At 39.6% G+C, this 110,422-nt stretch overlaps 9 protein-coding genes across 26 annotated transcripts; 6 read left to right on the top strand and 3 right to left on the bottom strand.

The window, feature by feature from the left end:
* Nucleotides 1-8,867: 8,867 nt before the first annotated feature.
* LOC115757252 (putative GEM-like protein 8) lies at nt 8,868-22,926 on the bottom strand. Of its 3 annotated transcripts, none has more exons than XM_048282609.1 (5): nt 22,919-22,926; nt 10,226-10,410; nt 9,774-9,860; nt 9,346-9,620; nt 8,868-9,257 (listed from the first exon to the last, which is right to left on the bottom strand). In XM_048282609.1, exons 2-5 carry the CDS (start codon nt 10,383-10,385, stop codon nt 9,063-9,065), a joined length of 717 nt encoding a protein of 238 aa, XP_048138566.1. In that variant the 5' UTR covers nt 10,386-10,410; nt 22,919-22,926; the 3' UTR covers nt 8,868-9,062. The 3 variants fall into 3 exon arrangements, with proteins under 3 accessions (XP_048138566.1, XP_048138569.1, XP_030553271.1); XM_048282612.1 differs by lacking the exon at nt 22,919-22,926 and adding an exon at nt 10,732-10,743; XM_030697411.2 differs by lacking the exon at nt 22,919-22,926 and adding an exon at nt 10,543-10,648.
* LOC115757248 lies at nt 13,953-21,153 on the top strand. Of its 6 annotated transcripts, XM_048282320.1 has the most exons (10): nt 14,284-14,642; nt 14,763-14,845; nt 15,089-15,792; nt 15,895-16,017; nt 16,108-16,148; nt 16,369-17,165; nt 17,437-19,267; nt 19,998-20,102; nt 20,211-20,385; nt 20,859-21,153. In XM_048282320.1, the coding sequence occupies exons 3-10, from the start codon at nt 15,778-15,780 to the stop codon at nt 21,063-21,065; spliced, it is 3,294 nt and encodes a 1,097-aa protein (XP_048138277.1). In that variant the 5' UTR covers nt 14,284-14,642; nt 14,763-14,845; nt 15,089-15,777; the 3' UTR covers nt 21,066-21,153. The 6 variants fall into 6 exon arrangements, with proteins under 6 accessions (XP_030553257.1, XP_030553261.1, XP_048138277.1 ...); XM_030697397.2 differs by adding an exon at nt 13,953-14,272 and having other exon boundaries at nt 14,473-15,792; XM_048282315.1 differs by having other exon boundaries at nt 14,763-15,792.
* A 4,961-nt stretch (nt 22,927-27,887) lies between the features above and the next one.
* On the top strand, nt 27,888-56,427 carry LOC115757245 (probable metal-nicotianamine transporter YSL7). Of its 3 annotated transcripts, XR_007199243.1 has the most exons (8): nt 27,974-28,373; nt 29,896-30,059; nt 30,188-30,285; nt 30,362-30,496; nt 30,598-30,787; nt 30,881-32,049; nt 41,474-41,477; nt 56,360-56,427. XR_007199243.1 is itself a non-coding variant. In XM_048282382.1 (7 exons), exons 1-7 carry the CDS (start codon nt 27,974-27,976, stop codon nt 31,982-31,984), a joined length of 2,058 nt encoding a protein of 685 aa, XP_048138339.1. In that variant the 5' UTR covers nt 27,888-27,973; the 3' UTR covers nt 31,985-32,183. The 3 variants fall into 3 exon arrangements, 2 of the variants coding, with proteins under 2 accessions (XP_048138339.1, XP_048138335.1); XM_048282382.1 differs by lacking the exons at nt 41,474-41,477; nt 56,360-56,427 and having other exon boundaries at nt 27,888-28,002; nt 28,036-28,373; nt 30,881-32,183; XM_048282378.1 differs by lacking the exons at nt 41,474-41,477; nt 56,360-56,427 and having other exon boundaries at nt 30,881-32,183.
* LOC125312495 (probable metal-nicotianamine transporter YSL5) lies at nt 27,894-56,390 on the top strand. Of its 3 annotated transcripts, XM_048282371.1 has the most exons (8): nt 51,790-51,902; nt 51,936-51,966; nt 52,000-52,346; nt 54,228-54,391; nt 54,520-54,617; nt 54,694-54,828; nt 54,930-55,119; nt 55,213-56,390. In XM_048282371.1, exons 2-8 carry the CDS (start codon nt 51,938-51,940, stop codon nt 56,314-56,316), a joined length of 2,067 nt encoding a protein of 688 aa, XP_048138328.1. In that variant the 5' UTR covers nt 51,790-51,902; nt 51,936-51,937; the 3' UTR covers nt 56,317-56,390. The 3 variants fall into 3 exon arrangements, with proteins under 3 accessions (XP_048138325.1, XP_030553251.2, XP_048138328.1); XM_048282368.1 differs by lacking the exons at nt 51,790-51,902; nt 51,936-51,966 and adding an exon at nt 27,894-28,002; XM_030697391.2 differs by having other exon boundaries at nt 51,789-52,346.
* LOC125315948 (probable metal-nicotianamine transporter YSL7) lies at nt 36,845-38,226 on the top strand. Its single transcript, XM_048282508.1, has 2 exons — nt 36,845-37,024; nt 37,116-38,226. The coding sequence occupies exons 1-2, from the start codon at nt 36,875-36,877 to the stop codon at nt 38,181-38,183; spliced, it is 1,218 nt and encodes a 405-aa protein (XP_048138465.1). The 5' UTR covers nt 36,845-36,874; the 3' UTR covers nt 38,184-38,226.
* A 4,732-nt stretch (nt 56,428-61,159) lies between the features above and the next one.
* Nucleotides 61,160-80,696, top strand: LOC115757244 (probable metal-nicotianamine transporter YSL7). Its single transcript, XM_048282504.1, has 4 exons — nt 61,160-61,339; nt 61,431-62,561; nt 79,034-79,044; nt 80,613-80,696. Exons 1-2 carry the CDS (start codon nt 61,190-61,192, stop codon nt 62,496-62,498), a joined length of 1,218 nt encoding a protein of 405 aa, XP_048138461.1. The 5' UTR covers nt 61,160-61,189; the 3' UTR covers nt 62,499-62,561; nt 79,034-79,044; nt 80,613-80,696.
* On the top strand, nt 77,817-80,721 carry LOC115729692 (probable metal-nicotianamine transporter YSL7). 2 transcript variants are annotated; one of them, XM_030660312.2, is made up of 7 exons: nt 77,817-78,343; nt 78,482-78,645; nt 78,759-78,856; nt 78,933-79,067; nt 79,191-79,380; nt 79,472-80,563; nt 80,607-80,721. In XM_030660312.2, exons 1-6 carry the CDS (start codon nt 77,944-77,946, stop codon nt 80,552-80,554), a joined length of 2,070 nt encoding a protein of 689 aa, XP_030516172.1. In that variant the 5' UTR covers nt 77,817-77,943; the 3' UTR covers nt 80,555-80,563; nt 80,607-80,721. The 2 variants fall into 2 exon arrangements, with proteins under 2 accessions (XP_030516172.1, XP_048138342.1); XM_048282385.1 differs by having other exon boundaries at nt 79,472-80,557; nt 80,601-80,715.
* Nucleotides 80,722-88,549: 7,828 nt separating this feature from the next.
* On the bottom strand, nt 88,550-91,823 carry LOC115729693 (pentatricopeptide repeat-containing protein At5g06540-like). Its single transcript, XM_030660315.2, has one exon. The coding sequence runs from the start codon at nt 91,707-91,709 to the stop codon at nt 90,114-90,116; it is 1,596 nt and encodes a 531-aa protein (XP_030516175.1). The 5' UTR covers nt 91,710-91,823; the 3' UTR covers nt 88,550-90,113.
* A 1,720-nt stretch (nt 91,824-93,543) lies between these two features.
* LOC115729694 (DNA-binding protein RHL1) lies at nt 93,544-101,337 on the bottom strand. Of its 6 annotated transcripts, none has more exons than XM_030660317.2 (12): nt 100,873-101,336; nt 100,275-100,385; nt 98,995-99,081; nt 98,689-98,900; nt 97,816-97,888; nt 97,450-97,644; nt 96,561-96,600; nt 96,421-96,470; nt 96,211-96,265; nt 94,746-94,780; nt 93,904-93,945; nt 93,544-93,688 (listed from the first exon to the last, which is right to left on the bottom strand). In XM_030660317.2, the coding sequence occupies exons 1-12, from the start codon at nt 101,185-101,187 to the stop codon at nt 93,653-93,655; spliced, it is 1,251 nt and encodes a 416-aa protein (XP_030516177.1). In that variant the 5' UTR covers nt 101,188-101,336; the 3' UTR covers nt 93,544-93,652. The 6 variants fall into 6 exon arrangements, with proteins under 6 accessions (XP_030516177.1, XP_030516176.1, XP_030516181.1 ...); XM_030660316.2 differs by having other exon boundaries at nt 97,450-97,656; nt 100,873-101,334; XM_048282486.1 differs by lacking the exon at nt 96,211-96,265 and having other exon boundaries at nt 93,560-93,688; nt 97,450-97,656; nt 100,873-101,334.
* Nucleotides 101,338-110,422: the final 9,085 nt, after the last annotated feature.

Here is a 110,422-nt window from a genome sequence, read left to right as displayed (position 1 = left end):
CAATCGGGAATTCTCGAGCAGATGATTGAGATACTATTTCTTGATATCTCTTTACATCGTATCGCGATTCAAGGTGCGATTTTTCGTTACTTTATTCAATTCGTTCTTTGTTTTGATACATTAAGCTCGACCCGTTTGATTAACGAGGTTAACATACATGGAAAATCGGTTAATTGCCTCACTAACATTAGCATGAACTCGCTGGCGACGATATATCATCACAACCAACAGCAGCAAAAACCAAATTACTGATTATTTGGAACAAAAGAGAGATCGCCATTTTTCTTTAGGAATATGCGGAAATCATGACACGTGTCGCCGCGCGAAGTTCCGCCACTGTTAATCAATGTGGTCTTGCCGGCACCACCCCAATTAATGACTATGGTCCAAGGTGGGAGGAGATTGGCGAGAGACGGTCGCTGCTGTCATATGCCGTGATAGACGGGTCACTCTGATTCTTTTGGCAGGTGGCTTCGGCAGCCTCTTGTTCGGTGATGAAATCTAGCTTACGTCTGTTTGGCATTCCCACCTAGTTATAACATTTCTATCGACATCATGGTTGGACTGCATTATTAATTTCGTCGAATCAGACCGAGTTCAACTCCCCAAGTCTCATTCAAGTATGTAACTATTGCCGTGGAAATCTTAATCATAGTATAACAAAGGTGATATGACGAAGAGCGTAATTTGTCCATATTATTCGTGACAAATTTTGATACTGGAATAAGGAAATAATTAGACATATTAGGTTTTTATTACAAAAAATATTCTCTTATCATTTGCTCCAATATGAGTGGTTTCGGAGTCGCGACAAGCTAAGGTTAAAGTTCAACCATAAGCCTTTTCCACAGGATAGAAGTTCCTCAAGGAATACAAGATTTTCATTAGGTTGATCTTGAGCTGCCATCCACACGAATGCCTTTGTCTAAGAAGAATAAATTTTTATGTAAAAAGTTTCATATTCGGGATCTTTCGCCAGCGGCTCCCACAGATAGAGTCTTATCCGATACACGTGGACGAGACGGTTTACGTGTATTTATGAGGATCAATCAAAATACAAAATTTCAATAACCCGCATTAAAAAAAAAAAAAGATACACTTACATTAGACCTATCAATGTGATTAAGTGAACTCCCACGTCCTTTCTCTGAACTAGCAATTCTTTTGGTGAGAGAAAGCATGTGTGATATAATATCTTACGAGGTACGTTACTTTAGGACCGAAGGGACGACAACGAAGGGACGACGGATGAACGGGTCGTGGTCTCCGAAGGAGACACGAATTAAATGGGGGGGACTTCTGCCCCATCTGAACATGGAAATCTTCCTGCAAAACGAGCTGTCGTTTCCAATGTAAAGCGTTTGATGTTCACTGCTCAGAATAAAAGCTGCAGAGACCGAAGCAAAACGACATTTGCCTTTCCTCCCAATAAACACGAGAAACTCCTTACGCAGTACGGTAACAGTTTCGCGGATGACAAATCAATTCACACTCCCTTCTTCGTGTGCATGCGGTGGCCAACGCACGTAAGTTTTTATCGTTTCATGCGCATCCATACCCTCACTAGGGTTTGAAGTTAACGAGAGACATTGCTGGACTTGTCCTTCGTGCGGAGTAGCCTGTGCTTCGATACGCCACCGCGTGCGGTGTCTAGGGTTTCGCTTGCTTGTGCCTTCACTTACAAATGTACCGAAATATCGACGATATCTTACATCAATCGCATTGTTCACACGCAACAAGGCGAGAGCCGTTGAATTATGCGAGACTTGACTCTATCTTTTGTTCGTCTTAGTTTACTCTTATAATTAAAAAACTGTAAGATTCGTACGAACTATCCCATCGTTTAAGAAGAATTCATGTAGAGTGATTAATTTTGTCCCCCTCGTCATTCAAATATATACTGAGTTTTCAAAGATGCCTTTCCAAGCTTGCTTCGGCATTCATATTTGGTATGTGCGTGGCCGGAAAGGCAAGAAAGCTGCTGATTGCACTACACTACACAATACGTATAACCCCACAAAACCCTACTTGGAAAAAAGCTACAACTCATCTCCCCACCATCTAATGCCTATGCTGAAGTGACCTCATTCTTATGTCGCGCTTACGTTGGCGTTTGCGGCGAGGCAAGCTCATCACTTTTCCATAGCCATCTGGCTTCACGGAAACTTAGAAAATCTACTTGCAAAGATTTCGATTTAAGTGATGCGTGACTGACGTGATTCGACATGATGCATTTCAACACGTGAGAAAGCGTGAGAGAGAGATTGCAAAAATCCGTGGGGGTGGGGGTGGGGGAGGGGAGGAATTTCAAAGATAACTCTCTTGATTAAATCACTTATTAAGTGATTATGATATCAAAGTTATTGTCATTGGAAAAAGACATGCATTTATAGTTAAAAAATCTTAGGTATTTTAGAGAATAAATAAGGGAATAACGGCCCATGAAAACCAATGGATCCTCGATGAAGTGCTTACAAAAGACATAGCCAACTCTTTTAAATTGACTCTTTTAATTGAGTTCGGTTAATGTGATAGGTATAGTTATCGACAATTGCAAAACTAGTCTATCGATGACCATGACGTGTGGCTTTCAATAACTGTACGACACAGTTCTTGATGAGCAATAAAATGCGATCGATCAAGGAAGATTGCTCAATGAAAATGCCGTTCAAGCTATTGGATAATCAGCAACTACTATGTGACACGAATGTTGGCATCTATGAAGAAGAATGATCGATGGCTACATGGAATCGACATCGACAAGTAGTTGAGAAATGTCAACAGAGCTCACTGACGAAGCAAGTAAAGGCTTGGCCATCTTAAAATTTGGCTAAGTGTCGGAAATGAGGGGAGAACAAGAAAGTAAGGATATCAATGGGCGTTTGAGTAGCCAAATGGCTTCGGAAGTGGTAATTGTTTGTTAATGAGGTTAGGGTACAAATAGAGGCTTAGAATCTCATGAGTGCAGTTGTAACCGAGTTTAGAGTAATAACTGCTAATGAACGGCAGGCTACGTAAATGCGTGGCATGTAATCATAGATGATTATGATCAAACACATTTTCCTGATTTACTTTACTAGTTATTACAATAGATGTTTTTGCAATTTTTCTTATCATCCATAGTCTTTTATCTTTAAATTCTAATGTTCATCTTCATCATAACACCAAGTAAGTTCTATTCTCACCCCTATTTTGGCTAAGCCACTCCTTTTTTTTTTTTTATTAACATATCGAAATACTCTTATCTCTCTTTCATTTATTGCTTCTTTTTTTATCAACCTAACCAACATAACTGCCTTTATTTATATTTTCTTTCTTAAATTGTCAATTTCACAATATAAATGTCGAATTACACCTAAAAAAATATTATCTTATCATGCATCATGTCATCACTTTGCCCAGAGAATGTTGTTATTTTTAATTTGTGGTCTCATTTCTTAATATAAAAGTTGTATAAAAGGCTAGAAATTTCTAGCTATAACGGCTTATGAACTCACAATTAATTGCCCAATTTTATGAAATAGTTTGAGGAAAAATTTATTTGAAAGTTGAAAATTCAGATTCAATCTAGTTATCTAGCATATTTGACCTTGTGGGTGATTTTTTGAAATAAATATATAGGTTTCTAAAGGTAAACAGTTCGTGAAATAGTTTGTGGGAAAATTTATTTCGAAGTTGAAATTTCAGATTTCAATCTAATTATCTAGCATATTTGAACTTGTGGGTGATTTTTAGAAATAAATCTATAGGTTTCTAAAGTTAAACATTGCTTAATTGTGCTTTCTTTTGAGCTTTTCATATTTTACTATAAATTGCATGATGGAGTTGACAATTGTATTTATACAATTGCACTTCCAAACTTATCGGATATTTTTAGACGAAAGTTTTAAGCATATTTTAAAGTTTTGATTCATTGGCTATGAGATTGAATTTACAGTCGATATTAATTTCTTTCTTTATAGCGGGAGTTAAGAAACTTCTAAATCATTGTTTTTTTATATATGTGTTTATCATTTTTTTAAAATATTTAGATATGACCTAAATATAAATACATTTGATGTTTGATCATGCTTTTAACAAATTAACATTTTTCATAGTTTGATTAATTTTTATTTTAGTATTTTTATCAAGAACGACTAAATATTAAATTGGATTTTAGTTTTCGTTTTTGAAATGTAGTTTCACTCACATAATTCAGAAAAAAAAAAAAAAGAAGCAATTGACTTTGTGTTCATAAGCTGTCATAAATAAAAAATTCTTGTGAATAAAAATATGAGACCTTAAAATAAAATTGACAACATTCTCTAGGCAAAATGATAATAAGATATGGTAAATTGGTATATTGATGGATGTAATGGAGCATCTATATTGTGAAATTAGTGAGAGAGATGGATAGAAATAAAGGTAGTTTGTGGATTAGCCTAATAAAAAAAGAAACAATAAATTGAAAAAGAGAGAGGATGATATTTTGGTAAATTAACAAGAGAAAATGAGTATCTTAACCAAAACGGGGGTGTTATTAGCGTCATCCAAGATCTTTCACTATTCGGGCTGGCGCCGAGTTTTGGTGGTACAAGTATTATACCATATAGGCCGTATAATTTCTCTCTGGATAGAAGTTATGACCCATTAACGATGTAATAATCAAATTCCTATTCCAAGCCCGCCTTTTGTTTTTATTGTTGAATGGACTATGAAATTAGGGTTTTGTGGAAAGTTAACAATTTGAAAGTTATTTTTTTAAAAATTATTATTTGAACTAATTAGTCAATGAAGAATATTTTCATTATCGACGACAGTTTATATCTAAATATTTTCGTGGTCGATGAAAATGTGTTTTATTTATTCATGTTTGTGCGCGATACAAGTAATTATTTTTAAGATAATAATTTTTTAAATCATTCATTTTTTTTTCTCGAAACAAATCAGTCTTAATTTATTTTTAGAAAAGTAAGACGAGAGGAAGAATTGTTCTCAGCCATTTACCCGAATTCATCAACTGTGACCTTTTTCGTGGTGCTGAGAATTTACTTTTTCCCCAAAAGTAGATGAATTGTCTTCATGGTGGATAGAGAGTCGGTGTCTCTGTTAGAGACGCCACCGTCCACGGAGGCTGAGCCTTCCACGTGCATCGTAAAGCCGCCGCCCACTGCTCGGCCACGCACCGATCGATTGCCTAGGTGCCTTCAGGCCATCACCTTTTTGTAGGGAATTGATTTGACCAGTCAAGAAGAAGACCGTGAGCAGAAAATAAGATCTGCTTACGTCATTTGTAATTGTTCTCAAACATCTTCAAGATATATTAGTTATCATTCATTTTAACGGGGAATTTTTCACTTTGTTTATTTAAGGAAAAGTGACATAAATGGTCTATAAACTTTGATCCAATGTACAATTTATCAAGGGCCATCATTTTCTCAAATAAAGACGTGAAGTAGACCTTACTATAAATAATAGCCTCACCAAAGGCTTTTTTGTCATAAGTTTTTATTTTTATTTATTTTTTTCTATTTTTTCCTTTTTTTTCCCCTTCCTTTTCGCTGATGACCGGTCTCAAATGATGATCGGTCATCGGCGAGGGCTAGGCAAGTCCACCCTTGACTGCAGCAAGGGATGGCCTCGTTGGCTACAACCGAGAAAAAATGAAAAAAGAATACAAAAAATTAAATCACGAAAATGCCCTTGGCCAGGTTATTCTTTGAAATTAAAATAACAATGACACTTTATATCCTTATTTAAAACAAGGTTCACTTGAAACCCTTATTTGAGAAGGAATTTTCTCTCGAACTTTTTGTACATTTTCAATTTAGTTTGTGGACTTTATGGAAATGTTCGATATTGTCCCCGAATTTGAATTAATGAAAGTACAACATTGAATATTTTCATATAGTTCATAAACTAAATTGAAGATGTACAAAAGTCTAGTGACCAGATTAAGCAAATTAAAAGTTATGGACCATATTGCATATTGGACCAAAGTGTAGGGACCACATTATTTCATTATCCATTTATTTTATTTCTTAAGCTATCTTTTCTCATAAAACAGGAAATTATATGGTTTATTTTGAGAATTCATTTATTATAATAAAGTTTCTTCTTCACATTAAATGTATCTCAATTAGTCCTTTGAAAGATACTTGTCATCATATTCAAGTATAATCAAATTGTCACATGTTCCTCTTGTCTTAGAAAAAACATACCATCGACATTATTACCTAATGCTACTTTGTTGTTCCTAATCAAGCCATTTACATGTCCATTTACAAAGCTTTAAGTTTCTCTCTAATTTTGATTCTATTTTAAGTTAATCCTCAAGAATTTACTTATAATCAAATTCAAGGGACACTAATTCATTCTTTAATATCTCCTCCCTTAGCATTATGTTGGTTCTTTCATTCAGCAGAGTTTGCTGGAAACCGATGGAATTCAGTAACTGCAAATCCTTAGTGGAGATTCCTGGTCTCTCATCCATGCCTTTGCTGGAAAATTTGGACTTTTGAACAATGTACAAGTAGAGGTTCATGATTCCACTGGCTATCTCAATGACCTTGGCTCTATGCGGCTGCGGTACTGTTCCAGCCTTAGGAAATTCCCAAGCAGATCAAAGCTAAGATCTCTCCAAACTTCTTCTTAAAGGCTGCTCAAAGCTTGAAAAGGTCCCTGATTTCGTTGGAAAGATGGAACGTCTCCAAAGGCTTGAATTGTCAGAGACTGAGATCAAGGAATTGCCCATCTTCAATAGAAAATCTGGTCGGTTTCCGGGTTTTAGCTTTAGGTTCCGGCAAAAATGTCTCACATCTTCTCAACACCCTTTATTGGTTGCGAAATCTTGAGACTCTCCGCACAAGCCAATGTCCGAAACTTGTCGAGTTTCCGGACAACAGCCTTCATCCAAATTCTTCCTCTTTAGAATGTTTTAGAGATCAAACAAGTCTGCATCTTGCAACCCCAAAAGAAACTCTCCTGTTTGATTCAGAAATCAATTATCCCTTTATTGTGTGGCCTTGGGTAAAATCACTTGATCTCCAAAATTGTATCCTCTCTGAAATGAGCTTCCTTGAGACCCCAGACTGCTATTCCACATTGTCAATCTCGAAACTTTCTGGGAACAATTTTGTTTGCCGCCCTGCATGCATAAGATAGTTGATTAACCTGAAAGTACTGGAGTTGGTTAACTGCAAGGAACTTGAAAAAATCCAGGAGCTTCCAGCAAGTATAAGGCGAGTCAATGCAAGTTACTCTCATATTTTGGCTGAGAATCCTGGGAATGGTGTCCAAGTTACCAACTCAGGTTCATCTCTCTCTGGTTCTGAATATATATGACTCTTCAAGTGCGCCTTTTCATTACCATATAACTTCGACTACATGGGAATTCTGAAACAAGGTGATAGTTCCTGGAAGCAAGGTTCCAGATTGGTTCAGCCATCAGCTCGGGGGTAGTTGAATGTCTTTCCAGGTGTCTCCCCATTCGTGCGGTAAAACCATAGCATTCCTACTCTCTGGTGTTATTGGATCAACCACACAAGATATATCTTGTGAAGTGAAAAACTTCGTCAATGGAAAAATAATACGGTTCTCCTCTTACAAGAGTTTCAGTTCAGTGGGATTAGATCACTTGTGGCTGTAATGCACTCCCCTAAAGTCAGTTCAGGGACAACATAATCATTGGGGAGGTGATCAATGATCTGAATTGTGCGAAGATGCGATATAAAGTCCATTCAGATCAAGATGACAATGATAACATTTTCTTTCACAATACAGATGAGGAAACAGAAGCTTTTATTGGAGCATAGTGCGGCGCACTCCTGATTAGTGGTGGCTGTGAAAGATGTGGTGAATTTGTAAAGCAATACTGCAAGTGTCCACAAGATACAGACAGGCCGATGAATCTTAGTAAAGATATCCAGAAAGAGATTTTGCGAAGACTCTGGATTTGATGACATGCATGGTTTTCAGTGGAAGATGGCTCGTAGTGGATCTAGCAAAATGCGTATGATGCAGAGTACATGCCCCGAAAAGGTTCATTTAACAATCCAAACTCAGCACAGAAGGATGTGCAAACATTTTGCAGAAGAGGGACGAGATATGATCACACTGTTAGGCTTACTGTGCAGCTACTTCTGGTTTGTGCTTCTTATTCTTTGATGTATGCGATGACTAATTATGGTTCTTACTCTTTGTTTCACTTGCAGATCAAACCTTGTTATTTTGATTTACTTTTGAGAATTCATGGTTCATAAAAATCGCATCTCTCAGTTGGGACAAATGTCTGCTCATCCTTGCAAAAGTTCTGTAGATTTGATAATCCGCCGCTATTGGGCTCGTTACACTTTCAGATTTTTTTTTTTTTTATTTTGCCAGTAGTATATAACATTCAGAACATAGATGGCCCCAATGGTTTAATTACTCAACCATCATTTAGCTTGTTGATGATGGTTGGGTACTTGAACAATCATTTTGCAAAAGCTTCTTGATCAATAAAGTTTGTACCCTCTCCTGCTTTGTTTAAAACTTCTGTCTGCTTGTTGTACCATCTACATTAAAAAAGTAGTTTGATTTATGCTGGTTTGTCCAGGAAATGCTCTTGGGATTCAATGGTCCAGCAACAAGCTTTGACATCGAAACAATTTTGCGACAAATTTCGAACTCGCGTTCCGTTTATCGGGTGAAGTAGCTGAAAGTCGTTTCTCAGATATCTTAGTTCTCACTGTCACCAGAGATTAATGTCTGGTTACTGATTCTATCGCGGGTCGGGAGGTTGCTGGGATCTTTCATGTGAAGAGTTTTCGTCAATGTTACCATTTGCTTTACTAGTAGAAAGAGACACCACCTAGAGTAGTTGCAAGTGATAATTGAACATGAAGAGCTACAAGCATGGACTCCTTTCTGGTCATTTTGAAATTGCAAGCACCAGACAAAATCCAAAGTGTTACCTGCAGAGCATATTCCTCTGCTCTGCCAACCAATAAACACACAATTCACTACCTACAAAGAGTCTTTCCTTACTTCAACTAACTTCACAAGGCTTTGGGCACCCAAAGGACAGAAGACAATACTAAACTTCACGACGAGGCTTTCGCTTCTCTGGCCACAGAAAGGGCTTTCTCGAGATTCTTGAAGGCCTTCTCATATCTGAGAAACCCCATGAACCAAAACTCGTAGTCATCTTCGGTTACAATCTGCACGTACTTCTGTGCCGGCTTGTCCACATTCTCGCTCTCATTCGCCGATTTAATCTTCCCTGTCGGTATCAAAACCTGTTGAGGAATCGAAAGAAATCATTTCTCAGTAAACACGCTTGCACTGATCAGATCCATCACATAATTTGACATGAAAAAAGCTCACCTTGTAAGGTGCTTTGACTAGTTCTCCAGTAGGGGAAGGGAAATCTATGGATCGGTCACTGCAGAAGGCAACTTTCTCAGTGGACATGAAGAGAAGTCCTCCTATTGGACCAGATGATGTGGATAAATAGCACTGTGAGGCCTTCAAGAACTTCTCGGTCTCGCTCATGCCGAAGATATGCTTGAAGATGTTCTCCCTCCCGCCTTCTTGGATCACTTTGGCTCCCAAGCTCAGCTTCCCCTTCACGGTTTCGGACAGCTTAGCCCCGAGCTTCACTGCGAATTTCCCCACATGAACACTCTTTACTCAGAATTTCTCACCCACAAATCACCTCAGTGCCTTCTATTTGAACTGCTAGACTCATTACAATAAGACTATGACAATCAAATGCCAAGAGAGAAAACCACAGCTTCAAGATGATTACTTACCATGATCTACCACTCTGTATGCGAAGCTGCTGTGTTTTCTCCCCAACTGCTTGGTGGTGCCCTTCTTGGAGTCCTCTTCATCTGCAACTGGAGAAAGAAAATTTGTCGCATCAGTTCCGAAGCAACAAAAATCAATCTTTCGAAGTGGGAAATATTTCTGATTCAGGGAAACGTGTTGGGTATAAAAAAAAAATCAGTCTCCCAAGCGACCTGCTGGTTCAAACAATCTATCAAGATAAGTACATACGCAACAGGAATCGCTGAAAGAAGCGAACTAAGCACAACCAATCTCCCATGAACACGCAAAACAGTCCCAGAACCAACCCATTTGACCAATCTTTCTCCCTTTTCCCTATGAACTAATTCTGCACCATTTCTGCCAAAATTTGAGATGAGTAAACCAAGATCTGGAACAAATTCCAGAGAGAGAGAGAGAGAGAGAGAGAGCATACTGGCGTCGAAGGAAGGGGTGGGAGAGCGAGAGCCATCCGAAGAAGAAGGGCTCTGGGTTGAGCTGAGATGTTCAGACAGAGAGACGGGTCTCTCTGGAGTTGTCTCGCACGACTTCATCAATGGACTCCCACCAGGACGATCTCTGTACTGGTCCTTCATGTTTGAAATTTGCTTCTCCACTGTTCTTCAGACGCACTATCTTCCTGGTGTTGGTCACAGATAGAGAGAGCGAGAGAGAGAGAGAGAGAGAGAGTAGGGAAATGTGACGACCATAGAAAAGAGATGCAAAAGCTTCCAAGCAGGAATAAACGCAGACAGCGTTTAAAATAAGATATGCCCGGCGGCAGAAATTTCGACCCTCTTTCTCATTCACTCTCCGCATAACTGTATCCGCGTGCGAACACGGAGAAGCGAAAGCTACCGGGATCAGGAGTGCTTCCCAAGCACGCTCAGGATAAATGGATCCTCCCTCGATCACCGGTCGCGTCACATCGGTCGATCATACGGCCTTTAAAATTCGACGCGTTACAACTCTCGTACGAAAAATTATAAGAAATTATAATCTGTTATCCGTCTTCTGTCCCTACTGATTGATATGAATGTGGATCAGGCTATCTCGGCAGCTTCTCATCGTCTTCCTTTTAGCTCTCGAGAAACCAGAAGGCCATTTTCAATTTTTTTTTCCAAGTGTTGTTTGTTTCTCTCACCTCACACTCACAGGTCACAACTGTTTTGCAATCAAAAGTCAAGAAAGGGTGGCCATTCAACTTGGGGTCCCCGTCACGAACCTGGGAGATTTTGACTGGACCGGCGCGCACCCAACTCGTGTGGACGTCAGCATATTGTCGGATGATTATTTATCGACTGGCGAATCAAAATGGACCACGAATTCATTTCTCAACCAACGTATAATAAGTTAAAGTTATTATATAAATTAATTATATATAATAAATCGATGATAAAGGAGTTTAAATTTACGTACCCCAATCAATCTCTATGATCCTCTCTTTATTATTTCTCTCGTTTTTACTGGATCTCAGGCTCACTCGCTTCTCACTCTCATCTCGATTTTCGGTATGGGTTGGATACGAGTGATTAGATCCGCATTTTCCTGAAAAATGGACCAAAACAGATTAAATAATTTATATGAATTGGACTATTTCCTGCCGGACTAGGAACTTCGATCCACCCCGTTAGGCGGATCTACTTTCCATGGTCCTGGCCAACCGGCCGTAGCGTTATGCTGGTGTCAATGCACACCCACATGTGCAGTTCTTGCCGATGGTGGGGGGGCGTCATTGACAGAAGACCAGCAAGAAACTTTTAAGAACAGCCACGGTTTATTACAGGGTCCAAATCTTGGCACGTGCCTGCATGGGCAGTAGCATTAGATACATCCTCCCACACACGGTTGCAAAATTCCTTCTTGGGCCAACCCCTAAAAAAAAAACAAACCCCAAGTGATGGGCTTAGTAAAAAAAAAAAAAACATGTATTTATTATCCTGCACCTTTGTCAATGTGAAAAATATGTTATGCATTCACCATTAAATGATTGACATATAAAGTAACTCGATTACAGAATTAACTCTAAACGCACGTGTCGCTTGTCTAACGATAAATGTATAAGAATGTTTTTATACCGGCGATGGACCCGACGATAGCTCTTATCCAACGTGAGAGAAAAGTATACGTCAACGAGGACTATACTAGAAGGGGCTCGTGGTAGGGCGTAATTTCAGAACCCCGCACAATTTATGAATTATCATACTCTTAAGTTTTTTTTTTTTTTATACTTTTATCTCATAAGAATACAAAAGATCTCATCGGTATTGGCACGAGCACCCTCCGCCACAAAATTGTCAGCTAATCATGTAATTTTTTAAGCGGTCAATGCTACATTATTAGTCTAAGTCATGGCCTACAAAATAAGATCTTTTTATAAATTTTTAAGTGTTGGGTGCATATGAACGAGAGTGTATTAGGTATCAAGTCGGTTTAATACGCCAAATTGTCGGGCAGGGTAGGTTTGGAGTTGGCACTTTGTGAATGGGCCTTCATTTCAATGTTTTGGGCCTCAACCGATATCAATGTCTAAGCCCAATTCATCGTTGCATGACGAAAGGCCCGTTCGGTTGGGATGGACAGTGGGCTTTTCGTGGGCCCAAAGAATAACCGAAACAGCTGACTTCTTGATAAAAAGAGGACTGAATCTCATGTATTGTCCGCAGGTTTTGGCATAGAGTTTCATAGATATGAGAGATGTCTAATGGAGGAAATTCATCCATCATAATCTTCTTTCGAAAAAAATATTACTTTATCGTCGAGGTTACATTAGCACAATGAGATACATGATTGGTCTCGAACTTTTTCATCCTAGCAGCATGGTGCATGAGAAACTTTCAAACGAATCGAATCGAGGGTTCAATATGAATTCCTATTTTGCAAATCCATTTTAAGAAGGATGCTTTAGGCGGATCTCACCTTGGTAGTCGAGCGTCTTCATTGGGACAATATGACATAACACGTAAAAGATCTGGGTTGTGATCTCATGTCCTCTTTCGACCAAAAAAAAAAAATCTCTTGTTCTCTCTCTCCATGTACCGTGTGATGGGCCTTCATTGGTTATTTTTGGGCCTCAAACAATATCTATGATCGGAGCCCAATATCGTCTTTGCATGAAGAAAGGCCCGTTTGGTTGACATGGACAATGGGCTTTTCTTGGGCCGAAAGAATAACCAACATTGCTAATTCTTGATAAAAAGAGGACTCAATCAAAAATTATAAAAAAAAAATTCATAAACCTATTGTAATTATGCCAATCTCGTATTAAACTTTTTTTTTGCGAATTGAGTCATAAAATTTTTGTAATTGTGTTAATTTAGTCCATTTGGGCGATTGGCGCCGAGTGGCAAATTTTTAATGATATATCAATATTTTTGATTTTTTAATAAATTTTCTATCTTTTTTTATGTTCTTCTTTTTAGGGTTTGGACTGGCAGGAAGTTGCTGGCCGAGGGCCGACGACCTCCGCCAGCCCTTGGGCGAGGGCTCGCTCACGACCCTCGGTCGATGGGCCGCCAAATTCAAACCCTAAAATAAAAACAAATAAAAAAAAGACACCAAAAATTATTTAAAAAAGATTTATTTAAATACTATTAAAAATTTGCTACATAATTGCCGACTGGCCAAATGGATTGAATTAGCATAATTGTAAAATTTTTAATACTTAATTGAAAAAAAAATTATGGTCGAATTGACACAATTGTAATATGATTTTAAAATCACATGTATTTTCTATAGGTTTTGGCATAGAGATTCATAGATATGATAAGTGACTACTGAAAGAAATTCATCCATCTTAGTCTTCTTTCAAAAAAATATTACTTCATTATGGATATTATATCAAGACGATGAGATATTCGATCATTTTCTAACTTTTTCATCTTAAACGCATTGTGCCCGAAGATCTTTCAAATGAATCGGGGGTTGAAAACGAATTTGTATTTCGAAGATCCATCTTAAGAAGGATGCTTTAGGCGGATCTTAACTTTGCTAATCAAGTTGCTTCATTGGGACAATGTGACATTAACGTTGTGATCTTTTTGTTTGATCTCATGCTCTCTCTCTCTCTCTCTCTCTCTCTCTGCGTGTACAGCGCCTTCCATGTCTACGAGGTTGGACATCGGTCATTGTCGTGACCATATTAACCCTCCTCGTCTGTTCGGCGAATCCTACACTCACGTTTCATATCAAACCAACCTTTTTCCTGTCGCTTCCGTATCCACTGATCCACTACTAAGGTTTCCTCCCATCGCCGTTCGCAAAAGCCAGAAAAGAACCAAGAAGAATGAGAGTAGAAAAAAGGCAAATGCCCGGAGCCCAAAGCGACTGAGAGTGGACCAAAAGATATCGCATAAAGATTGATGGTCGATGTTCCCTCGCGTCGCACTTATGGCCTCACGGAGGATTTGATAGAGGGTGTGTGCGCGTGTCGGTAATTGAAGCGGCTTCGGTTTTTCTTCTTCTTCCGAGAGCCTGCCTCATGGTTAGCTTGCGCTCGCTCTCTCTCTCTCTGTGCAGAATCAATTGCGTATTAGCTGAATGAATGTTTCTGGCTCTTTTAGGTGTGAATGCAGCGATAAATTAGTCTTCTTGAGACCAACCTTCACTTCTTCCCGATCCTCGTTGCTGTTTTGTTCTCTTTAATGTGCGAATGATTATTTTATCAGCTTAACCCTTGCACAGACAATCCGTCGCCTCTATTTAGGATCTATGTTCGAGATCAATTACTGCCTGGCATTGACTGGACAGTATCTTGAGTTCAATGGGCATCTAAATTTGGAACGTGAGTGGCGATCGGAATATATATAGCGGTGGTGATCGTACCGAAAATCTGAGCCTCACACCTAAATTTGGTGGGAATCTCTTCTTTTAGCAAATGCAAGATAAAAATGGGCTCCACCCATTTTACATTTCTTTTTCCTCTTTTCCAGTCCCTTTAGTCTAATTTAGTCAATGGGCTCGTTATCTTTAAGATGAAAGATTGGCAAGCAGAAACTCCTTTTCGAGACAGTGTTGATTAAAGATCTTCTGTATTGATTACTGGGGTAAGTGTTTGGTCATGGTTTGATTGCTTCTTTCTTTTCTGCTTGTGGTTGGAATCTGGTTTCAAGAGTCGTGGGGAATGTCATTCCTTTCGCTGTCTCAAGTGAAAGGTAAAATTTTTATGGGTTTTGTGGAGCTCGATTTTCTTCTTTTCCTCAGATAAAAAGGAAAAATTTGTATGGCAATACCAATGGAACCACTGCATATGATCTTGGCATAAGTATGCATCATAAACTTAACTAGACGTGTTAGGCAGAGTGAAATGATTTGCTTGATGGTCTGTGGCTGACAGCTTTGTAGTTTCTGTTAGAAACTTGGCATCTAAAGGTAATGCCATTTGCTTTCTGAGTGTATGTAAGTTTTTAGATGAACATTTTTTGCTGCATTTGTGTAGTATATGTATCAGCATGTTTAACATGTTAGCATGAAGCACAAATGAGTTTCGGAGGTTGAGGCCGTTACTTTTATTTTTCTGATGACATTTTGGATCACCGTCTGTTTCGTTGGTCAATTTCATGTTAAAACTTCTGCATATGATTTGTTCGCATGTCATTAATGTATGGATTATTGCGATTATAACATCTCTTACATTTAAAAGGAGGAATGAAGACTATCATTCAATCGGTTGCTTCTATCCTTCCATCAATATGCCAAACCTTAGAGATTGGACAGAGAAAGCTTTTGTGTCGTACAAATAATGGTTAAATGATTGTTCTGTTATGCCTCTTTCTAATTGTTCCACCACTGGTGATCTCATTGTCCACATTCTGCAGCTGTTGCTTAACTACATAAATTAATGACCATGCTAAAATCCTTGCTCTTAGTGATGTTGCTCATATGTCGTATCTTCCTTGCAAAAGTTTCTACTTGTGGAATTCAGCATGTCTATAGATAGAATAGACTTCCTCCAGGCAAAGAATTTGTGTTCTTCTGCTAGATCTCTTAATGCCTCTTGACGTTGAAAGTTTGTATGTTTGAGAACTAGGGTGTTCAAGTGAAGCATCGTCAGAGGCTTTAATATTTTCCTGGCAGCATCATTTTAATTGCTAGTGGCTTCTACAGGATCAAGAAAAGATGCATGGCGTTCTTCAAAAGTCCCATGGCCATGTTCAGATTGTCTCTGACAGTGGGAATGCTTCCTTGCTGATGAAATCTCCATATGGGAATAATTACAGAAATTCAGAGGTCATTCATTAACTCAAGCCAAGTAATTTTGTTGAGCTTTTGCTTGATGAACATTTTGCTAATTTGTTTCTCATTTGTCCTCCACATCAGGACCAGGCACGATCTGTCTTTTTGGGGATCTCCAATCATAGGTAAGGAGCCACTTTCAGTTCATCACTGTTTCTCTTGAACCATTAAGAGTGCAGAAAGAACGTAATTTGAAGCAATTGTTGTAGTTAAGATTATTAAGCTTTTGCACCATTTGTTGTCCATTGTTTATATCATAAACTACACTTCATTTCATTATATTCAGTTTTTGTTTTCTTCATGTTCTGTATTTGCAAGTGATCATTCTTTATCTGAGTTTGTCAGGTATACCGTGTTGACCTTCCTTACCGTTGAATCTGATGGAACTTGGAGAGTTGTCACTGTACCTCTTCAATATCCTGAACAGAGAGGCCACCTGCTTTTTGGTCACATAAACGTGGATAGACTGCACCCAATATTTAGCCCAGCTATTAATGCTACTAATCATAATCGACGAAAAGCACACAAAGGGCCTCAAGGTGGTGGGTCTCTCTTAATGCACTCGAGTACAGCGAGAAAGTCTATTCAATCAGATGCGAGATGCCAATCTCATAAAAAGGCCTTGCCAAACAAGGCTGAATATTCTGGCTGTAACTATGGTCTAAATTCTTCAACCTCCAATTGTGATCCTCGTTTGCTTCAAGGAGACCCTTGTGCAAATGATTCCACTGCAGAGCTTACTGATGGAGTCAAGGCTGACAAGGCTACGAGCAAAATTTCGAGAAATAAAGCAAGAAGAAAAGGGAAACAAAGGAAAAGGCCTCCATTTAATGGTGGTTTGAGGGAATTGGAAGTTTTAGCTGAGGATTTTGACCATGGAAGCTCAATATCCAGAACCTATGGTATGAAAAATGAGGTTGATAGTGAAGGCACAGTTCCATGTGGGACTGGTTCAGAACTTCAGCTTAAAGCTGCTAGAGTCCCTGAAAATTGTGCTGATGATGATAAGAGTGAAGGCATCGACTGCTCTGAAACACCACAGACGAGCATCTCTAATTCTTATGGAAGAGACACATCAAATACGGCTGCCGGTCCTTTTGTTCAGAATACCCATGGGGAGAACAATGGGCATGAATTCAAAGGTAATGATACAGAACTTTTTGCTTTTATCTGGAAGAGGTAAGCAGTAAAAATAGATGCTGTTTTTTATCTTACAAACTAGGATAGACTCTCAGGCATAAATGGCTCCTTAGATTTGGATGTATCCTTGATCAGTTCAAATGAACATGTGAGTGTTCAAGTCCATGTGATTGAATCTGATGAAGTCAGCAGCAACAAACTGTGATGCAGATTTTCAAGCATTGAGCTTCAGAAAGGAATGCTCCTCTGACTGTGACTTGATAAATGATGCAGGAGATTCTCATGGTCGTTGTGCAGAGAGGCATGAGGATTTGGATAGCAGCATCATTATGCCCCTGGTCGTCCCTTGCTGTGATAATAGGGTGAATAAATTAGAATTAGAATCAAACCGTTTGAGTGCCTGTAAAGTGGGTAGTGTTGGGAATTCACATCAACATGCCGGGAAAGGTACTAGTTATCCTGTTTGGCAGAAGGTACAGCAGAAACATGACCAGGAGTGCGTGGATGAGAAGAAGAAGTTATGTTCTACTGAGTCAAAAATTGACACTTCCTGGAGAAAGGCTTCGTTGCTTAAACAAAATGGCAGAGTTGCTGAGGGGAATATGGAATTTAGAACCGAAAATAAGCAGCAGCCACATCCTGAATTCTCACGTAAGTTGAAACGAAAAGGTTTCTTAGATTCAAAAACCGAATCTGATGACTATTCTAGGAAGGGATCTTTCACTAACAAGGCCAAGCTCGAAAAATCAAGTGCTTCCACAAAGATCCGGCCATGTACGAACAAAACTACAGTGCCATCTCAAGTGGATCAAACTGAATGGGAGACTGAATCAAAATCTGTCTCTCAGAAACCGCCAAGGACCGTTTACAGTGTTGCTCCTATTCTGGACAATGAAGATGCAAAATATGAGGATAGTTCATTACCAATATATTGCGCTCGCTCTAACCATATCAATTATTCTGAGCTTCAATCTTCAGCATCAGTTCCCCATCTTTTAGCTGATGAAATTTCTCTGCTAGGAAAAGAAGTTTCTGTAGCTGACTGTAGTAAGCAGAGGTGTAGCCCTGGATCTTTTACACAGAAATGGGTGCCTGTACGCATGAAGAATCCTCTATCAACAGACCCCATCAGATCTGAGAGTTGTCTGGGTCATTCTTGTGATGCAACTGTTGAAGACAGGACTCTACTGTTTCCCAAAGATAAAATAGGCTCAAATGATGGAAATGATATTGAAACAGGAGTCACGTGCAGGTTCGAGGAGTCTAGAAAGGAGAATTATCCTCCCTGTGATGATGAAAGTCTGGTTGAGACCTTGACAAATGAGAAATCATGCATGCTTAAGGAGCAGAATCACGAGGTTGTGCCTTGTAGCTTCTCAAGGGATGAATCAGAAAATCAGAAAAGCTCTGTGGTTCAGATTCATCTAGACAAGATAACAAGGGCTATTCAAGAAGTGCATAGGATACAGTTGGCATCAGAAGCTGTTCATCTTGTAACTGGTGGACCCATTGCTGAGTTTGAGAGGCTGCTATGTTTTTCTTCTCCAGTTCTTTGCCAATCACAGGTTACGGCTGGCTGTAATACTTGCCCAAGAGACCGGGTTGTTGGTTCATTACTCTGCCAACATGAGAGACCCAATGTATCTCTGGGATGCCTGTGGCAGTGGTACAAGAAACATACAAGTTATGGGTTGGAAGTTAGGGGTGAAGATTACATTAACTCAAGTAGAATAGGTGTTGATCGTTTTGCGTTTCGTGCCTATTTTGTTCCTTATTTGTCAGCTGTCCAGCTGTTCAAGAAATGCAGCAGCGGATCAGCCCGCAGCATAAATGGGGTTCCCCGATCTGAGTTGGAGGTTAATGAAAGATCTGAAAAATCTGTTTTCAGTGGCCTTCCCATGTTCTCATTACTAGTACCTCAGGCTCGTAATGGAGTTGCAGGAAAGTTTCTTCGTGCAAACAAGGTGTCTACTTGTCAATCTTCACCTTCTTCTGGAAATAACATGTCCAGTCCTACTGAGAATGAGCACTTTAAGGATTTAGAACTGCTCTTTGAGTATTTTGAGGTGGAGCAACCTCAGCAGAGGCAGCCTTTATATGATAGGTAAGTTTATTTATTTTGCTGAGCTAGGCATTTAATTTATCCTTCCTGGTATTGGATCAAATGGGCCCGTTTAGCTCGGCAGTAGGATAACACCATGGTAAGGTGGAAGTCATCGGTTGGAAGATCATACAAACCATGAGTTCATAGATAGGTGTTTTAACTTATTGCTCGTTTCTTTAATTAGAATTAGTTATTGAGTCTTCTTTTCTCATGAACCTACCATTGGGGCTTCAATTTATGTTGTCTCGTGGTTTTTGGTCAACTGTGAATTCTGTGGTTCTTGCAAATATTGTTCGATGTGAAAGATGCATAGTCGTTTCGTTTTTGCCTACTTTTTGTTCGTTTTTTCTTTCCATTTGCTTGTGACTGGTAAATTTTGTTGGCTTTATCCGTTTACATGGATGGATGAACTATGATTGTAGGATGAAGAGAACTTCTCGACGTCTGACAGGATAATTGGGATAAAAGTAGTATTGTATTACTGTTAGAGGAACTTAGATTTATTTGTTAGAAAAGTATCAGGTCTACTGGTCACATGCCGCTCTATTCTCTTTGGAAGATTTGAACCTGAATTGTTTGCTACAATAACTCTCAGCAGGAAAATCGAAATAGTGCATGCCACATTCCTGTGAAGGTTTATGCCTTGGGTTATTTTCTTAGCTTATTTCATGACTCGCAATTGGTTGGCCTTCTCTACTGGAAAATGGTAATGTTTAAATGTTCATTCCAGGATTCAAGAGCTTGTTGGAGGTTGTGGGCCATCTCGTTCCGGAGTTTATGGAGATCCTTCAAAACTAGACTCTGCGAATCTATGTGATTTGGACCCAAGATCATGGTTTGTATCTATTGAATCAAACCTTGTCTCAAGAGTTTTAAATCTTTAGTTTTAATAGCATGTAACGTTGTCATCATTAAATCATGCGTATATCCTCTGCCATTTCAGGTACTCAGTAGCGTGGTATCCCATCTACAGGATTCCTGATGGTAATTTCCGTGCAGCATTTCTGACGTACCACTCGCTTGGGAACTTGATTTGTAGAGAAGCCACTTTTGATTCTGTCAATGTGAACCCTTGTGTAGTATGTCCCGTAGTAGGTCTGCAGAGTTACAATTGCCAGGTAACGTAACTACTATATTCCCCTGCTTCCTTCGGTTTCCAATTGTGTGTGGATGTGATGCTTTGACGACGCTTTTTGATTCATCCAGAAAATCATGCTCAATAGCTTTCAAAACAAAACCAATGGTGGAAAAATTAATTTCCATTTGTCGTAGCTTAACCCTGTGTTTGTTCAGACCAAGCATGGAGGTGCTGAATTAGGCATCTAATTATTCATGCTCAGGGGGGTATACTGAAATATCTCCTCATCGATTCTGTGAGAACCTAACAATACTTTATGTTGGGTTCTGACCATTACATTTCGACTGTGCAAATATATTTTGCTAAAAGAAGCGGTCAGGTAGCAGCATTGGTCTAAAAACGAGGGCAAGAACTGATGATTCCATGAGAGATGAAATTCAGATCTTGCTTCAAGCATGTTGCACAAAGCGGCACACCTTATAACCTTCATTTGATCTTCATTTATATGAACAGAGTGAGTGCTGGTTCGAGTTGAAGCCCTCTGCACTAAGCCAGAGAAAGGAAGTCTCAAGCTTAGATCCGTCTAAGATCCTGAAGGAGCGGTTGAGGACGCTTGAAGAGGTGGCTTCGCTGATGGCCACAGCTGCTGTCACTAAAGGAGGTCGTAGCATGGTGAATCGACAACCCGATTACGAGTTTTTCCTGTCCAGAAGACACTAGTGAACTACCCGGGTGTTGCGGTCGTGAATGACAGATGTGAAATCGGGAAATTTAGTTTGGCGCTCACCTGAATGAAAGAAAATAACTCGAAAACACACGATGTACACTTCATTTTTCAGCTTTCTTAGTCGTTGTTGTTAATTTTTCTCGATTTTTGTGACTGTACAGGCTTCGCCATTTTTGTACATAGCGTCAATGTACATTTTTTTTCATTTTGCCTGAAGAAACGCATGTCCTTTTTTTTGTTTTTTCAGACTACTGGAGTGCAAGTAGCAGCACTATCCTGATGCCAAATCAGTTCTTAGACTTTGATGCGAATACAGGTCAAACTCATCGCTCTGTTCATAGACGGTGTTGCATAGTGATTGGATGCATTCATAGGTGAATTACACCAGGTAGGTTATAACTATCCAGGCTCAGGGCCCGATACGGGCGGGCCGGGCTTTTCCATGTAAGATTTTGGCCCGAACCCATTTGAATTTCCTTCGGGACTCGAGAACATAGGCGGGTCTCGTGGGCTGACTCTAATAATCGACACCCTAATTGCCATTAATATTCGATTTTCTGTATACAAAAAGTGAAGTTAAGCATGATTTTCCATTTTGTCCTCCTCCCTTAATTTATTTGGCACCCTCGAGTTAAACCTAATTATGTCAGCCGAGGTGAAGATAGTGACTGCATCATCTATCTGGATTGTCTCCATCAATCGACTTTGGGAAAAAGGAGGATTTTTTGGGACTGCCTCGTTCGAAAGATACCTCGTAGAAACATTCTTCACCACAGAATCTCACTCAACTTTGAGGTCTTACGTTTTTGTCTGCATTGAAATCTCTTGGAAGCTTCAAATTTTCTCCCTTAGTCCCATCACCGGATAAGTTAAAATACGGCACAATCAATCGGGGACCCTAGCACGGGGGGGCAAAGGTACTGCACAACCTGTAACGCATTTGGACCGGCGAATCCCGCGAATCACATGCGATGCGTATCGAATTTGTCGCGGGATTGGCGGAGCTGAATGGCCTGGATGAGCAGGACAGCCAGCAAAAATCAAGAAAATGACCCAAGAAGGCGAATAAAGAAGAAGTACACAAGCATAACCTCGTGGCATCCAACACTAATCACCGGAGTCATCAAAGCGAGCCAAAACTATTCCGAAAGGTCAAGACGACCCGCGATCTTCCGTATCGCCTCCGAAAGGAAAAAGTGTCGAAAAAGTCATAAATCTATTGTATTAGTGTCAATTCAGTCCTAAACCTTTTGTATTTATGCTATTTAAGTCGTAAGCCTTTTATTAATACCAATTCAGTCCTAAACCTTTTACAATAGTGCCAATTTAGTCTAAAAAATTTTGTATTTATGCAAATTGAGTCAATTCGGCCAATTTTGATTGGAAATCACTGGCATGGTCGTCGATTATCCTACGTGGCACGGTTAGCGCTAACGTGAATAAATTTTTTAATATTTTTAATATTTTAAATAATTTTTAAAAATAATTTTGAAAAAAAAACCAAAAAAATGCTTTAAAAATTATTTAAAATATTAAAATAATATTAAAAAATGTCCAAGTTAGCGTTAGCCGTGCCATGTAGGACAATCGATATCTACGTCGGCGATTTTAGGTCAAAATTGGCCGGATTAACTCAATTGGTAAATATATAAAAAAAAATTTAGGACTGAATTGGTAACAATACTGAAGGTTTATGACTAAATTAGCATCAATAAAATGTTTAGGACTTAATTAGCACAAATACAAAAGGTTTAGGACTGAATTTATACAAAAAAAAAATTTAGAACTGAATTGGCACTAATGTAATAGGTTTAGGATTTTTTTAACACTTTTCCCCTACCGAAACATCTTTCTCAGCCATTGTCTAGTTCCTACTGCTGTTCGACCAAAAAATAAAAAATTCCTACTGCTGAACTTTCTCCCTGGTGGTGATGAAGATGTCTTCTCAAATGAACTCGTCAAAGGTAAGGTACAGTGGAGCGTTGGAACAATATCTTTTCAGTCCTTGAAGGACACCGTGACTAGAATATGCCTTAGCGCTTAGCATTTTGTGTATGGTGGCTGAATTGTAGCCGTGCCGGGAATCGCTGCCTTCATATCTTCATTTAAAGCGGACGCATCTCGAAAGTAAGAAACTGGTCGAGCGTTATCTAAGTATTGCTGTGAGCCGATGCTTCGATCGACTATCATGTGACAGCTAAATTTGTAATAGAAGTTATGACATCTGTTAAATTTCACGGTCGATACTCTTATCTGCACAGAAGTAAGTACCAATCGACTACTTAATTTATGGTTCCATTTGCGCCGGCGGCCTGTGAATGGCATTAGCGGCCGCATTCACCTTAGCCATCGAACAAATATCCAACTATACCATAGTAATTTTACGTGTTAATTCTTGCTGATTACAAATAATTTAAGGATATGCTGTTGTTCATCCTAAAAAACAAGCACGTGTATGCTATTGGAAAATAATCCATTCTTCGTCTTCTTTTATAAAATTTCTATTCGTTGCGCGGCTGCGTACACGTGCGTGTACTCTTTTGCCGTCAGTATAGATGGCGCCACCCTCCATAATACGACATATTAAAAAACCTATGAGATTTAAATTTTTTTAAAAGAAAAATCAAGGAAAGTTTGTCAAAAAAATCCAAAACTTACTGCACCTATGCGAATTCTGTTTAAACTTTTTAAGTTTATCAATTCGGTCATAAACATTTTCACTTTTTGCTAATTAAGTTCATCTAGCTTATTTTGATAAAAAATATCTGACATGGGCGCCGGTCGTCCTATGTGACATGATCGGCGCCGACGTAAATAATTTTTAATAATATTCTATAATATTTTATTTTTTTCCTCTTTTTTTTCTTTTATGTTTTTTTTTAAGCTAACGGCAAGGGTTGTGAGGCCCTTGCCATCCACTAGGCCAAGGTCGCATGGCCCTTGCTGGTTGCATTGAGGTAGCCTTGCCTAGATTTGGGTGAGGGCCATTCTTGCTGTTGGTAAGATGTCGCGGCCCCTCGCCGGCCGTTGGGGAAAAAAACCTATGAAAGAAAAAAAAAAAAAAGGAAAAAAGAGAAAAAAAAGGAAACTAACAAAAAATTTAAAATAATATTAAAATTTGTCAACATCGGCGTCGGCCGTACTATGTGAGAGAGCCGTCGTCAAGTCAGCAATGTACTATCAAAATTGGCCGGATGGAATAATTGACAAAAAGTAAAAAAAAGTTTAGGAATGAATTGATAAAATTAAAAGGTTTAGAGCAGAATTACCAAAAACGCACAACACGTTTATGACTTTTTGGATAAATTCTCGAAAAAATCAATAACTAACATTTTCCTTAAAAAAAAAAAGGGCCCAAAACAAGCCATAGAATCTTCAGATTCCCTTTATTAGGAATTCAAGTCAACCTTGCTTGAGCATGCGCTAATGAAAGTCAACTGTGTTTTAGATAGTACCCTTTTTCTGACCGCAGGGTAGCGGATCCTCCCGTTAATCCCCGGTCAAACTAGAATCGGATAATTTGGGCAACTTTTTTTTGTTTTGTGGTTTGAAATCATTTGGGCAACTTTCTCCCTCCGAGAAAACGGCGCCTTCGCCGGACTTTTCTTCTTCTTTTTTTGGTGTGAAGGAGAACACCATCCCAAATGCTACGAAGAGTGACGTCTATTTGACGTCTCGGTTTCGCAATATTATAGTGGCGTTATCCGATAACCTCGTGTCCACAATTTGCAACCCAAAGAAAGGCTACCAAGGATTGATATTGTTGAAAATCAATACCTCCGCTGTTGGGAACGCGCAGCAGAAACCCGATAATAATTTAGCCCAGCAACATATCCAGATATTCAAACTTAGCTAATCAAGATCGGGTCCGGGAGATCTCCAAGAGAAAGATCAAGTCCGAGCCAGTCAACATATCTAGTTGGACACTTCTTCACTCAAAAGCTTAAGCTTATAAATTATGAGCCAACTAAGATATATTAATTACTCGAGATCACGTCAAGTCTCCGATGTTGATTTTTTCTAGCATAAGTCACATATGCATCCTAATATTTATAATGAAAATTTTACGATTTACGATGTTGCGCTATCATTAATCGTGAAATCAATACGTTTGTGATGAAATCGATGTTGAATAACACCGGTTTTGGCGATGAATTTTCAAAGGCACTAGCGTCCCTATCATGATCACATGCTTCCACCATTCATCAGTGCATTGTGGGATCATCTTATCTTCCTCCTCGAATTGATATCTGATTATCTTCAACACGTTCATAACGATCCTTTCTTCACGGCGTGGTTTTTATATTTTTATTTATGAGAAATGGACCTGAAAATATCACCATCAACAATAGATACTGCCAAATTCATTAATCGCATTTGACAAGTGTTTTTTTTTCCCGTAACGTAACCGATGGAGCGTGATGCGAGATAGATGGTGCTTTGGAAATGATAAACAATGTACACATATAACCGTGTACAATGATTTTATAAATTATTCGATGGACAGATTAGTAATATTAGTGAAGGAGTTTTAAAGGATGGATCTTTCGTAAGATCATTGTCGGTGACATTGTATTCGAATATCGTCAGCCTGGCCTAGCAAAATCAAGGCCATCGTATTTGGCACGTCGAGAACAATAATTTGTGGAGAAAAACTCTTAGCATCTTATGTGTCAAGTCATGTCCACATGTTGTTCATTCACATAAAATAGTTGATTTGTAGCCTTGTTGAATAAGTTAAAGGAGAAAGATACGAATTGACAAGAATAATAGTCCAAATTCGATGACGGTCCACTCATTCGTCTATATTAAAAAATTCTTTCATGGGCAGCTATCTTGGCTGGCTCACTTCACCCACGATATCTTAGGTGGGAAAATTGCCATCATAGATATGTCTCTGTAATGATATTCCTAAGTCCATAAATAAAATATTTACCTGATATCAATTTTACACGAACAGCCAAAAAGATGCCTAAGGTCTTGAGACCCCTCCTAGGAAACTAAAAGGGAGGAAAGTTTCACGTCCTTGATTAATGATGCGAGGAAACCTTGAACTTTGGCTTAGTATGTTATGTAATTTCTAAACTTTGGCCCAATATGTAATATTATCTCTGAACTTTTAATTTATTCAACATGGTTAATGGGTTTTTGGTACATGCTCAATGCAGTCCTTAGATTGTGTGAAGTTGTTCAATGTTGTCCCCGATATTGAATTAATGAAAAAGTAACATTGAACATTTTTATATAGCTCATGAACTAAATTGAACATGTACTAAACATTCATGGACCACGTTGAATAAATTAAAAATTCAAGGACCATATTGCATATTGGGTTAAAGCTCAAAGATTACGTTAAATAAATTAAAAGTTTAGAGAACACGTTGCACATCAGGTCAAAATTCAATGACCATCTGCGTCATTCTCTCTTATCCTATTCTTTGTAGCAACCATCCATTAAATATGCAGCTTCCTGAGCCTTGCTGTTGTCGCCATCTTTGGACTCGTTTGCTTGTCATTGTGAATACTCATTGCAGGTTAGAAGAGAAGCGAGCCATTTAAGTAATCTCTCGAAACGGTTTCTTCTGCTTGGAAGCCTTTGCCGAATAATAATAACGGTAGTAATCACAGAAGCAAAATAAATAAATAACAATACGGCCAAAAAAAAAAAAATGGAATAAATTGTGTTGAAGATTCTCGAGATTCCTTGGCACCTCTACAGCTGTAATTCCACTGCAAAGTTCCATCTTGCTTCATCTCTTAGTGGTCAACTCGTTGGGAATGGGTTCATGAGCTATCCATGGCCGCTTTGATTACATGCATGAGAGCTGCAAAAAGTAAACGGTTCCATATGCGGAATCCCAAACCCATTTACGCAATGCCAGACTCGCGTAAGACGAACTGCAAAAATTTAGCAAATCCATTTCACCTGTGCACATGAAGAACATCAGTTTTGATTTCACATGAACAACATCAGAGTGGAAAGTTTCTTTCTTTTTGCATAACCTGTGCCTTAGATACCTCGTGATGCATTGGTACTGTAAGAGACAGCAAAGCATAAGTAAAGAAATGACAAAAAGTTCAATTTGTCAGACAAAAAATAAAAAAAAGGTCCTTTTTTTGTGGTCTGATTGCACGCCTTCTGCCTCTGGGACATGCATTCCTTTGGAGCGTGCAGAAAAGTGGGCACAAGAGTCTGAATTTTCCGTAAGGGGAGAGCACTTCACATGGAGACCATTCGCAGCACACATGGCAAGAATTTTACAGTCAACCACGGCTTAAGGACCAGCCGTTACCTCTTTTACTTTTCTTTCCTAATTAAAGAGAACCGAGCAAATAACAGGAAAGCAGGCGCAGATCCAACGTTTGTGAATTCCAGTCTGTCGACGCATTCATTTGGTTTGCCCGAAATGTATGTTGCGCGGTCATTAACAAGCATAAAAAAAATACGGTGTGCATACACCGGAAGGGAAACGGCAGAAGGAGAAAAAGGAAGTGTGAACGCATTTAGAAGCGGTTGAAAAACCTCACAAGAGTGAAATATATCATATCACGGGAAATCAGAATCCAAAGACTTGAACGAATTGGAGGTTGACCGTGACTCCCACGGCCGACAAAACAGCCAGTGCCAATCTCTATCCATCTCTTCGACCAAAAAAAAAGAACAAGAAAACTCTATCCATCTCTCTCTCTCTCTCTCTCTCTGGATCCCACCCTTTGCTTCCGTTCATACTTCGTCACGAATGTTTAGCCCAGTCGTTACACTATAAATCCACCCACACAAGAAAAGATTCACACCCACGAAAGCCCCTCCGAAGAAGATTCACAACCCAAGATTCCGATCCCTCTCCTCTGTCAGAAAAAAAGGAAACTTTTGGTGGAAAAGCCGAAAAAAGATCACCAGATGGGTGGAGAGGATAAAGTAGAGAATGGGTATGGCTCAGAGGACGAGCCCAAGGACGAGAGGCATGCCAAGAAGGAAGAGGAGGAAGAGATGATGATGACTGTGGAGAGGGTGTTCGAGAGCAAGGAGGTCCCGTCGTGGAGGCAGCAACTGACGTTGAGGGCCTTCATGGTGAGCTTCGTGCTCAGCATCTTGTTCAGCTTCATCGTGATGAAGCTCAACCTGACGACTGGGATCATCCCGTCCCTGAACGTGTCGGCTGGGTTCTTGGGCTTCTTCTTCATCAAGACTTGGACCAAAGTGCTGGAGAAGTCCGGGATGTTGCAGGTCCCCTTCACGAGGCAAGAGAACACTGTGATTCAGACCTGTGTTGTCGCCTCCTCTGGGATCGCCTTTAGCGGTAACGACCCACCCCTTCCAGCCCATTTTACCCTAACAAATGATTTTTTTTGCCCTTTTGATTTCTGTGCCTTGTATCACGTTGTATCTTTGGATTAGAGAAAGAAAGATTGGTTTTTGGTATGATTTGTGGCCTGGGAGTCTGCTGTTCTTAGAGAGTTTGCTGAGGAAAATCTCAGCTACTCTGTGATCTGTCTTAGATTTGGCCAATGTGGTAGATTTGGTTCTTGCTATTTCCCTTGCCAAATTCAGTCTATATATTTTTTTCTTTTTGTGTCAAATTTCTCTTTTTCTTTTTGGGCACTTCTTGAAAACAAAACTAACACGCTCTTAATTCTTTTGTCTGCTTTTTTTTTGGTCAAAAATTCTTTTGTCTACTTAATCGTGGGTTTTTAGACCATTTTTGTTCTTTCTCAAACAATTTCTTTGAGTAGATGTTGAGTCCGGACGCTTATGTTGTATTGCTGGGAACCAGTTAGTCTTGTGATCTGTGGAGATCATTTTATGTCGCAGATTTCACTGTACTGTTGACTTTTCGATTTCACCCATTTCATGTCTCTTAAAAACTGATATTGGACCAGGGATGAGCAGTTCCCGGTCCGGTCCGGTTCCCATCAAAAACTGAGAACCGGACCGGTGGTCCCGGTTCCCACTTTTCGGAACTGCGGACCGGACCGGCCACCCTCAGAACCGGGAACCGGACCGGACCGTTGGTCCGGTCCTGTTCTCGGGCGATTCTAAGGGTTTCCGATCTGCGATTCCGAAAAGTGGATACACACTTTGATAGAAGACGCGATCGAGGAAATAAGGGTCGATGTACCACAAATTTGACGGAGTCGAGGCCTCTTCAATTGGTAGTTCTAGATCGAACTCTAAATGACGTAAACCTAAATAAAAAGTAAACATTAGGTTTTTTTTTTTAAAAAAATTTTAAAAAAAAGGACCGGTCCGGTCCGGTCCGGTTCTAGGCCCTAGAACTTGAAACCGGACCGCCCGGTCACCGGTTTCAATTTTAGGAACCGGGAACCGGACCGGATCCTCCTAAAACCGAGAACCGGACCATCGGTCCCAGTCTGTTCAGGGCGGTCCCGATCCGGGCGGTCTTTTTTGCTCACCCCTAGATTGGACTATAGCCGGCTTTGCCAGGATCAATTCCAAGTTGAAATTGGACTAAAATGTTCAGCTGAAACCGTTGACATTATACCACAAGAGTGCTTGGCCAGAGTTTGCAAAGTGTACCTAATCCTAGTTTCTTCCTAAGGTTCTTTTCGTCAGCCGGCTTGTTTAATTTGTTTCATCGTTTCTCGCCTACACGAATCACTTCTGATCTCATCGAGAGACTACAATTTTTCTCATCTGCCAGACCAAATTGATGTTTATGTGAAACTGGTCTCTTACACCGTGACAGTTTTGGAATCGCTGCTCATGCCCTGCTCTTGCATTCACTGATATGGTCTTGATTGTAATAATTGCCTGAACATTCTCCGCATTCTTCTCTCTTGTTTCCAATCTGACTCGAGCAGGAGGTTTTGGAAGCTACTTGTTTGGAATGAGCAAACGCATCGCTATCCAGTCGGGGAGCACCCCTGGTGCAGATGACTACAAGGACCCCTCATTGTCCTGGATTATCGGCTTCCTCTTCATTGTTAGTTTTCTGGGGCTCTTGGCAGTGGTGCCTCTGAGGAAGGTAATTAAATTGACGGTTCTAACGAGCAGAACATGGACATTGATTTCTTCTTTTGTTACAGGTTTGAAGGTTCTTACGTCTTTATGTTACGTGATGACTAACATTGCATAAACATTTTCTCCGCGTAGATCATGATCATCGATTTCAAACTGACATATCCAAGTGGCACTGCAACTGCTCATCTTATCAACAGTTTCCACATGCCCGAAGGAGCCAAGCTAGCTAAGTTAGTAGCGTGAATTAGATTTGTTGAAATTTGATCTTGCCTGTTCTAATGGGCATGCTTTCGCGTGATCGTGCAGGAAACAGGTGAAAGCACTGGGGAAATTCTTCTCATTCAGTTTCTTGTGGGGATTCTTCCAATGGTTTTACACCGCTGCAGATAGCTGTGGGTTTGCAAGCTTTCCAACGTTGGGACTGAAAGCTTTTGAGAACAGGTAAGACGCTGGAATAAATTTCTGTTCTCATTCTATTTTGAACGGCTAGGCCTAATGTAAACACAGGAATTCATTAGATGATTCTTTGGGCAAATTTGCAGGTTCTACTTTGATTTTTCTGCAATGTACGTTGGTGTCGGGATGATCTGCCCCTACATAGTTAACATATCGTTGCTTCTTGGGGGAATACTGTCTTGGGGCTTGATGTGGCCTCTTATTGAGAAAAAAGCGGGCGACTGGTATTCCGCTGATCTGAAACCAAGCAGCATGCATGGCCTTCAAGGTTACAGGGTAAATGTTAATCGTTTCAGAAGAACGGCTTGGCTCAACTTTTATCTTTATTGCTATGTTCCTCTTTGTTGACATGCGTGATTTTGTGATTAGGTATTCATATCCATCGCCATGATCCTCGGCGATGGCCTCTACAACTTCTGTAAAGTGTTGAGACGGACCCTCTTTGGCTTGTATCATCAAATCAGGGACAAAAACAGTCTTCCGAGGGTCGTGAACGGCTCTCCCACTGAGTCCTCTCAGCTCTCGTTTGATGACCAACGCCGAACTAGTCTCTTCCTCAAGGACCAAGTCCCCACTAGTTTCGCTGTCGGAGGCTACATCGTGATCGCGATAATCTCTATCATAACTCTCCCTCACGTATTCCACCAGCTCAAGTGGTACCACATATTGGTCATGTACCTTGCGGCACCCACCTTGGCCTTCTGCAATGCGTATGGGTGCGGGCTCACAGATTGGTCCCTCGCATCGACCTACGGGAAGCTCGCCATCTTCGTGATCGGGGCGTGGGCCGGTGCGTCCCACGGTGGGGTCCTCGCCGGCCTAGCCGCTTGCGGGGTCATGATGAACATCGTCTCCACAGCATCCGACCTGACTCAGGATTTCAAGACTGGGTATCTGACCCTAGCTTCCCCTCGGTCCATGTTTGTCAGCCAGGTGATCGGGACTGCCATGGGCTGTGTCATATCTCCATGCGTCTTCTGGCTGTTCTACAAGGCATTCAAGGACCTAGGTCTCTCGACTAGTGCATATCCCGCCCCTTATGCCAGCATCTACCGAAGCATGGCTATGTTGGCAGTGGAGGGTTTTTCGTCATTGCCCAAAAACTGCCTCGCTCTCTGCTATGGATTCTTCGCCGCCTCAATAGTCGTAAACGCGATCAGGGACTACGTCCCCAAGAAGTACTCCAGGTTTATCCCAATCCCGATGGCCATGGCGATACCGTTTTACCTGGGATCGTATTTCGCCATTGACATGTGCGTTGGGAGCCTGATTTTGTTCTTGTGGGAGAGGATGGACAAGACCAAGGCCGATGCGTTTGGACCGGCAGTCGCCTCGGGACTGATTTGCGGGGACGGGATATGGACTCTGCCCAGCGCCATACTCGCCCTCGCGGGCGTGAAGCCGCCGATTTGCATGAAGTTCTTGTCCAGGGCGGCGAACAACAGAGTTGACGGATTCCTGAACTCCTCGTGAGTCAAGAGTGCTGAAGATGGGTTTATGGGGATTGTAAGCACACGATGTTGTATATGAATGTTCCAGTTTACTTTGTTTTCTCAATGTAATCTACAAAGTCAGGTTCTCGATTGAAGAGAACAAAGCGTAGTCATCAATGATTCAATATGGGTCATAGTATAACTTAATGTTGGACTTTGCTGATATTGTTGTTCGGAAACGTGATAGACAGAGGAAAAGGACCATGAACTCATCACCCTTTCTCGTAAAAGTGCATAATTCATGTTGATGTTCTGTTAGTTTTGTCGTGCGAACGTGCAATCAGTGCCCTTGCCAAGTTACAAAAATTAAGGTCTGTTTCAGAATGTTATGGAGCAATTTTTTCGTGTTCTTTCTGGAGCTTGAATTGAAAATTTGATGGGGTATATACCCATCGTTGCTACTTATCCATATCCTTACGCAATCTGGTTCTAGTATGAAATATGTAAAGTCAATGAGGTGTGCCTTTGTTATGTGAAATCAGCCTGACGGTCCGGTCACTTGATGCAACACAAGGATTTTGAGCGAGATTTATGGTCTTAACCAAATAAAAAAATTAGTTTGGAATTTTAATTTGAGGTGAATATATCATGGGTACTTGTTTGAGATTTTAACCGTATTAACCCAATAAAACATTAGTAATTCAATAAAAATTTGGTAAATTATAAAGACAAAAAAAAAAAAAACAAGAACAATGACATAAATGATCCCTGAAATTTGATCCAACATGTAATGTGGTTCCTAAACTTTAAATTCGTTCAATGTGGTCCTTAAACTTTAGCCTAATGATCAATGTGTTCTTGGACTTTTAATTTGTTTAATGAGGTTCCCGAACTTTTGGTACGTATAGTCCCCGAACTAAATGAAATTGTTCGATGTAGTCCTTATATTAATTTAAGATCGGGGACAACAATTAACATTTTCATACGGTCCAGTGACTAAATTGATCATGTACCAAAAGTTCGGGGACTACATTGAACAAGTAAAAAGTTAATGGATCACATTACACATTGTGCTAAAGTTCAAAGGTCAAATTGAACAAATAAAAAGTCTAGTGACCGTATGGCACATTGAGCCAAAGTTTATTGACTATTTGACAAAAAAAAAGAACACATTGGAAAGTGACTCAAATTAGAATTCATAACTCAAAATTAACTATTGCAATGGTTCAATTAAAAATACATGTGAAACCCGGGTAAACCGACGCTGGAACTTGTCATAAGGTGATTTTCAAGTTCTAGGGCATGAAGGGTAAGTTTTAGGTTCCAAAAATGAGGAACCTATTTCGATGGATAAACTTGAGGTTTTAATGGAACTTGTACGAAATGTGAAATCGCTCACCCCTAGCTCTAGCTATAGTTCATTAAGCTTTTGAAATTCCCGAGCTCGGACTCGATGCAAAGACAACATGACTAAATCATGGAAAAATTACCAAAAAAGTCCAAAACCTATTATAATTGTACCAATTTTGCCCTAATTTTTTTTGTCAATTTAGTCCATTTAGCCCGGCTAGTGCTGATGTGGCAAATTTTTAATAACATTTTAATAATTTTTAAATTATTCTTTTTATAATTTTTCTAGTCTTTTTTTTTTTTATTTTTTTTTGGTTGGGCGAGCAGCTTCCTACCGGCCCAACCAAAAAAGAAGAAGAAGAAGGAGGAGGAGATACATAAAAATTCCTAAAAATTATTAAATTTTTTGAAAAATATTAAAATATTATTAAAAAATTTCTACATCAACACCAGCGGCGTCACGTCGGCGTTGGCAGTATCACATCGGTGTCGGCGGGTCAAATAGACTGAATTGACACAATTACAAAAGATTTAAGATTGAATTGTCAAAGAAAAGTATAGAACTGAATTTGCACAATTGTAAATAAGAATTTTTTTTTTAAATTCTCCCCTAAATCATCTAACTAAAGATGTTAAAGTGCATGCGCCCCAAGCATAAAAACAAAGAAAGGTAGGGTTTTGAAGCTTGTACCATCGGGAAATAATGATCCACAAACTTTAAATTTGTTGTGTGGCGGCTAATTTTGTTATAAAATTTTCAATTTAATTAATTTAATCTTAAACCTTTTGAAAATTTTTCAATGTAACACTTCTCGCCAATTTTAATAGGAAACCGTCTGACATAGCTGTTCAATTGATGTTGCTTGTTTACGTGGCACAGTTGATATTAACTTAGACAATATTTGTAGTTTCTTTTAAAATTTTCGAAACTTTTCCCACCTCGCCTCCACTAGATTTGTTCCCGATTTTCTTTTCTTTTCTTCACCTATTAATTTCCTTTTCTACAATGGCTGCTCTTGGCGATGGCTGACAACTGGGGCACATGTGAGGGCCACCCTCGCATACCACCCCTTGCCTAAATCTAGCTAGGGCTGATTTGGTGAGGGCCATGAGACCCTTGCTTAGATCTAGGCGAGTGCAGCCCTCACTTGCGGCTGATCCCGAACCACTACCGAGATAGGCCACATGAGAAAAAGGAAAAGGAAAAGGAAAAAAATGCAAAAAAGTCAATAATTAAGAATGATAAAAATCGTCCAGGTTAGCGCTAGCCAAAATTGGTTGAAATGACCACATTGAAAATCGTAAAAAATTTTAGGACTAAATAAATTAAATTTGAAAAGTTTGGAATTGAATTGACTTCTACACAATGAATTTTGGACTTTTTGGACAATAATCCCTATGATTGGGTGAGAATGACATTGGTGAAAGTGGGATTCGAACTTACCAACTCCATGTAATGCTCTTTTACCGTATATTTCTTATACTTAAAGTTTAAATAATGCTTCTAACTATACATCATTCTTTTCAATACGTAAAACTTTACACCTTATATGAAGAGATCCCGATGCCCCCTCTTCATTTTTGATCTTATTTCATTGCGTATCTCTAATCAACATTGAAACAAAGGTATTTGTTTGGCACCTTACATCATCAATCTTACTTCAATCGAATGAACTGGATGACAAAACAAAATACTACCAGTTACTATCATATGTTCTCATATGACACACATATATACATAAATACACACCACATATATATTAATTTATGAATTTATTTTCCGTAGAGGTGTCAAATAGATAGGTTAGGTCGGGTTTGGTTTGGGTCGGGTTGAATATGGTCCGACTCATACCCGACCCGTATTCATCCAATGCAAATTTAATGACCCATGCCCGATCCGATCCATACCTAACCCGTATTTCTTAAACATTTCTATATTTAACCAAATCATACAATACTTGTTTCTTCTAATTTGATAACAAAAATTATATTGCTAAAAATAATATTTAACCAAATCATATAATACAAATTTTATGATTTATTTTATTTTTAAAATTTTGATTTTCTTTTCTCTTTTTTTTTTTCCTTTTTCCTCCCTCCCGCAAACTTCCTACTCCATCTGCGCTTCCGCAACTCCGCTGCAACATCCATCCACCGATATTCAGGGCTTTAGCGAAGGTGGGAACGCCGACAACCGGACGCATCTCGGTGAGCCTCGACTTGGCCGATCTAGGCAAGCACAAGGTCGCTCAATCCCGGTTGGCGACCTCGAGGCCAGATCCCGACGAGCCCCGAGCTTGCCCGAGGTCGGCAAGCTTGAGGCTCCCCCTATCTCGGCGAGCCTCGAGCTCGCCTAGGTTGGTCCACTTAGGGTGACCTTGGGCTTGCTTGGATCGACGAAGCCTCGAACTCGCTAGCACTCGGCCGAGCCTCAAGGCTCGCTAGATCTTGGAGAGCCGAGCTCGCCCTAAGCTAGCCGGTGGTCGTTACCTACCAATGGTGGCCAAAGCAAGGAAACGACCAAGGCAGGAGAAAAAAGAAAATAAAAAGAAAAGAAAGACAAAAAAAAGAAAAAGAAATTAATGTTATAATAAAATAATAAAATATTAAAAATTTTGATTTTTTAAAAATATTCATAAAAATTTATTTATGACTCTCTAGATGTTTTACCTAACTCATTTATGCCTAATCCATTTATGATCCATTTAAAACTCATTTAGAACCCATTAAATTTTAAAGTAACCAATTTATAACCCACTTAAGCACTTAAGCTAACCCAGTTTTGACCTTCCATCATCAAATATGGGTTGAATATGGGTTCTAGACCCATTTTGCCACTTCTAATTTTCCGGTAACAGTTGCTCATATTAGCAAACTATAAAATGTACTACTAGGCCTAGGGCAACAACTCCATCACAACTATATCATGTTAAAACAACAGTTTCATTGTAAATTTAATAATAAAAAATTTATATACCTGCTGAAAGGATTATTATATTAAACTTTATAGAAGTTTGACTCTTTCATACATCGCAGGCGTCCTTCTTAACATGGTTATTTCTTAGAGCCATCTGATAAATGCATACTTTTCAGCCGAATTGAGCTTTTACACATCTATTCAATTTTTGTCAAAATTTCAAATTTCGACCATGTGCATTGTGATATTAAAAGATAATCTCACAATCATGTAAGCCGGCGAAATGCACGAGTATCTTACCGGTCCGTACTAAAGTACATAAACAAAGTGAAATGGTCCATTACACAGTACTAAATTCTCCGAAATACAAACAATTCTATTCGATATATTTTCATTTATTTCACCCATTTTAACGGTTTATATTTTTTAACTCACGTCTCACTCCACAACTATTACACACAAGTTATTGCCTGGAACTTTGTGGTCGGTCTTGCTTGGAATGATAAGGTAGTTTATTACTAATTGCATCTCATAGCCCGATTATGGTCCCAAAAAATCAACCCTATTTCATCTAGAAGAGATGGTGAATTTTAACACCAGCCTAATACACTTAATCTATACATGACATACTTTGATTTTTCTGCAACGTACGTTGGTGTCGGGATGATCTGCCACTACATCGTTAACATATCGGTGCTTCTTGGGGGAATACTGTCTTGGGGCTTGATGTGGCCTCTTATTGGGAAAAAAGCGGGTGACTGGTATTCCGCTCACCTGAAACCGGGCGACACGCACGGCCTACAAGGTTACAAGGTAATGTCGATCGAAGTTCCAGAAGAACGGCTTGGCTCAAACTCTCTTTTGCTATGCTCCTCTTTGTTTACACGCTTTCTTTCATGAATAGGTATTCATATACATCGCCATGATCCTCGGCGATGGCCTCTACAACTTCTGTAAAGTGTTCAGGCGGACTCTCTTGGGTTTGTATCATCAAGTCAGGGGAAAAAACAATCTACCGAGGGTCGTGAACGGTTCTGCCCCCGAGTCCCCTCAACTCTCCTTTGATGACCAACGTCGAACGAGCGTCTTCCTCAAGGACCAAATCCCCACGAGTTTCGCCATCGGAGGCTGCATCGTGATCGCGATAATCTCTATCATATCTCTCCCTCACATATTCCACCAGCTCAAGTGGTACCACATATTGATCATGTACCTTGCGGCCCCCGCCTTGTCCTTCTGCAATGCGTATGGGTGCGGGCTCACAGACTGGTCCCCGTATTGGTCTCTATCATATCTCTGCCTCACGTCTCACGGCGGGGTTCTCGCCGGCCTTGCCGCTTGCGGGGTCATGATGAACATCGTCTCCACAGCAGCCGATCTAACTCAGGACTTCAAGACTGGGTGTCTGACCCTAGCTTCCCCTCGGTCCATGTTTGTGAGCCAGGTGATCGGAACCGCAATGGGATGTGTTGTATCTCCATGTGTCTTCTGGCTGTTCTACAAGGCATTCAAGGACCTAGGTCTTCCTACTAGTGTGTACCCTGCCCCTTATGCCGACATCTACCGAAGCATGGCTCTATTGGGAGTGGAGGGATTTTCGTCATTGCCCAAACACTGCCTCATTCTCTGCTATGGATTCTTCGCTGCCTCAATAGTCATAAACGTGATCGGGGACTCAGTCCCCAAGAAGTACTCCATGTTCATCCTGCTCCCGATGGCCACGGCGATACCCTTTTACCTAGGATCGTATTTCGCTATTGACATGTGCGTTGGGAGCTTGATTTTGTACTCGTGGGAGAGGAGCGACAGGGCCAAGGCCGATGCGTTTGTATCGGGACTGATTTGTGGGGATGGGATATGGGCTCTGCCGACCTCCATACTCGCCCTCACAGGCGTGAAGCCGCCCATTTGCATGAAGTTCTTGTCCAGGGTGGTGAACAACAGAGTTGACGAGTTCCTGAACCCCTCATGAATCAGAGGGTGAAAGATGCGTTTATGGAAATTGTAGCAAACAATGTTGTCTATGAATGTTCCAGTTTACTTTTATTTGTTCATCTGGCATTGGTTAGATATATGTAGACTTTGAATGACAAGCAGAATGATTAGGTATTCGAAAATGGCGCTAATTAGATAATTAGCGTAAACAAATCTCTGAACCTAGAAGTTCCGAGTGCGTAGGTATCGATATGGCACTCCCATGTCTCGATTAGTTTCTAGTCAATCCCAAGATGCTAGTGGTGACTCCTAATAACTATTTAGGTTTCTAATCACGAAAATGAAATGAAAAGTCACGCGAAGTAGGATTTGGGAGAATCCAAGCCATGGTCCGATGGCAATATCTCTAAACCTATCGGACCCTCGGGAAAAGGAAAAGCAGGTCGCGACAAACAACTTTAGCAAAGCATTGATATGGCTCCTTTTGAAGCATTTTATGGAAGGGCGTGTAGAACTATAGTTTGTTGGAATGAGGTGGGAGAAAGAAAACTAACAAGACCAGAATTAGTCCAAGTTACTTCTAATGCAGTAAAGATGATTCAAGATCGAATTAAAACTGCCCAAAGTCGACAAAAAATTTATGAGGATAAGCACTGAAGGCCATTGGAGTGTAACGTTGGTGACCACGTACTCCTCAAAGTATCATTGATGAAGGGTGTATCACAATATGGGAAGAAAGCCAAGTTGAATCCAAGATTCGTTGGACCTTTCGAAATTCTCGAGAAGGTTGGAGAATTGGCTTACCGGTTGGCTTTACCACCAAGACTTTCCAATGTTCAATCTGTTTTCCACATGAGGAAGTACGAATTGGATCTTGCCCATGTATTAGATTTCGAGACCATCAAGGTAAACAAGCGCGTGACCTATGTGGAGATGCCGGTATAAAATTTAGATGGAACGAAACAAGTCCTTAGAAACAAGACCATTCCCTTAGTTAAAGTCTTGTGGCAATACCATGATCTGGAAGAATCGACTTGGAAACCGAGGAGGAGATGACGCTCAACTATCCACAGCTATTCGAATGACCATATAAATTCGAAATTTTGAGAACGAAATTTCTTAAGGGGGGAAGAGTTGTGACATCCGGAAATGTCTGAATCTAATAATGATGTTTAGATTATATAGCTAAACATTATTTAGCTTATAATTTGGATGAATTGTAGTTGGCTTGATAATCTTGCGAATTACGGAAAACACGGATTATGATTTTTTGTGTCCGTAATCACCTTAGACTCGATTAAATTAGTGATGATTAATGTGTTCGTAGGCGGTATAGAGTAACGCTATTTTGTTTCCGGCTATCTTAAATTTTCGTGGAGAACAGACATTTTCTCGAATGTCATGTTCAATGACATTTGAGTATTAGATTCAATAAATTAATATTTTTCCTAACGTTTGGTATTAATTACTCTTAATTCTAGTGAATTTAAGAAGTCATAGACTTCATTACGTATTTTAATTATTGTTATTAAGTGATCTACTTCTACTAAGAACAAAGTGGAAGTGCACGTGGGTAAAGCTTCAAGCTCACCACTTCACCTTCATATACCTCCCTTGGTAAGCCACATAAAAGACTACCTGTCATTTTAGCAAGTGCATGATATCACAAGTGTCTTAATTGGAGTCAAGACACTCAGGTTTCTCTTAGCATGATAGAGCACTTGTGTTATGGATGCGGAAACTCTCGTCTCTCTTCATATTAGTCATCTATTTTTCTTCTACTTGGCCATAGGCTCAAGATATGCTTGACACAAGTACTTTTACCTTAAGGACAAACTTACACCAAGTATTTTAACCTTGGTAATCATAGAAGGCTACTTTCACCTTGGCCGTAACTCTTGCAAACTAATACTCTTGAGGAAGTTTTCCTCCAAAGACCTTACCTTGTAATCATCTTCAAGGTGATAAACGCTTTTTCAAGTTTCCTTTGAGGTAAGTGAAGACTCTAAGTACTCAGTCAGGTTGATGTACTTAGTATTTTTGACTTGATTGATTGACGTTTGTTAACTTTGTTTGAATTTGATGTCAAAGTGTAGTTAAATTCTAATAATAGCACGTTGAGTTATCATTGTTTCTTGATTTGCATCGATGATTGACAATATTTTGATAGAAGAGTGTGAAAGAATAAGAATTATGTATGTAGTTGTTGATATGGAAGTATTGAAAACTGGCCCAAAAGTTCTTGTCGAATTTTCATTTTTCGTTAAAAGAAAAATAAATAGAGGGAAAATGCCATCGATGGAATTTGGATTCCATCAATGGCAGTAGGAGTTTGCCGTCGATGGGGTCTCCAATCTATGAAAGAAGAAGAAGAAGAAAAGTTATCGATGGCAGTGAGACAATATCAATGGCAAAATTATGCCATCGTTGGGTCCTCACTAAAAAAAATTAAAAATAATAATGAATAAAAGAAAGAATCGATAAAGGCATTCATTGGCTTCAAGGTAAAGTGTTTATTATAGAACATGTTGCTCTGAAGATGGTGATTTCAAGGTGTCTTTCTTGACATGAGAACGTGAGAGGAGGTAAGTGGACATTACCCTCCACATGAGTGTTTCATGAACCCATGATATTTGTATTATAGTGAAGGTTTGAATATATTAATAATTGTGCACATAGCATCAATTTTTGAACATCTTCATGTGCATCACTGTTGCATGAAGAATGTGGATAATGTTATGAAAGTATTTCGTCGTCCACTTGATGGTGGCAATGATGTCTCGTGTGTCGAGATGCCCCGTCTGTCGGGAGGCAAGATGCCCTATCCAGTGGGGATGCCGCCGGGAAATGCTTCAAGATGCCTTGTGTGTCAAGATGCCCCATGTGTTGAGATGCACTTGGAGTGTTCGGGAGAATAAGAAAAGACGAGAATATATGCTCAGGAGAATACACATATGTACGTTAATATTGAACATTATGAGAGATTAGGTGATATTGATGCATCACGATTTAATATGCCATCCGCTTGTACCGTATGAAAAACATCATACGACAATGTCCATCACATGAGAAAAGTTAATGTCTATGCCCATGCATGTATGAATTCCATGAGGTATTTGTCATTTGCATGTCAGGTTAAGCGTTAAGGTGAACTCATATATTAGACTTAGAGATTTCATTAAACGGACCTCGCCTCATTTCATTCATTATTTTTCAATGTACAGGATGGATGTCCCTCCGATAACGCTATGGAGCTCCTATATATTTTGAGGGTATCCTTGCAGACGTACCCATACCCGAGTCAATGTAAACCTTTACTAGGTATAGTTCCATCATGTGGGTCGACGTGGGTCTCCCAGAATGGATCCCTTATCGGTTGAGGGGATTTGATGGGGACAACGACAATGACGGGTAGGTGGACTCCGTTGCCGATCGTAACGTACGACGTGGCCGTTGTCCAAGAAGAGTTTTGAGTATAGGAGCGATGTGGAGATAGGCCACCCATGACCTTCTCGGGACTTTGGCATTTTGTATTTTGGTTGTATGATGTCTTAAGGCCGTAAAAACCGAAGTTCTATATAAGTAAAGATGCACAAGTACATTAATTAAACTCGTGCGATTATCTCGTGGGGACGTTCTGAATGTTTGAATATGCTTCTGCATACTAATAACAAAAGTAAAGAGATTTAAAAGATAACGTGTCAATCGTGACGTTCTGGGGCGTCACAATAAAAGAAAAGCAAATCATTTATATAACCTCTCGAAATAATTTCCTAACTTAAAAAAAAGGGTGATGGTATTGCCACCCTCTAAATAACTAGATGCACTCCCATTTACACTAAAAAAACAAAACTACCCTTGGTGTTTCAATTGCATGTTAAAGTGATGGTCCTTCTCCTTGTGTTTTCTATTATTTCTTTTTCTATTTGTGAAAGTTACCATAATTAAGCATTTCACATCTCATATTTTTTAGTGTATTAAAGAAAATTGCATTTAAGATATTCCTATAATGCTGTACATATTCTATCTAAAATCATCTCACTAGTAGTAAGGAAAAAAAATTCTTTAATATAGTATAAAACTGAAAAGTCACTTATTCACCATTGATCTTATAACAACTTATTTAATTTTTAGCCCGGCTTATCTCAAAAGCTCACTTTCTTGTTGAACTTTTATTAATTTCATTAGTCTACAATGTGTGTATATGTATATGCGCGCGCATATACGTATATATTATGTCTCTTTATTTACTATATCAAAGAATTTATTTTTTTTGCTCATTATACTGGCGAGATACTTTTATGTAGAGATGTTAGAGGAATATATAGGAATATGCTAAAAACATTATGCACAATGAGGTATCTTGATATTTTTTTTTGGAAAAAATCCAAGAAAGGGCATGAAGTCCTCTTATTTTTCAAATAAAGGCTGCAAATGAACTATGTTACAAATAAGAGTCAAAAGTGACATGATATGTTTCAATTAAGGGTTTGAAATGGCCATAGTATTTTAAAAAAAGTCTGACCTGAAGGGTGTTTTCGTCATTTTACATTTTAATTTTTTTTTTGTTCATTTTCCTTTTTTTTTCCTTTTTTTTGTAAATTTTTTTTTAAAAAAAAAGGAAAAAAAAGCCACACCGGCGGGAGGGCTGCCCCTCCCGCTTGTGTGGCCGCCCGCCCATCGCTGATGGGGGGTCGGCGAAGGCTTGGGCCGGCGGGGTCACTAGCCAAAAGCGAGGGTCACCGAGAGAGGGTCGGGTCCTCTCCCAGATCTGTGTGGGATCGGCGGCCCCCGCCCAGATCAGGGGCCGCGGGTCATCGCCCGGGACTAGGCAGGGGTCGCCTGAGCAGCGGCATGACCTCGGGGCAGTAGTGGGTCGCGACTAAGAAGGTTGAGGGTGGTGTCGAGTCTCGTAGAGGGAAGCCGCGGGGTGCAGATCTGAGCTTCTCGGGCTCGGATCTGGTGGCGACGGGAGGGCGGGCCGGCGATTGAACAGATGGCTGGTGGCACGAGGTGGAGTCGGTGGTTAAGTGGGTGGTTGGTGGCGGTGAGCAGAGAAGGAGATTGGGGTCGGACCTCACCGAGCTCGTGGGTTCGTGGGTCTCTCGACGTCGGGTGCAGGGGCTCGGAACGGTAGCAGCGGCGGCGAGAGGCTAGGACCGACGGTCGAGCGGGGCGGCTGCAGGTGGGTTGAGGTGGACGGCTGGCTGGCATCTATACATGGAGGGGTGGTCGTGAGCAACAGAAGGAAAAAGAAGGAGAAGACGAAGACGAAGGAGAAGAAAGAAAAGAAAGAGGGCAAGCACTGATGATTCACCCTCTTTCTTTATTAGGAGAAGAAAGAATCGACTATGCAAATATATTTTGCTAAAAGAAGCGGTCGGATAGCAGCATTGGTCTAAAAACGAGGGCAAGCACTGATGATTCCATGAGAGATGAAATTCAGATCTTGCTTCAAGCATGTTGCACAAAGCCGCACACCTTATAACCTTCATTTGATCTTCATTTATATGAACAGGGTGAGTGCTGGTTCGAGTTGAAGCCCTCTGCACTAAGCCAGAGAAAGGAAGTCTCGAGTTCAGATCCGTCTAAGATCCTGAAGGAGCGGTTGAGGACGCTTGAAGAGGTGGCTTCGCTGATGGCCACAGCTGCTGTCACTAAAGGAGGTTCTAGCACGGCGAATCAACAACCCGATTACGAGTTTTTCTTGTCCAGAAGACGCTAGTGAGCTACCCGGGTGTTGCGGCCGTCGACGACAGACGTGAAATCGGGAAATTTAGTTTGGTGCTCACCTGAACGAAAGAAAATAACTCCAAAACACAAGATGTACACTTCATTTTTCAGCTTTCTTAGTCGTTGTTGTTAATTTTTCTCGATTTTTGTGACTCTACAGGTTTCGCCATTTTTGTACATAGCGTCAATGTACATTTTTTTCATTTTGCCCGAAGAAACGCATGTCCTTTTTTTTTTTTTTTCTTTTTTCATATTACTGGAGTGCAAGTAGCAGCACTATCCTGATGCCAAATCAGTTCTTAGACTTTGATGCGAATACAGGTCAAACTCATCGCTCTGTTCATAGATGGTGTTGCATAGTGATTGTATGCATTCATAGGTGAATTACACCGGGTAGGTTATAACTATCCAGGCTCAGGGCCCGATACAGGCAGGCCGCGCTTTTCCATGTAAGATTTTGGCCCGAACCCATTTGGATTCCCCTCGGGACTCGCGAACATAGGCGGGTCTCGCGGGCCGACCCGTCATGATCGCCTCTAATAATCAACACCCTAATTGCCATTAACATTAGATTTTCTGTATACAAAAAGTGAAGTTAAGCATGATTTTTCATGTTGTCCTCCCTTAATTTATTTGGCAACCTCGAGTTAAACCTAATTATGTCATTGCATCCCAAAAAAGTGCAATTTTGAAAATGCAGCCGAGGTGAAGATAGTGACTGCATCGTCCATCTTAATTGTCTCCATCAATTGACGTTGGGAATTCGAAAGATCCTCGTAGAAACGTTCTTCACCACAGAATCTCACTCAAATTTGAGCTACTCTCCTGGAAGCTTCAAATTTTCTCCCTTAGTCACATCACTGGATTAATTAAAAGACGGCACGATCAATCGGGGACCCTAGAACTGGGGGAAAGGTACTGCACAACTTGTAATGCATTTGGACCGGCGAATCTGGCGAATCTCATGCGATGCGTATCGAATTTGTCGCGGGATTGGCGGAGCTGGATGGCCCGGATGAGCAGGATAAGCAAGCAAAAATCAAGAAAATGACCCAAGAAGGCGAATCCCCACTGCTTGCAAAATCTTTCATTTTAGGGTCCTCTTGGTCAATAAAGAAGAAGTACACAAGCATAACACCGTGGCATCCAACACTAATCACCGGAGCTGTTAAGGCGAACCGAAACTATTCCAGAAGGTCGAGACGACCTGCGATCTTCCGTGCCGCCTCCGAAACATCTTTCTCAGCCATTCTCTAGTTCCTACTGTTGTTCGACCAAAAAAAAAAAAAAAATCCTACTGCTGAACTTTCTCCCTAGTGGTGATGAAGATGTCTTCTCAAACGAACTCGTCAAAGGTTAGGTACAGTGGAGAGTTGGAATAGTATCTTTTCAGTCCTTGAAGGACACCGTGACTAGAACATGCCTTAGCGCTTAGCATTTTGTGTATGGTGGTTGAATCGTAACCGTGCCGGGAATCGCTGCCTTCATATCTTTATTTAAAGCTAACGCATCTCGAAATTAAGAAACTGGTTGAGCGGTATCTAAGTATTGCTGTGAGGCCAATGCTTCGATTTGCCTATCACGTGACTGCTAGATTTGTAATAGAAGTTATGACATCTGCGAAATTTCACGGTCAACACTCTTATCTGCACGTAAGTAAGTACCAATCGGCTACTTAGTTTATGGTTCCATTTGCGCCAGCGGCTTGTGAATGGCAATAGCGACCGCATTCACCTTAGCCATCGAACCAATATTCAACTATACCATAGTTATTTTGCGTGTTAATTTTTGATGATTACAAATAATTTAAGGGTATGCTGTTGCTCATCCTAAAAAACAAGCACGCGTATACTATTGGAAAATAATCCATTCTTCGGCTTCTTTTCTAAAATTTCTATTCATTGCGTGGCTGCGTACACGTGCGTGTACTCTTTTGCCGTCAGTATAGATGGCGCGACCCTCCACAATACGACATATTAAAACACCTAAGTGATTTAAATTTTTTTAAAAGAAAAATCAAGGAAAAATTGTCAAAAAAAATCCAAAACTTATTGTCCATATGCCAATTCAATTTAAACCTTTTAAGTTTATCAATTCGGTCATAAACCTTTTCACTTTTTACTAATTAAGTCCATCTAACCGATTTTGATCGGAAATCTCTGATGTGGATACCGGCTGTCTTACATGATACGATTGGCGTTGACGTGGATAATTTATAATAGTATTCTATAATTTTTTTTATTTTTTTCCTTTTGTTTCTTCCTTTCTATTTTTTTTTCTTAACGGCCAGCAAGGGTTGTGAGGCCCTCACCGTCCACTAGGTGAGGGTCGCATGGCCCTCACCGGTTGCATCGAGGGAACCTTGCCTAGATTTGGGTGAGGGCCGTGCTTGCTGTTGGCAAGATGTTGCAGCCCTCGCTGGCCGTTGGGGGAAAAAAACTTATGAAAGAAAAAAATAAAGGAAAAAAGAGAAAAAAAGGGAAACTATCAAAAAATTTAAAAAAATATTAAAAAATTATTAAAAATTGTCAATGTCAACACCGGCCGTGCTCCGTAGGAGAGCTGTCATTAAGTCAATGATGTACTGTCAAAATTGGCCGGATGGATTAATTGACAAAAAGTAAAAAAATTTTGTGAATGAATTGACAAAATTAAAAGATTTATGACAGAATTGACAAAAAATGTGCGACACGTTTAGGACTTTTTGGATAAATTCTCGGAAAAATCAATAACTAACATTTCCCTTAAAAAAAAAAGGCCCAAAACAAGCCATAGAATCTTCAGATTCCCTTTATTAGGTATTCAAGTCAACCTTGCTTAAGCATGCACTAATGAAAGTCAACTGTGTTTTAGATAGTATCCTTTTTCTGACCGCAGGGTAGCGGATCCTCCCGTTAATCCCGGGTCAAACTTGAATCGGGTCATTTGAGATATTTTTTTTTTTTTTTTGTGAAGGAGAATATCATCCCAAAGGAAATGCACGAAAAGGACAGTGATTCGACCCTATAATTAACTTCCAAATCAAGATCAACTTCAATAAATTAAAAAAGAAACGGTTCACGTACCTTTTTTTTTCATGTTTTAATTGCAATCATGTAGTTGATTTTCGATATTATCGTCCGGTGATTAATCTCTAAACGTGGAGTTATGATTTGTAATTATATGTAACATGTGCTATTGTCATTATATGGACCTCGAAAGTCATCTGAAAGTGAATGAGAGCATAACTCCAAAGTCTTATACATTTTTTTCTCGTGGAAGTACCATGTAGGGATTCTCTTATTTAAACCTACGGAGCGAGTCCAATCAGAAGAAAAAGAAAAGAAGAGTGACGTCTATTTGACGTCTCAATTTCGCAATATTATAGTGGTGTGATCCGAAAACCTCGTATCCATAATTTCCAACCAAAAGAAAGGCTATAATGGATTAATATTGCCGAAAATCAATACCTTCGATGTTGGGAACGAGCAGCAGAAACTTGATAATAATTTAGCCAATTAACATATCCAGATATCGCTGTTGGGAGCGCACAACTGAAGCCCGATAATAATTTAGCCGATCAACATATCCAACAACATATCCAGATATTCAAACTTAGCCAATCAAGATCGGGTATGGGAGATATCCAAGAGAGAGATCAAGTTCGAGCTTGTCAACATATCTAGTTGGACACACTTTCACTCAAAAGCTTAAGCCTATGATCCGTTGACTTATGTCTCGAGTTCAAGCCTTATCATGGAATCCATTCGTCGGAAAATTTTGATTTATTCAAAATTCGGCGTATCTTATCCGAATTAGATATGTTTCGTATCTTGAACGATGGTCTCTCCGTAACTATCCAAGAAGATCAAGAATATAGCTTCACAGTGGAGGGATTTCTTTCTGCCGTACGAAGAAGACCCACTATTAATTATTATATGATTATTGTGGGGATAAAAGGGACTTTTGAGGGAAGAAAGAATATATAATAAAGTATAGGGTTTCTTTCTTTGACTTTTGTCCTTTTCATAAGATAAAGAAAAATGCCGTCAGTGGGTTTCATTCGTGAATAACAGACCCAAGCACGGTAGACTCCGGAAAGGACGATCCGCGAAGACGAAAGAAAGATGAACGCGCAGTGACGTTCTCTTGATCGCAGGAAGGAGTCTTAAACGCGATTGATTTGTGCAGTGAGTTTATTATATCCAATTGAGTTGTTTTATCTATGAACACTTTGAGTTTGGGTATAATCTAGGTGGAAGAAACACGAGCGTATTGAGCGAATGTAATTCCGATTCTCTGATTATAGTGGATTATTCGTGTTGGCTTTCTCGTGGATGTAGGTACCGATATTCAAACCGAACCACGTAATCTCCGATATCCTTTATCATTTCTCGTTATTTTTGTGGGCTTTTTGCATTGACTTATTTGTAAGATGCTGATTAGTTTTCGCGCGTATTATATTACAACATGAACTATGTGTTAACTAAGACTTATTAACTACTTAAGATTATGTCAATTTTTTGATGTTGGTTTTCTCTAACACAACTCACATATGCATCCTAATATTTATAATGAAAGTTTTACGATTTATGACATCACACTGTCATTAATTGTGAAATCAATACGTTTGCGATGAAATTGATGTTGAATAACATATATTTACTTTTTACCGATTTTGGCGAGGAATTTTCACAGGCACTAGCGTCCCTATCATGATCACATGCTTCCACCATTTATCAGTGCAGTGTGGGATCATCTTATCTTCCTCCTCGAATTGATATCTGATTATCTTCACCACGTTCATAACGATCCTTTCTTCACAGCGTGATTTTTATATTTTTATTTATAAGAAATGGACCTGAAAATATCACCATAAATAATATATACTCCGCGAAAGTCATTGATCGCATTTGACAAATGATTTTTTTTTTCCGTAACGCAAACGATCGGGCGTGATGCGAGATAGATGGTGCTTTGGAAATGATAAACAATGCATACATATAACCGTATACAATGATTTTATAAATGATTCGATGGACAGATTAGTAATATTATTGAAAGCGAGCCAAAGGATGGATCTTTCGTAAGATCATTGTCAGTCACATTGTATTCGAATATTGTCAGTCCGGCCTAGCAAAATCAAGGCCAACGTATTTGGCACGTCGAGAGCGATAATTTGTGGCGAAAAACTCTTAGCATCTTATATGTCAAGCCATGTCCACATGTTGTTCGTTCACATAAAATAGTTGATTTTGTAGCCTTGTTAAATAAGTTAAAGGAGAAAGATACGAAACGACAAGAATAATAGTCCAAATTCGATGACGGTCCACTTATTCGTCTATATTGAAAAATTCTTTCATGGGCAGCTATCTTGGCTAGCCCACTTCACCCACGATATCTTAGGTGGGAAAATTGCCATCATAGATATGTCTCAGTAATGACATTCATAAGTCCATAAATAAAATATTTACCTGACATAAATTTTACACGAACAACCAAAAAGATGCCTAACGTCTTGAGACCTCTCCTAGAAAACTAAAAGGCAGGAAAGCTTCACGTCCTTGATTAATGATGCGAGGAAACCTTGAACTTTGGCCTAATGTGTTATGCGGTTCCCGAACATTGGCTTAATGTGCAATATCGTCTCTGAATTTTTAATTTATTCAACATGATTAATGGATTTTTTGTACATGCTCAATACAGTCCCTAGATTGTGTGAAAATGTTCAATGTTGTTCAATTAATGAAAGAGCAACATTGAATATTTTTATATAACTCATGAACTAAATTGAACATGTACTAAACGTTCATGGATCACATAGAACAAGTTAAAAGTTCAGGGACCACATTGCATATTGGATTAAAGTTTAAGGATTACGTTGAATAAATTAAAAGTTCAGAGAACACGTTGCTCGTCAGGTCAAAAATCAAGGACCATTTACGTCATTCTTTCTTATCCTATTCTTTGTGGCAACCATCCATTAAATATGCAGCTTCCTGAGCCTTGCTGTTGTCGCCATCTTTGGACTCGTTCGCTTGTCATTGTGAATACTCATTGCAGGTTAGAAGAGAAGCGAGCCATTTAAGTAATCTCTCGAAACGGTTTCTTCTGCTTGGAAGCCTTTGCCGAATAATAATAACAGTAGTAATCACAGAAGCAGAATAAACACATAAAAATACGACCAAAAAAAAAAGAGGAATAAATTGTGTTGAAGATTCTGGAGATTCCTCGGCACCTCTACAGCTGTAATTCCACCGCAAAGTCACATCTTGCTTCATCTCTTAGCAGTCAACTTGGTGGGAATGGGTTCATAAGCTATCCATGGCCGCTTTGATTACATGCATGAGAGCTGCGAAAAGTAAACAGTTCCATATACGGCATCCCAAACCCATTTACGCAATGCCAGAGTCACGTAAGAAGAACTGCCAAAATTTATCAAATCCATTTCACCTGTGCACGTGAAGAAACATCAATAGTGATTTTACATGAACAACATCAGAGTGGAAAGTTTCTTTCTTTTTGCATAACCTGTGGCTTAGATACCTCGTGCTGTATTGGTTCTGTAAGACACAGCAAAGCATAAGTAAAGAAAGAACAGAAAGTTCAATTTGTCACAAAAAATATAAAAAAAAGTCTTTTTTTCTGGTCTAATTGCATGCCTTCGGCCTCTGGGACATGCATTCCTTTGGAGTGCGCAGAAAAGTGGGCACAAGAGTCTGAATTTTCTAAAGAGGGCTTTGATTGTCTTTTATGTTTTTGGGGGGCATAGCTCAGCCGATTTTCCAATTGCAAAGTGGACCACAAGGGGAGAGCACTTCACATGGAGACCATTCGCAGCACACATGGCAAGAATTTTACTGTCAACCACGGCTTAAGGACCACTCGTTACCTCTTTTCCTTTGCTTTCCTAATTAAAGAGAACCGAGCAAATAACCAGAAAGCAGGCGCAGATCCAACGTTTGTGAATTCCAGTCTGTCCATGCATTCATTTGGTTTGCCCGAAATGTTTGTTGCGCGGTCATTAACAAGCGAAAAAATACACTGTGCATACACCGGAAGTGACAGGGCAAAAGAAGCAAAAAAGAAGTGTGAACGCATTTAAGGCCCGCATGAAAACACTTCAAATTTTTCATTTCTCTACCAGAAGCCCATCTGGCAGAGAAATGCATTTGATAAAAATCTGATCGAAGTACAAATCCATTTGGTAAAAAAATTGACTTATGGTAGGATTTTTCACTTCTGGCAAGATTTTTCACTTCCGACAAGATTTTCGGCCAATTTTGAAAAGTAAAATTTTTTTATTTCTCTGCTCCAGAATCACTTCTTGGACCACACCCACCTCTGCACACCACCGTTGCGCTGTCCGCCGGCCGCCAACCACGCCCGGTGCGGCCGCCGGCCACCGCCCACCCACCGCCGCCGACCTCCGCCTCCGCCGCTGCCGGCCCCGCCCACCGCCGACCACCCGCCACCGTCGCGATCGCCGCCGCCGCCGCGACCGCCATCACCGTCGCCGCCGCCGACCACCATCATCATCGTCGAAAATTTTATTAATAATGTTTCAAAAATAGAAATTTTCAATCGTTACCAAACGAATTTTTCTTATCAGAAGTCAATGTGGAATAGAAGTAGAAAAATCAACTTCTACTTTTGAGGAAAAGTGGAGAAATCAATTTCTGACTAGAAGTTGATTTTTTGTCGAGAAGTGTTACCATGTGCGCCCTTAGAAGCGGAAAAACCTCACAAGAGTGAAATATATCATATCACGGGAAATCAGAATCCAAAGACTCGAATGAGTTGGAGGTTGACAATGACTCCCAAGGCCTCCAAAACAGGCAGTGCCAATCTGACAATCTCTATCCATCTCTCTCTCTGTCTGGATCCCACCCTTTGCTTCCGTTCATACTTCGTCACGAATGTTTAGCCCAGTCGTTACACTATAAATCCACCCACACAGGAAAAGATTCACACCCACGAAAGCCCCTCCGAAAAAGATTCACAACCCAAGATTCCGATCCCTCTCCTCTGTCAGGAAAAAGGGAACTTTCGGTGGAAAAGCCGAAAAAAGATCACCAGATGGGTGGAGAGGACAGAGTAGAGACTGGGTATGGCTCAGAGGACGAGTCCAAGGACGAGAGGCATGCCAAGAAGGACAAAGAGGAAGAGGAGGAAGAGATGATGATGACGGTGGAGAGGGTGTTCGAGAGCAAGGAGGTCCCGTCGTGGAGGCAGCAACTGACGGTGAGGGCCTTCGTGGTGAGCTTCATGCTCAGCATCTTGTTCAGCTTTATCGTGATGAGGCTTGACCTGACGACTGGGATCATCCCGTCCCTGAACGTGTCGGCTGGGCTCTTGGGCTTCTTCTTCATCAAGACTTGGACCAAAGTGCTCGAGAAGTCCGGGATGTTGCAGGTCCCCTTCACGAGGCAAGAGAACACTGTGATTCAGACCTGTGTTGTCGCCTCCTCTGGGATCGCCTTTAGCGGTAGCGACCGACCCCTTCCAGCCCATTTTACCCTAACAAATGATTTTTTTTTTGCCCTTTTGATTTCTGTGCCTTGTATCACGTTGTATCTGGATTAGAGAAAGAAAGATTGGTTTTTGGTATGATTTGTGGCCTGGGAATCTGCTGTTCTTAGAGAGTTTGCTGAGGGAAAATCTCAGCTACTCTGTGATCTGTCTTAGATTTGGCCAATGTGGTAGATTTGGTTCTTGCTATTTTCCCTTACCAAATTGAGTCTATATATATATATATATATATATATATATATATATATATATATATATATATATTTCTTTTTGTGTCGAATTTTCTCCTTTTCTTTTTGGGCACTTCTTGAAAACAAAACTAACACGCTCTTAATTCTTTTGTCTGCCTTTTTTTTTTGGTGGTCGAAAATTCTTTTGTCCGCTTAATCGTGGGTTTTTAGACCATTTTTGTTCTTTCTCAAACAATATCTTTGAGTAGATGTTGAGTCCGGACGCTTATGTTGTATTGCTGTGAACCAGTTAGGGCTCGCATGGTAACCATTCTCATTCTCCGATTCTCATTCCGATCCGGAAAAACCGATTCTGGTTCAAATGAATTTTTTGATTCTGTTTCTGAATGAGTTTTAAAGAATCAGAACGTGTTTGATAACCGCATAAAATTTATGTTTTAAAAAAATGATTCTTTCCCTATTTTTTTCATTTAAGTCAAATAACTATGCGGTTAATTTATAAAATTTCATCCTAAATTAAAGACTAATTTTCAATGCACACTTAAATAATTTAAAATACATTATTATTTAGCATGTCATGAATGAAATATAAATTTTAATACACGATGTTTAAAGTTCTTTAAATGTTGTGTTTTCTAAATACATAGAAACATCTTGTAACGCACGGCTACTAGAATGCATGTTGGATGCCCTCATGCCCCGCAATATTCTTTGTAGGAGAGTGAAATCTATGAAATTTATGAAATTTAGGCCCAACTTTATGAAAATAAGGTCAAACTAGCATAATCTAAGTTTTTTCTATTTTTTAGGATTTTCTAAATTTTTCGTTATTTTTTTTAAATTATTTTTTATTTTATTTTATTTTTATTTTTACTAGGTATAGGGGAAAAAATGACGAGAAAATTATAAGGAAAAAGTGAGAGATGTGAAAGTTCATTCTGTTTGCTATTTTCAAAAGTCATTCTTTTTCCAGAAATAACTTTTTTTTGCTTCTGGATTTTACTCTAAAACCGATTCCGATTCTCCAAAATTGATTCCGAGAACAGAATCAGAATCAGAATTATTTACGTTACCAAACAGTATTCTCATTTTGTACTGTTCTGGGATGAGAATCAGAGAATAAGAATGGTTATCATGCAGGCCTTTAGTCTTGTGATCCTAGGAGATCATTTTATTTCGCAGATTTCACTGCACCGTTGACTTCTCAATTTCACCCATTTCATGTCTCTTAAAAACTGAGATTGGACTATAGCCGGCTTTACAAGGATCAATTCCAAGTTGAAATTGGACTAAATGTTCAGCTGAAACTGTACCGTGGACATTATACCACAAGAGTGCTTGGCCAGAGTTTGCAAAGTGTACCTAATCCTAGTTTCTTTCGAAGGTTCCTTTTGTCGGCCGGCTTGTTTAATTTGTTTCATCGTTTCTCGCCTACACGAATCACTTCTGATCTCATCAAGAGACTACAATTTTGCTCATCTGCCAGACCAAATTGCTGTTTATGTGAAACTGGCCTCTTACACCGTGACAGTTTTGGAATCGCTGCTCATGCCCTGCTCTTGCATTCACTGATATGGTCTTCATTGTAATAATTGCCTGAACATTCTCCGCATTCTTCTCTCTTGTTTCCAATCTGACTCGAGCAGGAGGTTTTGGAAGCTACTTGTTTGGAATGAGCAAACGCATTGCTATCCAGTCGGGGAGCACCCCTGGTGCAGATGACTACAAGGACCCCTCATTGTCCTGGATTATCGGCTTCCTCTTCGTTGTTAGTTTTCTGGGGCTCTTGGCAGTGGTGCCTCTCAGGAAGGTAATTAAATTGACGGTTCTAACGAGCAGAACATGGACATTGATTTCTTCTTTTGTTACAGGTTTGAAGGTTCTTACGTCTTTATGTTACGTGATGACTAACATTGCATAAACATTTTCTCCGCGTAGATCATGATCATCGATTTCAAACTGACATATCCAAGTGGCACTGCAACTGCTCATCTTATCAACAGTTTCCACATGCCCGAAGGAGCCAAGCTAGCTAAGTTAGTAGCGTGAATTAGATTTGTTGAAATTTGATCTTGCCTGTTCTAATGGGCATGCTTTCGCGTGATCGTGCAGGAAACAGGTGAAAGCACTGGGGAAATTCTTCTCATTCAGTTTCTTGTGGGGATTCTTCCAATGGTTTTACACCGCTGCAGATAGCTGTGGGTTTGCAAGCTTTCCAACGTTGGGACTGAAAGCTTTTGAGAACAGGTAAGACGCTGGAATAAATTTCTGTTCTCATTCTATTTTGAACGGCTAGGCCTAATGTAAACACAGGAATTCATTAGATGATTCTTTGGGCAAATTTGCAGGTTCTACTTTGATTTTTCTGCAATGTACGTTGGTGTCGGGATGATCTGCCCCTACATAGTTAACATATCGTTGCTTCTTGGGGGAATACTGTCTTGGGGCTTGATGTGGCCTCTTATTGAGAAAAAAGCGGGCGACTGGTATTCTGCTGATCTGAAACCAAGCAGCATGCATGGCCTTCAAGGTTACAAGGTAAATGTTAATCGTTTCAGAAGAACGGCTTGGCTCAACTTTTATCTTTATTGCTATGTTCCTCTTTGTTGACATGCGTGATTTTGTGATTAGGTATTCATATCCATCGCCATGATCCTCGGCGATGGCCTCTACAACTTCTGTAAAGTGTTGAGACGGACCCTCTTTGGCTTGTATCATCAAATCAGGGACAAAAACAGTCTTCCGAGGGTCGTGAACGGCTCTCCCACTGAGTCCTCTCAGCTCTCCTTTGATGACCAACGCCGAACTAGTCTCTTCCTCAAGGACCAAGTCCCCACTAGTTTCGCTGTCGGAGGCTACATCGTGATCGCGATAATCTCTATCATAACTCTCCCTCACATATTCCACCAGCTCAAGTGGTACCACATATTGGTCATGTACCTTGCGGCACCCACCTTGGCCTTCTGCAATGCGTATGGGTGCGGGCTCACAGATTGGTCCCTCGCATCGACCTACGGGAAGCTCGCCATCTTCGTGATCGGGGCGTGGGCCGGTGCGTCCCACGGTGGGGTCCTCGCCGGCCTAGCTGCTTGCGGGGTCATGATGAACATCGTCTCCACAGCATCCGACCTGACTCAGGATTTCAAGACTGGGTATCTGACCCTAGCTTCCCCTCGGTCCATGTTTGTCAGCCAGGTGATCGGGACTGCCATGGGCTGTGTCATATCTCCATGCGTCTTCTGGCTGTTCTACAAGGCATTCAAGGACCTAGGTCTCTCGACTAGTGCATATCCCGCCCCTTATGCCAGCATCTACCGAAGCATGGCTATGTTGGCAGTGGAGGGTTTTTCGTCATTGCCCAAAAACTGCCTCGCTCTCTGCTATGGATTCTTCGCCGCCTCAATAGTCGTAAACGCGATCAGGGACTACGTCCCCAAGAAGTACTCCAGGTTTATCCCAATCCCGATGGCCATGGCGATACCGTTTTACCTGGGATCGTATTTCGCCATTGACATGTGCGTTGGGAGCCTGATTTTGTTCTTGTGGGAGAGGATGGACAAGACCAAGGCCGATGCGTTTGGACCGGCAGTCGCCTCGGGACTGATTTGCGGGGACGGGATATGGACTCTGCCCAGCGCCATACTCGCCCTCGCGGGCGTGAAGCCGCCGATTTGCATGAAGTTCTTGTCCAGGGCGGCGAACAACAGAGTTGACGGATTCCTGAACTCCTCGTGAGTCAAGAGTGCTGAAGATGGGTTTATGGGGATTGTAAGCACACGATGTTGTATATGAATGTTCCAGTTTACTTTGTTTTCTCAATGTAATCTACAAAGTCAGGTTCTCGATTGAAGAGAACAAAGCGTAGTCATCAATGATTCAATATGGGTCATAGTATAACTAAATGTTGGACTTTGCTGATATTGTTGTTCGGAAACGTGATAGACAGAGGAAAAGGACCATGAACTCATCACCCTTTCTCGTAAAAGTGCATAATTCATGTTGATGTTCTGTTAATTTTGTCGTGCGAACGTGCAATCAGTGCCCTTGCCAAGTTACAAAAATTAAGGTCTGTTTCAGAATGTTATGGAGCAATTTTTTCCTGTTCTTTCTGGAGCTTGAATTGAAAATTTGATGGGGTATCTACCCATCGTTGCTACTTATCCATATCCTTACGCAATCTGGTTCTAGTATGAAATATGTAAAGCCAATGAGGTGTGCCTTTGTTATGTGAAATCAGCCTGACGGTCCGGTCACTTGATGCAACACAAGGATTTTGAGCGAGATTTATGGTCTTAACCAAATAAAAAAATTAGTTTGGAATTTTAATTTGAGGTGAATATATCATGGGTACTTGTTTGAGATTTTAACCGTATTAACCCAATAAAACATTAGTAATTCAATAAAAATTTGGTAAATTATAAAGACAAAAAAAAAAAAAAATACAAGAACAATGACATAAATGATCCCTGAAATTTGATCCAACATGTAATGTGGTTCCTAAACTTTAAATTCGTTCAATGTGGTCCTTAAACTTTAGCCTAATGATCAATGTGTTCTTGGACTTTTAATTTTTTAATGAGGTTCCCGAACTTTTGGTACGTATAGTCCCCGAACTAAATGAAATTGTTCGATGTAGTCCTTATATTAATTTAAGATCGGGGACAACAATTAACATTTTCATATGGTCCAGTGACTAAATTGATCATGTACCAAAAGTTCAGGGACTACATTGAACAAGTAAAAAGTTAATGAATCACATTACACATTGTGCTAAAGTTCAAAGGTCAAATTGAACAAATAAAAAGTCTAGTGACCTAATGGCACATTGAGCCAAAGTTTATTGACTATTTGACAAAAAAAAAGAATACATTGAAAAGTGACTCAAATTAGAATTCATAACTCAAAATTAACTATTGCAATGGTTCAATTAAAAATACATGTGAAACCCGGGTAAACCGACGCTGGAACTTGTCATAAGGTGATTTTCAAGTTCTAGGGCATGAAGGGTAAGTTTTAGGTTCCAAAAATGAGGAACCTATTTCGATGGATAAACTTGAGGTTTTAATGGAACCTGTACGAAATGTGAAATCGCTCACCCCTAGCTCTAGCTATAGTTCATTAAGCTTTTGAAATTCCCGAGCTCGGACTCGATGCAAAGACAACATGACTAAATCATGGAAAAATTACCAAAAAAGTCCAAAACCTATTATAATTGTACCAATTTTGCCCTAATTTTTTTTGTCAATTTAGTCCATTTAGCCCGGCTAGTGCTGATGTGGCAAATTTTTAATAACATTTTAATAATTTTTGAATTATTCTTTTTATAATTTTTCTAGTCTTTTTTATTTTTATTTTTTTTTGGTTGGGCGAGCAGCTTCCTACCGGCCCAACCAAAAAAGAAGAAGAAGAAGAAGGAGGAGATACATAAAAATTCCTAAAAATTATTAAATTTTTTGAAAAATATTAAAATATTATTAAAAAATTTCTACATCAACACCAGCGGCGCGCACGTCAAGATTGGCGATCACATCAGTGTCGGTAGGTCAAATAGACTGAATTGACACAATTACAAAAGATTTAAGATTGAATTGTCAAAGAAAAGTATAGAACTGAATTTGCACAATTGTAAATAAGAATTTTTTTTTTAAATTCTCCCCTAAATCATCTAACTAAAGATGTTAAAGTGCATGCGCCCCAAGCATAAAAACAAAGAAAGGTAGGGTTTTGAAGCTTGTACCATCGGGAAATAATGATCCACAAACTTTAAATTTGTTGTGTGGCGGCTAATTTTGTTATAAAATTTTCAATTTAATTAATTTAATCTTAAACCTTTTGAAAATTTTTCAATGTAACACTTCTCGCCAATTTTAATAGGAAACCGTCCGACATAGCTGTTCAATTAATGTTGCTTGTTTACGTGGCACAGTTGATATTAACTTAGACAATATTTGTAGTTTCTTTTAAAATTTTTGAAACTTTTCCCACCTCGCCTCCGCTAGATTTGTTCCCGATTTTCTTTTCTTTTCTTCACCTATTAATTTCCTTTTCTACAATGGCTGCTCTTGGCGATGGCTGACAACCTGGGCACATGTGAGGGCCACCCTCGCATACCACCCCTTGCCTAAATCTAGCTAGGGCTGATTTGGTGAGGGCCATGAGACCCTTGCTTAGATCTAGGCGAGTGCAGCCCTCACTTGCGGCTGATCCCGAACCACTACCGAGATAGGCCACAGGAGAAAAAGGAAAAGGAAAAGGAAAAAAATGCAAAAAAGTCAATAATTAAGAATGATAAAAATCGTCCAGGTTAGCGCTAGCCAAAATTGGTTGAAATGACCACATTGAAAATCGTAAAAAATTTTAGGACTAAATAAATTAAATTTGAAAAGTTTGGAATTGAATTGACTTCTACACAATGAATTTTGGACTTTTTGGACAATAATCCCTATGATTGGGTGAGAATGACATTGGTGAAAGTGGGATTCGAACTTACCAACTCCATGTAATGCTCTTTTACCGTATATTTCTTATACTTAAAGTTTAAATAATGCTTCTAACTATACATCATTCTTTTCAATACGTAAAACTTTACACCTTATATGAAGAGATCCCGATGCCCCCACTTCATTTTTGATCTTATTTCATTGCGTATCTCTAATCAACATTGAAACAAAGGTATTTGTTTGGCACCTTACATCATCAATCTTACTTCAATCGAATGAACTGGATGACAAAACAAAATACTACCAGTTACTATCATATGTTCTCATATGACACACATATATACATAAATACACACAACACATATATATTAATTTATGAATTTATTTTCCGTAGAGGTGTCAAATAGATAGGTTAGGTCGGGTTGAATATGGTCCGACTCATACCCGACCCGTATTCATCCAATGCAAATTTAATGACTCATGCCCGATCCGATCCATACCTAACCCGTATTTCTTAAACATTTCTATATTTAACCAAATCATACAATACTTGTTTCTTATAATTTGATAACAAAAATTATATTGCTAAAAATAATATTTAACCAAATCATATAATACAAATTTTATGATTTATTTTATTTTTAAAATTTTGATTTTCTTTTCTCTTTTTTTTTTCCCTTTTTTCCTCCCTCCCGCAAACTTCCTACTCCATCTGCGCTTCTGCAACTCCGCTGCAACATCCATCCACCGATATTCAGGATTTTAGCGAAGGTGGGAACGCCGACAACCGGACGCATCTCGCCGAGCCTCGACTTGGCCGATCTAGGCAAGCACAAGGTCGCTCGATCCCGGCCGGCGACCTCGAGGCCGGATCCCGACGAGCCCCGAGCTTGCCCGAGGTCGGCAGGCTTGAGGCTCCCCCTATCTCGGCGAGCCTCGAGCTCGCCTAGGTTGGTCCACTTAGGGTGACCTTGGGCTTGCTTGGATCGACGAAGCCTCGAACTCGCTAGCACTCGGCCGAGCCTCAAGGCTCGCTAGATCTTGGTGAGCCGAGCTCGCCCTAAGCTAGCCGGTGGTCGTTACCTACCAATGGTGGCCAAAGCAAGGAAACGACCAAGGCAGGAGAAAAAGAAAATAAAAAGAAAAGAAAGACAAAAAAAAAAGAAATTAATGTTATAATAAAATAATAAAATATTAAAAATTTTGATTTTTTAAAAATATTCATAAAAATTTATTTATGACTCTCTAGATGTTTTACCTAACTCATTTATGCCTAATCCATTTATGATCCATTTAAAACTCATTTAGAACCCATTAGATTTTTAAGTAACCAATTTATAACCCACTTAAGCACTTAAGCTAACCCAGTTTTGACCCTCCATCATCAAATATGGGTTGAATATGGGTTCTAGACCCATTTTGCCACTTCTAATTTTCCGGTAACAGTTGCTCATATTAGCAAACTATAAAATGTACTACTAGGCCTAGGGCAACAACTCCATCACAACTATATCATGTTAAAACAACAGTTTCATTGTAAATTTAATAATAAAAAATTTATATACCTGCTGAAAGGATTATTATATTAAACTTTATAGAAGTTTGACTCTTTCATACATCGCAGGCGTCCTTCTTAACATGGTTATTTCTTAGAGCCATCTGATAAATGCATACTTTTCAGCCGAATTGAGCTTTTACACATCTATTCAATTTTTGTCAAAATTTCAAATTTCGACCATGTGCATTGTGATATTAAAAGATAATCTCACAATCATGTAAGCCGGCGAAATGCACGAGTATCTTACCGGTCCGTACTAAAGTACATAAACAAAGTGAAATGGTCCATTACACAGTACTAAATTCTCCGAAATACAAACAATTCTATTCGATATATTTTCATTTATTTCACCCATTTTAACGGTTTATATTTTTTAACTCACGTCTCACTCCACAACTATTACACACAAGTTATTGCCGGGAACTTTGTGGTCGGTCTTGCTTGGAATGATAAGGTAGTTTATTACTAATTGCATCTCATAGCCCGATTATGGTCCCAAAAAATCAACCCTATTTCATCTAGAAGAGATGGTGAATTTTAACACCAGCCTAATACACTTAATCTATACATGACATACTTTGATTTTTCTGCAACGTACGTTGGTGTCGGGATGATCTGCCACTACATCGTTAACATATCGGTGCTTCTTGGGGGAATACTGTCTTGGGGCTTGATGTGGCCTCTTATTGGGAAAAAAGCGGGTGACTGGTATTCCGCTCACCTGAAACCGGGCGACACGCACGGCCTACAAGGTTACAAGGTAATGTCGATCGAAGTTCCAGAAGAACGGCTTGGCTCAAACTCTCTTTTGCTATGCTCCTCTTTGTTTACACGCTTTCTTTCATGAATAGGTATTCATATACATCGCCATGATCCTCGGCGATGGCCTCTACAACTTCTGTAAAGTGTTCAGGCGGACTCTCTTGGGTTTGTATCATCAAGTCAGGGGAAAAAACAATCTACCGAGGGTCGTGAACGGTTCTGCCCCCGAGTCCCCTCAACTCTCCTTTGATGACCAACGTCGAACGAGCGTCTTCCTCAAGGACCAAATCCCCACGAGTTTCGCCATCGGAGGCTGCATCGTGATCGCGATAATCTCTATCATATCTCTCCCTCACATATTCCACCAGCTCAAGTGGTACCACATATTGATCATGTACCTTGCGGCCCCCGCCTTGTCCTTCTGCAATGCGTATGGGTGCGGGCTCACAGACTGGTCCCCGTATTGGTCTCTATCATATCTCTGCCTCACGTCTCACGGCGGGGTTCTCGCCGGCCTTGCCGCTTGCGGGGTCATGATGAACATCGTCTCCACAGCAGCCGATCTAACTCAGGACTTCAAGACTGGGTGTCTGACCCTAGCTTCCCCTCGGTCCATGTTTGTGAGCCAGGTGATCGGAACCGCAATGGGATGTGTTGTATCTCCATGTGTCTTCTGGCTGTTCTACAAGGCATTCAAGGACCTAGGTCTTCCTACTAGTGTGTACCCTGCCCCTTATGCCGACATCTACCGAAGCATGGCTCTATTGGGAGTGGAGGGATTTTCGTCATTGCCCAAACACTGCCTCATTCTCTGCTATGGATTCTTCGCTGCCTCAATAGTCATGAACGTGATCAGGGACTCAGTCCCCAAGAAGTACTCCATGTTCATCCTGCTCCCGATGGCCACGGCGATACCCTTTTACCTAGGATCGTATTTCGCTATTGACATGTGCGTTGGGAGCTTGATTTTGTACTCGTGGGAGAGGAGCGACAGGGCCAAGGCCGATGCGTTTGTATCGGGACTGATTTGTGGGGATGGGATATGGGCTCTGCCGACCTCCATACTCGCCCTCACAGGCGTGAAGCCGCCCATTTGCATGAAGTTCTTGTCCAGGGTGGTGAACAACAGAGTTGACGAGTTCCTGAACCCCTCATGAATCAGAGGGTGAAAGATGCGTTTATGGAAATTGTAGCAAACAATGTTGTATATGAATGTTCCAGTTTACTTTTATTTGTTCATCTGGCACTGGTTAGATATATGTAGACTTTGAATGACAAGCAGAATGATTAGGTACCGAAATGGCGCTAATTAGATAATTAGCGTAAACAAATCTCCGAACCTAGAAGTTCTGAGTGCGTAGGTATCGATATGGCACTCCCATGTCTCGATTAGTTTCTAGTCAATCCCAAGATGCTAGTGGTGACTCCTAATAACTATTTAGGTTTCTAATCACGAAAATGAAATGAAAAGTCACGCGAAGTAGGATTTGGGAGAATCCAAGCCATGGTCCGATGGCAATATCTCTAAACCTATCGGACCCTCGGGAAAAGGAAAAGCAGGTCGCGACAAACAACTTTAGCAAAGCATTGATATGGCTCCTTTTGAAGCATTTTATGGAAGGGCGTGTAGAACTATAGTTTGTTGGAATGAGGTGGGAGAAAGAAAACTAACAAGACCAGAATTAGTCCAAGTTACTTCTAATGCAGTAAAGATGATTCAAGATCGAATTAAAACTGCCCAAAGTCGACAAAAAATTTATGAGGATAAGCACTGAAGGCCATTGGAGTGTAACGTTGGTGACCACGTACTCCTCAAAGTATCATTGATGAAGGGTGTATCACAATATGGGAAGAAAGCCAAGTTGAATCCAAGATTCGTTGGACCTTTCGAAATTCTCGAGAAGGTTGGAGAATTGGCTTACCGGTTGGCTTTACCACCAAGACTTTCCAATGTTCAATCTGTTTTCCACATGAGGAAGTACGAATTGGATCTTGCCCATGTATTAGATTTCGAGACCATCAAGGTAAACAAGCGCGTGACCTATGTGGAGATGCCGGTATAAAATTTAGATCGAACGAAACAAGTCCTTAAAAACAAGACCATTCCCTTAGTTAAAGTCTTGTGGCAATACCATGATCTGGAAGAATCGACTTGGAAACCGAGGAGGAGATGACGCTCAACTATCCACAGCTATTCGAATGACCATATAAATTCGAAATTTTGAGAACGAAATTTCTTAAGGGGGGAAGAGTTGTGACATCCGGAAATGTCTGAATCTAATAATGATGTTTAGATTATATAGCTAAACATTATTTAGCTTATAATTTGGATGAATTGTAGTTGGCTTGATAATCTTGCGAATTACGGAAAACGCGGATTATGATTTTTTGTGTCTGTAATCGCCTTAGACTCGATTAAATTAGTGATGATTAATGTGTTCGTAGGCGGTATAGAGTAACGCTATTTTGTTTCCGGCTATCTTAAATTTTCGTGGAGAACATACATTTTCTCGAATGTCATGTTCAATGACATTTGAGTATTAGATTCAATAAATTAATATTTTTCCTAACGTTTGGTATTAATTACTCTTAATTCTAGTGAATTTAAGAAGTCATAGACTTCATTACGTATTTTAATTATTGTTATTAAGTGATCTACTTCTACTAAGAACAAAGTGGAAGTGCACGTGGGTAAAGCTTCAAGCTCACCACTTCACCTTCATATACCTCCCTTGGTAAGCCACATAAAAGACTACCTGTCATTTTAGCAAGTGCATGATATCACAAGTGTCTTAATTGGAGTCAAGACACTCAGGTTTCTCTTAGCATGATAGAGCACTTGTGTTATGGATGCGGACACTCTCGTCTCTCTTCATATTAGTCATCTATTTTTCTTCTACTTGGCCATAGGCTCAAGATATGCTTGACACAAGTACTTTTACCTTAAGGACAAACTTACACCAAGTATTTTAACCTTGGTAATCATAGAAGGCTATTTTCACCTTGGCCGTAACTCTTGCAAACTAATACTCTTGAGGAAGTTTTCCTCCAAAGACCTTATCTTGTAATCATCTTCAAGGTGATAAATGCTTTTTCAAGTTTCCTTTGAGGTAAGTGAAGACTCTAAGTACTCAGTCAGGTTGATGTACTTAGTATTTTTGACTTGATTGATTGACGTTTGTTAACTTTGTTTGAATTTGATGTCAAAGTGTAGTTAAAATTTAATAATAGCACGTTGAGTTATCATTGTTTCTTGATTTGCATCGATGATTGACAATATTTTGATAGAAGAGTGTGAAAGAATAAGAATTATGTATGTAGTTGTTGATATGGAAGTATTGAAAACTGGCCCAAAAGTTCTTGTCGAATTTTCGTTAAAAGAAAAATAAATAGAGGAAAAATGCCATCGATGGAATATGGATTCCATCGATGGCAGTAGGAGTTTGCCGTCGATGGGGTCTCCAATCTATGAAAGAAGAAGAAGAAGAAAAGTTATCGATGGCAGTGAGACAATATCAATGGCAAAATTATGCCATCGCTGGGTCCTCACTAAAAAAAATTAAAAATAATAATGAATAAAAGAAAGAATCGATAAAGGCATTCATTGACTTCAAGGTAAAGTGTTTATTATAGAACATGTTGCTCTGAAGATGTTGATTGCAAGATGTCTTTCTTGACATGAGAACGTGAGAGGAGGTAAGTGGACATTACCCTTCGCATGAGTGTTGCATGAACCCATGATATTTGTATTATAGTGAAGGTTTGAATATATTAATAATTGTGCACATAGCATCAATTTTTGAACATCTTCATGTGCATCACTGTTGCATGAAGAATGTGGATAATGTTATGAAAGTATTTTGTCGTCCACTTGATGGTGGCAATGATGTCTCGTGTGTCGAGATGCCCCGTCTGTCGGGAGGCAAGATGCCCTATCCAGTGGAGATGCCGTCGAGAAATGCTTCAAGATGCCTCGCGTGTCAAGATGCCCCGTGTGTTGAGAAGCACTTGGAGTGTTATGGAGTATTAGACTAAATATTAAAGTGGGGTCCACATTAGATACGGTGTGCGCCCATGCGGGTAACCACACCCCAGTGAGCGATTATTTGCTCAAACGTGAAGGATCACGTTGGTTGAATAAAAACGTCAAATAACCGACGTGCTCTCTATCGTTCTCCCCTGTAACTTCATTCTGTCACTTCAAGAAAATAGAAAACGCAGAACGCTCCTCCCATCGTCAATTGTTGTTTGACAGAGAAAAACTCCGAGATCGCAAAGGGCATCTAATCGGTGATCAATAAGGTATGTCCTCGTGATGTATCTTCGTCGATCGGTGAATCCGGTGATCTATTAGGCATGTTTCCGCTGTTTTGAGTATGTATTAGATCGGATTTAGTATCCAACATTGGTATCGGAGCGTGTGTTACTTGATTCTTGATCGTTTTGTGTTGATATGGCGCGTTTTAAAGATTTTTAACCCTAATCGCGAAGTTACTGTTCATAGCCTTTTGATTATGATTTGTTCGTCAAAATAGTAAATTAAACATACCAATAGAACGGGCTCGTCGAGACAATCGTTTTGAGTGGTCGCCGGCCTCGAGGGTCCGCCGAACGCCGCCGCACACGCGCCGCGACGGGGCGGAGTCCCGCGGGGCCGTGGCATTTCGTTCCTTTTTATGCCATTTTTGTTCGCCATTTTTTGAGTTATGAATATACCATCATGTTCGTCTCGAAAATACAAAAATTTTGGCGAAAATTTGGTCGCCGGAGGAGGCCGGGAGGCCGGCCACGCGCCGGCACGCGCCGGCGGAGCCGCTACGCGCGGCGAGCCACGAGCCGCACGTGCGGCGCACGTGGGGAGGCCGGGCCGCGCGCATAGAGGAGGCCCGCGGCGCATTGGGCCAGAACAGGCCCAATACTAAAATCCTTTTGTTTTATATAAACAGGCCTGAAGCGAAAAAGGCCCAGTCCAGCCCATTTGATTATAAACCCATGCCTTTTAATAAAAACAAAAGGGAGAGGAAATTGGGCCGGCCCATTTCATTTATTTTTTTGGATCCGACCCGCGACCTGCTATTGACCCGACCCGGTCTGACCTTTGACCCGCGACCGTTGACCGTTGACATGTTGACTGTTGACTCGTTGACTTTGACCGTTGACCCCCCCCCAAAAAAGGGTCTTGTTGGTCAATACTAAGGGGTCTTGTTTTACCTATTATTTTATTTATTATGATATGTTCATAATAGTTACAAAATAATTGGATTTTTCGTAATCCATTTGTGTTCTGCATTCGTTGCGGGAACAATGCAATGGGTAAGACGAAATGCGAGAACACCTCAAAGGCCAAGGAGAGCTCAAGCTTAGCAAGCTCTAAGGGAAAAGATTACAATATTGGGTCTTTATAAATGGGATAATGCTTCTGACATTATAACCCATGTTATTAAGGTCAACGAAATGATCCAAGAAATCGTATGGGCCGGACAAGAAATGACCCCAGTAGATGCATTTTATGCACTACGTAACACTATACCCGTAGAATGGCATGGTTTGATGAATAGCGCGTGGTGGAATGATGCTGCCACATATAAGAAATCCGTGCTACCTTTCTTACACGATTTTATAAGGATCGGAGCGATGAAGACGTCATCGCTTGCAATGAATATATCTTGGCGCAGACGTAATGCGCCATGGCGTAAAGGCAAGGGTCCTCAAAGGTTTTGTCCAAAGGAGCTGATTTTGGCCCCCGATTTGATTCATAATGCTCCTCGAGACCTTAATTATTCTTTTCCTTGTACCAAGGAAATTACATATGCTCATGTTGTAACCGGAGCTAGGAGGATCACACGTTATTATATTTAGACTTTTATTTTTAGCTAGTTCCTTTCTTGTATGTCTTAGGAGACTTTTAGGAACTTGTGATTGTTGTATTGATGATTTTTGTATATGCATTATGTTATGTGTATATATTTCGAGTGGGAGTGTTCATAACTTTTAGTAACTGTATGATGAACACAAAGTGATGATTATATTGGTATTGGTTTTAGATAAGAAAATCTGGATGATGATGGGGAACTTAGTGAACTGTTGATTTTAGAATTCCTTTTTTGAAACTATATACCAAGATAATCGAGATGCATGAATATGATTGCATTTGTTGCATACAAATAGACTTTAAATACGTGCTAAATGTTATACTCGGATACTATGGCAACGGCATCTAAGAATATTGTTACTGAGCTCAACAAGGGTGAGAAATTGAATGGCGAAAATTATGAAATCTGGAGCAGGAAAATCCAATATGTACTTGAAGAACTAGAGGCACTGGAAGCTCTTAACCCGACCATGACCGAGCCGGAGGATGGTAATACCGCACAGCACGTAAGAGACAAAGAAGCCTATGCTGCCTGGAAGAAAAAGAACTCAACTGCTCGCATTACGTTGTTGAGTAGTATGGATAATGACATCATGAGAGAGTTCGGGCAGCATGAAAATGCTAAAGACATGTGGGATGCATTGAATGCTAGATTTGGTCGGACTTCTGTCACCAAGCCGAGGCAACTTACAATCGGGTTCGACACTTATAAGATGCCACATAGGCAGAATATAAAACAACATTTGAGGAAGATGTCGAACATGATTAGTGAGCTAAAAGATGCTGGACATGTGTTGTCCGATGAACAACAAGTGCAGGCTGTAATTCGCTCTTTACCTCATAATTGGGAACACATGAAGGTGAACCCGACCCACAATGTGAACGTCACAACCTTTGAGGATGTTGTGCGCCATTTGGAGCTAGAGGAGGACCGCCTTCCGGCCGCTAAGATACAATCCGATGTATATGTTCTTGGATCTAGCTCACATGGAGCTTCGGGCTTCAAGCGCAAGCATCCTGGAAAGTTCAAGAAGTGGACAGGCAAAAGAGTTGAACCATCGGGCAAGAAACCAAAGTTTGAGAAGCATAGAAAAGGGAAACGTCCCATGAAGAAGAATATTTCGAGGATGAAATGTTACAACTGTGGCAAGAAGGGTCACTCCGCTCGCGACCGTGGTGAGCCGAAGAAGGTAGAAACCCTTAACACACTTAAAAGTGTTTGTTACGTATCAAGTTCTGTATTTTTAACTGAATCTCATCCTTTGTGGACTGTAGACTCGGGAGCCACGGACCATGTAGCCAGAGATCAAAATACGTTTGTGGAATTTAGACGAATTCCAAGTGGAGCGAGATGGATTTATGTAGGAAACAATTCCAGAGTAGAAGTGAAAGGAATTGACACTTGCCAACTTATTATGCGTGGTGGACGCACTTTATTTCTACATGATGTTCTGTACGCTCCGGAGATTCGTCGAAATCTTGTCTCCGTGTTGGTATTAGTCAAACTTGGTTTTAGTATGAATTTTCACAATAATGGTGTGGATTTGTTGTTGGGAACAACTTTTTATGGTTCTGGTTATTTCACGGATGGCTTTATTGTATTAGATATTGAACATGCTAGTGTGAATGTATGTTATTCCCTGTTTGCATCTTCTAATTCTAATGAGAATGATGTGAATACATGGCATGCTAGACTTGGTCATATTGGCCAACAAAGAATGAATAGATTAGCTAAAGATAGCTTATTAGGTAATATCGAGAAAGTTGAATTGCCTACCCGTGAGCATTGCCTAATGGGAAAAACAACTAGAAAGCCATTTGGAAAAGGGACAAGAGCTGAATTTCCATTGCAATTAATTCATACCGACATCCGTGGTCCGATGAATTTAGGGCAAGGCATGGTGCTGTTTATTTCATCACATTTATTGATGATTATACTCGATATGGATATGTCTATCTGCTATCTCATAAATCAGAAGCATTTAGTTGCTTCAAGAAATTTATGACCTTAGTGGAAAATCAGTTAGAAAAGAAAATAAAAGCTTTGAGATCCGATCGAGGTCGAGAATATTTATCCGATGAGTTCAGAAATCTATGTGATGAAAATGGAATAGATAGACAGTTATCTATTCCATACACTCCGCAACAAAATGATGTTGCCGAAAGACGAAACAGAACCCTATTTGAAATGGTTAGGTCCATGATAGCACAAGCTAATTTACCGATTGTCTTTTGGGGCGATGCTTTATTAACTGCCTATGTACTTAACCAAGTGCCTTCCAAATTAGTCACTTCTACCCCATATGAATTGTAGACAGTTCGGAAACCCGATTTAATCTTTCTCAAACCTTGGGGTTGTGCTGCTTATACTCATGAGTCCTCACGTAAATATGGAAAATTAGGACCAAGAGGCAAAAAGAGTATCTTCATAAGGTACTCAGAACACTCAAAAGGATATGTGTTCATAGGTGAGCAAGAAAGTGGAAATGTGACTGAATTTGAATCACGAGATGTCACATTCTTAGAGAATGAATTTCCAAGAAAGGGCGAAATAGGTGAAGATTGTTTCCTATTTGAGACATTGGATCAAGATAATGAGATCGTTGGAAATAATGATCCAAGTGGAAGCAATGTGAGAGGTGGGGAGTTGAATACAAACCAATCTCCATTGCAACTACTTGATGAATCAATGTCATTATCCGGTCCAAGTGGAAGCGTATTGGAGGACGAAGTACCCTTGGTACAATCTTCTTCGCGCCGAACCGGTCGCAAAAGCATTCCTCAACGATGTTTTGAAATTGAAGGGGAAGCTTTCATGATCGCTCCATTGGATGAAGATGAGCCAAGAAATGTGAATGAGGCTCTATCTTGACCTGATAAGGAAAGATGGATGAAAGCGATGAAAGAAGAGATGAAGTCAATGAAATCAAACCAAGTTTGGGAACCGGTTGATCTTCCAAAAGGACGCAAAGCCATTGGGAACAAATGGGTTCTCAAAATAAAGCGCAAGACCGATGGCTCAATTGAGAAATATAAGGCACGCCTTGTGGCGAAAGGATATAACCAACAGGAAGGAATTGACTATGAAGATACTTTTTTTCCCGTGGTAAGATTTACCTCGATTCGCCTCATTCTAGCAATATTGGCTAGTTTGGATCTTGAATTACATCGGATGGATGTAAAAACCGCTTTTCTCAATGGAGAATTAGATGAAGAGATTTACATGGAACAACCCGTTGGGTTTGTTAAAAAGGGCCAAGAACAAAAGGTATGTCGACTTTTGAGATCGATATATGGCCTTAAGCAGTCTTCAAGACAATGGTATATACGCTTCAATAATGCCATAGTGGCATATGATTTTGAAATAATTAATGAAGATAATTGCGTCTATATCAAAAGGTCCAAAGGTCACTTTGTAATTTTATCATTATATGTTGATGATATATTGATTGCTGGAAATAATATGGAGTTTGTGAAGACAGTCAAAAGTTGGCTATCTTCTAATTTTGAAATGAAAGATATGGGTGAAGCTACATACATTCTCGGAGTTGAGATTTCGAGAGATTGTTCGAAAAAGTCATTATCTCTTTCGCAAGAGACGTACGTCAATAAAATTCTCGAACGATTTTGTATGCAAGATTGCAAACCCATTAATACTCCTATTGCAAAAGGTAATGGGTTGAGCCGAAGAATGTGTCCTAAGACTCCACAAGAGCAAGATCGTATGAAAAACGTTCCATATGCCGGTGCTATTGGAAGTCTCATGTACGCTATGATGTGTACAAGACCCGATATTTGTTATGCGGTTGGATTGGTCGGTAGATACCAATCCAATCCAGGTCAAGCACATTGGATTACCGTTAAGAGAATCTTGAGGTATCCGAAAGGAACCGCCGATTACTCGCTAACTTATCAAGGAAGTGATCTGCACCTAGAGGGCTACACTGATGCTGACCGGGGGGGAGATTTGCATGAGAGAAAATCCACTTCTGGAAATGTATTCTTACCGAATAATGGCGTCATATCGTGGAGCAAGAAGAAACAACAAAGTATAGCCTTATCCACCATGGAAGCCGAGTTCGTGGCATTATCGGCGGCAGCACAAGAAGGTGTTTGGCTTAGAAGATTTATGGATCATTTGGGTGTTACAGGAGATGCTGCAAAACCTGTGAAGGTTTATTGTGATAGTCAAGCAGCAATGGCTTATACTAAGGATCCTAAGTTTCATAGTAAGACCAAACACATAGACATTAAGTATAACTATGTCAAGGATATGGAAGCACGAAAGGAAGTGAACCTACGGTATATATCTACGCATAGAATGTTAGCAGATCCCATGACAAAGCCAATTCCTAGAGATGCTTTCTTTGGTCATATAAAGACTCTAGGACTGCGTAGAGGTTAATGTATTGAATATTTGTAATTTTTCCCCGAACGTCAATAATTGATGATGTTGTTTATCAATATTAAAGTCTATAAGTTTATTTGATATTCATGCATATTAATGCTTGGTGCACTATATGTTGAAAAGGTATGTCGGACGGATGAGAGGTTAGCCCATTCACACGGGTAACCGTCTCTATTTATTTATGTAGTGAATAGAGATGAGGCAATTTTAAGCTTATTATCTAGGTGATAATTGAAAGCTCAAGCTTAAAATAATAATACCGCCTTAACACGATGTTAAGATGAGGACTTATTACTTACAATGTCCGGAAGTGAAAATAATCCACATATTTCGCTTTATCTGTCTTAAACGCCGGATGAGAGTTCTGATGAAAACTCTTGGCTAGAGTTGTTACGTGAACTCAAGTTAGACACCGAGTATGTCAAGATGAGCATCCGTACGGTATTAAAATAGAAAGACATACGCTCCATAGGGAAGGAGAACATACCGTAATACGTATTTCATATTACGTATGCACTATCGACCAATGAGAGTAGGCAAGAGTTTTTGATCTCAACTTCTATGTGCCGTGTGAGACTCTCGTGGATAAAATTCCTCATTTTAAGTACCCTCATGACTCTTCATTATTCTCAAGGTCTCTATTTAGTGTTTGCTATCTTAGGGTGTTGCCTATGGTCATGAAATTGATTCGATCTAAAGGGACATTTCTAGAAAAGCGAGCTGAACCGAGATTGAGAGATCTAATGAATGAGGAAGATTGATTTGGAGTTTTAAGTCACATTATGAATTATATTCACAGACCGGTCAATTATGATTATTTGGTATGATCATAATTGTGAATATAATATGTCAATTTTAAAATGAGATCTAGTGAGAAATTTATATGTGACTGATCGATCTATGGTACAGCATACAATTCATTTCTTTTTATGCCCAATTTTAGAGCTGTCATATACTCCCAACGGATATATGACAACGAGCTCTCAATGTATGCTGGTCACAAGGATTATTTGCCAATATGAACTTTGCGAAGATAAAAAAGTTTAGTTGTTAGTCCTCCATGGACAAATAGGAGTTGTTTGCCCTACATGGGCGAGTGGGAGATATTAGACTAAATATTAAAGTGGGGTCCACAGGAGATACGGTGTGTGCCCATGCGGGCAACCACACCCCAGTGAGCGCTTATTTGCTCAAACGTGAAGGACCACGTTGGTTGAATAAAAACGTCAAATAACCGACGTGCTCTCTATCGTTCTCCCCCGTAACTTCATTCTGTCACTTCAAGAAAATAGAAAACGCAGAACGCTCCTCCCATCGTCAATTGTTGTTTGACAGAGAAAAACTCCGAGATCGCAAAGGGCATCTAATCGGTGATTAATAAGGTATGTCCTCGTGATGTATCTTCGTCGATCAGTGAATCTAGTGATTTATTGGGCATGTTTCCGTTGTTTTGAGTATGTATTAGATCGGATTTAGTATCCAACATGGAGAATAAGAAAAGACGAAAATATATGCTCAGGAGAATACACATATGTACGTTAATATTGAACATGATGAGAGACTAGGTGATATTGATGCATCACGATTTAATATGCCATCCGCTTGTACCGTATGAAAAACATCATACGACAATGTCCATCACATGAGAAAAGTTAATGCCTATGCCCATGCATGTATGAATTCCATGAGGTATTTGTCATTTGCATGTCGGGTTAAGCGTTAAGGTGAACTCATATATTAGACTTAGAGATTTCATTAAACGGACCTCGGCTCATTTCATTCATTATTTTTCAAATGTACAGAATGGATGTCCCTCCGATAACGCTATGGAGCTCCTATATATTTTGAGGGTATCCTTGCAGATGTACCCATACCCGAGTCAATGTAAACCTTTACTAGGTATAGTTCCATCATCCGGGTCGACGTGGGTCTCCCAGAATGCAACCCTTATCGGTTGAGGGGATTTGATGGGGACAACGACAATGACGGGTAGGCGGACTCGGTTGCCGATCGTAACGTACGACGTGGCCGTTGTCCAAGCAGATTTTTAGTATAGGGAGATAGGCCACCCATGACCTTCCCGAGACTTTGGCATTTTGCATTTTGGTTGTATGATGTCTTAAGGCCGTAAAAACCGAAGTTCTATATAAGTAAAGATGCACAAGTACATTAATTAAACTCGTGTGATTATCTCGTGGGACGTTCTGAATGTTTGAATATGCTTCTGCATACTAATAACAAAAGTAAAGAGATTTAAAAGACAATGTGTAGTGCATGACGTTCTGGAGCGTCACATTAAAAGAGAAGCAAACCATTATATAATCGTTCAAAACAGTTTCTTAGCTTAAAAAAAAGGGTGACGCTATTGCCACCCTCTAAATAACTACATCCACCCCCATTTACATTGAAAAGACAAAATTGCCCTCGGTGTTTCGATTGCATTTTAAAGTGATGGCCCTTCTCGTTGTGTTTTCTATTATTTCTTTTTCTATTTATGAAAGTTACCATAATTGAGCATTTCGCATGTTATATTTTTTAGCGTATTAAAGAAAATTGCATTTCAAATATTCCTATAATGATGTACATATTCTATCTAAAATCATCTCGTTAATAGTAAGGAAAAAACATTCTTTGATATAGTATAAAACTAAAAAGTCTTTTATTCACCATTGATCTTATAACAACTTATGCAATTTTTAGTACGGCTTATCTCAAAAGCTCCCTTTCATGTTGAATTTGTATTAATTTCATGAGTCTACAATGTGTGTATATATATGTATATATATTATGTCTCTTTATTTACTATATCAAAGAATTTATTTTTTTCCTTATTATACTGGCGAGATGCTTTTATGTAGAGATGTTAGAGAAATATATAGGAATACGCTAAAAACATTATGCACAATGAGGTATCTTGATTTTTTTTTGTCAATCCAAAATAATAATATTTCCCTGGCATTTAAAAAAATTCGCACTCTTTTCAATGTTTTGATTTAATTAGATTTCATCTACTTAACAATTTATCCGTGAATATGATTGGCACTAGATTTCTTGAAAATTTCTCTTTTTGACTAAATAAATATTTATGGAAGTAATATCTAACAATAAAAAAAACATAGTGCCTTCAATATACATGGAATAACAAAACCTAAACATATGAAATTCTTAATTATGGCGAGTAGACTCTAAATAGATTAAAATATAAGGAAAGTAAATAAATTTGAGATCACCAATTTAAATTGCAATTGAATGATAAAGGGTAATTTTGTTTTTTTGGTGAAACTTGGGTGGATTTAGTCATATAAGGGGTTGCAATAGTGCCGCCCCTAAAAAAATAGTGAAAAAGAGTAATAAATATATTAAACCGTGACAAAAAGGAAAGGTGAGATAAATTTGTGTAGAAGATTCTTGAGATTGCTTGGCACCTCCACGGCTGTAATTGCACTGTAAAATCACTGTAAAATAAATGCATGTGAGCCGCGAAAAGTAAACAGTTCCATATATGACATCCCAAACCCATTAGCGCAATGCCAAACTTGCATAGGAAAAACTGCCAATTTAGCAAATCCAGCTCTTCATTGCACATGAACAATATCAGTTTAATTTGCATTGGTTTGTATTCGAAGTAAATATTCTGCTTAACCAGAGTGGAAAGTTATCTTCTTGTTGTATGACCTTTGCCTTAGATACCCAAGGATGAATTGGTAATTTAAGATATAGCAGAAATGATAAGTAAAGAAAGGACATAATGTTTAATTTGGCACAGAACAAAATCTCTTTTGGTCTAATTGCATACCTTTCTGGGATATGCTTTCTTCTTCTTCTTTTCGCGAAAGAATATGCATTCTTTTGGGGTGTGCAGAAAAGTGGGCAATACCGCAAGAGAATCTGAGTTTTCTAAAGGGGGAGAAATTTTATGTCATTCCAATTTTCTTCTAATGCTTTTGGGGAAATTCACCTCCTTATTGGCTCCTAACATCCCTATCACGTTGAATTGACTACATTATCCTTTTGCGGATTTCACTCTCGATTTAAGATTATTTCTCACATTTTTTATTCTTTTTCTTTTGTTCAATTTTGTTAAAAGACAAAACTACCAACATCCCTTTCAAACAACTGTTTTTTTTTTTTTTTTTGTAGCAGCTTCTTCTACACCCATTACATTTTGACTTTTTCTTTATGTTTGTCTTCTTCTATACTTATTCCGCCAATTATTAACTTTATTTACCTAAATAATCCTCATGATTGTGAATTTTTCGACCTCGATATTCAGCACATGTTTATAAGAATTTACTCAAACATTGGATATTGTGTTTGATGAATGCATTGCATTATACACAACTTTTTTTTTTGTTGGATATTATACACAATTTATACAATTTATTCATCTTTCACTGTATCTGTTTCTGTAGTACAGTCACTATGGAAGGCAATTTTGAAGAGGACCCAAATTGCTTAAATGTATCTACTGATGATGAAACTATGAATATGAGAACAACAATCAATCATGTCAACAAGTTCAGTTGGAGCTTCTTGCACTGAACATTGAAAATTGTTCCTTGATATATATCTGTGTGTGTGTGTGTATTTTAAGGGAATAATGACTCTTATTAATGTAATTGAAAACTTTTATTGTTTCATTCAGGTAAAATAATTTTTTTCGAGAGAATAACTTTTTTAGGGGAGTCAAGCAACTGAACGGGCAATATTTTTTTATTAAGATGTATATGTAACTTGTTACTATTGCAGTTGATAATTTTATTTGCATTGACTGTTTTATGAAAATTCCGATGGATTAAGAGAATATGTCTTTGCAAATGGTTTGAACGGGTTGGCTTATGATGCCATTACAATTGCCATAATTTTTTTTATCAAAGGTTAATTATATCATGTAATCAAGGCATATAAAGTATTTTACGTTATAATGTTTTAGGGAGCATTTTCTTTGGCATTTGCCTGGTAGTACTGGATGTTTAGGATTTTCTTATACACTTAAATTGTCATATTTTTAATTTTTTTTACGTATGTTTTGAAACATCGTGCAATGACCGCAAATAAATAAAAATCAGACTATTAGATTCCCTGAATAAAATGAAAGTTGAGTAGTTAAAATACACAGACTACAACATACTGACTTATATTAAAGTTATAATTAAACTAAATACTTACTAAAATTGGTAGATGGAGTCTTTTCACTCTTACTTGTGCTTAAGTTATTTTTTATATAATAGTTTCCTAGTACAGAAAAGAGAAATATACAATTCATTAACACAACATTTAGTTTTTTCCGATCAAACACAACATTTAGTTAGCTATCTACCAAATAAGCCTTTTTTTTTTTTTTGAGAAGGACACCAATCCTGTTCCAAATGAAGAAAGAAAAGTTAAAAACCCAAAAAGGAGAAATAAGGTAAGAAATAATCTTAAATCAAGAGTGAACCTCATATTAATAAAAGCTTTTGAAGACGAGCATAGGTGGTTTTGTTTCCTGTAAAATTGAAACAAAAGATAAAGAAGAAGAAAAAAAAAGGTAAGAAATCATCTTAAATCAAGAGCAGGACCTGTAAGTAGTCAATTCAATATGCCTGGAGGGTGTGATGAGCCAACAATGAGGTGGAAATAGGGCGAGCCAATAGCTAAGCTGACTTTTCAGTCACAGAACGGACCATAAGGGGAGAGCACTACACATGGAGACCATTCACGGCATACAAGGCAAGAGTTCTACCGTCAACCACAGTTTAAGGAACAGTCGGTGCTTTCTTTTTTTTTCTTTTCTAGTCATTAGAACCGAGCGATTCCATTCGGGAAGCAGGTGTAGATACAATGTTTGTGAATTTCGTCTGCTGATGCATTTCATTTGGTTCCCAAGAAACGTTTGTTGCGCATTCATTCAGCAAATATACAGTGTGACTGTGTCCATATGCATTGGAAGGGACAGAAGCGTGAATGCATTTAAAAGGGGAAAAACCTCACAAAGGTAATTGTGTCACAGGATAAGGCCAAATCAGAATCCTACAGACAACCTCCTATGAGTTGGAGGTTGACCGTGACTCCCACAACCCACAAACAGCCAGTGCCAATCTCAGTCCATCTCATCTCTCTCTGTGATTGTTCATAATCTGATTACCAAAAGGGTCCCCCATTTAGCAGATTCCTTCCCTACTGCTACTTCCTTACCGAAAATGTTGAATAAAAAAGGGAGAGAATTAAAAGATTCACACCCACAAAGCCCTTCCTAAGAAGATGCACAACCCAGGATTCTGATCTCCCTCCTGTGTCAGAAAGGAGAGAACTTTCGGTGTAAAAACCGGAAAAATCACGAATGGGTAGGGACGATAGTGTAGAGAGTGGATACGGCTTCGAGGACGAGCCCAAGGACAAGATGCGTGCCAAGAAGGAAGAGGAGGAAGAGATGGTGATGTCGGTGGAGAGGGTGTTCGAGAGCAAGGAGGTCCCTTCATGGAGGCAACAACTGACGGTGAGGGCCTTCGTGGTGAGCCTCGTGCTCAGCGTCTTGTTCAGCTTCATCGTGATGAAGCTGAACCTGACGACTGGGATTATCCCGTCCTTGAACGTGTCTGCTGGGCTTCTGGGCTTCTTCTTCATCAAGACTTGGACCAAAGTGCTGGAGAAGTCCGGGATGTTGCAGGTCCCCTTCACGAGGCAAGAGAACACTGTGATCCAGACCTGTGTTGTCGCCTCGGCTGGGATCACCTTCAGCGGTAACGACCCTTCTAGCCCATTTTACCCTTAAAAATCACTTTTTTATTATTTCTGTATCTTGTATCACGTTGTATCATTGGGTTAGAGAATGAAAGATTGGTTTTTTGGTATGATTTTTCCCAATCTCAATCGAGCAGGAGGTTTTGGAAGCTACTTGTTTGCAATGAGCGGACGCATCGCAAACCAGTCGGGGAGCGCCCCCGGTACAAATGACTACAAGGACCCGTCATTAGGCTGGATTATCGGCTTCCTCTTGATCGTCAGTTTTGTGGGGCTCATGGCAGTGGTGCCTCTCAGGAAGGTAATTAAATTTGACGGTTCTACCGAGCAGAACATGGACATCAATCGTTCGAGGGTTCTGACGATTTTATGTTACGTGCTGATTAACATTGCATAAACATTTTCTCCACGTAGATCATGATCATTGATTTCAAATTGACATATCCAAGTGGTACTGCGACTGCTCATCTTATCAACAGTTTCCACACCCCTGAAGGAGCCAAGCAAGCTAAGTTAGTAGAGTGATTTATATGTGTTGAAATTTGATCTTGCCTGTTCTGATGGGCACGCTTTCTCGGGATCGTGCAGGAAACAAGTGAGAGCACTGGGCAAATTCTTTTCATTCAGTTTCTTCTGGGGATTCTTCCAATGGTTCTACACTGCTGCAGATGGCTGTGGGTTTGCAAACTTTCCAACGTTGGGTCTGAAAGCTTTTGAGAACAGGTGATCGCAAGACGCGGTTTCGATTTATCTGAAGTATAAATTTCAGTTCTCGTTCTATCTTGGACGACTAGGCCTAAAGTAAACAGGGGAATTCATTAGATGATTCTTTGGACAAATATGCAGGTTCTACTTTGATTTTTCTGCAACGTACGTTGGTGTCGGGATGATCTGCCCCTACATCATTAACATATCGGTGCTTCTTGGGGGAATACTGTCTTGGGGCTTGATGTGGCCTCTTATTGGGAAAAAAGAGGGTGACTGGTATTCCGCTCACCTGAAACCAAGCGACACGCACGGCCTTCAAGGTTACAAGGTAATGTCGATCGAAGTTCCAGAAGAACGGCTAGGCTCAAACTCTTTGTTGCTATGCTCCTCTTTGTTTACACGCTTTCTTTCATGAATAGGTATTCATATCCATCGCCATGATCCTCGGCGATGGCCTCTACAACTTCTGTAAAGTGTTCAGCCGGACCATCTTGGGTTTGTATCATCAAGTCCGGGGAAAAAACAATCTACCGAGGGTCGTGAACGGTTCTGCCACCGAGTCCGGTCAACTCTCCTTTGATGACCAACGTCGAACGAGCGTCTTCCTCAAGGACCAAATCCCCACGAGTTTCGCCCTCGGAGGCTACATCGTGATCGCGATAATCTCTATCATATCTCTCCCTCACATATTCCACCAGCTCAAGTGGTACCACATATTGATCATGTACCTTGCGGCCCCCGCCTTGGCCTTCTGCAATGCGTATGGGTGCGGGCTCACAGATTGGTCCCTCGCATCGACCTATGGGAAGCTCGCCATTTTCGTGGTTGGGTCGTGGGCCGGCGCGTCCCACAGCGGGGTCCTCGCCGGCCTTGCCGCTTGCGGGGTCATGATGAACATCGTCTCCACAGCGTCCGACCTGACTCAGGATTTCAAGACTGGATATCTGACCCTAGCTTCCCCTCGGTCCATGTTTGTGAGTCAGGTGATCGGAACAGCGATGGGCTGTGTCATATCTCCATGTGTCTTCTGGCTGTTCTACAAGGCATTCAAGGACCTAGGTCTTCCTACTAGCGCGTATCCCGCCCCTTATGCCAACATCTACCGAAACATGGCCATCTTAGGAGTGGAGGGATTTTCGTCATTGCCCAAACACTGTCTCTCTCTCTGCTACGGATTCTTCGCGGCCTCAATAGTCATAAACGCGGTCAGGGACTCAGTCCCCAAGAAGTACTCCAGGTTCATCCCGCTTCCAATGGCCATGGCAATACCGTTTTACCTGGGATCGTATTTCGCTATCGACATGTGCATCGGAAGCCTGATTGTGTACTTGTGGGAGAGGAGCAACAAGACCAAGGCCGATGCGTTTGTACCGGCAGTCGCCTCAGGACTGATTTGCGGGGAAGGGATATGGAGTCTGCCAAGCTCCATACTCGCCCTTGCGGGCGTGAAGCCGCCGATTTGCATGAAGTTCTTGTCGAGGGCGGAGTTGAAGGATTCCTGAAAGGCTCATGAATCGAGTGCAGGAGATGGGTTCATGGGAATCGTAAGCACACAATGTCTATATGAATGTTCCAGTTTACTTTATTTTCTCAATGTAGTTGGACGGAATTTTAGAATCTCGAAAGTCTGGTTCTGGATTGAAGAGAATAAAGACGTAGTGATCAATATGGTTCATAGTGCTTGATCTTGTTGTTTGGAGAAGTTCAAGCCTAGCTAGAGGCTCTTGCCATATTTCCCTTGCGTGATAAACAGCGGAAAAGGACCATTATGAACTCATCAACTTTCTTTTCAGTCTTCGTGTAAAATGTGCAATGAAAATAAGTACACGGCTCCATTTATTGGGCGAAAAATGATTTCTTAAAATAATTAGTCAATTAATAATAATAGTTTATGTCTAAATAATTTTGTGAAGATATTTTTCGTTTATTCATTTTTGTAAGTGATTCAAATGATTATTTTTGAAAAATATTTTTCAAATTATTTATTTTTCGTGAAATAAATTCACCTAAATACACATTCATGTGATGTTCTGTTCATTTGCTATGCATACGAGCAATCAATGCCCTTGCCAAGTCATAAATTAAGGTTTGTTTCAGAATTTTATGGAGCAATCTTTTTCTTTTTGGAACATAAATTGGAGTGTCAACCCATTATTTTTTTAACCAAAAAATAAAAAAACCATTGTTTCTACGTGTCCATGTCTTTGCTCAATCTAGTTCTAGTATCTGCGAAATTTGAAATCAGCTTGATGGTCCGGTCACTCGACCCAACACAAAGATTCTTAGGGTGGTTTATGGTCTTAACCAAATAAAAATTAGTTTGGACCTTTATTTAGTTTTGAGTAAATATGTCGGGGTACTAGTTTGGTAAATTATAAAGATAAAAAACACGTATTGGGAAGTAACTCATATGAGAATTGGTAACTCAAAACTAATTGGCACTTTAGTTTGACAAAAGTTGGCAAATCATTCTAACTTAAGTTGGTAAATCCATACAAGAGTTTCGAAAACCATGGTAAGTTGTGCAAATGAAAGTTGGTAATTTATTACAAAAATCGCTACTCTGCAAACAAGAAAAAAAAAGTGTGCAATTTCATATAGGTGTTGGTGAATCATCAACGAGTCACTTAGAAAAAAAATAGTCACCGGTCAATTTTCCTACCGATGTGACGACAACATGACTAAATCATCTAACGAAAGATCTTCAAGTGCACACGGCTCGCGCATAAAAACGTGGGAAGGTAGAGTTTTTAAGGTTGTAATTATGCACAAAGTTTTAAACCTATTATACGAAGACCAATTTAGTTCTAAGTTTTTCAATTTATCAATTTGGTCCTGAATGTTTTGATCATTTTCCTATTACGATCGCCGGTTTTAAACCTATTGCACTGACGACCATGCCACGTAAACAAATAACACTAACATAAATGATTTTCACCTTTGTTTTTCAATTTTCAAAACTTTTCCTGCCCTGTCTTCACCGGATTCGCTCCAAGTTTTTCTTTTGTTTTTCTTTTTTCCCAATGTTTTCCTTTTTGCCAATGGCTGGTTTTGGCGATGGCCGACGACCGGCCGCAAGTGAGGGTCATCCTCGCCGATCGCCCCTTGCCTACATCCGGCGAGGGGGGATGGAGGAGGGCCAAGAAACGCTTTACCTATCTAGGCGAGCGTAGCTCTCACTTGTGGCCGATCGTTGACCAGACCAGCCACATATGAAAAGGAAGAAAAAAGAAGAAGAAAAGAAATGGAAAAAAAAAATCAACAAATAAGAAAATTTAAAAAAACCTATGTGATAGTCACATTCACATCAACGATTTCCGACCAATTTTGGTATGAATGATTACAATGAAAAATCGTCAAAAAGTTTAGGACTAAATTGGCTATATTAAAAAGTTTAGGATCGAATTGGCCTTAGTCACTTTACAATAGGTCTAAAATTTTTGGACAATTTTCTCTGCCATTGAGAAAGAACGAAATTAGTGAAAGTGGGATTTGAACTTACCAACTCATGGGTTTTTATCATTCCATTTTTATACTTTAAGTTTGATTAATGTTTCTGACTTTACATCATTCATTTCAATATATGAACTATACACATGACATGAAGAGACCACCCTTCTTCATTTTGATCTTATTTGATTGCATATCTCTAATTAACATTGAAACAAAGGTATTTGTATAGCACATAATGTCATTAATCTTACTTCATCGGATGAACTAGATGATGACAAAATGAAATACTATGAGTTACTATGATATTTACTCACATATATATCTTTTTCCCGAAAACAGTTACTCAAATTAGCAAACTATAGAATGTACTATTAGTCCTAGAGCAACAACTCCAGCACAAGTATATCATGTTAAAACATCATTTTCATCGTAAATTTAATTATAAAAATTTATACACTTGAATCTTGAAGGATTACCGTATCAAACTTTATAGAAGTTTATCGAATATCTAAATTCGATCCTATCAACGATGCAAGAAAGTAATGGAAATTCGCACAACACAAGAATTTACGTGGTTCGGTAGCGGAGATGTTACGCCTACCTACGTCCACGGGGAGATGAGATCTGTTTCACTAATAACGTAGAAAAGTGTACAGCCGCTCTTTCTCACACCCTCTCTATCTTAGAGACCTGTTTCTCCCTAAACATATATATAGCGAAACCCTACATGGCACAAATTACAAAATTGCCCACATAGCCTAAAATATTCAATTTTTCCATAGAAATCCTTCTATAACTGAACATAAAACGCCTCAGGCGGCTCGGGGGCGCCGCCCCCGCGACCCCCGCCGGGGCGGCCCCCCCGGACCCCCGTGCTTTCCGGTCGTAGGGGGCCTTTCTGAACCGCCTCATAATCTCTTGAATAACAGAATACAAGACATCAACCTCAACAGCTAAGATTCTTTCTTACATCGCACGGGTTCTTGTTAATATGGTTTTTTCTTAGAACCATTTGATGAATACATGCTTTTCAGTCTAATTCGGCTTTTGCACATACATTCAATTTTTATCAACATTTCGATTTTTGACTATGTGAAATATGATAGTAAAAGATAATCTCACGATCATGTAAGATATTGTACGAAGGTACTTTAAGCCGGCTAGATGCATGTGTATCTTACTAGTATTTACTAAAAGTACAACAACAAAGTGAAACGGTCCATTGCACACTACTGTATTCTTTGAAATACAAACTCTTGTATTCGACATGCTCATGTTTTAAGTATTTTGCGCCTTTTTTTTCCGTTTTATCTTTTAACTCGCGTCTTACTCGACAACTATTACACACAAATTACTACCTCGAACTTTGTGGTGGGCATCATTTGGAATGATAAGGTAGCTTAAAACTACATTGCATCTCAAGGCACGATTATGGTCCCACCAAATGAACCCTATTTCATCTTGAAGAGATGGTGAATTCAACGCCAGTCAATCAATTTCACAAGGCTATATATAACATAAGGACATAAAAAGTGTCGTTCTCTTCATGAAATCGTTCTCTCTCCTCCGCTTATAAGTGGAGAAAAATGGAAGTTTTGAATTGGCAATGCAAAATGTGAATGCACAGGCAATTGATTGATCATATTCAACCGAAAGGTGCACTAAGTTTAGCTAAAACTGGAAGTAACTTCCACATTATAGTGCCCATCTCTTTCTCAATGGATCCATAGGTGCACTCAGTTTCTACAGTTCAATTGATTAGTATGATGGTTGGTGATAGTTGTTTCTGTTTTGTTATTCATTTTTCAAACTAAATAAGCATACCATTATTGTTTCAAAACAATTTTTTCTCTCTTCGATATGATATTGATGTTCAACGCCGATACAGCCACCACATGTAACGATTCAGCACGACAAAAGTGTGGAGCATCCATCGAGGGAGAGGCTCGGACAATGTACACCTCCCAGCAGGCTATTAGGACTGCAAAAGGATGTGAATCGGTCTAATTACCTATTGAACTTAGAGAGAACGCTTCTAAACTCACCGTGCGAAAACAATTTGCTTCATGGCGTACCAAATTTTTCCAATGTGTGGTGCACTTGTGAGGGAGCGTAACAAAGAAGAACCCCACGTCGCATTTGCTAAGAAGGTGATCACAGGGTGTACTCGGGCAGCACCCGGAGTTCGCCCCTAATGCATTGCTCAAGCCCACGTCATGCACTTTACATATGACATTTCGGGTTGGGTCAGGCCGAAGATGTGCCGGCTGGGCGTGAGCACCTCAACCATGCCAGACGAAGCTCTAACAGCATTCAGACACAACAGAGTTGCTTCGAGAACTTTCGATGCAAGCGTGCATCAGTGGCTGAAAGCACTTATCACATGAGTGAAAGGCTTGGGCATCGAGTGGAATGCTGTCGGAGCTCCGCTAGAACTTGGAAGTTTTGGGGTCTTTCGGGAGGAGCTTCCGCAACGTTTTGCTCAACAGTTTGCTACAGAAGGCGCGAGCTCTCCAATTTGGCGATGCTTAGCTCATCTCTACCTAGCACTTCCACAATAAAAGATGTTACTTCATCATAATATGGTCACCAGCATCCGCGACGCATCAGAATAACAAATAGTAAGTCCGTGATATATATGCCAAGAACGCCATTTGACCACATATATATATGTGCTCGGCTTGTTGCGAGGATTCTCGATTAATCGACTGAGCGAAGAAGTTAAAACGTGTAATCTCATTTCATCGAGTTGCATTCAATAAGATACAGGAAGGCCAAAAAAATTGCAGAAACCCCATTGCAGCGTCAACGTTTCATGAATGGGAGAGTGATTTGAAGGTTGGTCACTGCATTTGGAAGACAAATTCATGTACCCATGTTGTAGGACCAACACGAGATAAAAATTTGGAGGATGTGTCTTACTAGCCCCTGATGCCAACATATGATCCGTTTGTCTCGCGGAAAATGAGTGATTTGAAAAAATACATTTCTAAAAATGATTGCATGTATATCTTGAAATAATTGGTCAATAAAAAATATTCACATTATCGCAACAATTTGTATCTAAACATTTGAGTAGACGATGAAAATATTTTTCGTTCATTCATTTTTTTAAGCGATCATTTTGTGGAAAACGTTTTCGCAATGACTCATTTTATTGCAAAAAAAACGAAACCATAGTTCGTTAAAATTTCCTAAATTCCAGAACTTGTCTCGATGGGACGAGCACATTGACCAGATCATCTAAGCTAATGATTCTCAGTTGCCCGCTCCTCGCTTACGAAGTTTCAAGATGCTTCAAAGGCTAAAAGACATCTATCTAGAATCTGAAAAGGTTTGCTTTGTCAAAACTTAGAGAAGTTAAGACTCTTTCATGCATCGCATAAGTTCTTCTATAGTGCATGCAAAAGGAGGAGACGAATGATTGACCGAACGAATAGAGTTTGTTTGGATTCCTTCGGTCCCTTCTAGTTAAGTACCAAGCTACAAGCTCCTCGTCTCATGATAAATCATCTTCCATTTGAGAACTGAATGCCAGCCCAACCTCCTATTGATAGTCATTTGAATATGTGGCCATTTGAAAGCTATCCCTTACATGTAAATCTTTTTCATTTTTGAATTTCTTTTCGTGTCACAGTACATCAATATTGCCGGGTCGAACCTTCTCGCACCGGACAAGTTGCTCGGATGTTGGAACAAAGAAAAAGAATAATGAAAGAAGACGAACCGAATGATCTCTACTTTCCTCGAGTGATAAGGTCGTTTAAGCTAAAATAGCATAGTTTCGGCACTCTCTCGCTCTCTCGTGACTTCATGAGTGATGGGTCTCTTTCTCACGCATTGAATCCATCGATGCAATGGGCTTGCACAGGAGAAACAAGACGGCTATAGCAGATTGCTGATATTTGGAGGAATATGCCCGAGTGATTCAAAGGTCGGTCACCAAGCTTTTGGAGGCGATTGCATGTGATCCGTGCACTATTTTCTATTGGGACAATTATCCAAAAGGTCCTAAATATATTGTAAGAAGGTCAATTCACCAGAATCTTTTGATGATTTGTCGATTTAGTCTTAAATCTTTTTTTGTGCCAATTTAATCGTAATCCTTTTGAAGATTTATCAATTTAATCCTAAAATTATTATTTGGATATTTGGAAAGAATGACTATATTGACAAATTGTCAAAAGGGTCGAAACTAAATTAGCAAATCAAAACATTAAAAAAAAACTCGGATATTATCCGACAGCATCTCCGGTTAGCTCATGCCTTCTTTATTGGGATGAGACCCTCTACTTCCAATGATGTCTCTATCCGGTCCCACGTCTATCTAAGCCAATGATCTGTGAGAACAAGGGTAATCGTGTCATTTGCATCTAATGAAAACCCGACGGCTAAGATTTATTGAGGCTTCAGTACAGGCATCGAAATAGATAGATGATCCTTGCCAGTCTTTGGTCTCATTACAAATGGCGACTTCTGGTCTGTACATACTGTGCCTCGGACTGAACAAGTGCCATGGCTTGCACATTAACCTTTTTGGCTTTGGAGCACCATCATCCCTTATTGGCTCAAGGAGAATATCGCTTCTTCTCCTAGTATAGTTGTAGATACATCGTACACGCATCCATCAGAGGCTGACATTACAATTCGTCATGACTCAATAGAGTCACGTCTTTCGCAATCTTTTGTCCTTTGGGAACAGTAGAACATGCATGGCTTCTGCACGACATACTGACCCATCCGTCCTCGGTTTTTGTCGGGCAGAAGTATAATCTCAGCTCAGCCAATAAATTCACAGACAAAGACTCTATTTCATGGACTTGACTGTTTAAGATGAACCAAACAGGTTCCTCTATTTTTCTGCCATCACCACCCTACTCGTAGAGTGATTCGCTTTGAGCTTCGACTGTTGTTGGACTTGCATTCCCAGATTTCTTGAGAAAACGGTAATCAGCTAAGCCACTGAGAGGGCATGCAACACTAGCAAACAAGCTGGTCCTTGGAGACCTGTCGTGCCTTGGTTTTAAAAACTCTAGCTGTTCATAGAAAATTTCAGTTCTTGTTCTTCTACACTTTCAGAAAGAAATGTCTGCTTTCCATGTTTATGCAGGATCAGTTGCTCCTTCTAGGGCGGCGCTGGGAACCAAACAAAGAGAACAACACTGCATCATCTGTACAAGAAGCAAGGTCAAAAGCCCTTGGCAGGACAACATGAGACGGCCAGCCACGGATTTGATTCCACTGATTGCTAGTGGAATCTGAGGTGTAACTACTAATCCTGCGGTAACTTCTGAATATAACTTGAACTGTTGAAGCCCCTGCCACTGGAGTTTGCTTCTCTAACAATGCATGAAATATGGCTGCAGATTTATGAACGAGCTATGTTGTCATCAGATGCTTACCACTCGCAATTCAGGTAAGAAGCTGGTTAAATGCTTTAGGCTACATTTCTGTCCCCATAAGTTATAATACTCGCTCTATAGTTTGCCAGATAAATGGCAACTTGCGAGAAAAGGAAACTAAATCTAGCATGTCTTCGACACCATAACTTTCTACTTTAGTTGTTTAAAAATGACCCGTGCATGCAGTCACTTTCGAGAGGCCAATCACCAACTTTTGCAGGCAGCTGCACCATCTAATCACTGTTTGCTTACACCTCCATACAAAAGGTTTAGAGAGTCAAAAGTGAATACTTTAATGTGTCACAATGAATTCTGAACAATCCACCAAATAAAGTTTGCAACTTAGACGATGTCAGCCTGTGTCTCAAGAGACTATTTCTCATAAACATGTGTTGATCCAGGGAACTCCTACAAGCAGAGAAGGACGTTGAAAGTGCATACTGGGAAATGGTTGTCGACGATGCTTGAGAAGCATGCAAACGTTTTCAACCCATTTATGCTAATACAGATGGAGAAGATGGCTATGTCTCTATTGAGGTTTCTCCCATGCTTGTTTATGATACTCGACAGACAACTGAGGAGGCAAAAAAACTTTCTGAAATGGTGAACTGCCCAAGCATATGCATCAAGATCCCTGCAACAACAGAATCTATCATTTCCATCAAGTAATTTCGCAAAGCATATGCGTAAATGCAACAGTAAGTTCAAGCAACCAAGTAACTCCACTAATACGATTTTTCCCAGAGTGGGTAAAATCACACTTGCTCAGTACATTGGTTGCTGGTAATTAGTCTTTATGACAATCGATAAAACTTGGCTACATCCTCTTTAAATAGCCAAAATATATCCACCACATTTTTCAACAATGGATCCTAAAAAGAACCGTTGTACTTTTGTTTACTTGGTCTGTATAGAATAGCTGCATCAGGAGCTTCTCCAAATAGGAAAAATTAACTATTGTAGCATCTACTCTCACTTGATGTTCTTACGGCACACTCAAACCATCAATGGTTTGACAGGTCATATTCACCCTAACTACGTATGAAGCAGTTATTGATGCTTATCTGGATGGACTTGAGGCTTCAGGGCTCATATATCTTTCCAGGTTCACAAGTGTAGCTTCATTTTACATAAGTGGGGCTGACACCCTCATTGATCAGAAGCTTGAAGAAATCGGTACGTCCCAGGCACTTAAGCTCAGAGGAAAGGTATGCGCCTCCGAAATATGAAGGCATGAGTTATCTTTTATATGAAAGTCCAACCCATGCTTTTCTTTCTCACTTTCAGTTGAACCTCAGGCTGCGGAGCACAAGCTACTTTAGCATATAAGCTTTTTCAGAAAAAGTTCTCTGGGCCACGATGGCAAGCTTTGATGAAGAGAGGGGCCAAGAAGCAGAAGTTGCTCTGGGCCTCAACAAATGTCAAGAATCCATCCTATCCTGATACCACCTACATTAATACCCTGATAGGGCAGATACAGTGAGCTAGCATCTCTTACAGTGAAGCGCAAACCATAATTGACCAAAGGATATCTGTAGCAGAAATGGCAGCGAAGGTGATTGAGGGTGCTGATAGTGATTGGTCGGTGTATATTGCAGATCTCGACCATGCCAGATGAAGCTTTAAAAGCATTCTTGCACCATGCAATTGTCTCGAAAAATATCAATGCAAATGTATCAGAGGCTGAATGCACTTATCATATGCTTGAAGAGCTGGGGATTGATTGGAATGGTGTTGGAGCTCAGCTAGAACTTGAAGTAGTGGAGTCTTTCAAGAAGACTTTCCAAAATGTGCTGAATAGTTTGCAAGAAAAGGCACAAGCTCTTCAATTCAGCCATGCATAGCTCATGACTATCATCTCTAAGGAGCAATACCACAGTAACTGAGTTTATTGAATCATAAAGGGCATCAGCATCGCCAATAATAAGACCGATGAACTAAATAGTTTATGTTTTGATTACAATGAAGCATCGAGATCTTTTCGCCATGCAATATGATAGCTCCTCAATTTGTTTAATGATAGCATTCATATGCAATGTGGTTTTGTGCAATTGCCTTGAAGAAGTGCCACGGGAGATATGATGCCACCTGATTTCTTATTGTTAAGTGGCCTAACCTCAGGGCTGAAATCCCATTTGCTTCGGTTTTATGTATGTCCTTAGAAACAGGCTTCTTGGGAAGGTAGTTGAAAAGATAGTGAATATCTTCACAACTCGATGATGCTATTTCCCGGGGTCTTGGGCACCTTTCTCTGTACAAACGAGTTCCGCACCAATTCCACATCATCCCATCGTTCAATAGATGCAAAAAGATCTGACAATAGAGCATACCGCCCACCATGATCTGGCTCCAACTCAATCAAGTATTTCCCAAGTTGTTTACCTAGCTCAATCTCTCCATGAATCTTACAGGCAGCAACAAGAGCTCCCCATAAGCCGGGATGAGGCTCAATATGCATCCCTTTAATAAATTCCACCGCCTCCCTTATTAGCCCAGCTCGCCCAAGCAAATCAACCATCAAACCATAATGCTCTGACCAAGGTTCAAGCTGATACTTTTCTGTCATAAGACTAAAAATTTGACGACCCTCTTCGACAAACCCTGAATGACTGCATCCACTTAGCACGGCAGTGAATGTTATGTGATTCGGTATGTGACCCACACCCTGCATTTGCCAGAACAGTGACAGTGCCTGTTTTCCATGTGCATTCAAGGCCAAGCTAGCAATCATAGAATTCCACGAACAGACATTCCTTTCAGGCATCAAATTGAACACTTCAACAGCTTTCTCGACATTTCCACACTTGCCATGCATATCTACAAGCGCAGTGCCCAGGATCACATCTATCGCCATCCCATTCTCCACTGTATACTCATGGAGCCAAGTTCCCCACTCACTCGCACGAAGCTGTGCGCAGGCGGAAACTGCACTCACAACAGCAGCCTCATTGGCCACAATTCCTCCTCCAACCATCTCCTTAAAAAGCCGCAATGCTTCTGCACACATCTTGCACTGAGCATAACAAGAAATCACCGCACTCCATGAAGACACATCACGTTCGGGCATCATGTCAAAGAGCTTCCTTGCGTCAGAAATTCTTCCCGACTGCGCATACCCTGAAATCATCGCATTCCATGAAATGACATTTCTCCGCGGCATCCTATCAAAATAAGACTTAGCCACATCGATATCACCAGCCTTGGCGTACCCCGTGACCAAACTAGTCCAGGAAACGACATCCACAAACTCGGAACATTCTTCGAACACCTGGCGCGCATCCCCCATCTCTCTACAGCTCGAGTACATACTTAGCATGTTGTTAACGACGTAAACTTCGGCACCCGACCCAAATTTCACGACATGGGCGTGAACCTGCCTGCCAATCAGCAGCTGTGATGACAGCGAACACGACCGTAACACAAAAGGGTGCGTGAAATTATCGGGCAAAACGCCGTTCCGGAGCATCCGAACGTAATACACGACGCCCTCGAGGCAATCTTGACCAGGACACTCGGAAAAGGCCCTGATCATGGTGTTGTACATGAAGAAGGTGGGGACTTCGACGTGGCGGAATATGGTCTCCGCGTATAGGAGGTCCCGGAGGGCAGAAATCGCGGCGCAAGCCAGTAGGCGGGTGGCGGTGAAGAGGCGGCGAGTGAGGCCAGTGACGACGAGGTGCGCGTGGGCCTGCTTGAGGTGGGAGGGCCTCGTGAAGGCGTTGAGGGCTTGAGGGAGGGACGGGTGGTGGAGGAGTGTGAGCGCCCTGACGGCAGCTTCATTCGACGCCATGCCAAATACCATGTCATGGTCAACCTCTGAGACTCCGAGAGAACTCACGAAGAACTTGACCTAAATACAACAGCTGAGTGCGTTCTGCAAGACAAGTTAAACTTTGGAGATTAATCCATGCGTTATGGCAACATGAAGCGCCATCACCAATAAATAAGCAGAAATGGAACTATCCAATGTTGATGAAAATGAGGCAAATGTTAGTTCATACCGTATAAATTCATCAATCAATTATGGTGCAAGATACAAGGGCAATGACCCTAATTTTTCTCCGATATCTTATATCACGATGCAATTTGTGCCTTGCATCATTTTGTTGAGGAGATAGTGTTAACCTTCGTGATGTTTTAGAAATTGAACTGGATGGACCAATTCAACTAAGGGTGAGCAAAAAGATTCGAATCGGAAATCGCCCGGATCTAGATCAGCCGATTCGGTCCTCGAGAATGCCAATCCCGCTACAAAATTGAAACTGGTAATTTTTAATTTGATACTCGCTTCTAGGGATGGAACCGCCCACCCAAACCTCCCGAACTGGATTGATTATTATTTTTTAATTTTGATTTGATCTCTTAAATTTTTTTTTAAAAAAATCACTAAAACTCTTAATTATATTATGGGTACTTTTACAAAATGTTAGTGGAATGAAAGTGACTCGTCAAGTATGAAACCATGCAAAGATATCATGCTCACACAATTTTGAAAACCTCTTCCGAAGCAATTTGAGTTTTTTTTTTTCTTTGCAGGCAAGGATAAGTGGTATACAACCTTACCTTGATTGACAATGTTGTTGTGATGTAAAAGGGTGCATCTACGTTAACGGCAGCAAACATGAGACCGGTTCCACCGGACCGCCCGAAAACCGGTCCCTCAGCCCGATTCTCAATTCCGAGGTAGGAATCTGACCGAACCGAACACTCCTAAATTCAACGATTCGTGACACGATAATTTTAGCTTCTTCTTTTTTTCGGCTTACCAATTTAAGCCAATCCAATTGCATATCACTTACCCTGACTTGAAAACCTTTCTTTTTTTTTTTAATGAGATGGTTGTGGGTTAAGATCAACGACACCATGGTAAAAAAATTATGTTATCAAATAATTTTTATGGAAATATATTAGATAGAAAACTGTGCGCAATAACTTTGGTTTTCAGTTATATCATAGAGATCGATCTTTCTCTTTATACTAGGTCGGGGTTACTTCTTCTGTTAGGTCTCGACTTCTCTGCTATGATCTTTCCAGTAGTTTATATAGGAACTATAGCCATTTCATTCATATTCATCTGCATAACAATAATGACATTTGTCAATATGGCGTATATTATTAATATCTTTTGACGATTGCAATTTTTAAATTAGTTTAACTTTCTCTTGTCAATCAGTGTCATCCGAGGATTGACGATTAATAATAAACAATAATGGACGATTAATGATAAACAATAGTGTTGTTCCATAGAAGTCTTCCCTTCACATCTCTTGACCTTTGAATAGTCGCTCTTTCTTTCGAACTTGCTCCACGACGAAAGTGAAATGCCCAATGAAGAAATTGGAGCCCCAAAAGTGTATTTTTCAAACCACAAAGGTCCAATAATTTCAATATCCTTTTTGAGTAGCTTTTCTTATATGAAAGAATTCCCTCTCTCAAAGCGGATTGGGGAATCGGGGATCCAGTGTATTCCACGTCTGCAAAAACATCCATAGTAGATTGCAAAAGTTGCCCAAAACTGTCAAAGAAGCACAAAGAAAATCATGCTCGTGAACATATGATTTACATATCGATCAATTATGCATGATTCTATTTTAATGAATAAGAAAAAAAAATTAAGCGCTACTTCTATTTTAATGCAGCAATGCTTTAGCTGTGTGGGATGCCGTGGAAGATGGACATCCGAGAGGAATCTGAGGGATACGCTTGAGTATGCCTCGGGCGACAATGTGTAGTCGCTTTACAATCTCAAGCAGCCCACTCTGCGTCACTGCCTTCAGTGTCCTGAATGAAAAATGATGAGAAAATATTGAGTGCCTAGACAACGTAGATCTATATTCTCAATTTATCTCATCAAACGTCATAGATATGAAGGGTTAAGTAAGCAAAACATGTGCCAGCAGTTTTCAGATTGCTGCAATGGGGGCAAACATCAATAGCTTCATGTTGAAACTAAGGAAACAAAATGCTTCATTAATTCCACCCAATTAACATATTACCTGTGAATCGCTTGATGACTCTTCTATGGGGTCCTCTTCAACCTGCAACAGTTACTTATATTAGCTTGTTGAGGTTTTTACAATGACAATATTAGCTGGTTTTCTAATGGTGGCGAAAAATGAATCTCATGATGATAAAAGATTCATTCCTTCGGCAAATGGCAAGCCGATAGTGGCTAAATTTGAATGGGGAAAGACTGACATCTTTAGTGAAAGCAAAGATGCATTATGCCATAGACACTATCAAACGCAAGCTTACAAAATAAGATAGAACATGTCAATGTCAAATCCAACAAATAGCAATCATCATGAACTTTAGGATGAACTAGCGAAACCTTAAGCATATCAACACAACAAACGGCAATTGGGAGTTTAGAGTTTATACTAATTCACATGCTAGACCGTTTATTGACCATCTAATCTCTCCTCTGCCGACATAAATGAATTGCAACCATCGTATGGAACAGGAGGCTTCTAAAAGTATGCTCCTATGGGCATCTACCTTGGTTGCACAACTTACAACCCATCAATCTTCTCAGTACACACACAAGAAGGAATCTCAAACAACCTTTATACTTTTTAACTAAACAAACTAACTCCTCCACTGTCTGCAGCCCAATTCTGTCGCAAGTCCTCTTTTTCATATGCCTTCTTTTCATAATTTCAGAATGCATTTCTAAGAACTTCCTGCTCAATAAATAAACCACTTTTGCAACTATACATGCGAGCATTCAAATGTAACAGATGATGACCAATGAGACTGACAGAAGGCATACTACAGTAATTAGAAATACGAGAAGCCATCAATCTGACCACAAAATCCTAATGGTTGTGCAGGTTACCTCAAAATCTTCATATTTTGCCTGGATCTCTTGCACTGCATTTTGAAATTCAACAATTAATGGCTGACAGTCTCTCACTATCAAAAGAGAAATCAAATACATGGTTGAGACATCCACTAGGCCCATAATTCTGGAATTCAAACCAGTGCCATCAGAAATGTCCAAGGATTTTAAATCTGCAATCCCTATCACCTAAAAATAATTGGATGGATCATGGAAGAGATTTCTCATGAATTCATTCAAGCATCTTTTGAAAATTGTTAGAAAGAGGTTGAGGAACTTTGCATGTGTGTTCTTATTGAAAACATCTTTGCTGGCATGCCCCTAATTACGATGACTGACTTATCTGTCATCACACAATACTAAGTTTGAACCCCCGGTCCCCCTTCTGTTTCTCCAATGATCCTTGCTTGTTGGCTACATGAATGGAACGATGTCAGAAAACAAAGATGACTGATCTGTTCAATAGTTTTCATCTAAAGTTTTCTACCCTAGGGAGAAGGATCATTCTTGACCAATAGGTTGGAGCTGTTGAAGAAAGTGTGTCAATAAAAGGGGAATATTTAAGTATTATGGGCTCATGTTACTTTTAGTTTGGTATTTAGGAAAATAGACAGTACATGCAAGTTCAAGCAATGACTATCAGCAGGGCATATTGGAACCAAATATTTTCATGCCCTTGAACCTTTTTCTCTATAGGAAAATTATTATCATATGAAAAAAGGGGGGTCCAGAAAATTTTTCCTCCCTCATGCCAGAGTAACAGACTTTGCAACAAAAATTCAATGGCAAGACAATCCCATCAACAGAACAAGACAACGTTTTCAACTCTCCCAGGAAGCTCTCTCTGGAGAACCACGAGAGATAAGAAGATGTTATGAAGCCAGGTGATGATTAGGGTTCCGTCATGTATCTGGAAGACTAGAACCACTCATCCTCATAATTCTCCCTTACATATTTAGCTGTTGGCCAGCCCACTTGTAACATACAACTTAATTGGATACAGTGATCGTTCATGGACAAAGTGGATACTCACAACATAGACATAAGCCTAATAACACCAGAAATACGTCATGAAATGTCAGGGTACCGTTATGCTTCTAAAAATGTCAAATTTTACTCTTGGGACTTCTTTAGGAAGGCCAGGCAAATATTGTTATCATGCAGGAAGTGAAACTTGGTTTGATGCATGCATGGGAGTTAGCTGGTTTGACTACACATGTCCCTTTTTAAGACTTTCATGCCATAGTCTCTGGTTCACATGTCATCTGCCTATTTTCAGTTCTTTGGACAAACACGGCCCTCTGATCAGGTTGGCTGGACAATATACTCCTCCATAGACAGAAGTTATCACCTTTCACCTAAGGATACAGGGACCAGCCAAATAGAAGGAGTGAAAGCTTATGCCCATCCTGGGAAAGCAGAAGATGACAAAGAGGAGGGAGCAGGGAAAGAGTAGACTAACCACCGATTTCTTTTCCTTTAATCACTTTTCTCTTTTTTGTTCGTCCCTCCTGAGACTAGAATAACACAAAACAGATGTAAATCAGTATTCAGTGAAGTGTTACTAGCTCATTAGCAAAAGCATACTACAAGGATGGTGCAGGAATTTACGCAAAAAAGGAAGGTGCAGCAGAAAGTCAAAATGAATATGGCTTGTATTTGGCTCTCTCACCTGATCAATTTTCCTCTTTGATTCAGTCTTCCTTGATTTCCTCCCAGAAACTGAACAAAATTACAGATTGTTTCCATTATGATCCTAGATTTTCCTCATCCTATAGCCAAGAAGAAAAGCAATCAGGAAGTTATTGAAACCTGTAACTGATCGAGATTTCTCCTGCTTTTCTGGTCCATTCTGAAATAGAAGAGCTCTGTGAGAAAACTGTGGCCTGAATATTATGCAGATTATTGGTATAACCATAGAATTTCTAACATGAAACATGATACACCCGATCTTTTATACAGTGCGGAAGCTTCAAGCAAAGATGGAATTCCGAAAAAGGTAAGCAGATAGCTAGAAAACTCTGGCCAAAAGGAATTGCTGGGAACATCGCTGCAGATAAGACTACAACAACTACTGACAATTTAAAGGAAGGGACTATCAACAAAATTTAGGGAAAGGTCCAACTATATCCTGGTCGCATGTTGTAGTCGCTGAAGATTTTAAAACCAAATCAACAGAATAAATTTGAACAGATTAAAGCACACAAGACTTGTAGAAACAATACAAGCAACTATTGTAAGAAACAGTCTTTGTCTCCTGAATAACTTCTCACTCCCAATCGTACCTTACAGGAAAAGATTAAATCTTTCTTAGTGAAAAACAGAAGTTCCACACCCAAAAGGAATGGATCACCCCTATGAATTTAGTTGAGACAACAAAATATAGGGGCTGAGAACAGAGCTCAGCTTTAAATAACCATCTGAGATTATCCCAAAAGCAGTGCGACCCAACAAATGTGTACTTAAAGAACTTCATAAGCACAGCAGCACCTAGCATATCTCTGATAAGTACCAAGAATTTTACTACAAGACTATTGTAGTACAGAAGATAAATACAAAGCAGATTAGAAAGAATGCATATCTCATATGAACTACAACGCATTCCAGCAGTTATCATAGTTCATACATGCTGGAATGACTACAATACCTAACTTTTTGGTTGACTACTTTCACTGATTAAACATATGTTTATAACACTCACCTTTTTCTCCACTTTCTTAAACAATGTAGATATAGTCGCCTGAACAAGTGAACCACGACTAGCACGAGAGGTTTCCTTCGATGTGGTTGAAGTAGCAGACTGTTTCTTAGACTTAGTTTCTGGTACAGAACACTCTTCACTTTGTTCAGAAGTTTCTACAGAATCTCGATTGTGAATGTTGGATTGTGCTAATAAGGAACCTGGAATCTGTAGCAATCAAAATTAAGAGCATCAAACACCAGTTTTATATAAGGTTCTGCTGCAATAAAACATTTATATGGATCAAGCAATAGAACAGAAAAAAGACAATCATAGCAAAATCAAAGAGTAATATTTCCTTTTTGTATAATCGAAATCAAGATTGACCTTTTCTTCTTCTCCATCAGCCACACCCAAATCACTTCCATTAGAATCATCTCCAGAAGAAACCTCCTTATACCTGATTTATATAAAGATATTAGCAAGAAAACTTATTCCATCTAGAGACAATATGATTTTCAACAAGTACACACGGCTACCTAGTCAGACATATGATTCAAAAATCCAGAGTGTGGATCACCTAAAATAAAACATAAGAGGAATAAAATGTCTTGCTTAGCAGTCTGCAATCAACATTTACACTATTCTCTGGTTCAATGATTCTTTCACAAACATGCATACATGCTCGATATCTATCGTCAATTGCACGATCCAAGCTCCAGTGTACTTGAACCCATTTTGTCATGACCTCCAAAGAGTCATTACCACCAGCAAGTATTCCTCGAGAGAATTGCAAATAACTAGATAAATATATTTGAAGCATTGCAATTAAACTGCAAAGGGAAACCCAAATTTCCTGGAACAGGTAGCATGCCTTTAAAAAAATATGACAAAGCTACACTGCCTCCAAAGTACATTCAATTTTGATGTTGAACTTTCTTCCAGTGATTAGGAGTTTTGCTACTAGTTGACTGTCTTATTGCTCTTTATGATGCTAGAAGCTGAGAGAGATGTTGCACCTATCAATTAGAACTCTATAGGTCAAAAATGAATGTTCACGAAAAACCAAATAGTTCATAACCCAGTGCAACCCCATGCATGAGAGTGAAAGGTACTACATGTCAAGACAAGATAAACAGTTCACCACTTCATCTTGTATTGGCACCATAACCTAACTGGAGAAATTCAGTGGATGTTTGCATCGTTTTTTCGAAGAATGGTAGAAATGGCTACAAAAGATAATAATTGAAGGGCACCGACCTTAACTTTTTTACTGTGTTTCTTTCTGAATGGCGAACCGGTGTCACTTCCATTGGTTCTTTCTTATTGCCATCATTTGATGCATCCTTTTCAGGGGGAGATCTAGGGATCTGGAGGTCTTCTGCAATTTTCTTTGTTGTTCTATTTCCCGGTACCTTATCTACAATGGTTGCGCCTGCCCCACCTTTAAAGTCATGTTCTAGATGTTGGCCCTAAAACCAAAAGAAAAGAAACGCAATTCACTAGAAAAGCCAATAAAAAATACGACAACTGGCCAAGTTTGAAAGATTGAATAGAAAAACTAACCTCAATCAACTCCTCAGGAAACTCCAAACGCGCTTCCTCGGGGTTCTCTTCCTTTTTACCAATCCACCAGGCATCCGAAAATACAATCTGCCAGTATCATCAATATCAAGAAAGGACAAAAAGGTCATGCGCGTAACATGTATTTCTATTAGAGGTGAAAAAGTGCAGGCTTAAATTAGTGTAAAAATTTCAATAATGTGATGTCGGTATTCTTCTTTCTATACTTTCCATAGAATTTGCAGAATCAGAATAAAGTGTCAACTCAAGACAAGTGCAAGAAGGCACATGGGCATGCCCATTAATAAACTCTAAAGTGCATTCCACAAATAATCACTGATAAAAGGGGGAAAGGATCCCTATCATGACATAGTCAAAAGCCAAGAGAAATGAATATCAGGCTGGTTGATTCCATTCAAATGCACACTAATGCGAATTTTTATATTGGCACACTAAAGACTGTTTTTGCATGGTGCATAGGATCCAGAAAAGTGATAATCAGATTTCAATCTGAAATTGCTCAAGGATACAATTGACTTCTTGTCCACTAATAGTGAGAGAATATCCTGGCGTAACAAAATGATACTGCGGCTGCTCAGTATATTCAACTTAGAATTTCATTTTCAAGAGGATTAATTCCTTCATAATATTCTGGACTGCATATGCAGTTGCTTTGAGATGTCAACAAGTTCTGAAAAGTGACGGCACAAGCAAGTTACAACAGATAAAACTTCCAGTTTAAGATTCACGCTAGGGAAATAAGTCCAGCATTTACTATATGCAAATCCAACCATGATCATATCTTCATAAAGTTCTGCATGTATTTGGTTCTTGCCTTTGTATGGGTCCCGACAATATGCCAGGGTCATAACACAAAACTTCCAGATTCAGGCTCAGGAGATGTATTATAGAGTAAGCATACCCCAGTTTGCAAATTCTGTAGACTAAAATACGGCCGTAGACTCTGTCATATCAATCTCACTCCTCTTCATGTACAGAACTAGCGAGAATATTAATCATCAGATTAGATGGTTATGAATTGTCCAGCATTGACCTCAGTATGAAGAAGAGAAAGTAAGAAGAGCAACAGAGATGTTCACTGCTTCGTCAAAATCAACAAGTACGTGAGGAAATTCCATGAAAGACTTGTCAGGCAACATCCATGCTGGTAAATATGCTAAATTGTGCTGTTCAGAACAAAATGGTCAAAGCAGTGATCTTCTAGGACACCAAAAGTGAGTGAGTAAGATGGAGGCGACAGAGAAAGATATGGAAAAACTGACCAAGTTATCAAAGTAATCCTCGCACATGACATTCTTCCCGCTCTTAGAGAACTGCAACGTTAGATACCTATTTTCTGGAAATACAAGTGTCCCGAACAACTTCATCTGTCCCTACAATATACAAATAGAGAGATTTCAAAGAATAAATAGGTAAACTCAATACATTCATTAAAAATGTCAATTCTCCAGATTAATTGGAGAGAAGAAAGTACAAATTCCTATCTTCTGCTTTGTGAGTTTGAAACGATTTCAGTGGTATGACGAAAGAATTAAAACCTTTAATAAGTAAAAAGCTCCATCAGAAGTAGATGAACATAAAAAAAAGAACCGCAAACAGTAGTTACTCAGAGACTAAAGTTGCAAATTGCGAAATCGCCGTCTCTAATTTTCATAGATTTAAACGTACTAAGCTGGATAAAAAAGCAACCCTCCATTCTCTCCAACTTAGATTCTTCTGTTCCCAATTTGCCTCTTGCCATTTCAATCAGCTCTATACAATGTAAATTGTCAAATCACAGAGGAATCAAACAAATTACTATCCAACCAGACCGACAACAACCAGACAGCAATCAACACAATGAAACGGAAAACGCGAAACCTGAGGGAAATCGAAGTAGAGGACGGGGTTCTTGGTGCCCAGGTCCTTGAGCTCCCCAATCTTCCCGCCCCCGATCGGGGCGACGAGGCCCGGGAACGAAAAGAGGAAGCGGTTCTTCCGCTGAGACTTCTTGATGATGTCCTTGCCGTGGTGCTTCAGCACCGTCTTGGAAGGCCCCAGTGGGTCGCTGCACCTCGCCGGAGCCTCCGACAGTATCTCCTTCGAGAACGCGAGCTTCTTCAGCCTCCTCCGCTCCGCCGCCTCCGGATTGTCGTTTCTAGGGTTCGATCCCGCGCTCTTCGGAGCTCGCCCCATCTCCTCCGCCTCTCTCTCTCTCTCTCTCTCTCTCTCTCTCTCTCTCTCACACAGTGAGTTTTGAGTTCAGGATTTCAGATTCTCATTTCAGCTTCGGAAAAGTATGGCGGGAAGCGAATGCTGTCCCTCCTCGTTGACGCTCCGGCCATTACGCCTGATTTTCATTTTCAATTCCCTTTTTTTTTAATAAACTATTAGGGAAGTTTCATTCCGTAAGTTACATCAACTATAATCTCCACCAAATCATTCAATTAAACTAATTAAATAATAAAAATGGATTTAATCTCCACCATATGTAAAGTTCATTTTTGAAACAAAATATGACACTGGTTTTGGATAATAATCAAGTTCATTTTTTGTGTTGCTTGTGACTGCCGGCCCCCAGTTGTGGTGGGGAGGGGAAAAAAAAGAGTAAATAATATTAAATATTAAAAAAATAAAATAATAATTTCAAAAAGTGTTTTCTCCTCCTTAAATAGGAGATTTCACTTTTCTGATTTTGTACATTAACTTTTCGTTGACTAAGCAATTTTATGGTGAACCAAACGGGTAAAAGTCTAGAAAACTAATTTCGAGAAAATACTTTTTCTGAGATAAAAATGCCCTAAGTAAGGTCTGTGAACATTGAAAGCAAGTATATATTTATTGTATCTTTGACTCGCACGATGTATATCTTATTGCAAGGTCTTTTTCGAGTGTATATATATATACCTAAGGGCTTAGTCTCGCCGATATTTTTGGCTTCTTGCAAAAAAAATTATTAATGGATAACAAAAGAAATGTGCCAATAACATGGGGAACCAATTTTCGTGTGTGATAAATGATAATCAAGAGAGTCAGATGGGCCAGGCTTTATAACATAGACCTTGGGCCTTGTCTAAACCAGCCCAGTAGAGCCTTCAGGCCCTGATGGCAAAGACAGGGCTTAGGCGAGCCCATTAGGGCAACGATCAAGCTTACTGGAGAGTTCAGTTTAGGAATCCTAAACGACAAACATTTCATAGTTAGAAGATCATTAGAAATAGATTAAATTTTTCTCATGAAATGTTCCTATTTAAAATTAAGGCAAAAAATTGTTCATAAGAGATCGGAACATATGCTGACTATTCTAAAATTGGCAAATCGACAAATTTGGCAAACGATTTCCATTTTTTAGCTCGTTCGGCTCGTCTCGACCTTACCAAGTCTAATGGGCCAAATCATCAATGAGTTCCCTATAAAATAAAAAAAAAACATAGTCACGTCACCAGTCATTTTTCTTACGGCACTTGAATGTTGGTCATGCATTTGGATGACAAACGAACGTATCCATGTTTTAGGTCAAATCCATTATTACACTAAAGATATGCATATCGTACTCGGTCCTCCGACGATTACATTTCAATTTTCATTAAAGCTTCCGAGATTCCCGAACTCGACTAGATGCGACCACAACATGACTAAGGCCGTGTTTGGAAATGACTTTCCTAAGGGGCTTTGGACACCCAAAGCCCATTGGGCTAAAGTGTAGGTGTTTGGGAAACATTTTTGAAAATATCCTTAGTGAAAAGTAGCTTTCAAAAGGCTGAAAGCCCAAGGCTGCCTTGGGCTTTTTAGCATTCTCGGCATCTTGCCAAGAATGCACAGTATCCTTTTTTTTATCTTTCCTTAATTATCCTCAAGATTTATTGTAATTCCAAAATTAGCCCTTAGATAGGGAAAAAAACACCCACGAAGCCGGATAGTTTCACCATTTCTTCCCGCAGGACGATAGCAGAGACGAAGACACACCCGGAAACCCTAGATCCGGATTCTTGGTTCTTTCCTTTCGTGTGATTACCTTCGACGACGATGGCTCTGCAAAGGTCGGTCTCCATCCACTCCTTCTCCCGATCCATTGCGTTGGCCCTTGCGATCATCGTTTCAACGCAATCGCATGGTGAGTTCATCTTCTCTCACGTCGCCGCTACTTCCCTTTAGCGTTCGATGTAGATTCCATCAATTTTCTGGTGCAATCGGTGAAATACCTCACTTTTAGGCCTTTATTAGTTTCGTTTTTGCCTGGATTTTCTTTGGAATCCCGAAGCTCGCCTCTCAAGCTTGAATCTTGCGTGGTCGTGTCTTCCGTGGTGCGGATGCATAGTGTATTTTGTGGCTAGTTGGCATTTATGCTGATAGTGCTTAGGTATGTGAGCCGAGATGAAATATTTGTTCAAGTTGGCCATTCACATCAGACAGATTTAGCGATTAGGTAAATCTACCAACCTTGGAATTTTCCGTTTTGCTATGACTAGTCAATCAAAAGGCAATGTATGAGCCTCTATGTGTTGTAACACCAAGAATTGGGCATTCATCTGCAGTTAAAGATGATAAGATGGCTCGGCCATTTGAAGGAGTCTCCCATTTCTTGGGTCATGGATCATATGATAGATACACTTAAATTTTTGTACGGACAAAGAAGTTACCTTGAATTTTTTCACTTCCAAATATCAAGGAAAGGTAAACAATAAAGAACAAGAAAAAGTAAACAATAAACTCGCTATCAAGGACAGAGTCTACATTGCTTAGTGGCGTGGCGGGGTTTATGGACACCAATTATGCAGATTACTCAAAGCATGGTTATTCATCGAACCAAGTCAATTTCCATGTGTACAAGATGTACTAAACATGATAAGATGAAGTTCTCAAATTGTGCGATGCAAATGTATGGTGGCCGATTGTTCACAATGGACACCGACTAAATTTTCTTCCTATTCTGCTTTTTATCCTTTTGTGCCATTGCTGTCATGTTAATGGGGTTGCTATATAGCTTATGCAATGCTGATGCAATGAAACATAGCACTCATGCAATGAACAATTTCCTCGGTGCTTCGGACTATGTTGAGTTTTCTTCATTCAATTTAGTAGGCTTATATTCGGGCTTCCAATATAAGGCTTCTCCAAACACCACAAGGCTTGTTTTTCTGTCACTTTGAGGTTTTTGGACAACTTCGTGTTGGTCGGTTGCTGGTCACTTGTCAATTTGGTGGTAATTTTCTGGGCGAATGATTTTTTTATAGACAACCTTTAGGGAAATGAGTGGTCCGGTCCGGTCTAATGTCAAAAGAATGGTCATGCTCACTTGATTAGTTTGCCAAGTTAATGTAGGCTTGTGGTCGTGCTCTGACAAGTTAATAATGTAGGCTTGCTATGGTCAAAATAGCTTGTCTTGTTGATTATTTGGGTGAAAATGAGGAACAGATGTGCCCCGCTTATAATCACAGGAAAGTCAAGATAGCTTGTGTTCTTGTTTCAAGAGCTTGCATCTTATTGAGCGTGCCACTGTTTTAAGTTGGAAAGATTAAACTATCTTGGAATGTCTTGGTTTTTTTTATTTATTTATTGTCAAATGACTTGTGAATGTCTTGCTCTCTTACTAATCCCCTTGTTTGCACTAGGATGGTACCGACAGTTTTATCTTTTCAATACTAGAGGATGTCAAGTTCATCAAAGGAAAAGGCATGTTGGACCGCCGAAGATGTGGGTCTCTGGTCTTGATAGCTTCCACGAATTTGTCGCCGTTTGTCTTCGCCGGTCGTGGGTTCTTGCGATAGAGAGACAGAGAGATGGGGGAAGGTTTCTTTGAAGATGTGAAAGTTTTGATCTTTTTTCTATGGACATGGTTGTGTCCTCTGGTGTCTAGGGGAAAGTCATTTGTTAATATGTTGGGAGTTAATTTCATCTCACAATGAATGTAAACTTAATGGAGCCATGTTTTTTTTTTTTTTTATCAAGTTCTTGTTTCTGTTCCTAAACTTCTTTTGCATGGAAAAGAGTTTTGAGTGTGAGGAGGCAAATCCGATGGCAAGAAATTACACTTTACCATGGGTATTCTTTTTTTTTTTTTTTTTGCCAAAAGTGTGGATATTCAGTTGACGATAATTTATGGATTGAATTAATAGTTAAGGAAGTTTGTAATATTCAACTCATTTCTATCCTCGTGATTCATGTGATCATATTCATTATAATAATCTTTTGATATCATTGCATGCAAATAGTCATATTTTGACTTTTGTAACTTATAAATTTGTTAATATGTGCCTTTTAAGTTACTCTCAACGTGAAAATATAAAAGTTGCCGTCATTATTTTTTTCCTAATTTTAAAAGAATTGAAGTTGAAAAAATTAAATTGGCATGCCAAAGGACTTTCTAAATGTAAGTTTATCAAACAACAATTTTCCTAAAGCTACATCTCAATGCACTTTTCAATTTCAGTTTACCAAACAGTATTTGCATTTCACCAAGTCTCTTTAGCCCAAAGACATTTGCATTTTTCCAAAGGCTTTCCCCAAAAGTCTTTCCAAACGCAGCCTAAATCATCTAACTGAAGATCTTCCAGAGCGTGGGCCCCACGTATAAAAACGCAGGAAGGTAGGGTTTTTGAAGGTTGTACCATAGGAGGACAATTGTCCACAAAATTTTAAATACAAAGTTAATATCATGAAACATCTCAAAAGGATACATCTATGATATATTTTTATCCCGAACTACCATTAAGGACTCCAAGCTAGTTCACCTGTGACAAATTTATTTTCCGTTAGTTCCCGTTAAATTTTTCCGTCAAATTACTGAGTTAGATGATACGTGACGGTTAACGGATATACCGGTTTGGGGTTTTTAACCCTCTATATGTCGGATCCGGAAAGTTTGAGGGTTTCGTGCTATTAACTCAATTCAAGGAAAACAAACAGATGGAAAATTTGTGACAAATGCATTAGTTTGAGATTTTTTGTGCTAAAAAAATTAGCCTTTGATAAATTTATCATAAGTATACTAGTTTGGGATTTTTATGGTGAAAGATTAATTTAGGGTAAAATTATCATATGTGTACCAATTTGTGATTTTTTGTGGTTCAATGATATAATCTAGTGTACGGCGACCAATTTAGTCCAACTTTTAACAATTTTCCAATGTAGTCCATCTCATAAATCTTGACCGGAAATTACCGACATGACAATTCGATCAATGCCATCCATTTACGTGGCACTTGCAATTTTTTCTGGACTTTGAAACTTTTCCTATCCACCTGATATGTTCCTAATTTTTCTTTTCTTTTCTTTTTCAATGCTATTCCTTTTTGCCAATTGCTAGTCCATAGGTGAGGTTCACACTCTTGCTAACCACTCATTGCCATTGGACCAAAAAAAAAAAAAAACCACTCATTGCCTAAATCTGGCAAGGGGTGATCGGCGAGGGCCACAAAACCCTTGCCCAAATCTAGGCGAGCACGGCCCTCACTTGTGGCCAATCGCCGACCACTATTGAGTCCCGCCACAAGAGAAAAGAAAAAGAAAAGGAAAAAAAATAAAACAATGGAGAAAAATAAATGGAAAAAAAATCAACAATTAAGAAAGTTTTTAAAAAATTGCAAAATTGATTCACGTGAGCGTCGGTCGTGCCACGTGGGATAACTGCTTTCATATCGGTGATTTCCTGCCAAAACTAGCCTAAATGATTGTATTGAAAAATTGTCAAAAGATTTTGGATAACATTGACCAAATTGAAAAACTTAGGATTGAATTGGTCTTCGTACAATTGATTTAAGACTTTTGGACTATTTTCCCAACCATTTGGAGATAATGAAATTGGTGAAAATGGGATTTGAACTTACCAACTCCATGCAAATGGATTGTTATCATTTCTTTCTCAAACTTCAAGTTTAAATAATGATTCTAACTATACACATTACGGCTCAGTTTGTTTTATGGACAACGTGACAGAAAAAAAAAAATCAACTGAGAGAGATACTAAATTATCATGGGATTCAAAAGAATTTCCAGAAAATTATTTCTAGGAAGTCATTTTCGAAAAAATGGCAATATTTTTCGATATTCAACTAAAACATTAAATATGAAATTTCGGTCATTGATATGGAAAATTTGATTTGATTTTCTTAAGGGGCTAGTAGCTTTCTACGGAAAGTACTTTCCGTCATTGGGTTACACGCCTATTAAAGATGAAGTGACTACCGAAGTCATTTTTGAAGTACTATCCGTCATTGATATTAAATTATCATGTGATTCAAAACAATTCCTAGAGATTGTTTTCTAGGAAATCATTTTTGAAAAATTAGCAATATTTTCTGGTATTCGAATGAAACATTAAAGATAAAGTGAAAAATACTATCCGTCATTAATATGGAAAATCTGATTTGATTTTCTTGGGGAGCTAATAACTTGCTGAGGGAGGCTCCTACACAGTTTTTTTTTCATACTCCTACACAGTTTGAGTTGTTCATTATTTACAATACCAAAAGTCATTTCCCTTCCCTTCACGAAAATTATAGAAGTTATTAAAAAAAAATTACTTCTAAAATAAAAAGCGGACCATCAACAATGTTAAAACTTCCTTGCCTTCACGTAAATTGAAAAAAACTATTGAAAAACTAATTATTTCTTAAATAAAAAGCAGACCATCAACAATAATTTCAATTACCCCCATAAATTTCCGACCATTACTTGTAAATTAATGAGTGCAAAGCAACATCATGCTATGCAGCACCGACATGACATGTGAAACGATATGATATTTCTTGAAAAATATAGAATTTCGACACGTTGGGACATTTTGTATAATAAATATATATTTTTATATATACATGATAAATATATCGATGGTGAGTTTCTTTTTCTTTTTCTCTTATTAGGGATTCACAATTATATATATATATATATATATATATATATTTTTTGGCTGGGTATATGACTTAAGTATATTTTTAGTAAATTTATATTGCGACTCCTAATTTATTAAAAATGCTTAAAACTAACCTTGCGTGTGTCGAAATGACATGTTGACATGCTGAACTCACATGTCGTTGGCGTCTCTAAAGCGCGGATCATGTGTTGATCGCATGTCAAAGAGTGTTGAGAAGTGTTGGACATGACACAACATGACATAGAGGCCTCCAGAGAGTTCAGTGCTTCCTAGACAGCATGTTCCCTCAGCTCAAATCGAACTGCACAATCAACTTGGTTGGGTCCGGTTTGAACCCAAAAGAAAAAGGCCGAAAAAGGAAAAATGAACAGGGAAGCATTTATCAGAAACTTATCAATCCAATCCACCATCATCCGCAACATTGGGAAATTCATCCAAAAAGTTATAAACTTATTGCATTTTTATCAATTCAGTCATAAAGCCTTCTAAAATTTAAATATTTTAATATTGAAAAATAAAAAATAAAAACAGAGAAGGAAAATAAAATAAAATAAAATAATTTAAAGTGGTAGTTAAATTTTGTACATGTTAGTGTCGCTGTACTACCTAGGACGAGCGATATCCACGTCAACAATTTCTAGCCAAAATTGACTGGATAGGCTCAACTACCAAACGTGAAAATGTTGAGAAATTAAAAAGATTTTTGAGTGAATTAACAAAACTGCAATAGGTATATGACTTTTTTGACAATTTTCCCTCGCACTATTATTGGCGATATAACAAGAAAGAAAATGTAAAAATTTCGTCAGTTGGGTGGGCCGGCCTTCATACTTATTGGCCCTTGTCTAAACCCTTCCAACAATGCATTCAGGCCCTTGTGGTGTGGGCCAGGCCTAGACTAGCCCATGAGATGTTAGGGTCACAATGAAGTTTATTCGAAATTTCGGTCTTTTAAGAAAATAACTTGAAGAAATCTTCCATGATAAATATTTAATAGATACAAGATTACCATAAAATCATCAATTTTTCAAGTGGAGTGTTTGATTATAACACTTAGGAAAAATAGTACATATGAGATGAAGTGTCATATATTCTTGATCGAACTAAAATTGCATTATGCGACGTGAGAGAATATTATATCATATCAATGGTTGGACAAACAGATAAATTTGGGCAAACAATTTCCTTCTTTTAATGATTACAAGCTTGGACAAGGATTTTCCAGCTCAGCTTGTTGATTAAGTTTATTAATGGTTAAGGGCTTTTATGAATTATTTGGACAAACTTTGAGATTTGAATGATATACCGAGATTGTTTCAGGTATTATCATAGTAGAAGGGTATTATAAACAACTTTTCCGCACCAATTACTAAACCCATTTCACAAGAAGGAACCGTCAAATTATTATGGGAAAAAGCCACACAAAAAATTTACTTTAAGGTTTTTTTTTGTCATAAAAATTCTCAAACTTGTATTCATGTGGCAACATTAAAGATCCTACATGATGATTGATGCGCACGAACGGTGGTCAACTAAGCGGTTCACGTGGCAATCACATGGCTCAAATGAAAGAAAAACTACATGGTTTTGACCAGGAAAATTATAAAAGTACTAAACCTGTTACAATTATATCAAAGGTTTATGACTTAATTAGGAAAAAACAATTTAGAATTGAATTGACATAATTACAATAAGTTTAGAATTTTTTTTAAAATAATTTCCCAATTTTGACCGGCAAGTATTCCGACATGGCTCCAAAACGGCGTTCTTCCCTTCCCCCTCTCGCGGTTCTTGCGATCTGACTTGGGGCAAATTTTAGGGTTCTTCGTTCATGCTTGCTTGGAAATAATCCAGCCGTTCGTGTTTGTTGGGAAACAATTGCTGAAAAATAACGTACCACCAAATCCCCAGATCGCTTGATTCTTGATATCGTTGTATTCAAGAGACGAAAACAAATGTTAGGAATGGGAAACATGCGCATTCAGTCCAACCACAATCAACTTCATCTAAGTGGTAATTTCTTTTAGCCCGTGCGATTCCCCCAAACAAAAGACAATGGAAAGAAAGAAGAAAGGCATTGATGTGAATCGTTGCGGAAGTTGATCGTTCTACGAAGATCTATGAGTTGCGAATTTGCTAACCTCAACCCCCAATCGAACCCGTGATTGGTAATCTCGGTATGAACGCGACCTGTTGACGAACCCGTGTCAACCAATCAACGCTATAACGCCACGAACAAGAGGATTCACGATCTTGCTCGATAAGTTGAATTCGATCGCCACAAGGAAACCTTGATAAGATCTAGTCTTCAAGAGAACTCAAAGAAGAAAACCTCTCTGTATAATATTCTGAATCAAAGTTACGTTATCAAAAACCTATAAGCTCCCTTATATAGGGTGCTAACCCTAATAAGGCAAAATTACATAAATATCCTTAATTAATGAAAATTCGCCTAAAAATAGAAAAATGCCGAAAAGTCCATCTAAATGATTCCGAAACGCTAAAAAACGTCGTCAATCACTACTGAAGTAGTGAGTATTGATCAGTGGCTCGTTTCCA

Source organism: Rhodamnia argentea, chromosome 1 (genome assembly GCF_020921035.1).
Source record: "Rhodamnia argentea isolate NSW1041297 chromosome 1, ASM2092103v1, whole genome shotgun sequence".
In the NCBI taxonomy this organism is placed as follows: Eukaryota; Viridiplantae; Streptophyta; class Magnoliopsida; order Myrtales; family Myrtaceae; genus Rhodamnia; species Rhodamnia argentea.
Note: the sequence above shows the minus strand (reverse complement) of the source record. Positions and strands in the feature narration are given on the sequence as shown.

Excerpts from the sequence above, each read along its gene's own strand:
- LOC115757252 (XM_048282609.1), bottom strand. The coding sequence starts at position 10,385 with ATGAAGGACCAGTACAGAGATCGTCCTGGTGGGAGTCCATTGATGAAG. Across the intron at positions 9,621-9,773 it reads ATACAGAGTGGTAGATCATG|TGAAGCTCGGGGCTAAGCTG; the intron begins GTAAGTAATCAT and ends GGAAATTCGCAG. Across the intron at positions 9,258-9,345 it reads TAGTCAAAGCACCTTACAAG|GTTTTGATACCGACAGGGAA; the intron begins GTGAGCTTTTTT and ends ATTCCTCAACAG.
- LOC115757248 (XM_030697397.2), top strand. Across the intron at positions 17,166-17,436 it reads CAATGGGCATGAATTCAAAG|GAGATTCTCATGGTCGTTGT; the intron begins GTAATGATACAG and ends TAAATGATGCAG. Across the intron at positions 20,103-20,210 it reads GATTTGGACCCAAGATCATG|GTACTCAGTAGCGTGGTATC; the intron begins GTTTGTATCTAT and ends CTGCCATTTCAG.
- LOC115757245 (XM_048282378.1), top strand. The coding sequence starts at position 27,974 with ATGGGTGGAGAGGATAAAGTAGAGAATGGGTATGGCTCAGAGGACGAG. Across the intron at positions 30,060-30,187 it reads CAGTGGTGCCTCTGAGGAAG|ATCATGATCATCGATTTCAA; the intron begins GTAATTAAATTG and ends TTCTCCGCGTAG. Across the intron at positions 30,286-30,361 it reads GAAGGAGCCAAGCTAGCTAA|GAAACAGGTGAAAGCACTGG; the intron begins GTTAGTAGCGTG and ends GTGATCGTGCAG.
- LOC125315948 (XM_048282508.1), top strand. The coding sequence starts at position 36,875 with ATGATCTGCCACTACATCGTTAACATATCGGTGCTTCTTGGGGGAATA. Across the intron at positions 37,025-37,115 it reads ACGGCCTACAAGGTTACAAG|GTATTCATATACATCGCCAT; the intron begins GTAATGTCGATC and ends TTTCATGAATAG.
- LOC125312495 (XM_030697391.2), top strand. The coding sequence starts at position 51,938 with ATGGGTGGAGAGGACAGAGTAGAGACTGGGTATGGCTCAGAGGACGAG. Across the intron at positions 54,829-54,929 it reads CTGAAAGCTTTTGAGAACAG|GTTCTACTTTGATTTTTCTG; the intron begins GTAAGACGCTGG and ends GCAAATTTGCAG. Across the intron at positions 55,120-55,212 it reads ATGGCCTTCAAGGTTACAAG|GTATTCATATCCATCGCCAT; the intron begins GTAAATGTTAAT and ends TTTTGTGATTAG.
- LOC115757244 (XM_048282504.1), top strand. The coding sequence starts at position 61,190 with ATGATCTGCCACTACATCGTTAACATATCGGTGCTTCTTGGGGGAATA. Across the intron at positions 61,340-61,430 it reads ACGGCCTACAAGGTTACAAG|GTATTCATATACATCGCCAT; the intron begins GTAATGTCGATC and ends TTTCATGAATAG.
- LOC115729692 (XM_030660312.2), top strand. The coding sequence starts at position 77,944 with ATGGGTAGGGACGATAGTGTAGAGAGTGGATACGGCTTCGAGGACGAG. Across the intron at positions 78,344-78,481 it reads GGCTGGGATCACCTTCAGCG|GAGGTTTTGGAAGCTACTTG; the intron begins GTAACGACCCTT and ends TCAATCGAGCAG. Across the intron at positions 78,646-78,758 it reads CAGTGGTGCCTCTCAGGAAG|ATCATGATCATTGATTTCAA; the intron begins GTAATTAAATTT and ends TTCTCCACGTAG.
- LOC115729693 (XM_030660315.2), bottom strand. The coding sequence starts at position 91,709 with ATGGTATTTGGCATGGCGTCGAATGAAGCTGCCGTCAGGGCGCTCACA.
- LOC115729694 (XM_030660316.2), bottom strand. The coding sequence starts at position 101,187 with ATGGGGCGAGCTCCGAAGAGCGCGGGATCGAACCCTAGAAACGACAAT. Across the intron at positions 96,601-97,449 it reads TTAAGAAAGTGGAGAAAAAG|AATGGACCAGAAAAGCAGGA; the intron begins GTGAGTGTTATA and ends CTTCTATTTCAG. Across the intron at positions 94,781-96,210 it reads TAAAGGAAAAGAAATCGGTG|TGCAAGAGATCCAGGCAAAA; the intron begins GTTAGTCTACTC and ends TTCAAAATGCAG.